Below are 144,179 nucleotides of genomic sequence, written 5' to 3'. Positions count from 1 at the left end.
ATGTTTTACAAGTTGATAAGAGAATCAATTTAAAAAGATGAATCCTTTTTAATTTGTTATTAATCTAGACCATGATGCATTTTAAATTAAGGGTTTCTATCGTGTCACACCCCTAGATAGTTTAACTACTACATAAAATGCATATTGAATTAAAATATTAATAAAAAAAAAAACAAACTTCATGAATTAACCCCTCTTTGTTTTTAACGTAGAGTATAAAATGGTTAAGTTTCTTTTCAATGTATTTTGTAGAACGTCCTTAGGCTAAAGTGGTGGGGGGTGTGCTTGTGTCATTGGTCTATCTCAAGGTAATGTTCAAATTAAATTATTGTTTTTGTTAGTTGTGTTTTGGTAATTAATCTTAAAAAATCACATGTAGTCAATAAATCTTAAGCTTTAAATTGTGATGATGCACTCTTCTATTTATTGGCTTAAATTGAAACTGTGTGCTTGACAAGGGATTTGGAATCGTAGTTCAAAATGTAGGTATGGTCAATGAAATTGCATTCTTATTTCAATTTTAGCTATCAACAACTACAATTAAATTATATTAGTAGTTTACTACATATGAAAGAGAAAGAATGAAAATAGAAAGAATCATTTTGTGTCTAATTTTTTATCTTTTTTTAGAAAAAAAAGAAAGAAAACATGAAAGAGTGGGGATGAATATTGTGAAAAACTTATACAACAATGAAGAAGAAGATAAAAATTATTTCAATAAATTTTGTTATTTTTTATTATATTTAATTTTATATTTTATTATTTATTAATATTAAATATTATACTTTAAAAAAATAAAAATTCATCTAATATAATTTTCATTTATATTATATACTACATATATTAAAAAAAAAAATTGGGAGCCCATGACCCCATAAACCTCAACAAAGATCCGTCCTGGTTCCAACTAATGCTGTTTTGGGTCTCTTCACGTAATAATAATAATGCTATCATAAAAGCTATTCACATATTATTTACGATAAACTATATTCTTAATTTATTTATTTCTTCGTACATATTAGTTTATGGATGATTTAAAAACACACCGACAAGCGATTAAAAATATAGAAAATTTTTAAATAATAATCAATTTTAGTAAATAAAAATATGTTTAAAGATTAATTTAAAAATCAATTTTTTTATTAGAGATTAATTTAAACATTAATTTATTTATTAACTAAAATTTTGATAGTTAATGTTAGTGACCAATTCATAATAAAATTTATTTTAATTATCAATATAAAATCCAATTATAATTTTTTGAAACTATTCTAATTACTAATTATTTTTAGTTTATAAATTAATGATACTAATTATTTTTTATCACTAAAATTATTTATTATTAAAAAAAAATTCTTCAGACAAGGTACTGATACCTAAAAGTCCTACTTATCCAAATGAATTATGTAAATGTCGTGTAAATATTTGGTATGTTTGGATAGAGTATTTTAATGAACCAATTTTTTTTTTAAGAATTTAGATTTTTTTTGTAATGTTTGGATAGAGAAATTAAAAACCATTTAAAATGTAAGTATTTTTTTAAAGTATTTGAATTAGCTAAATTATTAGAAATTCAAATACCTTCAAAATAGCTGGAATTTGAAATTCTTCTCACTCAACTCCACATTCTAGATTCTTTGGTAGAGTTGTCAATTTGGCCAAGTCTATAGACAAGCTCGACAAGCCATACCAGCTGGTTGGGCTCGAAGACCTTGACGGACCAGACTGGCTTGACGAACAAACGATCGGGTGGGCCCGACGACCCAAACAAGTCAAGTGTGCCCAACAACCCACTCGGGCTAGGCAGGCCCAAAGACCCATATGTATCAGGTTGGACAAACGACACAAACAGGTTGAGCGAGTGCGATGACCCAAATAGGTTGGGTAGGCCCGACAACCTAGTGGGGCCAAGTTGGGCCGAGCTAAGTTGACGAAGTTGACGGATACGGTCGACCCCGTATGGACCGTCTGACTCGTCAGGCATGTCTGGATCTTCGAGCCAGTCCAAACTATCTGGGTTTTTTGGTCGGCCCGGTCCATCTCGTTTGTCGAGCCCATTTCCAAATTTATAATAAACTCAAAACATAATTAGGCCTATAATAAATATTGTTAAAATGAAATTTTATCTCACAAAAAATTTGATTGTATTATCTAAACAAGTAAGTAAAATGTAAGGTATTTTAATTTTTTTATCCAAACAAGTTATTTAAAAAATGAAGAGAATTTAATTGCAAACGATTCAAATACAATACATTTCAATTTTTCAACATAGTTAAAATGCTTCGTCCAACCATAAGTTAAGAAAATAAATGATTATCCATTCAAGTGCATTTAAAACTAGGTTGATTATTAGGTCATTAGCTACGTAACTTGTATCTACATTGAAGCAACTGTATTAATTAGTGTTCTATGTTGGCCTAAAAGTCCACACTCTCTTTTCCTGGAAGTTATGAAAGTTTATGTGGGCTAATGAAACCAACGCTAGCTTCAACTTGATCCCGAATAAAAATGTAACTTAATTAATTGGCAAACCCACTCAAATAATATAAATAAAATTATTTATTAATCATAGTATTGATCTGTCATTGCTGGTTTATATTTTTAATAGTAACATCGGAATAGTCCAAGATTATTTATATTTTAAAAAATAGTATTCATAATAACATTGATCTAACAGACGTTTATTTATATTTTAAAAAAAATAAAAATGAAAGGTGCGCCTGCTTAGCAAAAGCTTATTTAATTTTAAAAGAATTGAAGAAAATATCGGTGTAGTATTCGCTTGTTTATTTTAAAATAAAGGGTTAAGTATGTTTTTATTCCCCGAACTTTGACTCAAAATTGAAATTTGTCTCTGTCTGAAACTTCGATACATTTTACTTCCTAAACTTTAGAAATGAATGAATATAGTCATTTTAACCCAATTATGTTAATTTTTTTTTGACGTGTCGAACGCTTTTCATATTAGTATTGGAGTTTTTTACATTATTTGGCACATTCTTTGTTCAATATCTACTGAGAAATATGTTCGACACTTCAAAAAAAGTTAACGTAATTGAGTTAAAAGGACTATATTCATTCATTTTTAAAGTTTAGGGACCAAAATATATTGAAGTTTCGGACAGGGACGAATTCCAATTTTGGATCAAAGTTCAGGAACTAAAAACATACTTAACCCTAAAATAAATAAATAAAATTATAGATAACACAAGAGATGTCAAAATGAGTTTTAACCCCTGAGCCAACCCGGCTCACCACGGGTTCGAGCCGGGTTGGGTTGAGACAAATTCAATTTTTTCAAAAGTGGTTTGAACTCAATCCGGCTCACTTAACCCACGGGTTAAACGGGTTCGAGTCGGGTTGAAGGTGCATTAACCCACTTAACCCACCAACATTTTTTTATAATTTTTTTAATTTTTTTAAATTTTTTTTTAATAATTATTTATTACTCCTATTATATATATTCACAATTAATTTTATATTTTTAAATGCTAGAATGTTGTTCAGTAATATTTGAATATTTTGAATGTTTAATTAATTTGATTGCCAGGTACTTTAATATTTAACTATAATCTTTATAATAAATTACTCAATCAACTATCTTATAAATAATTTTTTCTAAATTAGTATGACAAAAATGTATATTTTTTTATTTAAATATTTGAATACTAAAAAAAAAAATTTATGTGGGTTAGTGAGTCAACTCACTTAACCCACCAATCCGTGGTGGGTTGAGTCAGGTTACAAAATTTCAGGCTCACCATAAAGTGAGCTGGATTGGATTCACTCATTTTCAACCCGGCTCGTGGTGAGCCAATCCGTATGAGCGGGTTGACTCACTTTGACATGTCTAGATAACACCTATAAAACCAATGTTTTCTTCTACTAGTAATATATTTATTAACGATTTACTAACAACATATACGAAAATAGATACTCAATAAAATTTGTAATCCATCCCACTTAAAATTTTGAGACATCTCCATTCTATTGATTTTTCTCTCATTTTACATCTCAACAACTACTCATTTAGCTAACATATTCTACTACATTTATTGATCTACGAAAATGTCACTTATAAAATATATCAACTATCCTTCCAAATTTGCTAAAATATCACTCTAAAAATACTTATTTTTATTTTTATTATTATTATTATTATTATTATTATTATTATCTACTAATAATAAAATAATAAATTTTGAAATTAAGAATAAAGAAAAAATAATATATATATATATATATATATATATAATTAGACAAAAGTTTGAAATATTTATCGCTGTTAATATAAAAATATAGCAGTGTATTAAAAAATAGTAATAATTGAAATTAGATTTACAAATAAAAAAAATGTATTAAAACATTTATAATATTTCAAACCTGGTGTGGGCAAAATTTAGGATAAATATGAACCAATTAACATTGGTTTTATATCATAATTTTAATTTGTTTTGGGTTGATATTTGAGATTTTATTAATCCCAACTAATTAGCTTTTAAAAAACCGTAGCTGAATAGAGATTTGTATTATAATTATAATGCTTCGACTAAATGGCGCCACGGGAAATTGGTCAAAAATAAAAATAAAAATAGCTAGTTTTAACTAAACCACATAAGGTTGCTAATGATACTTCTGATCTCAAGATCAAGTTGGTATATATTATGAATCCATTTTTTTTGGCTGAAGCTTTTGGAACAATTAGTAATGTGATATGATGTGCTAGTTTGATTGTCTTTCAATTTTTTATTCAAATTGCAATAATCCCTTGTGTAATAAATTAAATGACTATGTTATCATTATGTCTTTGCTATGATTTGTTTTGTCATCATGTTATGCTATTCTTGTTATTTTATGCATTCAGGACCTGAGATTGGTTAGGTTCCTAGGTTCTCTATATATATGTCTTGCATCTCAACATTATTTGTTTAAACTTTTATGAAGTTATTGATTTCCTTAATTGTTGCCTATTTCGGCTAATGAACACTTTCAAGCCAGAAAAGCTTCGGAGTTAACACTCTTACATAATTTAAAATGGCCATGAAATTCAGCTAGAATTACAACATGTCAAATTGTTTGACATAAATATGAACAATTCTATTTTCTTTTAAACTTTTTTAATTAAAGTTTAGTAAACATTACATAAGATACTATATGATGTAGATAGAGTTGTCAACTTAATTATAGTCCTAACCCACTCTTGAAACAAATCTCTTTTAGAGGTCCCATTTGGAAGGTCAAAAATAAAGTTCTAGCTCCCAAATCTCCCTCTCAAGTGATTAAGTGATTAGGATCTGGATTAAGTCAAAATTTAGCCTAATTCAATCAAGTTTGTCCCATCCAAAATTTGGTCGAATAAGTTCAAGTCAATCTCAATCAAAATTCGGGTAAGTCATCTTGATCTACAAGACTTTTTGAATTTTTTTACCCTGTTTAGACTTTTTAACGAAAGACCTTTTGGTTATGTAAACTTTTTGGGCCTATCTTAAGTGAGCTAAAGTCAAGTCCTGTGGACCAGGCCTAATTGTTATCTATGTAGATTTATTTCAATCAACTAAGAGAGAAGTCCACGTAAAGATTTAAGACCCTTCAATCACACTTGAGAATATTTTGTTTGTTTCAATGAAAATAATTCCAGTTTGTACATATATCATGAAACCGTGTATGACTTTATTCGAAGACCTAAGCATGCACATCGTAAAGAGTAAGTTCAGATATGACATGCTTTAATATATATATATATATATATATATATATATATATATATATATATAAAGAATAATCGGCGAGTAAAGTTATTCACATATAAACTCTTAGGGTAATTGTTGATATGAATAACTTTATGATAAGTTTTTCCTACCCATGAGTTTTTATTTTTTTTTAAATACAAAATTGTGTCGTTGGTTTTGTTATCACAAGATATATCGTTAAAGAAAAAAAAAACCTCGGCCACACATGTCGGATCTATTATAAAGTCTCAATAACCAATGGCAGAGTTAAGTGTTTGTGAGGGGACATTGGCCCTCTCGATTTTTATTTTTCATATATAAAATAAATATGTAAATAAAAATAATTTTAGTATATTTTATTTGTTTGGTATCCTTAAAAGTGGTTGTACACCTATTTTTGCAACCCAAACAATTTTCTTGAATCTGCCATTGTCAATAACTTTGCTATCATCATTGATGTAATAAAGGATAATAGAAATAGTGGTATACAATACAAGAGAAGTAGATTTTCGAAATTTTTTTCCTCGCTTTTCCTTTGATTTTCTTATACAAATACAATACATTTATTTAGTTGCCTAATGCAACCGATAACACTGATGAAATCAATTTTATGCCAGGAGCAATTTCAGTACCAACTTTCACGTCCTTAACAATCATAAGTAGTGCCACTATGAATGCGTAGTCCACATTGGGATTCACCAACACATTGAACCCACCATTATTCTCCATCTACATTACAGAGAAAAACATGCATGTTAATTATTAAGTAAGAATAAATCTCAACTTACTTAATTATTTAAACTTTACTACTTATGAAAAACAAAATTACTAACACAAATAAAAGTATATACTAATTCAGTAGTCATACCTTGGCTAGAATATTAGGAGATTCACCGGCATAAACTGTGCAAGAGTTTTTACTTCCACAAATGATGACTCTAAAGTCACTTTTCTTTTTGTCTTGGTTGTTTGGGAGGAACACGTTTAATTTAGTAATCCCAGGTGAAATCGATTTATTGATTTTCTTCACAGAAAATAGCAATTGAGATAAATCGGTGCTTTCACCCTTGAAAACTTTGCATCGCTCATGCAACGTCACAGCCTGCATAATGGAAATTAATTAAGAATAAGAAATAATGAAATAAGTAATAAAATTGAGTATGAGTATACATTAGAAAGCAAACCTTTTTGTAGAAAGTGACGATGGGTTTTTGTGTATCATCATATAAGACACGACGGTTATGAAGTGTGAAAAAAGTATCGTCCACATAAAAGAGACGATCACCATTTTCACTGTAAGTCACTCCTTTCTCAGTATTAATCTGTAGAGTGATAGAGTAAGGAGCACAGTAGAAAGGGTTGATCACTGAAACTTTATCTGCCATTGGAGACACGTAAGGTGTTTGATGGAAGTACAGTGTCTTCATTTATGTGTTGTATATGGCAATTTATAGACTAACTATTTGAGTTTACCGATACTAATACCAATTGCAAGTCTATGGTCAAATACACGCGTCAGATACATACACACACGACTAAGTCATGATTTTGGCAGCACTCTTGAATAAAAAGTGGTCACACTTAAGTATGCATGGCCACTTTCGGACCTTAACAGTACAGGAAGGGTCTTGATTCCTCAATTTTTTTTATATTTATATAAAATATAATTTAAAATATTTTCTTAAAATTTTAATGTATTTTTAATATATTTTATATGTTTGGCACTCCGCAACATGCATGTGGTGAGAACAAAATAAAGGATTTAAATTGAAATTCCATCAAAATTAAAGTTAGATTTAATATGTGCATTTTATCAAATCAGCAATAATTACTCAATGAATGTAGCGATATGAAATTAAATTAAATAAAATTATTACAAAAAAAGAACCAAGCACATCAATAAATACATATTAAAAACTTTAAATAATTTAAACAATTTAATTTCTATTCTTTAATTATTTTAAAATATTTACTCGTAGGGACTACAATGAAGTTTTGGTACGTAGTATGTTGAGAAAAACGAGGAGAACACGGAGAAGACTTGACCTTAAGAGGTTATTGGCTTTGTCATCTACTCTTGTTCCAACTATTGCTACTTTCAGTCTCTCCACGATAATAATTCGGAGGTTTTAGATAAGACGTTAATAATTTGTTTGGATAGGATTGGAGGTGAAAAGGGAAAGAAAAAGAAAGTAAATAGTAAAATTATTTGGCTGGTTATATTAAGACGATATAATATAGATAATATTTTTCATTATCTAATTGTTTGTGTGATCTACTATAATGTAGTTTTAAATACAAAGTCTTAAACAGTAATAATAATGTTTGCAATTAATATGTGGCATGCAAGAAAATGACAATAAATAAGGAAAAAGAAACCTCGGTGCATGTTGGTCCAGTAGTGAAAGGTATTAAATGACTGAGTCCCACATGGTATCGAATTTCTGGAATGTTCGTGTTTAACTGTGAAGTCAACCAGAGTCTTCTTCTACTTGCAGCGGTAATTCAGTAAGTATCATAGTTCAGCCGTGAAGTTTGACTAAGTCGTATGGTATGTTTAAGTTAACGCGTGTATCCATGGATACCATACGTTACGTACTGCAATGTTCTTTACCTAGCTTCTGCAAAAACATAATCATAACCTAGAACTCTTCTTCCTCCCTCTCCAATGGAAAATCCATTCCCAGTTATCAACCTTTACTATTGTGCTCCTCACACTATCAATCTTCAAATTAACACTGATAAAGGTGCCACTTACGACGGAAATGGTCGCCGTCGTTTTTATATAAAATCTCCCCCTTTAACCCTTCACGACCGTTGTCTCTTGTGTGATGATGCCGGAAACCCGGTCGTCACTCTATATTGGAAGGTTTGGCTACTCTAACCTATATTATTCTTATACTCATTCATCTCCTTCATCAATTTTGTTTCCATTTTATCTTTAACACTAATTAAATCATGTTTCTCCTGTTAATTAGTTTATCTTTTGCTTTGCTCAACAAAGGGCTTCATAGTTTATCGTTACATTAACCCCTCTATTTGAATAACAATTTAATCTATCGTTTCCCTTGTTGATTAAGCCTGTTTACTCTCTTCCATTGTTGTACTGCGTTTAAGACTATCACAAACATCTATCCCCTTCCTTAAAACTCATATTCTAAAATTTATGTCTTAAAAGTTCCATTTACAGTTTAGCCCGTGGTTCCTCAATCCCCAAGACCTAAGATCATTGTGGTAAAACGTTTTAATGACTAAAATACAGTAACACTCCAAAATAAAACCTCACATGAGTTAATAACTAGCTCCACAACATATATAACTCTTATGACCTCAACTTTAAAAGCAGAAAAGGAAGATATTTAGGAGGAAAAACTTGCGTCAGAGAGCACTCACTCACAAGAGGTAATAAATTGATAATTGAAGACCGGAAGAAAAGTCAATCTTATTCATGGTATAGGAACCCACTTAGGATAATGTACATATACATAAAAAGTAGATCCAAGGTAATAAAACTAGATCGACACAGATTTACAATATGATGACTAAAAATAAGGTAATGTATGGAAATCAATTTGCCTACTTGTATGTTAATTATTTCCGGTTTAAAAAATATGGATCTAAATGGTGTTGCTCTAAGAGGTTTTGTGTAAATATTAGTGTTATGACAAGATGAAAAGAAACAGATTAAGAGAAAAAGAAGACACACAAATTTACGTGGTTCAGTCAATGTGACCTACGTCCACGGGGCAGTTCAAGAGTTTCTTATTTCTGAATAGTGATAGAGAGATACATGATACAGATGCCTTTTAGCCTTATAAAAGAGTAAAAAATAACAGCCCATTTAAACTTCATTACAACTCATAACTATATCATAAATATATGAAGTAAGGAAGATGAAGGGACAACATAACATTCAAGGCATCTTAACAATTCTCCACCTTGACTTGAATTTTCCCAAGTCACCAGTAACCAAGAACAACTCTCCTGCCTCTTCACCCCTAAGGATCTCAAGCTATGCGAACATTCACCAAGTCCAAGCTACGCTTAAACTTGGCAGAAGACAAAGGCTTAGTCAACATATATGCGGGATTGTCTACGGTGGATATCTTCTCTATCGAGAACGATTTGTTTTCAATTACATCGCGTATGAAATTCTACCTGACATCAATATGCTTTGATCTTTCGTGATAAACTGGATTTTTAGCCAAGCACAATGCACTTTGACTATTACAATAAAGTATACGCCTTTGCACATGCAAACCCAAGCTATCAATAAGACCTTGCAACCATATACCTTCTTTGACTCCTTCTGTCAAAGACATGTATTCCGCTTCAGTGGTAGACAAAGCAACAGTAGGCTGAAGTGTTGTTTTCCAACTAATAGCACAACCATAAAGAGTGAAGATATAACACGTCAAAGATCTTCTTTTCACAAGATCTCCACCATAATCAGAATCTGCATAACCAATAAGACCACACTCAATATCATTGGAACCATAAACCAAGCATATATTACTAGTACCTTTTAAATATCGCATAATCCACTTCACAGCTTCCCAGTGAGCTTTCCCAGGATTACCCATAAATCTACTAACCACACTCACGGCATGAGCCAAATCTGGTCTTGTACAAACCATTGCATACATCAAGCTCCCAACAGCACTCGAGTAAGGAACCTTATTCATATAATCCTTCTCTTCATCAGTACTAGGAAGAGTGCTAGCATCAAGTTTAAAATGTGTTGCCAAAGGAGTACTAACAGGCTTAGAATTCTCAATTTGAAAAGACTGCAACAACTTTTCAATGTATTTCTTCTAAGATACATAAAGTATACCTGCATTCCTGTCTCTCCAAATCTCCATTCCTAAAATCTTCTTGGCTGCACCCAAATCCTTCATCTCAAACTCACTGTTTAACATAGCTTTAAGAGCATCAATATCAGTCTTGCTCTTAGCTGCAATTAACATGTCATCCACATATAGTAACAAATATATATAGGAACCATCTTGCAACTTCCTACTATAAACACAATTATCAAACTCATTTCGAACAAAATTATAGGAAACTATAAAAGCATCAAACCTCTTGTACCACTGCCTCGGGCTCTGTTTTAAACCATACAAGGACTTTTTTAGCAAACACACATGGTTCTCTTTTCTAGCCTCAAGGAATCCATCTGGTTGCGACATATAAATTTGCTCCTCTAAATTCCCATGCAAGAATGCAGTTTTCACATTAAGTTGCTCTAACTCCATATCCAAAGCGCTCACCATGGCCAACAAAACTCGAATAGTCTTATGTTTTACCACAGGTGAAAACACTTCATGGTAGTCAATTCCCTCTTTTTGTGACAAACCTTTTGCCACAAGTCTTGCCTTGAATCTAGATGGTTCAACATCAAGAATCCCTTCTTTCTTCTTGAACACCCATTTGCCTCCTACTGCTTTGCACCTTTAGGCAATGGTACTAACTCCCAGGTCTGATTTTTCTTAAGTGATTGCATCTCCTCATTCATGGCAATTAACCATTTTGATGCTTCTTTACTCTGGATTGCATTCTTATAGGATTTAGGCTCATCATAATAGAGATTTTCACCAACTGCCAAGGCATATGAAACAGAGTTAGTATCAACAACACATGTAACATCTGCATACCTTGCAGGTTTTCTGATTTCCCTTTTTGTTCTCCTTGTTGCTATACTTTGAGTTTCTTCTTGGACATTACTAGATTGATCTATCGGATCCAAATTTTCTTTATTTGAATCTTCAACCTCAAGCTCCACCTTTTGATGAACTCCCTTATTCCCTACAATATTTTCAACCTCCTCTTTTTGGCCAAACATAGCAGACTCATTAAAGGTAACTTCTCTGCTAATAATAAACCTTTTATTTCTATTATTTTCAGTACACAATAATCTATATCCTTTGACACCCGTATGATACCCAAGAAATATACATTTCATTGCCCTAGGCTCTAATTTACCATCATTCACATGAGCATAAGCAGGACAACCAAATATACGTAAACTAGAATAATTAGAAGGTTTACCAGACCATACCTCTTGAGGATTCTTTAAATCAATAGCAGTAGATGGAGACCTGTTCACCAAATAGACAGCAGTATTAACTGCTTCAACCTAAAATTCTTTTGAGAGACCAGCATTTAAACGCATTCACCAAGCACGCTGAAGTAGTGTTTGATTCATCCGTTCAGCGACACCATTCTGTTGTGGTGTATGTCGTACTGTAAGGTGCCTGACTATACCTGCTTCTTTGCAGTAATCATCAAACTCTGTATTGCAGAACTCCAGTCCATTATCTGTTCTTAGAGTCTTGACTTGTTTCCTAGTCTGTTTCTCAACCATAGTCTTCCACTCCTTGAACCGTCCAAACACTTCATCCTTGGTCTTCAAAAAATACACCCAAACCTTTCTAGAGTAGTCATCGATAAAGGTCACAAAATACCTGCATCTTCCATGAGACAAGACAGGGGAAGGACCCCATAAATCAGAATGAACATATTGTAATTTTTCAGTTGAAGTGTGCTTACCGTGACAAAATTTCAGCCTGCGTTTTTTACCCATAACACAAGATTCACAAAATTTCAATTTCCCTGTCACCGCTCCACCCAACAATCCTTGTTTACTTAACACAGCAAGACCACGTTCACTCATATGATCCAATCTACGATGCCATAATTCTGTATTATCAACATGTTGCTCTAAGGAATGGGATACTGACACCGTTCCCTGAAAGGAATGGCCAAGCATAACATAAATTCCATGTTGTAGCTTTCCTTTCATGACAACCAGAGCACCTTTGGAAACTGTAATTTGTCCATCTTTTCCTGAAAAATTGTACCCTTGTTTGTCTAAGGTACCAACAGAGATCAGGTTCTTTCGCAAGCCAGGAACATACCAAGCATCAAACGTTCTAACAATGCCATCATACATTTTTATCTGCACAGCGCCACTTCCTTTCACACCAAGCTCCTTATCATCACCCAACTTTACACTGCCATTCCATTCTTTAAATGAACTGAACAACTCCTTGTTAAAAGTCATGTGATAAGAAGCACCGGTATCCATGACCCATGTATCAGCAGAACCAATAATGCTGACCGTCAAAATATCTCTGCCATCTCCTTCATCTGAGCTCTCACCTGAGACAACTGCACTAGAACGAGCAACAGTTGCTCTGGCATTATTATTTCTTTCTTTCTTCAGTTGTGGACAATTCTTCCTTATGTGCCCCACCTCTTTGCACTTGTAACATCTCACTTTCTTTGACTTTGAAAGTGAATTACTGCGCGTATGACCCTTGCTACTATTTCCTCTTTCCATGCTTCTGCCTCTGCTAACTATCAAGCCTGCATCATCCCCATTGGAACTAGAGACTCTTCTCTTCAGTTCTTTAGATTGCAAACTGTCTTTCACGTTGTTGACAATAATACTATCCCTGCCATACAACATAGTATCAATAAAATTTTCATATGATTTCGGCAGAGAACATAACAAAATAATAGCTTGATCCTCATCATCAATTTTAACTCCAATACTCTGTAGATCCAAGATAACTCGATTAAAGTTATCAAGATGATCTCTCACAGATATATTCTCAGACATCTGCAACGTATAGAGACGTTGTTTCTGATACAACCGATTGGTTAGAGATTTTTTCTGGAATTTATCTTCCAACATCGTCCACATCCCCGCAGCTGTTGTCTCTTCACCCACCTCTCTCAGAACTTCATCAGTCAAACTCAAGAGAATCAAACTGTGTGCTTTTTCCAACATCAAGTTCTTCGCATCATCTGTCATAGTCGCTGGTAATTGATCTGCACCCTCTAGTGCTGTAGCGCACCCCTGATGCACTAGAACCGCCTTCATCTTCAATTTCCACAAAGTGAAATCATTCGATCCATTGAATTTATCAATATCGAATTTGTACGAAGACATTGCGTTTCTCCAGAGTAGGTCCCTAGTGTAACACCTAGAGCTCTTGATACCACTTGTTATGACAAGATGAAAAGAAATAGATTAAGAGAAAAAGAAGACACACAAATTTACGTGGTTCAGTCAATGTGACCTACGTCCACGGGGCGGTTCAAGAGTTTCTTATTTTTGAATAATGATAGAGAGATACATGATACAGATGCCTTTTAGCCTTATAAAAGAGTAAAAAATAACAGCCCCTTTAAACCTCATTACAACCCATAACTATATCATAAATATATGAAGTAAGGAAGATGAAGGGACAACATAACATTCAAGGCATCTTAACAATTAGCCAATTGTTAAGCCAAAGAGGTAGAAAATGAATAAGGCCTTGGTTGAGCTTATCCCGAACGATGTGACATTCCAATTCAATATGTTTTGTATGCTCATGAAAGCCAGGATTGTGAGCAATGTAAATAGTAAATCGATTGTCACAAAAGAGAGTGATAGGAGAAGGTTGAACAACATGCAAGTCATTCTAGATAAAAGGCCATTGTATTTCACATACTATTGCTACAAGTGCTCAATACTTGGCTTCACATAGAACCTTCTTATAATAGTTTGTTTTTTAGATCGCCATGAGATTAAGGAAAAACCAATGTATATGCAATACCCAATAATTGATTTTTTCTAGAGTCAATGCAATCGGTACAATAAGAGTCAATATATGCTATGAGTTTCATCGTATTTGATGATGAATAGAAAAGGTCACATCCAGATGAACTTTTGATATAGCGAAGAATTATGTGAGCAAGCTATTTGATGTTGGTTTGTGGGAGCAGTTAAGAATTGACTAAAGTTGATTTACCATAAAAGTTGTGTTTGGCCTTGTAGTGGTAAGATAAATGTGTCTTCCTATCAACCTTCTCTAAGAGATGATATCAGAGAGTAGATTGTCAGTAGTAACTCCTAGCTTGCTTGAGTGATCCATAGGTGTTGCAATTGCCTTACAACAAAGAAGATCAGTGTTTGATAATAGTTTTAGAACATATTTGCATATGTTAATTACTACATCTTTGGAAGATCTTGTGATTTCTAAACCGGAGAAGAACTTGGCTTCTCCAAGATCCTTAATGCGAAATTGGGCATTAAGATATTTGTTAACATTGATGATCTCAACATATATTTTTTTTATATAATTACTTTATGCTTTATGTTGCAAAAAGATGAGAGATTCAAACTCTTTAATTTTCAACTTTTAGACTAAGATTCAATTGGCTATTCGATGAGATATGAGATTATATATATATATATATATATATATATATATATATATATATATATATATATATATATATATATATATATATATATAACTTCTAACTTGAAGTTTTAAAAAAATAGATTTATAAAAAAAAAAATCTTTATATATTATTAATTTTTTTTATTCAATGTAAAAATGAATGACAATAGATTCCGAACAAAAGTCAATACTGTATTATTGAAATATATGAAGTTAGTTTCTTTTTTTATTTCATCGGAAGTTGCCGTTTTCTTATTATTCGTAACCTTAATTTTACGCATGGTTTTATAGTTTTTTCAGTTCCTCTAAGAGCTGATTGCATAATTAGATCGTACTGTGTTGATGCATCAATTCCCTCTCATACCCTATTCATGCATCATCTTCAAACAAATTCGTCTGAGTTACTGAATTATGATCGAATGTTGTTATATAGATCATGACAATACACCGACGATGCCAAGTTTTCAGTGGTGAAAGCAATGATTCCTCCGAATTGCTCTTTTCGGTGAAAAAATCAAAATTGCTTCAGAGTGGAGTGATGAGATTAGATGTCTTCCTCGCAAACAACAAAAAAGAAAGTGAGTGTGACTTTAGAGTAAACGTTGTGAGTGGCAAAAGATCATGCCATGTTTATGCAGGTGAATCTCCCACAGTTGTTGCCTCGGTATGTGCTGTGTTACGTCTTCTGCACACCAATTTAATTGTCTCCATTCCTGTACATAAATGTTTTTTAAGGACAAAAATTAGATTCAATCTATTTTCAAAATTTTGAATTAATTTAGTTATTTAGATAAATGCATAAATTTAATTTTTTGAATAAAATGTCATTGAGTTTATTTTACATTTTAAATATGTCTTTTAATTAATATTGAAATAGAAATATGTCAAACGTATAAACAATTTAAATAACATGTTTAAAACATTAAATAAATTTAACAAAATTTGGTTAAAAAAATTAAATTCATACATTTCTAAAGTTTGATGGTTAAATTTGGTCAAAATTTCAAAAAGAATGGATAGGGAATCAAAAATATATTATATTTAACTTATATATTTATAATAAAGTTGGAGAGTTTCTCAAGATATCAGATATAGAATTTTTTTTATTTTTTATTTTTGTATCGGTGAAGCTTTCAAGCAACATAGAAACAGTGTTTCTGTATCAGGTTAATTAGACAGTAATATATAGTTTGTGTTTCTGTGTTAAATGTAGATGGAGAATAATGGTGGCTTCAATGTCTTCGTGTATCGCAACGTGGACTATGCATTCATAGTGGCACTACTTATGATCGTTAAAGACATCACATTCTCCTACGATGAAGCGCTGAAATTTGCAAAGGGAATGACGCCAGTGGCATTGGGCAATATGATGAACTAAAGGATTTCCCAAATAATTTTACTCCGATTGTGGAAACAATTAAAAGTAAGTAAAGATTGGTTTGATTCAAGTTTGAATGTAGAAAACATTGGGTTTGGTTTTCGACCATTTTCATGTGTATTTCCGAAGTGTATGAAATTATGTTTAACTGCTTTTATGTTTTATAAGTAGGATCGTGAAATTACAAGTTTGAGAATATATAATAGTTTGTACTGGTTTAAGAAATTATTCTTCAGCGATTTTATAGGTGCAGGAAGCAGTACCCTTTTCTTTTATCTGAAACGAGCCTGTCCCGGCCCAATTGTAAGTCCCGGCCCAACCAATAACCATGTTCTTATTTCTCTCATAACTTTTATAGCGAGCATTTAAGTGTGAGCCATGAAGATCTCACTTCACTAATTCATGTGGATTAATTGTACAAATATAACCAATTATGTAACTGTAGGCTTTTATAACATATACTTATTGCATGCAGTGTGCCACATATAATCAATCATACTATTATTTTAATAGATTAAATAGGTTCTTTTACTAGATGGATATACTGATATAGAAAGTAAATCCGATAAAATACAATCTATTTTCGTCAATATTAACTTTTTTTTTTCTATCATGTATAAATTTACTTCCCACCTAACAACACAACAAGTGAGAAACCCTCATTCTTAAATTTTATAACTCTTTATCCACCATAGTTTCCAAAACTAAAGAGAGTTTCAATTTAAAATAAAAGGTAATCTAGATAAATATGATCTTTACTATCATATTTCTTATGGAATCATGAAGATTAATCAAATATTTTACGACGATTAATCAGTACATTCTCTTGTTTACCTTTCTTCTTATATAGACAAGTTCTCCAATGGCAAATGGTGTACTAATCGATAGCATTCATGACCCATTATCACCACTCAAAGTTTCACTATTCAATGTGAACCATTTCTAGCACATATGGACCACACTAATTATGAGTCGAAAAATAACTTTTTTTTTAACCTACTTGCATCTGTTTACAATTTTGGTTAATTTTTGTATTTATAAAGAAAGAAAAAGATTGAAAAGTTGGTAATGGTAATATAGAAAAAGAAAGAAAAGGTTTAAGCGTGAAGTAGTGTAGGTATAATTCATTTCAGACACGATTTTCTGCATTAATTAAGTTACTATTATCAGGTTTCACATCTTTCTCCATTTAAGGTGGAAAATAAGAATATGCACCGATAATGAAGTTACCCTCTTTAGCTTTCACATCTATTTTCAGTTCAGTGACACCGAAATAAGAATATACTCCTGGTGTTTGAAATTCGCAAAGTGTCTTTCTTTGCTTCCTCTTTTGTGATTATTTTTCTTATGACTACGCTTTCTTTCTGACGGTATTGCTGATAGTATTTGAGAAAGTTGATTGTTGAGTTTAACCATTGCATAGGTTTATTTGGTTCAACATAGACACAGTCAGCAATGCTGCTTTTTGATGTTGGAATGTGGTGTCTTCCAAGACCGCGTGCATCACTTTTCTGTCGTCTTACTTTTATTGTGTTCTTTTAGAAAAATTACTTTTTAACAAAATTTGGTTGATAAATTTTTGACAATGAACATGTGACATCACATTAATAAATAAAAGAAATGTTAATTTGAAAAGAAAAGTTTGATATACGTTAGAAAATGTTTAATTAGTCAGATGGTACCTACTTTTGTTCAAATGTGTCAATTTGATACTCGTTTTTAAAAATTGTCAATCTAATCCTAATTTTTGAAAATCTGTCTTAATCAAGTCTCTTTCAAACAAAAATTATTAAAGCCGTTAACTTAATTCATGACTTTTACCACTAAATTTTAATATAAATGTCAATACTTAATTTTGTAAGTCATTTTAAATATCAATAGTGCTAACGATGTTAATAATTTTTTGCTGAAAAGGACCTAATTGAAGCATCTTTTCAAAAGTTGGGATTCAATTGACATCTTTCTAAAAACGGATATCAAACTGACATATCTAAATAAAAGTGAGTATTATCGTACTAATTAAACACGTTTAAAAACAAACTTTATCAAGTTTTATCAATTTTTATCAATTTTTTTTTTCCAAAGTATCGTAGTCCTCTCATTTACATTACATGTGCCTCATGGAGTTACAAAAACACTGTCATTCTTTCATCCTTCCTTTTTCTTTTCCACTCACAAAACTACCAAATCCTTTCTTCTGTTATATTTTTCTTATAAAAAAGTGTTAGATTTTTATTTGAAAAAAGTTAATGACTAAAAAATTTGCGATGAGGTCAACGGAAGAAGTTAGTCTCTCACGCACAATAAACAAAAATTATATTTGTTGGGAGAGGTTAATCATATCTATTAAATACATTTTTAACTCAAATTGGACTTTCCATGAAAAAGAACATTTGGAAAAAATAGTTATATTATGATTTTATTGAATAATTCTGAATATATTATAAAACACATATTTTTCATAATTTGGGTACGAATATTTTTCTATTAAACACTTTTCACAAAGCATAATTAATACTTTTCAAAATATGGGTATAACCAGTATTTTTTTTTTTTTTTAGTTTTACACATAATAATATAACTGAGCCTATATAACATTAAAAAATAGGGTTCAAACTATAGCTTCAAAAAATCTAGTAGTTCAACTTAATCTTTTGTATAATTACTGAATTTTATACAAGACTTCACTTGCAAGTATTTGAAATTCATTGGAAAAGTAGTCACATTAAGGGTACTTGATATATATAACATCTTCATTTAATTATTTCATTTTAACTAAAACAAAATTTCCTAAAGACCATCAAAACCGACATTAATAGTTGAGATTGAGATTTGAATTTTTCGTATAAATACATCGACATAATTATCATAAAAAATGTAAATTCAGCTCATCTCATTTTTTGTATAATAGTAAAATACAGTCACCATATATTCTAACAAGTGAGTGCATACCTTGCAATCACGATTAGGACATCTTTTTTCAATAAAACCATTGTAAAACTTCCACGTGTTATGGACTTGGGCCATATAATAATAATTAATAAATAATGAAATTACTATGAAAACGAAGAATAATATGCATGGGTAGTTGCACGTGGCAGCTTATAGAACAAACGAAAAGGCAAATATATACGTACATATATATATATATATATATATATATATATATATATATATATATAAATAATTACAATATCAAATGTATACTCCACCAATACCACTCATATAGGTTTTTGGTCATTTTACTTTCAGTGATCATGTGTATATATAATAATTACAATTTTCTTGGTGACTTTATGACTTTCTGAGTATCTACTTTCTTTTTTTACAAAAGTATTTTAATGATAAAGTCATCATACTTACTTGATTTTTGAATTTTATGTCGCTTTTTGTGAATTTTTATTTGTGAAGTTATTTAGGGTTTACAAGAAACTGACATAATCCTTGAAAAAAAAGGCAACAACGAAATGTATTGTCTGATATAAATTAGAGGTAACATTCAATTAGAAGTTATATAAATTCAATCTATACATTTGAGTTAAAGTTCAAAGTAAGTGTGCACATTATTATCTTAATTTAATGCAACACGTAAGTTATCAATGAAATTATTAGGAAGGAAGCTATTTTAGTTACCTTCAACTCAAGCTCTATGAAGAATATTAATTAAGGTTAATTTTAATAAGTCTTTATGGGTTCTATTTAGTTAAAGTTTCTTCATTTTTTGCTGCTATGTTAAAGTTATCCACAAAGAAATTATCAGAGTTAATTATGTGAAAAGTGTACAAACAAAATGACTATCCACATTATTTCTAACACTATTTGCTATTTATTATAATTTGACGTATTTCACTTTCTCATTTAATTTCTTTTTTTTTTCCAAGAAAAAAAATTTAGTCAACTTTCTCTGTTATTGAATGGATTTATTGAACTTACAAAAAATCTAGTCCCATTTTTCATTAAAAGAGACTGCCATTGATTTAAAAGTATAATTTATCAAATTTTATGATTTTTAATCAACTTCAGTCGATAATGGAGAGCATGTTATTGTTTGCAGTTCTTAAAACACTGTAAAAAATGACACTCCTATTGGGTATTTTACTAAAAAAAGCTAATATAGATAATGAAAAATATTAACAATTTATGAAACTAATTTCATTATTATTCTTCTTTAAAAGAGAGACAATAGAATGGTAACATTCTAAATATATGTTAGTGTCTTGTTAACAAGTGTATTGGTTGACAAATTTAAAATATACGTCTTTATTATACTTGATCAGCATAAAAGTGGATTAATGGCATTTTGTAATGAACCTTCCTATTTTGAATTTCCTGGATAGCATTTGGCCAAAAAAGTTTACTTATAGTATAAAATACTCTCAGTAAAATGTTTACAAAATCATTAATATTCTTATCACATTAAAATTTAACAATTTGTATCTGATTTTATTCTCTTAAGTACATTTTTAAGAGAAAAAAAGTTAATACAATTTTTAAATAATTGTTCAAGAATTTTATAGTATTTATTTTTCAAGAATATCATTGACTTAAGAATTCAGAGCGGATGTCCTTACATAAAACAAAAATATACAAGGCCTATAATAGTGGATTTAGATTCATCATAACAATTATAACTACAACTCTCAATTTGTCTTATACCTCACTTGGTCTTTCGGCTTTGACTTACACGAGTTAAAGTAAAAAAAGTCAAAAAAGTTCATAGCACTAAATAGCCTTAAAAGTTTCATGGATTAGGATCTAACTCATAGCTAAGGTTAGCCTTAAAAGTTTCATGGATTAGGATCTAACTCATAGCTAAGGTTAGATTGAATGTGGATTGACTGAAGTCTATCATATGTGCAGTCAACTGTATTGGACCCTTCAAGTTTCGTTGGCTTAGATCGATTCTCGGTCTGAACTAACTTGAACCAACATTCAGTTTGGATAACTAGTCTTAACATTCGACTTGTGTTGACTTAGCTTGAAATTTGACTCAGATTGATTCATCTTAACCTTTGGCCTAAGCTTACTCATCTTAAGTTTAGGCTATAGTTGACTTGTCTTAACCTTCGACCTAGACCGACTTGTCTTGATTATGGACTTGAACTGATTCGGCTCAAATATGGGCATGGGTCAACTTCACTTGACAATGGATCAAGTCGACTCAACCTTTAGTCCTAACCAACTTGATTTGACCTTCAGCTTGGGACAACTTGGTCCAAACTTTGGCTCATGCGAACTCAACTTAACCTTCGCCTAGACAGACTCAACTCAACTTTTGACTTGGGTCGACTAGGCTTAACCTTCATGCTAGATCAACCGTCAGTGCAGATGACTTGTCTCGATCTTTGGTCAGGGTCGACTCGTCTTGATCCTCGACCTAGGCAAACTTAGGTCGAATATGGATCTGAGGTCACTCGATTTGATTATGGGTCTAAACTGACTCGACTGGACTATGGGCCCCAACTGACTCAGCTCCACCTCAGACCAACTTGATTTGAACTTCAACTTGAGCCGACTTGGCCCAAACTTTGGCCTAGGTTGACTCAACTTGGCCTTCGATTTAGTTAATGAGGCTTGACTTTTGCCTCGGACTTACATGTCTCGACTTTCATCCCCGACCAATCCATCTTAACCTTTAACCCTGACTTATTTTGACCTTTTTATTGGGTAAGCCCGTCTTAGATTTTGGCCTAGGCCATCCTGTATCTAAGGGTGGGCAAAAAATCCAATTTTTATGATCCAATCCATTTTTTCTATGATTCAATCCATTTAATATCCATTCTATTAAAAATCAAATCCATTTAAAATCCATTTTATTGGATCTGGATATCAATCTAATCTACATTTTATATATTTTATAGATTGGATATCCATTCTCGAAATCTAGATTTTCAAAATGGATAATTCAAAATATCCAATCCAAATTTTTACTTTATATTTTGTTAGATTAGGCTAAAGGTTGAAACAGACTAGCCCAAATTTAGTCGTATTTGATTGAGTTGGCGTGACCCTGTACAAAATTTGGTCGAATTAGGCCAAATTCTATCAAGTCGGTCCCGATCGAGATTTGACCCAGTTGGTCCTGGACAAAATTTGGAAGTATTCAGCCAAATTTGTCAAATTCTTTGGTGTCAGCCCTATAGACACAAATTTGGATCCACATCCATTATTTGGATCCAAAATGGATATGGATTAGATTTTCGATAGGGCTCACACCATAGAATTTGGCAGATTTTTTGTTGAGGCCAACGATGCCAAATTTCAGCATGGGATGAACTTGGATGACTTTCGAACGAATTTCGGTCGGGGACGACGTGACCAAATTTGGACTAAGGTCGACTCAACAAAATTTCAGTCGAGATCGACTTGACTGGATTCGACTGAATTTCGGCCAAGGCTAATTTTTCCTAATACGACCAAATTTTGGCCAGAGCCGACTTGGCTAAATATGGTCACATTTGGGTCAGGTCCTGATCAGTCAAATTTCGGTCAGAGTTGACTCCACTAAATTCGTCGGCCGGGACCGACTTGACTGAATATGACCAATTTTCGATCATAGCTGACTAAGTTGAATATCGTCAAATTTCGTTCGGGACTTAGTCGACCGAATACGGCTAAATTTGGACAAGTGCCAACTTGATCAAATTTTGTTCATGACCAACTCGACTGAATTTGGCCAAATTTAAGTTAGGACAAACTCGCCTAAATATGACCAAATTCAGGCCATGACCAACTCGGTCAAATTTTAGTCGAGGCCAACACTAACGAATTTTGACTAGAGCTGACTCGACTAAATTTGGCCGAATTTCGGTCATGGCCGACTTAGTTGAATACGGCCAAATTTCGATCGTGACCAACTCATTTGAATACGACCAAATTTCATCCTAGGTCGTTGTAGCCAAATACGACCAAATTTGGGCCAAGGCCGACTCGGCCAAATCTCAATCGGGGCCAACTCGATTGAATTCGACCAAATTTTGACTGGAGCCAACTAGGCTGAATACATCCAAATTTTGGTCGCGATTTTCTCGGCCGAATACGGTCAAATTTTGTCTAGGTCGACTCAGGCCAATGCAATCAAATTTGGGTCAAAGTCAACTCAACCGAATACTTCCAAATTTTGTTCAGGACCAGCTGGGCCAAATTTCGATTGAGACCGACTTGACAGAATTCGGCCAAATTTTGTATAGGGTCACACCAACTCAATCAAATACGACTAAATTTGGACTAGTGATAATGTTAATTTTTACCATTATCTAAGCTATATTTCATTAGCAAAATCATCTCTTCCAAAGCTTTTAACTTACTTAATCCTCAATTTTACCTTACTTTTGTAAATAAATACATTGTGGGTTTCATTGATCTAAATATACCACTAATCCCCATTTTTTGTGTCCTTTTTATAGATTGGAAGCTTTGCTCCAAAAGTCCAAATAAATGAGTGACCCAGAATAGCAAGGAGAAGAGCAAAACTATCAACAGGAAGCGCCCGACGACTCAGAGACAGCACCAGGCGCAATAGGCCGCCAACGCCAGGCGCCAGACAAGCGCCAGCCAGGCGCCACTGCTGGTCACCGCCTGGCGGCACCTGGCCACCGCCGAGCGGTAGCGGGAAGGCTTGCCCCCTGTTTGGTGGCTTGCGCCTGGCGGTGAGACCCTTCTGCCAGGCGCCAGTTTTCGCTGATGTGGCAAGTTGGCTCTTTTTCTTCTGTTTTCGCGAGGGGAAACGGATCTTGGACATTTTGGAGCTCGAGTAACGCGATTTGGAGAGCTTGGAGGAGTGTTAGGGCTTGTGGGAACAACTCCATCTTCCTCTTTGTATCTCTTTCTCTTCCATTTTCCATTTTGTAAGCTTGAGCTCTCCATGACAATGGAGAGCTAAACCCATTTTTGTTGGGGTTAGATGTAGCCACTGAACTTTCATGTATTTTCGAATGGTTTGAATATATATATGCTTCTTCCATTGATTTCTAGTATCTTTGTTTATGCATTTAAAGCTTGCTTTGTTTTACCCATTCATTGCATGATATTTGGGTCATTCGGTATTGGAAAATATCTCTTGAAACCTTGAATTGGAACAAGATACCTAATGGAACTTGTATCTAGGAATGGAACTTGACCCATTAGTTGTCTAAAACCCCAATTTGTAAAGCGGGTTTGTTTATTTAGGGATTCAAGGAATTGACTCTAAATAAGGAAACCTAGGCTCATTCAACTAAGGGATTAGAGTTTGAGTAAAATTGTGGGTTGACATTAGTAATTAATGGAGAAGAGTTTTATTGCTTAATATACATGAGAGTGAAGTAGGTGTAGTCTAACTCCAACAATATCAATCCATTGCATTTCTAGTCTTTACCATTTTCTAGAGTCTTCAAATATCCAAGTTCAATTTTAATTATTAATGCAAAATTTAATTTCTTACAAAAACCCAAATTGTGACTTTATTCATTAGTTTAAATTAGTCACTAATTACGCAAATATTTAGTATACACGAGTCTTTTGGGAAACGATATCCCGGTCTTACCGGTTACTACTTGTGCGACTTGGTACACTTGCCAAAGTCTTAACAACTAGTCGGTCTAAACTTTTAGCCTAACCTAACAAAAAATATAAACTAAAAATTTGGATTGGATATTTTGGATTATCCATTTTGAAAATCTAGATTTAGAGAATGGATATCTAATTCATAAAATATATAAAATATATGTCAGATTGATATCCATATCCAATACAATGAATTTTAAATGGATTGAATTTTTAATAAAATAGATATTAAATGGATTAAATCATAGAAAAAATAGATTGAATTATAAAATATGGATTTTTTGTCCACCCTTGATTAGAATTTTGTGACACATCTCTTCGCATATTGAAAGTCAGAACAGAAAATCAATAAAAAAATATTGTCTGCCAACATCTAAACACTTTTCTAAAATCATCTATGTAATGATAGCAAACATCTGCAAAAGCTTCAAAGTATTGTTGTTGCATAAGATTAGCTTTCTTATTTCCGGTAAAATAATGTCATTTCTCTTCTTTCGATCAATAAGAAACTTGAAGAAGGATAAATATCAAAGAAGAACCTTAGCTATACTGCAACCAGTAAACCACAGCACAATTATTTTATGAAAGAATCAAGTATTTCAGTGTAATAATGTGATAAGTGTGACGTGGGACGTGGGACGTGGAACGTGAAAGGTGAGACGTGGGCGTGATACGTGGGACGTGGGACGTGCAACATGAGACGTGGTACGTGGGACTTGGGATGCGCGACATGAGACGTGGTACGTGGGACGTGAGATATGAGACGAGAGACGTAAGACGTGAGATGTCAAACGTGATACGTGAGACGTGGGACGTGGGACGTGACACGTGACACGAGTGACGTGGGACGTAGGACAAGAAACATGAGATGACGTGAGACGTGGGACGTGGGACGTGGGACGTAAGACAACGTGAAACGTGAGAAGTGAGACATGGAACGTGGGACGAGAAACGTGAGACATGTGACGAGAAACGTGGGACATGAGACGTGACACGTGATATGAAAAACGTGAGACGTGAGACGTGGGACGTGGCACGTGGGTCGTGGGACGTGGAACGTGGGACGTGGGACGTGGGACATGACACGTGGGACATGAAATGTGAGACGTGGTACGTGTGACATGAGAAGTGATATGACAGACGTGGGACGTGAGACGTTGAACATGAGACGTGAGACGTGGGACGTGGGACGTGATACGTGAGAGACGTGAAACGTAGGACATGGGATGTGAGAGACGTGGAACGTGGGACTTGGGACGTGAGAGACGTGAGACGTGAGAGACTTGCGACATGCGACGTGAGACGTGCGACGTGAGGCGTGAGACGTGCGACGTGAGACGTGAGACGTGAGACGTGCGACGTGAGACGTGAGACGTGCGACGTGAGACGTGCAACATGCGACTTGAGACGTGAGACGTCTGTAAACACTAAACCTTGACATTTATATTTATAAACTTTAAAGCTTACAATTTAATTGAAAAGTTTAGAAGTTTAATAAAAGAATTTTCAATGTATCCATAAATTTGTACTAACAAATTTAAATATTTAAATTATACTCTTGTAAAAAAAATGTATTAATAAAAAAATATTAAATACATATAAAATTGAAAGAATAAAAATATGAGAGTAAAAGTAATAATTAATGTTTATTTAACACATAAAAATAAAAATTATGAGGATAACAACAATAATTTATATTTATTGAACTCTTAAATGAGTAGAAGGAAGTAGATGATGATCTGAAAAGTTAAACTAAGGATGGACAAAAAATCTAATTTTCATGATCCAATCCATTTTTGCTATAATTCAATCCATTTAATATTCATTTTATTAAAAATCCAATCCATTTTATTAGATTTGGATATCAATCTTATCTACATTTTATATATTTTATGGATTGTATATCCATACTCTAAATCTAGATTTTCAAAATAGATAATCCAAAATATCCAATCCTAATTTTCAGTTTATATTTTTTGTTAGGTTAGGCTAAAGGTTGAGACGGGCTAGCCCAAATTTAGTCATATTTGATTGAGTTGGCGTGACCCTATACAAAATTTGGCTGAATTAGGCCAAATTCTGTCAAGTCGGTCCTGATCGAAATTTGGCCCAACTGGTCCTGGACAAAATTTGGAAGTATTCGGTTGAGTTCACCCCGACCCAAATTTGACTGCATTGGGCTGAGTCGACCTAGACAAAATTTGACCGTATTCGGCTGAGACAACCGCAACCAAAATTTGGCTGTATTTAGCCTAGTTGGCTCCAATCAAAATTCGGTCGAATTTAATCGAGTTGGCCCTGATTGAGATTTGGCCGAGTCGGCCCTGGCCCAAAGTTGGTCGTATTCGGTTGAGACGACCTAGGATGAAATTTGGCCGTATTCAACTGAGTCAGTCACGATCGAAATTTGGACGTATTCAACTGAGTCGGCCACGATCGAAATTCGGCCGAATTCAGTCGAGTCGACTCCGGTCAAAATTCGGTCGTGTTGGCCTCGACTAAAATTTGACCGAGTTGGTCCTGGTCTGAATTTCGTCGTATTCAGTAGATTCGATCGCAACCGAAAATCTAATCCAATTATTTGGATTCAAAATGGATGTGGATTGGATCATTAAAAATCCAATTCATGATCACTCCTACCCGTATCGACCTTTTACTTAAGACAATAGGTATCAACCTTTGGCCTGGGTTAGCTCGTCTCAATCTTGGTTTGGACCGTTTCAGTTCAACTTTCATCCTGACCCATCTTGGATCAAACTTAGGCTTGAATTGACACGATCTGACCTTTAATTCGGGCCACCTTGACTAGAACTTCAATCTGAGAAGACTCGGTTTGACCTTCAACACGAGATGACTTGACTTGATATTTAATCCAAACTAAAAGTATTATGTTTACTTTACCTTTTATCCTAATTTACTTTAGGAAATTTTGGAGACCGAAAATTTTTTGGTCTACTAATATGTGGCCCTAAAACTTTTAAACTTATTCATGAATCAAACGGACGCATTAAATTTTCTTTATGTAATTTTAATTGCTTTAACCGTGCTTTATTGCTGAATAACGTTCAAAAGTACATAATCATTAAAAAGGAAAGAAAAATTATATAAACTAAGTGTCTATGTATTTTTGTTTTGAATAGTTAAATTTATATATCTTTTTTAATAATCGTGTTCTTTTCTTTAGTTTAAATAATTTAAAAGTAACACAGTTTTAGAAAGAAAAACACTTGAGTATTGGTGATAATTATTGATAGCAATCGATTAGGTCGATGAGCTTCCTTCAGCCTCTCCTTTTGGTTTGCTTTCAGTGTGTCATTTTCACTTTACCAGGTGCTTCTATAATGCTGCCATCAAAATAGTAAGTGTGCAATGCATCCAAAAAATTAATAAAATAATGTTCTTTTCAAAAACTTCATTTACAAACTATTTCTTGGTTTATACTCTGACAACACAATCAATGGAAAAATATTTCAACTTTAATTTCAAACCTAAGTCAAATTTTGTATATTTAAATTTTCTTATCAAATATTATCTCCTTTTTTTACCTTCTTCCCCTTTATCATAATCTTAATCGTCTCATCATCCTAAAAATAATATCATATTTTTACTTTTTAGTCATCTTTTATTTTATTTTAATAAAATATGTTAGAGAATAAAAGTTAAACTTTCTAGGAGTACTAAAGGCTACGATCATTGGAATCAATTATTTCTTTTCAAAAAGAAAAGTATTTATTTTCAAAATTTTAGGTACAAATATTTAAATTTGTTCTACATGTGTATTATTATCAAAAACTTACATATTTTCTGATAATTTTCTTTTGAATTTGTTTTTAAAAAATATTTTCAAATTTTATTGTAAATAATGATTTACAAGAATTTTCTATTAATTTTTTTAAAATATTTTACATAAAATATTTTTGTAAAAAAATTTATAAGAAATACTTATAAATTTTATAATTTTATAAAAAATAATTACTCACGAAAAATATCTATTAATTAAATTTCGTAGAAAAAAAATCTTTTTTTACAAAATTTTATAACAAATTTACCAAAAATTCCACAAAATATTAAAACTTTTAAGAATATATACATGTAATATTGAAGAAATAGAGAAAAAGGTTATATCATAATTACGAGTATAATCATATTTGCAAGAAAAATTTGAAGACAAATAATATTTGTAGTAATTTTTTTTGCGTTAATTTGAAGACAAAGGGTTATTTTATTATTTATTAACCACCACCACCACTTATCCATAATTAAATCGGAGGTGTTTTTATATTATAAGTAAGTTTTGTATGAAATGAGATACATCAGCATGATATAGTTTTAGAATCTAGATAATTTTAATTCTTATAAACTAGTTATATTTGTGTTAAAAATTTTCTACAAATACTTCATCTCATCTCTTCTCCAACTAACATATTAGTATACATATTAGTATATTGAAAATGGGTTAAATATGTTTTTCGTCCCTTAACTTTTAGTGAATTTTGAAATTAGATCATTTCGAAACGTTGGACCAATTTAGTCATTTATTTTTCGAAATACATAAATTTAGTCATTTTAATCAAATTTTGTTGGGTTTATTTGATATTTTGTACACATTTTAGGATTGTATTTGAGTTATTTATACTGTTTGATGCATTTTTACTTTAATGTTAAGTTAAATATTATTATGAAACATGTTTGAAATGTCAAATAAATTTAACAAAATTTGATTAAAAGAATTAAATCCACGTTTTTTGAAAGACGAAAGACTAAATTAGTCAAAAATTTCGAAATGCACTAATTCCAAAATTAACTAAGAGTTGATGATCAAAAACATATTTAATCCTTTGAAAATAAAATTATAAGATTATTTTTTTAAATTATCCTCTGTATTAATCTTTTTAATCTAAATTTTTTACCGAAATTATAGTAGTTTTTGTTATTTAAAAAACTAATTAAAGTTCATAATATTCAATAAAATTTTAATATTTTTATGTATATATTATAATTATTATTATTATCTTTTCATATATTAATTATCTCAGTCTATTTAATAAATATGAATTAATTATAGTCTTAGAAATACAATATTCTTATTGTTCAGTGTAATGTGAATTGAATAAACTCAATGTAATGTAAATTTAATAAACTCAATGCAATGTAAATTGAATGAACTGAAATCATGCTTGGTGAGTGTGTTTCAGATTTTGAAATGATTATTAATTACAATAAGTCAAAGAATTTCAGCAGCGGAAAAGGAAAGCCAAATTCAAATTTGCTTATCCTCATCACGTGCCACGTAGCGCGTGGGTGACACATGCAGAGAGTGCACCTATCACACCGCACAAAATACGCACCCCTTTCAGCTACGAAAACGAAATATAGAATGGAAAAGGAAAATTACGCACTTTCCGGGAAAAAATTTTGTAGCGAGAAAATAATGGAAAAGAGAAAATTCCCCGATTCCCCTTTTTTAGCTCGGAGAGAGAAATAAAAAAAAAATTAAAAGCTATTCTATTTGAGAAAACAAGCGACGACTTTTCCGGTTATTATTTTGATTGTTCCATTTCCGAATTTCGTTAGGGTTTTGTAGTTTTGCACTCTTCCAAACAATCGTTGCGGTGCTTTATCGATTAATCTTGCTGGAAAGTTTTCATCTTTTTTAGGCTTCTGAGTTTTGGGTCGTTAAATCCAGAATTGATTGTGGTGTTCCTTGAAGAAGTTTCAGAAAGAGAGAGGGGGAGGAATACGATGTCTTCTTCTTCTTTTTCTTCCTCTTCCTCAGCTACTGTCGCAGTGGATAAGGCGACCAGCGATCTTCTTATGGGCCCTGATTGGACCATGAACATCGAAATTTGTGATTCCATCAATTCTAATCATTGGTAATCTTCAACAACAAGAAAAGGAGGAAGATAGATAGCATATCAATTTTTCGATAATATGTTTTATTTTATTTTGGAGGGTTTGACTTTGATCAACTACCACATGTTTATGCCTTTGAATACGATGTTCCATTTAATTTTTGTTAGTTCTGTTATCGGATGAAATTTTGGTGCTAAAGTTGTTGTTGATTGTAGTTAGTATGTTCTTTGTGATGAAACTGACTAGAGGTTTGTATTATTTGGGAAACAGTGGAAACTGGTTGTTCTTTTTTTCTGATTCTATTTTATTTTCGATTTTTTTTTTAATTCTGGTGATTTTTTAATTTTCTCATGCATTACTGTTGTCAAAATGGAACAAATTTTTTTACCCTAAGTTTCCCTCTCAGAAAAACCTGGGTCCATGGATGACAAACTATGCTTCTTTCTCGTTTTCCTTTCACACCTTTACTAGTAGTCTCTGGGAATTTTCGCACTGGTCAGTTTTTACTGAATATTTGATGAATTTCTCAGGCAGCCAAAAGATGTGGTAAAAGCTGTGAAGAGGAGATTACAACATAGGAGCTCTAGAGTTCAATTATTAGCTCTCACGGTACTTTGTTGGCACTGGCTTTTGGTCTTACTTTTCTGTATTTGGATCAACTTGTTTGGGGCCGAGTCCTCCTGGATTGGTTATTCATTTGTTTGGAGCTTGATTTGTGGTTTCTGGTTGTCTACCCTCAGCTGCTGGAGACAATGGTAAAGAACTGTGGTGATTTTGTTCACTTTCAAATTGCTGAGAGAAACATACTGGAAGAGATGATTAAAATCATAAGGAAAAAGGTAAGGTGATTTTAGTTGGAAATTTAAGATATGTTCCTGATTTAGTTTGTATATTTGATGCTTGAAAGAAATTGTTATTGCATTCTTCATGGAATTTGTGATTATAAATGCAAACGTCAGGATTTAGTCTATTTTGCTATTATGACATCTGATGGTGCAATTGTTTGAAGTGCACTCTGCCTAATTCAATTTATTTCCAAATCAAGTCCGGCGGCTACTGCTGTACATTGTTAATGACCAGTATCTTCTAGTGTCCTTTTGAGATTTCCTTGGTATATGATTCTAGATTAGTTAGGTTACTGGATCATTGGCTCGAAACTATCTGTGTTAAATGTATGTGGGCAGTATTTATCTTTCAAAATAGTTGTAATGTTGAGTTGAACAGTTGTAGAATCCATCTACATGTTGATACGTAAATACAAAGATTTTTTGTTTATTGGTAAATGTCACCTGGCTTTTTACTTATCAAAACAATCATAATATTTACTCATAAGAATATGGATGGGTTCTATTTCTGTTAACTTACTACCATTTTCAGGAATTTGTTTATGTTAGATTTGTCTTGTCTAACATGAAATACATGTAATGATTCTTCAGACAGATATGCAAGTGAGGGATAAAATCTTAATGTTGCTGGACTCGTGGCAAGAAGCATTTGGGGGACCAGGTGGTAAACATCCTCAGTACTATTGGGCATATGAGGAGTTAAAGGTAGCTGTCTACTCGATAATTTTATGATTTTTGTCAATCTCTTCGTTGATATTTTCATGTGAAAGTGGGATACTAGATTTTCAAAATTATATAATTGGCATTTGTGAATGTTCTGTAAATGATATCTGGTTCATCTTAAGGGTGAGATTACAAATTTTAAGAAGATACTTTTACTTCTTATTATAACAAGTGTAAAAATCTGTATTTTGTAGCTAAATGTGTCACCTCAATAAACACATATAGATCCTTTGCCTAAAACTATAAAGTTATCTCGCAATTCTTTAGTGACAAATGGATGAATTTTAACTTTTTAAGGTTCCACATACTTTATTCCATCAACATCTCAGCTTGGAGAATTGTTCCCTGGCAAAGGCCAACCATCATCCCGTTTGTTCCAAATTTACATTTTAAGTACATGATAAAATATTACATTGATATCTGTGAGCCATATCCACATGTGAGCTGTAATTTAATGACCATCAGATTATATCATCATAATATTGTGTTGAATTATATGTATGGCAGCGATCTGGAGTAGTTTTTCCAAAGAGATCACCAGATGCAGCTCCAATATTTACTCCTCCTCCTACGCATCCAAATATAAGAAATATGCAAGCTGGATATGGAATGTCGAGCAATTCATCAAAAACACTGGATGAAACTATGGCTACTGAGATAGAAAGTTTAAGGTTAATGTCGACCTTCTATTTTTTCCTTTTCATCCTTGCTTCCTCTGCTGTCCTTTGTGTGACCGAACTTCTGTGAGTTATCAGATGAGTCTTTAAGCTAACTTTTTCTTGAAATACTCAGTATGTCAAGCTTGGATTCCATGCGACATGTTTTGGATCTTTTGGGTGACATGTTGCAGGCTATGAATCCTGGTGATCGTGAAGTAAGTTAATCGGTTTTTCTTGGCCTTCTGAATCCTCCTTTCTTCAACCGAAACGATTTAATGTTTGATTTTCATGTTTTGTAGGCTGTAAAAGACGAAGTAATTATTGATCTTGTTGATCGGTGTCGCACAAACCAGAAAAAGTTGATGCAGATGCTAACTTCAACTGGGTTAGTTCTACTTGGCTTTTCCATCTGGCACACACCCAAATATACTTGATTGTTACTTCGTGAAGTCTGTCCACGTATATGGGGAATAATCTTTTATCACCTTGGTTTTTTCATAGGGACGAGGAGCTTCTTGGACGAGGCCTCGAACTAAATGATAGTATTCAAGGTTTGCTAGCTAGGCATGACGCAATTGCTTCTGGTACTGTGTTTCCAATTCAAGGAGCAAGTCCCAGCACTGTGCCAACTGAAGCTCAACCTAGTGTAGATCAATCCAATGTAAACAGCTCCACCCCGGGAGTGTCTTCTTCAACGCATAAAGCTAGCTCTTCAGCCATAGTGCTTTCTGAAACCGGGAGCCAGAGTGATGAAGAGGAAGAGGATGAATTTGCACAGCTAGCTCGGAGGTCACTTAGAACTGATAATATATTTAATATTTTGTGGCTCATGGTTATTGAAACCTGTTTTTCTTTTCAGTCTTGCTTGCTTATAACTCATCTAAGAAATAAACTAGTTTAGAATATCTGTTTAGGTCTTTTGTGTATGGACATGAATGGATAAGCATGTACAAATCGTTGCATTAGGCATGTATTTTCATTTAATACTTCCACTCATGTTATTTCATTCTGTCCTACAACTATTTTTTTAGAAGCCCCAATTTTGTTATAGAATTTCTTGCAAAGCCCGTATACTAACATATATTGGAGGTCATGGGTGATGAAATTGTTCTACCATGTCAATAATTTTTTACTCAATGTGAACTCTTTACTATTGCAGGCATTCTAAGGCACAGCCAGTGATTTCAAATGATACCGCAACTGGTTCCAGCCAAAATTCAGCGTCAGTTAACACTACCAACACAACTCCACATGTTCCAAACCCCTCAACTTCAGTTCCATCCAATGCATTAGTTCTTTCCAACCCACCTGCCCCAGTTACTACTGCAAAGGATCAGGACATTATTGACTTACTGAGTATCACTTTGTCAGTGTCACCATCTCCACAGACAAGTTATGCACCGTCTCCACAGACAAGTTATGCACCATCAGCCTCTACCCAAGGCATGCATCAGATACCTGTTCAGTCCACATCAGAAGGGTATTTTGCTTCCCAAACATATCCGGGAAATTTGTCATACAACAGTTACGTTGTCCCCTGGGCTCAACCTCAATCTAAGTCAGAATTTCAAGCCCAGCCTCAACAACAGACGTATCAATCCCGGTCTCCATCCCCAACCCCACCCTCATCTCGTAATACACATTATGAATTCGAACAACAGCATCATCAACCGACCCAGCAGGACCAGTCTCAGCCCCAGTCTGAGCAATTGCAATCTCAACCCATACTACAATCCCCACATGTATTACAACAACCTCAACATAATCAATATAGTCAACAGTATCAACAACATTTGCAACCTCATAATGAGCAGCAACCTCAACAGTATCAGCCGCAGCACCAAACACTGCAATCTCAACCCCAACCTCATCCACACCCACAACCCAATCCCCAACAGCATTCACAGTATCAGCCCCAAACCGTACACGGTCATCAGCCTCAACCTCAGCAACAGTTTCAGAATCAACCTCAGCCACAGCAACAATTCCAGAATCAACCTCAGTCACAGCAGCAATTTCAGAATCAACCTCAGGCGCAGCAACAATTTCAGAATCAACCTCAGTCACAGCAGCAATTTCAGAATCAACCTCAGTCGCAGCAACAATTTCAGAATCAACCTCAGTCACAGCAACAATTTCAGAATCAACATCAGCAACAATTTCAGAATCAGCATCATCAATACCCTGCAAGATATCCTCCCCCACCATGGGCAGCTACACCTGGATATGCCAACTATCAAAATCACTCTCCTGCTACAAATGTGATTTCAACACAAGCCAATACAACAGTATCGTATCCTTTAGCTCCAGGAGTAAGGCCGCAAGTGTTAAACAATAATTCATTCTCTGCCAGAGGTGGTACCGGTGGAACTTCTGCAAGTGCAACTGGGCAGAAGACTTTTGTTCCATCTTACAGGCTATTTGAAGATTTGAATGTTTTCGGAAACACAGATGGAAAGGTCAGTGGTTCATCATCCAGCATGTCAGGGACAATGGGACCTGGTATGATTGGTGGGCGTAAGTGAAGTGTTCTCTTGTGTAAAAAAATGTATTGATATACTGTAAAAAATGGGACCAGCAGTATTGTTTGCAGCTTCTCATTTGCATCTTATGGAAGCTCTCCAGATTGATACAAGTGACTCTTCCTATTCTGAGTAACAACAGATCATAAAGTCATAAGCTGAGGGTTACCTCAGACGACAGACTTTGAACATTCTTTGATGTAATATTTTAGTTTCTTGTAGTGGTTCTCGTACTTATGTTCATTGATTGATCGTTAACCACTATGATGGGTGGGCACTTAAAATGCAGACACGTGTCGAATGTCATTAATTATTGAGAACATATATACCCTTGTAAGATAGCCAGTCAAGTCACATGTAGTTAACACAGATCCATACAAATTGACAAGTCTGATTTGAATTTTTAACAAGTACAAATTACTATTCATCGCATTGGTATATATGAACCTGGATTTTCGATCGGCTTAGTTTCAGATTTTTTGAAGCAGTCAGATATAAACTAACGTGACACTATATTTAGGGTTTTGGGATTCATATCCATTTTCGATCCCTGTATTTCTCAAGATATATTTTTAATTCCATTGCTCTTTTGTGGTAATATTTTTATATAATCTAGATGCTGTTATGCAAAGCTCTTTTCTTTCCCTTTTTTTTCTTTCAGAAATTGCTCTTTTCTTTCTTTTTCTATAATAATATTTTTCAAGTGATGAAAAATTATTAGTGTACTATAAAGTGTCAGTTTGGGTGAAATGTCAGGATTTATAGTGATGTTTAACATAAAAACAAAAAAATAGTTAAATATTTTTTAGTTCTTAAACTTTGACATATTTATGAATTTTGTTTATGTCTGAAATTTTGATTTATTTTGTTTTTCAAATTTTAAAAATAGATGGATATAGTAATTTTAATTCAATTTTATTAAAATTTTTTGAAGTGTCAAACACAATTCATGCTTCAATGTTAGTTGGGAAAGTTGTTACACTGTTTGACATGTTTGATACGTCAAAAAATTTAATGTAATTAGATTAAAAAATTATATTCATTATTTTTAAAGTTTAGAAACCAAAATATACTAAAGTTTGATACAACAATGAATTTTAATTTCATGTTAAAATTTAGAAACTAAAAACATATTTTTTAAAAATAATACTTAAAAATAAAAGTTCACACGAGAACAATGTTCACATACACCATTTTAAATAAAATATTTAATTCAAGTCAATTTGCATTTTATTAAAATCTTTAAATCCTACTCACTTTTAAAAGTCTATATTTAAACTTTTTTTTATACGAAAATGTTTTTTTACTTGTGTTGGGAGTAAATTTCAAATTCCACTCATGAGTAATTTCCATTACTTTCCGGACAATTTTTATTGATTATGTTCATCGTTTGCTTGTACTACGTTAACATTTAAAAGAAAAACATAGAAAGAAATAAATTTTTTGTAAGCCTCAAATATTTTTCTTAATAAATTCAATATACAATAATGAATAATAGGAGCCTAAAATATGACCTACATCTATTGTGAAAAGGACATCTCCAATACACAATAATGGAAGATTGAATTTTGTATTAAAACTTTACAAAAATTTTTGCAAGGCTTTATCTTATGATCGTAACAAAGTATATACTTTGACATGCATAATATAAAGTAATGGCATATCTTAATTAATAATTTTGGGGGCCAAAATATTATTTCTAAACTACACATTATTTTAATGTCTAATATCCATGCAAGGCCATTAGAGATCATTCTTGACATATTGTAAGTAGTGTGGATAGACTTATCTTCCTTCCATAAGTGTACTACATTCTCACCTTGTACGTGAGCAAAGACTACAAAAAATTGTGTCCTTCTTAATCACCAACGTTGACCCTTGTGTTTGCTATTAAAAGAAAAAAAGCTTCGAAAGTTGTGAATTTGGCATTAAGGTTGGGGGAGTCAAGGTTACCCCATCCTTATTAAGATTTGGCCTAGTCAAACAAGCATTTTGAAAGGTTGCATATGATGTCATATGCAACTTCAAATTGATAGACAAACTATCTAAATATCTTTTCGAAATATATCTTTCGCAAAGCTCTCATTCTCAAATTAGTTGCAAATTAATGAAATGCAATATGAAAAGCTTAGGGTTAAGGGAGATTTATATAAGATTTTGTATATTGATTTGTCTTTCTTCCATTTTGTTTTTCAATCTCCCTCTCAGTTCCAACTTCAATAACATCTATATCAACAAATCAACAGATATGAACATTAAAATGTAGACTTCAAGGTGAAGTAGTTAGTTGGAAACTGAAAAACATGTAGATACCATCTAAGTAGTCATTGTCAAATCCAGGAGTAGTAAGAACAAACAAAGGGATGTATTTTGGGTTAGCCTTTGGAACTAATTTATTATCAACTAAAAATACCTTTATTCCGATTTGAAGTTGATCTTGTAACTATGATGTCTAGTTCTATAAGAATCTCCATTACATGCAATATTAAAGCATTGAATATAATAAACTTTGCCTTCTGAAAGGTGAAATTAAAATTTGTAAATTAGCGTCTTCCTAATTGAGGCATGATGAATGGTGTGACCCTGCCCTGCATTCACATTTCCATTTTCAATATCAGAAGTCATAAGTCATATAGGAAGTTCCAACAAATTTATATTGATCATGAATGGGGTGTATCTTACCTCCTTGTCTTGTAGTATCATCTCTAATGAAAAAGAAGACTTTTGCTTATTCATTTTTATATATGTTCTAAATGTTGTGAACAAAAATGTAAATTGAAAACAATACACTAAACAAAGAAATAAACTCAATAAACTAAGTCAAAGAACATAGAGGTAATTTGAAAACAAAAATGTATAAAGGTGTCAAGCATTTAAGGTACGAAAATATATAAGCATGTATAAATAAATAAAGGAATTTTAAATTTCGAATCAAAATTCTTAATTTGAAGCTGCCAAAATTCAAAATTGCTGATCTCAATTCCCTAATTGAGACATCATAAATTGAGACATTGAAACATAATCCCTAATAATCACTAATAATCAAAGATAACATCAAAAAGTGCAAAGCAAAATAAATACAACTTTAACTAAAAGAAACGTTGTACAAAACATTGAACAATGCTTCAAGCATTCAAAAACAAAAATTTCCAAAAAAAAAAACAAACAGAGATTTGTATTCTTAAATAATTACAATTGTAATATTTTTGCAAGGAACATTCAATGCAAGTCAAAAGTAAAGAACAAAAAGACCAAAAATCGAAAATGAAAATAGGTTTCAAAGTCAGAAAATACAAACACATAAAAGAAAAACATCAATGAAAGCAAAAGACAAAACCATTTCAACAATGATGTATATATGTAGAACGGTTCAAAGCATAAAAGCGATAAAAAATAACAAAAAATGCTTATTGTGAACGTAATCCGAGAGAGAATGGTAGAGAGAAAGATGACAAAGTAATCGAAGAGAGAAGATGACATATCATTTTGTGGGAAGATGAACATGTTAAAGATGGAGAGTGATATGAAAAAGGGGTTCTCTTAGATGAAGAATAGAACGTAGTGTGTAAAAATTAATTATGTGACGTGACAGTTAAGGGAAAAAGTCATGTTGGTGGAGATGCCACTTGTCTCTTGTTTAATCATTTCCAAGCTTCAAGAATTATTCCAACTTTCAAGATTGTAAATTTCCATATTTAGCTTAATAAATTTATGTTTCTTTTTCTTTTTAAAGGTTAACTTCCTAAATTATTGTATAATCACATCGATCGCTTATAAAAGTTATTTCATCAACTAATACCGATCACTTCTTATTTGATATTTTCTTAATTAATTGTTTTTTTTTTGAAATATATTTTTGTTATTTATTAAAATTCTATACTATTTTCTTAATTTTGTTTTAAATTTATTCTATTAAATATAAGTTTAATATTAAATTGTTCTTCCAAATGAATTTTACACATTATATTTCAAATACATAAAATTTTATTTTATTATATGATTTAAATCAAGGACAAATTTTCTCCTTTATTTGTTCTCACTAGTTTTTCATATATTCTTCTTCTTGCTTTGAATCCAAGAAAAAGAGAAACCTAAAGAAGAAAGTTTGGGAGAGTGCGAGATCATAAAAGAAAGATTCTAAATATAAGTAGCATTTCAGTGAGATGAAACGATGCATGAGATGGGCGTGTACCTCATGAATGTTGAGATTTCTTAAAATCTCAACAATCGCACAACTATGGTTCTTGTCTACTATATATCTAAGACAATGTTAGTGTAGGTAAATTACTAAAATAGACATTCTATTTAATTGACATGCGTTTAAAATTGAGGCTATTTTTGTCTTTTGATGTTGTTTGGTTTTGCCGTTTGAAGTAATTAGTGATTGACGTTAGTTGTCAGTAGATAACATCTTCTTCCCCAATACAATCTGTTTTGAACCATTTGCTTCGTCAAGGTTAGGTTTTTCTCTTCTTCTGTCTTCTTCGTCCATCCTTCTTTCTTCTTCTTCATACGAAGTTACATTTTTTTAACTTCCTACTTATTGTTCTTCATGCAGAATAGAACATTTGCTTCATCAAGGTTATTTTTTGTTGTTCTTCTTCCTTTTTTTTCTTCTTCTTCGTGGATCCTTCTTCTTTCTTTTTCTTCGTATTCTGTTAATTTTTTTACTTCGTGTTGATTGTTCTTCATGAAAGGTTTGATTTTTTTTTTAGATTGAAGTGCTTTGACATTGAACAAAATAAGGCTCAAGGATAAGGATCTAAGGCCCTTTGCAAAAGCGGATTAAAAAAGATTCAATTTGTAGTTTTTCTTTTCTTTTCTTTTTATGCTTCAAATGTTTTTCTTTCTTTTTTTTGAACTTTTTTATTGATCGTCAGTTGTTGCATTTAACATTTTTCAGTTTTGATTTTTTTAGGTTTGGAGAGATAAGGCTCAAGTATAAGGATTTAATGTCCTTTTCAAGATTTGGGTTTCGTATGGTGAGGCATTTGCACTACTTGAGACTCTTAAACTCTACAACAAATTGTTGGCTCTTGGGATCAAAGTTGTGTTCATCACATAAAGACCATTAGGTCTGAAGAATGTGACTGTTTCCAACTTGAAGAATGTTGGATTCGACAAATCGGAGAAACTAATTGCGAGGTTAGTTTTGTTTGTTCTGATGAATCTTAAACTAAACATGTTTTTTATATGTTGTAGTGTTTGATGAACACTTTTGTTGGTAGAAAGAAAAACTATTTGATGAACATTGTTTGAAGAAGTGGTTTTTGGGTGTAGGGATCCATCCATATATGTCATTGTCATTCATTGACATGTGTGTAAATAGAAGGACCTTTTGGTCTTTATGCTTTTCTTTTTGTTTCCCGCTCCCATGATGAAAAAATCTGGCCGTGAGTGTGCATTTAAGTTTTCCCGCTTCATCCTCTGATGGATGATCAAATCTTTAAATGATTCCACATTTAATGCTTGATTAAAATATTGATTGACATATTGATTGACAGACAATTGCTTTTCTTCTTCTTCTCCCAAAAAACCTATTTTCATTCTTCTTCCGTAAAACGACAAATCTACATGATCAGAAGAAAACCCTTCGGCCTTAAGGTTAGTGCTCTTTCTTAAGGTTTTCTTTTTCTTTTTTTTTACTTCTTTTGCAATGAACATTGTGTCCAATATCAATAGTTGTTGAAGGTCAGTAGCTTGAGTTTTCTTTCTTTTTCTTCGTGGTCGGTCTTCTTCTACTTTGGGTTCATGGTAGTTTTGTGTTTTTGGTCATTCCATAATTTGCCAAATACTGATTTTGTCTTTACCTTCTATCTCCTATATTAGAGCATGGGTGCATCAGATGGTTATTTGGTTAACCACAATCCTCACGATTATGAAGGTTATTATTTTTTTTTCAAAGAACTTATCTTTTTGGTTTCTTCATCTTCAAATATACCTATACATTTTTTCCATTCTTAGTTTTTGGGTTGAGATTATTGTAGGTACGTGGATGTTATGTTTAAACGCTATGGTTGTTGGATTTGTTTTTTGTATTTGTAATATTACCATTGAGGGGAGTTCGTTATATAGTTATGCTTTTGTTCTGCACTTAGGTGCTTGTTTTCGTTGTAAAATATTGGGTTTGTGAATTTTGATTTTTGTTTTCTGGGTCCCAAAGTTTAATTTTTTTTCTTTATTTTTCATGGTTATTTTTAGTTACCCTATGGAAGAAATCATTTTCACTAGACTTTCAGAATAATGTATTCTAGGGTATTTGGATGGGGATGTTGGTTGAACTCGATTTGATTTTAGAGGGATGTGTATGTTGAAAAATTAGTGGTTTTTTTTAGAGAAACAAAATGTGCTTTTTTTCAACTATTTCTTTCTCTAATACTATTTTGTTATTTTTGTATTAAGGAAGCAAAGGTTGTCAAAGATAAACCAACTATTTCTTCTACTTTGAAGAAAAACTTAAACCTTTTGTTTTCAGAAAGTATATTTACTATTTTTCATTTTTAATTTCATTGTTTGATTGATATCATTTGTTGATGTTGTTTGCAGATTGAAATGCTTTAACGTCGAACAAGATTATAGTGTACTAAGGTTAAATCTTGATGAAATAATTGTAGGTGAGGTTGATGTTGTTGATTGTGGCCAACATGATTTTGATCACCACAACAATTACCATTTTTTCCCACACTAAATCTCAATCCATGTAGTTCAATTTTTAAATTTTTTTTGCTATCATGTTACTTTTGTCCTAACAATAACATTATATGATTTATGGTTTGTAAGGCTTCTTTAGTGTTTATAGTCACTGAAGTGTTTGTGTTCATTGGTTGTTGCAAATGCTTTATTACATAACTGATAGTTCTAGGAACTGAATTTACCTTCGATGGATTGAATTTTGATACCTAAACGGTTAAAGGCAGTTGAAGGCATCTCAAAGTGTGGTTTGAGTAACAAAGGTGTAAGAGATAATGCTATCTTCGATGTTTAGACTTGGTTGATTGTATACTTACATGGTTAGCATTGAATTTTAATTCATCATATGCTAAACAAATGTACCATTAAGTTATTATTTTATCTATGTGGTAATTATGTTAAACATAATAAATATTTATGTTCAAAATCTTTCATATCTTTAAAACTTTCATATTATATAAGTTATTGTTAATATTATTATTATTATTATTATTGTTGTTATATCAAATTTTTTATTACAAATAAAAGAAATAAATTCAGTTATTGAAAAAAACTAAAACTAGTATCTTATATAACTACAAATAAATACAATAAATTTAATACAACAAAGTAAAACAAAAGGTCCATTATTATTGTTTATAATGGAATCGCAATAAGATTTCAAAAAACATAAAAAATAACTTATCATATATTGCTTACACGATCATATTGCACAAGATACATACGATTAACTATTACAATAATAAAAAAATATACAATTCATTTTAATATAGTATATAACTATTCGTTTTATTATTATTTATAATAATTGTGCTATTAAATGTATATTACATTTCTCTTATTAATCGACCTTTCTATAATAAGTAATATTATAAGAGGTAAATGACTATTTAATTTAAATAATAATTAAAAATGTTTTTTTAAATCTTTTAATTAATTTATATTTTTATAATAAGTAATATTATACATTTTATAATTATATCTAATAATCGTTTTAATAATTGTATAATACATTTCTTTTATTATTGGAATTTTTTATAATAGTTAATCTTATATAAGGTAAATTATTATTTTTATAACTATTAAATCAATCTTAATATCACAGAAATATAATTTAAGCATTGAAAGTAAAATAACTTTATTATAGTTAATTATAGTCACACTTCATAATAAGTAACGTCAAATTTGAATAGATAGATTTATAATTGATTTGACCATACTTTATCATGAGAATAGCTATTTATAATTAATTTCAATTAATTTCACAATATGAAACGAAAAAAAAAACTACTTCAATGAAATAACCTACCTACAATAAATAAATTAACACAAAAATATTAGATTATCACTGAACCAAAATAATAGACATACTGAACCAAGTTAATAGACATATTGAGTATAATATATATAGTATTAGAAAATTGATTCACCAAATCTAAAAGGGCCTCCACTAAAACAAACTGCAGAGGTATTGAAAAGACACTTAATAAATATTACTTGTCGCCAAAATCAAACCCTTCTTATTGATAGAGAATGTAATTATTTGACCACTGTAAAATAAGTTTACTTCATAAAGCTTATTTAAGTTGTGTGAAATATGAATTATATTAATAATTAATTAGAATAATTAATAGTTAAGTGTTGTCAAACATTAAAAATTAATCATCAAATATACAATACATAATAATTAACAATAATATATCATTTCATGTTAATTATACGAAATATATTTTTCTTAATATAAACTAATTATTTTCAATTAACACAAATCTATATTTAAATATAAAAAATAACTAACAAAAATATATCATTTCATGTTAATTATAGAAAATATATTTTTCCTAATATAAACTGATTATTTTTAATTAACACACACACACACACACACACACACACACACATATATATATATATATATATATATATATATATATATATATACTTAAATATAAAAAATAACTAACAAAAACATACACTACTACAATAAAATCTCATATTTTCTGCCAATTTTGTTTTGAAAATCTTTTCGTAAGAAATACTTACGAATTTTGTTGCCAAAAAAAATACAAGAAATTTCTACCAATTTTCTTGTAAAATATTTTGTATAAAACACTTTTTGCAACAAATTTTATAGGAAATACTTGCAAAATTTTGTAGGAAATTATTATCCACGAAGGAATTACTTGTCAATTAAAATTAAAAAAAAATGGCAGAAAAAGCTTTTTCTTGAATTTTTTTTAACAAATTTGTAAACAATATTCTATATAATACGAGAGTTTTTAGTAATAATATTACAATGTCATATTTAAATATTAGTTACTTAATTACATTGTTGTTACTAATTGTATTAAGTAATTTAACTTATATAAATTTATTATTGTCAATAACCAAATGATTAATTACACAAGTTAAATTATTATTCTCATAACTTAATAATAAATTTCTTAGTTTTATTGAATTTCATATATATTGAATACATTTACAATATATCAGCCATAATAATACAAAAAATAATTTATGTATTTAAAATAACAATATTATAATTATTATTTTTTATTATTATTTGAATAGATAAATATATTTTATTTTAAATTATTACTTTAATTGTTATTTAACAAATTTTGAATCAATGTGTATTGAATATATTTATTACATTTTATTTATAATGTCAGTTTTAATATTACTTTACAACATTATTTGTATAATAAGCATTTTACTGTATGAATAAGCTATCTTTTCAAGATTTGACCAAAATTTGTGGTTCAAGAAAGTATTATATGATAACAAGTAAAAGCAGGATATAGAGTGTTAACATATCTAGAGTGTTATATCCAGAGTGTATGGTAATAAACTATCTTACACTTATTTCAAATTGGGTTGATTGTAAAAATATGGGTTAATTATGTTTTTCGTCCCTCAAGTATTGAGCGTTTTTGGTTTTCGTCCCTCATTCAAAAGATGCGCTATTTAAGTCCCTCACGTTCTGAAACGCATGGAATTCATCCTCATTTTTTAACTCCGTTAGGTTTATTAGAAAGCTGGCAGACGGAGTGCCACGTCAGGATCCTGTTTTTCACTTTCACTCAGGTACAGTAACCACGTGTTTTAAAAGGGGTCTTAAAAGGGGTCTGAGGGTAACGTTTGGAACCCTAAATTAAACCCTAAATTTTGAATTGTGAGATAGGATCGTTGGTGAGGAGCTTGAGGAGTTCACTTTGGTGCGGGGGAAACGTAGGTGATGAAGAGTGGTAGTTCCGAAATTGATTGTAGGCAAAGGAAAAGTGGTTCAAAAATTTCTCAAAGCTCAATGTCATGTTTAGAAATAGCATCGAAAGTGTGTGGGTGTGGGGAACGATTGTTGCTCCTAAAGGCAGGTACTGTGAAGAACAAGGGCAGGTTATTTTGGAGATGTCGAAATTGGGCGGTAAGTGAGAAATTGCATTTGGTTTACTCGACCTTGCTTTGGTGGTTGTTGTAATGGTTTCAATTTTTTTTGCAGTCCAATTCAAATTGTAATTATTTTGAATGGGTTAATGAAGAGGAATGTAAAGATGAAGGTGGAGAATCGGAATTTGAAGCTGGCGCAGGAAAACGATTTGAAGAAGAAGAAGTTTGTTTGGAAAAGGAGAAATTGATACTGGACTTGATTAAGAAAAACGAGAAGTTGAAGAGGAAATTGCAAAAAGAGAAAACATTTGGGAAATTGCTGCAACTTTTGTTTGTACTGTCGTGGGCATTTTCAATTGTATTTGTGGTTATGTTTTTGTTCAAGTTAAATTGTAATTAGTTATTGTATTTCTTGGGAATTAGTTTGTAGTGATGAAAATGGTATTACTAATGATATGAGTATTGGATTCCATTTTGGTATTACTAATGATATGAGTATTGGATTCCATTTTCGTAAGTGGATTTAATAAGTGTATATAATTCGTCATTGACAATTAAATGATTCGTGTTTTTCCACCTGCTTGTCATGGGAAGAAGGTAACTACCATGATATTCAGAAGTTCTCCAATACTTGTCACAAATAGATTTACATGAGTAAGACCTTTAAAACATGAAAGTGAAAAAAAATTAAAGTATTCAAGATATTTAGAGCGTTAGATGAAAGTGGTCCACATTTTTAAATACAGCACTGCAATGTTTAATAAAGCAACAAAAGTGGTCCCTGCTATTGCATTCAATAAAGTATTCCATAATAGACAAAGTGGTCCAGATTTTTAAATACAGCACTGTAAAGTTTAATAAAGCAACAAAAGTGGTGCTCCAAAACAAAATAGTGGTCCACTATCCCTATGCCCAATGTGTCAAAAGTAATTGTCTATTACAGATTTCTTTAATAAAGCAACAAAAAAGTTTGGATCTCCATTCAATTTCACGTAGGCTGTGCAGTATTACTACTTACTTGAGAGCCTAAAACTTGTGCCGCTCTGCTTCTTGTTTGTGTTGGTGCTCTTTCACCTTGGTTGTTGTTGGCTGCAAGCATGGGTCTGCGTCTTCTTCTACTAGTTGAGCTATGGTTAGATGGGCCTGCACCGTTGGTAGTTCCACTTCCAGTTTGAGTAGATCCACTTCCAGTTTGGGTGTTTCCCTGTCATGTGAGTATGTACTGGACATTCAGATTTGTGTTTGTACAATATCATTAATTGAATGAAAGTATAGATGAATATTTACCTTTCTTCTCATGCCCTTTCTACAGCTTCTTATATTATGACCATACTGGTTGCACCTGCTGCACTTTCCCATAATATTTTTCTTTGAAAGCTTGGAATGACTGACATGTTCATCAGCTTCCCTTCTTCGTAGTTTTTTTGGTCTACCAAGGGGGGTTTTGTAAATTGGAGGAAGTAGTTCAGGTTGAGTACTTTTTGGCCAAAGTTGTTGCCCATTGATTGGGGTAATTTCAGGGCCATAGCAAGCTTGGTAGGCATCTCTCTTGTAATATGCGTGGACATAAGCCTCAGGATTTTCTATCTTATAGTTAATTACTGCCACAACATGCCTACAAGGTATACCCACCAGATCCCAAAAGTAACAACTGCAACTACTTTTGCTTAGATCAACCACAAACTTTTCCATTGTGAACCCCTGTGTGACTTCAAACTTAGCATCCCCTGCCCACACAGGAAGCCAATTCCCACTTTTTTCCACTTCCCTATCAAGCCTCTTTTGGGGTCTAGGCATTACATTTCCAGGATATGCATTCAACTTCTCTCTAAGTGTTGCAAACCTACTCATTATGTATGATCTAATCCATTCCATCATGCTAATAATGGGTTTATCTCTAGCTAGTAAAATGGTGCTATTAAATGACTCAGAAAGGTTATTCATCAACACATCACATTTAGGGTAAATGCTGAATGCATGTTTACACCACGATTTGGTAAGAATGGCAATTAACCAGTTATAAGCATCAAGATTTAAATTTTTCAACTCACCCATCTTTTTTTGCCACCCTGCATAAAAAGTAGCCTTTGCTGCCCCCATCATAAGGTCCCTGATGACTACACCACCACCAAATTTCTTCTTAAAGTTGTTATACAGGTGCCTCAGACAAAAACGATGTTCAACACCATTCAATATCTCATCAAACACAGTCATAAGTCCCTGCAAATAAATATAATACGAAATTAGACATAATCAGACAAGTAATTTTAAATTAGTTAAAAATAATACTATGTATCTGCTTTACCTTTTGTTGGTCTGAAATGAATACCCAACGATGACTATCAATGTCACCAATATCCTGTAGTAGCAGTGTCAAAAACCATCTTCATGTCTCCTTGCATTCGTTTTCAACAACAGCAAAAGCTAATGGGAAGTACTGGTCATTGGGATCCCTACCAACGACTACCAATAACTGACCACCATAGGCTGTCTTCAAGTGGCAACCGTCAACACCAATGAAGGGTCTACACCCAGCCACAAACCCCTGCTTACAACCATCTAAGCACATATAGAAACTTCCAAATCTTGGTGGCAAAGTGGGTTGTGGTTGGTTGATCTTAACCTTGAAAGTTCCAGCTTTAACTCTCAACAATTCACCAACATAATCAAATAAACGGCTGTACTGACGCTGTCCATCCCCCACCAAACTGTCCATTGCTATTTGTTTTGCTTTTCCAGCCCTCCAAGTAGTGATACCAACACTGTATGTCTTTTTGATTTCATCAATGATTTGATTCACTGTCATTAAACCAACATTCATGAATTTGTCTATTAAAACTTGAGCAATCCAGTCTGTGTTGGCATTTTTGTTACCAAAAACACGTCCACATTTATGACCACCCACTAGTGTCTTCACCCTAAAGGTTTGCTTACCTCCAACCTTGCTCACCATAATTAAAAACCCACATTTTCTCTTACAAACAGCCCTCACTCTCTTGTGGTCATTCTTGACAAATTTTTCTTCTTTACCATTTAACACACTATGCTCCATTAGTGCATATTTAAAATCTTTCAGAGAACTAAACTCCATTCCCAATTTAAATTTGAAATCTTTCTTCATATCTTCCGGTCTATACTTTGAAAACTTTGGTCCAACATTAAGAATACCATCATCACTGTCCACATCAGAATCTAAGTCATCACTCATGTATTCCTCATTTATCTCATGATCTCCAATTTCTTCATTAGTAACAAAAGACCTTTCACTAACATATCTTTTATTTTTGACTTTGCTAGAATTTCGTTTAAACTCTTTCCACCTTTCCAAAACAGGGCCAATCTTTCTGCGACTTGAATTGTTGTCCATCCCAAATCCATCATCATCATCAACCATCCTTTCTTCTTCACTATCATCTAGTCTATCTCTAGGTGGATCTTGTTCCTCTTCACCATTAACTTCTGCCTCCCCAACCACATGATCTTCACCAATGACAGCCTCTTTATCATTCACCCCGGCCTCCCTAACCAAATCCTCTTCACCATTCACCTCTGCCTCCCTAACCACATCATTTCCACCATTCACCTCGGCCTCCTCTGCCTCCCTAACCACATCATTTTCACCATTCACCTCTGCCTCCCTAACCACAGCCTCTTCATCATTCACCTCTGCCTCCCTAACCACAGCCTCTTGGTCATTCACCTCTGCCTCCTCAACTACGACATCCTCTTCAGCGACAACTTCATCCAATCCACCAATGAAGTGAACTATTTCACCCTGACTAGGAACATGTTGGACATAGATATCAACTTCCTCTTTACTCTCCTCGGCAAAGTTAGCTAACTCTATAGCTTCCTTATCATCACTCAGCAGTTTAAGGTTGTTTAACAAACTTTGTTTTGACCCCTTCCACCAAAGCTTCACTTCACCACCATACTTGAACTCTTTCACTATACCCAATGCTTCAAAGAACGACCAAAAATCCGGATCAATCCCCTTAACAACATGAATCTCACCCCCAACGTACTTCAGTCCCCTATTTCTTTCGAACCTACCCATATGGTGAAAAGCTACATCGAACCCCATTCCCAACCCTACATTTCAAACAAACACACAGAACATTAATCGAATCATGAACGGAATCAAAACACCAAATGAAACCCTAAACAATCGAAGAGGGAAGAACAACGAACCTGCTTTCTTCGTTGATCACAGTGCTGTCTCTCCAATCTCTTCACGAACGCATCTCAATCTCTCCTTCACGAACGCATTCCTCCTTCACGAACGCATCTCAATCTCTCCAATCCCTTGCGATGGTCCTCCTTCACGAACGCATTTCAATCTCACCAAAACCCCTTTCTTTCTAATTTTAACCTAAACCCTAATAAAAATGCAGCTTCTTAATAAACTAAAGCGGCTTAGTCTTAAAAACACAGCTTCTAAATTTACCACGTGTCAATCAAAAATTCAACACTGTTAAAAATGGGATCCTTACGTGGCACTTCGTCTGCCAGCTTTGTAATAAACCTAACGGTGTTTAAAAATGAGGACGAATTCCATGCGTTTCAGAACGTGAGGGACTTAAATAGCGCATCTTTTGAATGAGGGACGAAAACCAAAAACGCTAAATACTTGAGGGACGAAAAACATAATTAACCCTAAAAATATTGGTCCATTCCACTTCTACTTTTATGATTTTTTGCTATTAAAGTAATAATTAATTTATTTTGAAATTGAGAATATTTAAAGGATTAAAACATTTATTTTTGACTAATTTAAATATTTTAAATTTCCTTAACAATGTACAAAAATTATATGTAGAATTATATTTTGTCAATATATTTAATTATATTTAAATTATCTTCCTTAGTTTGCACTATATTTATCATTACTATTATTGATATTATAATTTTATTCAACATTTTGATTTTATTTTAATATTTTTGTTCAATTATTAATGTTATTTTTATTATTACTATTTGTTATTATAAATATAATGAATTGTTCTATTTTATACATGTAATATACATGTGTTTGTATCTTCATGCATATGCATTTCATTTTAATGTAATATACATGTGTTTGTATCGACATGTGTTTCTATTTAAATATGTTAACATCAATTTCATGTTATATTTATTTTCTACGGGACCATATTACATTTTACTTTAGCAACGACCTGTCTATATGCAATTTATTTTAATATAATATACATGTGTTTCTATTTAAAAATATTAACACAATTTCATGTTGTATTATTTTATACTGGACATTATTACATAATATGTCTACATTTTACTATAATAAGGACTAATGGATACATATTATATTTTAATATAATATACATGTGTTTATGTGTTTTTATTTAAAATTTTAACATAAATTTCATCTTTTATATATTTTGTAAGGGACCATATAACATAATATGTCTACATTTTACTTTAATAACGATGTGGATACGCATTTTATTCTAATATAATATACATATGTTTATATCTACATGTATTTCTATTTAAAATTTTAACATCAATTTCACATTGTATATATTTTGTACATCATCATATAACAATATATGCACTATATGCCTATATTTTACTTTAATAACGATATGTGCATAAGCATTTATTCTAATATACACATCTTATTTTAATATAACATACAATCCCTTTTTAAAAATTTTAACATCAATTCTATATTATATTTAATTTATACAATATCATATTACATGATATATTTACATTTTACTTTAAGACTTAAATACCTTTTTGGTCCTCATTTTCGTAGTATTTGTTGCGAATGGTCCTCATTTTGACAGAATGTTTAAAATGGTCATCATTTTTACCGAATGTTTAAAATGGTCCTTATTTTCGCAATTCATGTTTTATTTGCTCCTTTTTCTGTAACGCCGTTTAAATCATTAACGGAGTATTGTACATGTGACACGATTTGTATTAGGATGTGTTACGTGTACTGTACAGGTGGCTAATTAACATTAATTCTTCAATTTAGGGGAAATTTTGCAATTATGGAAATTTCTTCATCTTCGTCTTTCTTGAGCTCAGATTTGCAAAGGAAGCAACTAATACTTGTCATTTCATCATTGGATTGCAGTTGCGCTCTTCATTTCAATTTTCCATATAATCATCAACGAGGTAAGTGGATTTAGGGTTTTATGGATTGTGTTTGCTCGTGGGTTAAGGTTTTCGTAATTCTATTGTGGGGTTTGTTTGTCTTTCGATTGTTGTGATGTTCTGCATGGTTTCTAAATTACCTACTGAGACTGCACCAAATGCCCAAACTGCTGAGAATGCACCAACTACTGAAACTGTTGAGAATGCACCAACGCTGAAACTCAAACAACTCAACCACCAAGGAATGAAGTGGAGAGTCAAGCAGCACCACTACCAACACCAAAAGAACCATTTCAGCAGTTTAGGATGAAATTACAGATTAGGAGGAGGCCATGATAGCAACTACAAACGTCTTAGTTATTTTTTGGAATTTCTGATGTAGAATTCATTATTGATGTACTGCATTTTGACTTTCCTTAAACTTCGTTCAATTTCACTTTTGCCAAAAATTGATGTAGTGCATTTTGATGAGGATGAATTAACGTTATGAATTTAACTTCTTCCAGACTTAAATCAATTTAATTTTTTCCAAGCTTAAATCAATATCACTTACTTCAATGCTCAGATCAAGATGTCATTTTGAACATGTTGGGACTAATATCAACATAATCAAACTAATTCATTTCTTCATTTAACAATAGTATAAAATAGATTGGACTTTAAAAGATTACACACAATAACATTACGAATAATACAATAACAACACAAGTGAACCTTATTACTAATTGCAGCCTCTTCTCAGCAACCTTCAATGACTTCTCCAAATCATTAATATGCCTCATTTGTGTCACATCCTTTTCATCAGCACCACCATTTGAAAAAGTTGCAGCCTACATTATTGGAACCACCACTCTGTAAATCAATAAACCAAGAATTAAAACCAATTTATTATTAACACAAAAATAAAAACAGATTGTACCCAAAATTTTCTACCAATATTTTTTGGAATTCTTGTCATCCTCAAAGTTGTCATCTCTCCGCAGCAACAACTCGGGGTTAATTCATTTCTCATTGAACCACCAACAGTGCATGAAGATTGGGACCGTAACATATCTATATAATGGGATTGCAGGAAGAAGATTGCAGCAACACCAATTGGGAATAGAGGAATAAGATTGCCAAAACTCACCAACTGCCCAAACATTCTTTACCAAAACCCTAGCTCACTTATTTATCCCCAGATATCTAATTACTACTTGTATAGTACATGTAACACACCCTAATACAAACTGTGTCACCTGTACAATACTCCGTTAATGATTTAAACGACGTTACAGAAAAGGACCAAATAAAACACGAATTGCGAAAATGAGGATCATTTTAAACATTCGGTAAAAATGAGGACCATTTTAAACATTCTGTCAAAATAAGGACCATCCACAATAAACACTACGAAAATGAGGACAAAAAAGTATTTAAACCTTACTTTAATAACAACCTACTATTATTACAAATGGTTATAATTAAATAAATTAATAATATATTTAAACAATAAAATTAATTATATAATTAAACCAATAGCAATAATAATTATTTAAATAATTAATTTATACATACTAACAATAAAATCTGTTTTAAATATTAAAAAATATAAAACCAAAAAAAAACACGACCTGTGAGTTCTTAAAGGAAAAACAATTACTTTTATAACTAAATTTTCTTAATGCTTGAGTTTAGTGCATCCACTCTTCGGCAGCAATGGATGCTTTACACACTAATGCTGAGAGCTATCATGACCAACTTCAATGGGTGCAAAAGGAAACCCGGAAGAAAATTTGCTTTTCATCATCACGTGCCACGTGGCGCGTGGGCTACACATGCTTAGGAGAAGAATGCGCCGATCAAACCGCACAAAACTCGCGACGATATTTCCGATTGTTAGTTTGAATGTTCTTCTCAAATGTTCCGTAATTTTGCACTCTTCCAAGCTATCGTTGCGGTGTTTTGTCAATTAGTTTTCCTGGAATGTTGTCCTCTCATTTGGTTTCTGAGTTTTGGGTCGTTTAATTCAGAATTGATTTTGGTTACTTGAAGAAGTTTCAGAAAGAGAGAAGGGGAAAGAAATAGGATGAGTTCTTATTGTGCTTCTTCAGCTACTGTCGCAGTGGAGAAGGCGACCAGCGAGCTTCTTGTGATCCCCGATTGGACCATGAACATCGAAATTTGTGATTTCATCAATTCTAATCGTTGGTAATCTTCAACTACAAGAAAAAGGAGGAAGATAGATAACATATCAATTTAGACATTTTGTTTTATTTTATTTTGGAGGGGTAGACTTTGACCAACTACCACATGTTTATGCATACGATGTTCAATTTGATGCTTGTAGGTTCTGTCATCGGTGGTGTTGTTGTTGGTGATTGTAGTTAGTATTGTTTGATGTGATGAAACTGACAGGAGCATTGTATTATTTGGAAAATAGTGGAAAAAAGCTTGATCTTCTTTTCTGATTATATTAATTTTTTAATTATTTTTTTTAATTCTGTGATTTGTATGCATAATTGTTGTTGTCAAAATTGAACAATTATATTATTTTATGTCTAAGTCTCCTCTCAGAAAAAAACCAGGCTCCATATATGATAATACAAAATATACTTCTTTCTCATTTTCCTCACTCCTTTAATATAGAGTAATCTCTGGGAAATTGACGCCTTTCTTTTAAGTTTTTAGTAAATCTTCGATGAATACCACGTGCTTAATCTCTCAGGCTGCCAAGAGATGTTATAAAAGCTTTAAGGAGGAGATTGCAACATAGGAGCTCTAGAGTTCAATTACTAGCTCTCACGGTACTTTGTTGGCACTGGCTTTTGGTCTTACTTTTCGGTATTTGGCTCAAGTTGTTTGTGGATGTGTGCTGCTGGATAGGTTAACTTTCAAATTCATTTGTTTGGAGCTTGATTTGTGGTTTATGGTTGTCTACCTTCAGCTGCTGGAGACAATGGTAAAGAACTGTGGTGATTTGGTGCACCTTCAAATTGCTGTGGGGAACATACTGGTGGAGATGATCAAAATCATAAAGAAGAAGGTATGGTGGTTTTAGTGGGAAAATTCTTGGATTAGTTTTTGTATTCTTCATGAAAATTTGTGGTTATGAACAAGGTCAGATCGTTATGACTAAACCTCTATCATGTTGTTTAAAGGGAGAATTCCTCTAGAAATGTAGAGAGAAGTTTACATCCGTTACAGGTGCACTGTTTGTAAAATTGATAAGGTGATGCATTTTCTGAAATAATTAATTAAGTCATCTGTTTGATTCAGCTGTCAAATTTTTCTTTCATCATTCTTCCTTTTTTGCGTGCCAATTCTTTTCTGTCAAATGTATAATAATTAATCAAGTCTTCTGTTTGATAAGGTGATACCCCTTGCTTTTACTTATCAAAACATTCTTAATATTTACTAATCAAATATATGGATGGGTTCTATCTTCAATAACTACTATTTCCAGCAAACTAATTTTTTTATTTGATTTGTCTCGTCTAACATGAAATATATGTAATGACTATTTAGGAAAGTATGCAAGTGAGAGATAAAATCCTAATATTGCTGGACTCATGGCAAGAGGCATTCGGGGGACCAGGTGGTAAACATCCTCAGTACTATCGGGCATGTAAGGAGTTAAAGGTAGCTGTCTACTTGATAAAATTTCTTGATCGGTTTTTATCCAACTCTTTGTTGATAATTTCATGTAGAGTGGGATGCTAGATTTTCAAAATAATATACGTGACTTTTGTCAATACTCTTTAAATGATAGACAATGTGGTTCATCTTAAGGGTGAGATTACAAAATTTTAAGAAGACACTTTTACTTCTTATCATGTCAAGTACACAAATTTGTTGTTTGTAACTAAATGTCTTACCTCTCATAGATGCTTTGCTAAAAATTTCTAAAGCGTTGCTATTCTTTAGTGAGAAATGGGTGAATTTGAACTTTTTAAGGTTCAAAAGACTTCATTTTATCATCACCTCAGCGTGGAGAATTGTCCCCTGGCAAAACCCAACCATCATCCTGTTTATTGCAAATTTACATTTTAAGGACATGATAAAAGATTGCATTGATGTCTGTAAGCCATAGCCACATGCGAGTTGTAATTCAATGACCATCACATTATATCATCGTCATATTGTGTTGGATTATATGAATGTCAGCAATCTGGAGTAGTTTTTCCGAAGCGTGTACCGGATGCAGCTGCAATATATTTTCCTCCTTCTAGCCATCCAAGTTCAAGAAATATGGCAGCTGGATATTGGATGGCAGGCAATTCATCAAAAACACTGGATGAAACTATGGCAACAGAGATAGAAAGTTTAAGGTTAATATTGGCTTCTTTTTTTAACCCTTGCTTCCTCTGTCCATCCTTTGTATCACAACTTCTGTGTTGCCAAATCTGTATTTTAGCTAACTTTTGTTGAAATATTCAGTATGTCAAGCTTGGATTCCATGCGATATGTTTTGGATCTTTTGAGTGACATGTTGCAGGCTGTGAATCCTAATGATCGTGCAGTAAGTTATACTGTTTTGCTTGGCCTTCTGAAGTCTCTTGTCTGCTACGTGAAATGATTTAGTGTCTGGTTTTATGCTCTATAAGGCTGTAAAAGACGAAGTAATTGTTGATCTTGTTGATCGCTGTCGCACAAATCAGAAAAAGTTGATGCAGATGCTAACAACAACTGGGTTAGTTCCACTCGGTTTTTTCATCTGGCACATACTCTCTTGTACTTGTTTGTTACTTTGTGAAGTCTGTCCACATATATATGGAACAATCTTTTGTTATCATCTTGGTTTTCTCGTAGGGACGAGGAGCTTCTTGGAAAAGGCTTGGAATTAAATGATAGTATTCAAAGTTTGCTTGCAAGGCATGATGCAATTGCTTCTGGTACTCCCTTCCCAATTCAAGGGGAAAGTTCCAACACTGTGCCAAATGAAGCTCAATGTACTGTAGATCAATCCAATATAAATAGCTCCAGCCCTGGAGAGTCTTCTTCAACACCTAAAGCTACCACTCCAGCTATAGTGATTTCTGAAACTAGGAGCCAGACTGATGATGAGGAAGATGAATTTGCACAGCTACTTCCAAGGTCAGTTAGAACTGATAACATGTTCAATATTTTGTGGCTCATAGTTATTGAAGCATGTTTTTCTTTTCAGCCTTTCTTGCTTATAACTTGTCTAAAAAATAAACTAGTTTAGAATGTGGATTTAGGTCTTTCATGTATGGACATGGTAAGTGAATTATCTACCCTCTGTTTGATAAAGTCAAAATCGGTCCTTTAACTAATTTTTTTTATATGGGTAATGAAACTGTTCTATGTCAATAATTTTTTATTCAATGTGAACTCTTTACTACTATTTCAGGCCTTCTAAGGCACAGCCAACGACTTCAAAAGATGCTACAACTGTTCCAAACCCCTCAACCTCTGTCCCATCCAACGCATTAGTTCTTTCCGACCCACCTACCTCAGTTAGTACTGAAAATGATCAGGACATTATTGATTTACTGAGTATCACTTTGTCCATCTCGCCATCACCAGAGACAACATACTCACCATCAGCCTCTAGCCAAGCCATGCATCAGATACCTGTTCAGTCCAGAACAGAAGGGTTTTCTCATGCTTCCCAAACATATCTGGAAAATTTATCGTACAACAGCTACGTTGTCCCTTGGGCTCAAAATCAATCTAAGTCAGAATTTGAAACCTTGCCTCAACAACAAACATTTCAATCCCAATCTCAAACCCCATCCCCACCCTCATCTCGACCTACATATTATGAAGTCCAACAACAGGAGCAATTGCAACCACAAACCCTGCCACAATCACAACATGTGTTTCAACAACCTCAACATCATCAATATAGCCCTCATCAACAACATTTGCAATCTCCTAGTGAACCGCAACCACTACAGTATCAGCCTCAAACCGTGAACGGCCATCAGCCTCAGCCACAGCAACAATTTCAGAATCAACATCTTCAGTACCCTTCAAGATATCCTCTCCCGCAATGGGCACCTACACCTGGATATGCGAACTATCAAAATCACTCGCCTGCTACAAATGTGATTTCAACACAAGCCAATACAACAGCATCTTATTCTTCTGCTCCAGGGGTAAGGCCCGTGCTACACAATAATTCATTCGGTGGAACTCCTGCGAGTGCAACTGGACAAAAGCTTTTTGTTCCATCTTACAGGTTATTTGAAGATTTGAATGTTCTCGGAAACACAAATGGAAAGGTTAAGATGGGACCTGGTATGGTTGGGGGTCGTAGGTGAAAAAATGGGACTAGCAGTTTTGTTTGCAGCTTATGGAAGTTCTACATTGATACAAGGGACTATTCCTATTTTATGAAATAACAGACCATAAGTATTGTTTGCAGCTTATGGAATTTCTACAAGTGACTATTCCTATTTTATGAATAACAGACCATGAGTACTGTTTGCAGCTTATGGAAGTTCTAGATTGATACAAGTGACTATTCCTATTTTATGAATAACAGACCCTAAATATTGTTTGCAGCTTATGGAAGTTCTAGATTGATACAAGTGAATGTTCCTATTTTATGAATAACAGACGATAAGACGACAGATTTTGAACATTATTTGATATAATATTTTAGTTTTTGGTAATGGTTCTCTTCTTATGTTCATCGATTGATCGCTAACCACTATAAAGGTACCTGATATTCAGAAACGTGTTCAATGTCCTTAATTATTGACAACATACCCTTCCAAAGTAATCCCGTCAAGTGAGCTTCTTCATGCACCTTCACATAAAAAACATTTCCATTGCCCTTCTTAAATTTACAACTTTGAAATCAAGAATAACAAATTACTTTTAAATTATATAAATCCAAAGGTAAAAAAGGTGATTTTAAGGTTATACAATTGAGAAGTAATTTTTTTCTTGAAATGAAATTTTTGGATTATATAATTTGGATTACAATTTTTAGATTGCGTAATTTGATTTTTTTTTTTTTTACTTCTGAAATTTACTTTTTATTTTTAGATTTTACAATTTTAAAAGTCATTTTTTAGAGAAAATAAATAAATTTTAAATTGTTAATAAAAAGTCGACTCTTAAATTGCATAATGGGAAAATCATTTTTAAGATTCTATTTTGGTGGTTAAAATGACTTCTAATTGTATAATTCAAAAGTTAAAAGTAAAATCTGAATTATATAATCAAGAAAACCTTTAAATTGCATAATCTAAAATTATTAACTTCTCATTCACAAGATGGAGTTAGAGGAAGAAACATGACATTCATTATTTGTTTTGATCAGGCCATTTTTTTAATTTTATTGGAAACTTTAGATGTGGAAAATTCCAGAGCGAACTCATGCGCAATCTCATTCGTGACCTCGACGAAAAAATATCAGGAGGTACCAAACTTACTTCCCCATTCATTACCGAAAAAGCACTAGAATCAGCCTATAGAATTGTCGTCATGGTATAAAAGATAAAATTGCGAAAACCCAGTTTAAGGTTGAGAAAAGAAATTGCACACTTGGACAAACTTGAATTTAATTACACGTTGGTTAAAAAACAAGGGTCCCCCAATTCAACGGAAACTACAATCATGAGTGAGATGCCCCGTTTCCAGGACCACATTTGTCAGCAAACTAGCTTATGTAATCTGACAAAAATTTACAAAAGGTGGGAATAGCACGCAAAACAGGAATAGAAAATAATTATGGAGAAAATGATATTTACACACATTTACGACGATTGACATTATTTGCCGAAGCCTCCAATCAATAAGCATGATTTTCTTCCAGTCGAGTGCAACCCTCTAAGCATGGAGGCTAATGAATATCTTGCATACACTATCAGCAGAATATACCCCTACCAATATTTTCAGATGTATTCACAGCGGAGAGGGATTAAAGCATCATGACAGGATGCGTGGCGGCGTTCCTGAGTGATATTTGATGCACTCTTCTGAGCTGGAGACAACCGATGAAATCATGGGAAAAAATGCAGATTCATCTTGCTTGAGTGTTGTCGTCAGCATAGATACAAACGCATGCATCTGCAGCACCAGCAGCAAGTAACACCTGGTATGGATGAAAATTGAGACAACTTACAGAACCAATTTTCTGGGCCATTAGTGTAGGATAATAACGAATGGTGCCTAGTTGATCACCCTCCAGACTAAAAACTTTAATCAGTTGTTTCGCTGAACCACTAGCAATAATTGGAGCATGCCTATGTACAGCTAATGCTGTGAGTGATCCCCTATGAGCTTCGATAGTAAGATAGGTGCTCCTAATATTTCTTATATCAAGAAATTGGATGTCCCCAGCCTGAGAAGCACTGATAATCTGAACAAAACCAACAGTTTGACATAATTGCTTCATCAACTTCAAATCAAATTCACAAATCTAAGAACTACAGCTCAAAAGAAAAAACATATCAAACTATGAAAATGCTCTTTTTACCTTTCCTTGGTCTAATCCAGGTTGAAAGCCAATCCCCACAACTTTTTCTACTCTTTGCGTATGAGGTCTTAATTCACAGACGAGCCTAAGAAACATTTATTGCCATTAGTGATTACAGAGACAGACTTCTAAATTGGACCTTAAAAGGTTTATACTTACGATAAAACTTAAGACACAAGTATTGATTGAGTAAATTAAAGCATAAATTCATTATTAGATGCATGCATAACCATATCAAAACATATAGGTGATAAACAACAATGATGCTGGATTCAATCACATCAACAAAAGTTAACCAAGAACCAAGCTGTTATTTGCACGTGATAAACAACAAATGATGCTTACATTTCAGGTATTCTGACATCATAAAGTCTGACAGATCCATCAACAAAACCAGCTGCAAAATGTCCCCCGTGAACCTGAGATGCAGCCTGAAACACATCTCAAAATGTGTAAAAATCAAGGGATAATTGCTTGTATAACTGCTTTGTTACGTGGTTGAAGATCGAATAAAACAATACTAAAAAGGGGGCGATCATTATTGATGATTAGTGAATATTATTAATTAGGGGAATAAATATCGGCTAGGTTTAATATATATTATTTAATGTCTGACAAAACTTGAGAATAGTGAAAATAACACTAGCCCTTAGCAGATTTAGGGGTGATCACTGCATTATTATTTAAGATAGACAACTATCTATGGCAAAGGCAAATATAATAAGATCAACAAAGGTGCTTCAGTCTTCACGTTCAAAAACAATCAGGTACCTTGAAGTGGCCCCAGAAAATGGGGCACGGGGGCATTTCAATAGTAAGAAGCCAGCAATCATTATTAAAAAAAAAAAAACACGGCTTCTAAAACAGGACTTCATCATTAAAGAAACCTGTTCTAAATGTAGTTGCCAAGCAAAAACTCACGAATTCAGCTCAATTACCTTGGAAAACTTAGTAAATCCTTTAAGGTATAACATCTGCTTAACTGCCTTTCCAAAATAACTATATCAAGCAAAATTACCGACAAAGCATTCTTGCATAGCTGAAGCTTACCAACGCTGAGACACTGCAATCTGATGATGAAGGTATAGTATTAACAAGCTGCTCTTTATCAAGATCCCATAACAAAGTAGATGATATCTCACCCGATGCATACTGTTAAATGTAAAAATGTAACATAGAACACCATAAGAATCATTAGCTTCACAATGTGAGGAAATAATTACACTTTCAATTTTAGCACATGGGGGAAGAGGAATATTTCCAACACTCCCAAGAATGATTAAAAAAATTATCTTACCAGATAACCACATTGTTGTTGCCAATCAACAACTGCATTGAGACTCCTCACACCAGGTTTATGACCATGAATTGAAGAGAATGCGGTGACAAGTTTTTGTTTACCCTTCAGAGTATAATCTTTCCAAATCCGTATGTTTCCATCAGCTGCACCATGAGATTGCCGATAATATAATATTAAAGTGCTGACAACTTGAGAATGAAATGTATAATAATATTAAACAGTCGAGAAAAGTACATGAAGCAGCAAGGAGCAAGCTATCATCAAGCTCATTTACAAGGCAGAGCTTAGAAATCCCTTTGTCGGGAAAATCATGATTATCAAAACTGTTGAGCAGTGTTGCCTCCTCATGGTTCCATATCCTGCAGAGAACTCCGAGATCATTATACTCTGACCAGGTCAAAAGTCCGAATTCCTACTGTGTATAAATTATGCTAGGTGAATGTCATTTAGTTGTCAAGTCCTCATAATTAATAAAATGTCTCAGACTTGAGTGCTACCCACCCTGAATATAAACACGTTTGGAAATTTATAACTTCTACCAATTCACACCACAAATGATTTTTAGAGGCCTGTAAACAATTGTCCTAAAATTCCCTAAACAAAAAAAAAACTATGCCCAGCTTCATAACAATCCCAGTTTAAATTATAGTAAAGTTATGGATTAGCTTCATATACCTGATACGTTCATTCTCATCAGCAGCTATTACTATAGGAGAGAAAGGTTGCAGCAATGCTGTTTGTGTACCCTTGATGTCCCACTTAGCAATTGGATTTGTAAGCCTGCTAACATCTACAACGAAAAAATAGAATATCAGCCATACATCTGTAAGCAACATGCTTAATAAAAATAAAAAGAGAAATACAAACCAGAGTGCTGGCATTTTGCTATGTGCTCCAGTGCAAGCTTTTCCTTCTCCTCTCTTCTGGCCGATACTTCCTCACTATCATCTGCAGCAGTTAATAGTGGTTTGGAAAAGTGTCCACAACTCCAACTATAGATAGTTGACTGTGGAAGAAAGCTTCTATCTGAAGTTCCAGAAGCACCACTAGAACCTAAAAGTGGATCAGCCAATCCAGAGTCCGGAGAATTCATCAGGTGGGGTCTAAACTCCAATGAACAGACTCTACGCATTCCAGTTATATAACTCGGGCGAGGAGGACTGACCGGAGGAGTTCTGAAGGTCAGTGGCAAGTGTCCTGCCAGAGCAACAAGCAATATTAAGCAGAAAGGCTTGCAACAATGCAGCAAGGATTATAACAAATAAATTTGAAGAGATAAACTTCATTAAACTGCTTTGGATGTTATTATCCAACAGGATCAACCATTAACTAAAACTGAAAAATAGATCTACCTCCATTCATATCAAACCATGATGAGGATCGAGCCAGTCCAGCAAGAGTTGTAGAAGCGGTAGATTCAGCAGTTCGAACACCACTAGACTTCAATGGTTTGGCAACCACTTGTTCAATACCAATGATGGACAGTACTCGTCGACCAAGATTTGCAATGCGTGGAGATGGATCTTTGGCTAAAGTACACATAGCAAGTACACATTGTGAATACAATGCATTGTCCAAGGGCTTTGGTCCAGTGTGATTAACCACTCCATTGCTGAAACCATCATTTAGAATTCCTGAATCAGAATGATGAGATGAATCATCAGACAATGGGGACCCATGCATGATTCCCGAACCAGCAAGAGGACTGCTAGAAGAGACCCGTCCATCTCGAACCACTGGAGAATTGTCACTTCCAACCCTGATAGGTCCAATTTGAGGGGAAACAATACTTCCATGAGGTATATGTTGGTTCTGTTTAGGATATCCACCAACTGAACCTTTAATATTAGCTAATGAAGGTAAGGAATTAATCAAAGAATTAGGTTGAGGCTTCCAATATGCAGCAGCAATAGACTTCAGGTGCTTGTTGTGGCCAAAAGCAAATCGTGCTAGAGCTGGCAGTTGAAAAAAAAGAGTCAGCAACATGCCTCAGATCCATCTCACTCTAAAGTATACCAGCCCTCCCAATACTCTATTGACAACATTAAGTTGTCTTAGACTACAAACCGATTACAGCATTGCAATAAAACTAGAAGCTACAATTAGAAACACAAATAAAAAGATGTTTTTACATGCAAGTTTTAAGGCTTTTTGTCTTTCTCTAAGTTCAGAAACAACCAGCCATTAGGAACTTGTTTGCAAATGATTAAAAAATTGCAATGATGATATCTATTAAACATAACAACCTCCTGTTTGAGCTCTACCAATCTAATCACAAGAAAATAAAAGGTACTCCCGAATTCAAAACAAAATATAGCATCAGATGCTTAATCACCTACCTACTGCTACCTCTGCCCTCACCAATGGACTCCCATCTGAAGCAACACATAACATACTCTTAACTATACTAACTTCAGCCCTAAACTTTTCATCATCATCGCATTCTTCATCGCCACCAACACTTCTACATGTATCAAATCCCACATCAAGAAGGGTACCCAATGCAAAAACAGCAGATGCCCTAACCTGTGAAACAATAAATTGCATGACTAAATTTATTTGATTAATTCATCAAAAATTGTAATCATCTGGCAACTGGAAATAGAACCAAGTAGTAGGGCATAAACCTCTGGCTGGGGTGCAGACAGTAGGGGAACAAATATAGTAGTTGCATCTTCCTGTAAACCAATTGTTTGTGCCTCTGAGAAGTCTTCCCACAATTTCCCCAGACACAGGCAAAGCCACTGAAGGAAAAGGGGTTCAGTTTGTGAATCATTAGGACATGAACTCTGAAGGTGCTTTAAGCAGACATGAATCAAACCAGCTTCCATACAAGCTTCTTGGCCCCGTCTATGACCATCCACAATCACAGCCAAAACAAAAGCAGCCATTGCCCGTTGCTCTGGATATGCTTCCATGCTATCAAGAAACTTAATGAAATAGATATGACCACCATCCTTCACTAGATCAACCTGACATGACTACAACACAGAAAATGGAACAAAATCATACCAGACACAGCAGACATTCGACATCAGATTTCAAGACCAAATTTCATTAGAGTTTTATAAAGGTCAGCAAAAAACAGAATATTCACAACTATGTTAATGGAGTTTATTGAGCTGAACTGTATGTTTCTAAGACAACAACGATGCTTAATTCATACTGAGAAAACGGAACCAATACAAAAGAAACAAATATTCAATATCCTCAAATAAAGAATCAAGCTATATACACTTTATTTTTACAATTATAACACTCCCCTTGAAGCTGAAGCTGAAGCATATAAGGATATATGGGAATAAATAGACATTGTTGATAATATATATATATATAGACACACACACACACAAGGTAGTCAAACTCGAGAGTTTACTTAAACTCGTGAGAGTCCAGTAAACTCGAATCGTAAACTTGTAAGAGTTTACTTCATATGATAAAAAAATTTAATTTATATAAATGACATCCTATTTCAAATAAGTCCATAGAATTATATAACTTAAATGTACTTGAAATAAATAATTTCATACAAATACCGTAAAACATTCTCAGTAATTGATGAAGATACATTTGCATTGCTCTCAATTGAGTTAGAACCATTCCCAAACATTTTGTTCTATTCTAATTATATCAATTTTCCACTACAAAATTAAAAAATGTTATAAATAAACATTGTTTTTAAAAATTATAACACGAACATAAAAAAGTATCTAAATGTGCTTGGGAAGGAAATGAGTGTTGTGTAGTGTAGGGGCTCACGTTATAAATTATAACACGAACATAACATAACATTATTTAATTCATATCTTTTAACCTAAAACCTAAAACTTGCACGAGAAAAGGGGAATGTGTGCGAAGTGCAGAGGGGAACGACGGCCAACAACGAAACGCGAGGCAACGACCCAATTGACAGCATGCGAAGCGACGCCGACCATGATCGATGATGACAACAATGTTGTCCATGGCGAGCTCGAGAGCTTGCGCCTGAAACAGTGAGGTGTTGTGTGACGGACTGCGAATTGCATGAGTAAGTTTGTGATGCGCGAGAAGTTCAGACGAAGAAGGGGATTAAACACAGAAGCCCTAATCTGGTGAATTCATACGACTGCACTTTGGTTAAAAATTTGTCATCGAACTCGCGCACATGTTCCTAAACTCGAAATTTTAGATGAGTTTACCGATTCTACAACGAGTTCACCGATTCCACACACACACACACAATATATATATATATATATATATATATATATATATATATATATATAAAATTTATAATTCTATAATTATAACACTCTCCCTTGAGTTGGAGCTTAAAAGTCGCATGTGCATAGCTTAATGCAATTTAGATTGATCTTTGGTACTCTTAAAGACTTGGTGAATATGCTAGCCTATTGTTCACTAAAGTTGAAAAACTTAGTGGTGATATTTTCACACTCGAGTTATTCCCTTTTGAAATAACAATTTACTTCAATCTAGTTGGTCCTCCCATGAAAGAGAGGATTAGAAGCATTTGTGAAATGGTGCCTAGTTGACACATATAAGGTTCATTTGGGAATCTTCTCCAAATTCAACCAGAGTTTTTTTAGCTACATGAGCTCATAAATGACTAATGTCATTATCTTGTATTATGCTTCTACACTTCATCTTGCCACGACATTTTGTATCCTACTTTTCCATGATATTAAATTGCCTCCAACAAGAACACAATACCCTGAAGTAGAGTGCCTATCACACGATGACCCAACCAAGTTAGCATCATAATACCCAACTTGAGTATTTCCCTTGTCTTCACAAATAAGGCCTTTGTCAAGAACAATCTTAATATACTTCAAGATTCATATGACTACTTCCCAACGATCTTAACTAGGAGAGTTAAAAAATTAATTTACTACACTCATTACAAAGACAATGTCAGGACAAGTTACAACAAAATAATTTGGCTTACCAACTAACTTGTATCTCCCAAGATCAAAATACGGTTCTCCTTAATTAGGTGCAAGTTTGACACTCATATCCATTGATATGTCCATAAACTTAGCATTAACATCCATGTTTCTTCCAAAATGTCCCTTTTTGTGATGTGATCAAACCATCCTTGGACTATGCAACCTCTAGACAAAGGCAAGATCCTTTGTATGAAATTTTTAAAATGTCGTTTTAGTTGGACAATACCCTCCTTATCACTACCCATGATAACAAAGTTGTCCATGAGAGATATATACATCCTTAGCAAGAATGACAATAAAACACATAATGATCAACATCACTTTGTCATTCCAAAATTTTGGATGATAATTAAAAACTGCCTAAACCATGCATGGGATGATTGCTTGAGGCCATATCACTCCCCTTGAGCAACAAATCCAAAAGGTTGCGGATGCAGACTCGCTATCAAGATCACCATGTAGAAATGTATTCTTGATGTCAAGCCGAAACAAAGTCCAATGGTGACTATTTGTAGTGAAAAAAATATGTCTCATAAATGTCATTTTGGCAACAAGAGAAGTGCTGATATAATCTTGCCCATAGATTTTTGTGTATTCTTTGGCAAGCAATAAATCTTTGTAGCAATCAATTTTGCCATTAGATTATACTTCAAGAGTGTATAACCAATAACACCGGACAATTGATTTGTCATCTAGAAGAGAAACAAACTCGCAAGTACCAGTCCTTTGGGCACTCTAGACAAGATAAAGCTTCATCTTGAGGCTTAGGACAACGACGAACAAGTATAATGTATAGCGGAAAGTCAATGATAACTACTGTTAGTATAGTGGGGAGAATAATACCATTGGATGAGGACACAGCTTAATGCAGAATAATACCATTAGATGCCAAGAACTATTGGAATTGGTCAGATACATATTCATGGACATTGTCACAATTCAAACCAAACAAATGTTCTAAACCTGGCACTGTATTCTGTAGTTTTGTCAACTCAAGATGGTCTAATTGTGCATGAATCATCATTGGAGAGACCGTGAATGCACATACAAATGGTGATGTAGAGAGATAGTAAAAATCATGTGACTCATATCTAATGCCAATCATCTTGCCCGATATTTGGTCATACAAGGTAACATTCATTCTAATGAAAGTGAACATGACGTCATGGGATTGGATCAATCAAGGGAAAGTAAACTAAAAGGGCATTTAGGAACATAAAGAACAAAGTTGGCAAGGGATGAGAGGGGTTGGATATTACCCTTGCTGCAAGCTTGTGTTTGTGAACCATTGCTAGTAGTTATAAAAGGAAAATTGACCGTAGTTGTAAAGGATAAGGAAAAAAAACGATTATCAGATATGTGATAAGATGCACCGATGTCAATGAACCACATACAAGAGATTGATGGGGACAAGCAGATTAATTACCAATGTGCCACCAAAATATTGTTACCAGTAGATTGAGGTGTCTCACACCATTCAATTAAGTCTTCATATGTTGTAAAAGTCATACAAGATAGACTAATTGGTAGTGTAGGAGCAACAGGTGACTCAACATTAGATGCAAGGGAAATATTGGAAGAACGATGCGGTTCCCCATGTAGCTTCCAACAACTAACAGTATTACGTCCATTGTGAAATGTGTCTGTTTATTTTATAAGACATGGGGAAACACAGATGAAGTAGAAGTCACAGTAGGGTCTATCCTGATCCCAAAATCAAATCATGTGTGGCAAAATACTCTTTTGGCAAACCTTACAAGCCTAAGGTCATAAAACATTGTGGTTCCTAAATTCCTTCTTTAAATATACAGATGAGGGGAAGGAGCGCGCTAAAATCATGTAAGGCAGCATGAAGTTGCATAACACAAACATAGGACTCTCGGTACACTTTGTATGGCAGAGTGTCGTTGCTATAAAGGGAAGCACAGTCCTGCAATCCAAATAGATGTACAGACATCATGGGGACAAAAAAAATAGGTTTGAGCGAAGTGTGACCTATAGATGTAATAACGCTACATAGTTGAGCATGGATATATCCATTGTTGTGCAACCTACTTAATCATTAGCCAATTTTGGAAGCCTAAGTTGAATAGTTAAACTCATCTATCTTTTCAATACTAACAATATGGTTAGGAAAAGATATGAGAATCTGTTCTAAATGTTGATAATATACTTTTTTTCCTTTAAATCTGGAACAAAAATAATCTAAGGTGAGGGAGAAGTAGACTGGACCAGCAAACAACTCTAATTGATCTGCCACTACTACAGGTAGGAGCACATAAAGAAGGTGACCTGGGCACAGGTTAGTCGACTGTCTGGCACCACTGCACATGCTGCCATGTACCAACAGGAGTTTTGGTCAGAACAAGAGATAATATGCTTGTGTGAGCATGTCATGGGTGGTCTGCATCGGCTTTAGGATGGTTGGATAGAATGGCACAGCACAATCCCAACCTTATGTTTGCTGAAGCTAATGATAGTCATCGAAAAACTCAATAGAGGCAGCAGCACTAGAATAGTGCATCACCTAAAAAAACGGTTTCCCCAAGAAAGTATCATCCTAAGGCACAGTGCAATCCCAACCTTATGCTTGCTGAAGCTAATGATGGTCATCAAAAACTCACCAGAAGCAGCACTACAATAGTGCATGCAAACCTAAGAAAAAGGTTTCCCCAAGAAATTATCATCCTAAGGCAGTGGGTCAAGCCAACATAGTTTTGAAAAAGACTCTAGATACCATGTTAAACTATAGGAAAGAAACATTGATCTGAAATGGTATGTTTTATAGACAACATGGATGTTTTATTTATACTGAAAAAAAAAAATCAATACAATAAATGAAGGTGATATCCTCTAAAAGTAAAGACATGATAGGAAATATATAGTAATGTTCCCTAATAATACATATATAATCTAAATATTCTTCATTATATAGGATCTGCTCCTTATAACAAGTATGGGATGATTGAGGAATAGCATCATGGCCATACATATGTTTGGTTTGAAAAAAAAGGAGTATGAAAGACGTGTATTTAAATTTGAAAATTTTATTGCAGAAGATAAAAATAGGGTTCGGAGGGCACAAAGAAAGTTCATGAGAAAGAACTTCAAGAAACCAAAATCTTCCAAAGTTTTCCCTCAATTAAAAATTTTAAAACTTCCTCCTCCCTTAATTTGTCCTCTCATCTAGTCAAAACAAAGGCTTAATGCTTTTTTTCCTATTTTCCTTATCTTCTCCCTCAATCTTTCTACTTTTCTTGGCTTGTCCAGCCCCATCCAAAGCTAATGTATATACTGCAATAACTAGAATAAAAGCCTCCAGTGACTAAGACAAAATTTCAACATGATTTAAGCATGCTTGGTTCAGATTAATTTTGGATAAAAAAATCATATCCTTTTCAAATGTTCTCATATTCAACTTTTCTTGCCATATCCAGCACAATGCAAAGCAAGTGAATATACTGCAATAACTACCATAGTAAAAAGTAACCTTCACTGGCCAAGACAAAATTTCAACATGATTTAACACATGTTTGGTCGAAATTAATACTGGAAAAAGAATCACATACTTTTCAATGTAAACGATATAATAAACAACTACTTCTCTAAAATAACTAAAAAACCAACATGTAATTGACATTTACTTAAAGAATTTATTTTCCACCGAATCTACCTTGTCAAGTGCAAGAATTTTCGTCCAAATAAATACAAGGATCTGTCGTAGTTCTGGTGTTGTTGTTTGTAATAGCTTTAGAACATAAGGAAATATTCCAACAGATAATGCCTACACATAAAAAACTGGGTAGTAAGTTCTCGTAAACCTTTATAGATAAATAAATAAATATATAAATAGGTATTCAACAATAGTTGATGAATCTAGAGAAAAACTACCAGATCAACCGCCCATGGCCCCATATCAAGGAACCTTCCAAGCAGCACTAAGGCCCGAAAGCGATGGCATTGACTAAGTAAAACCTGATACAGGAACAATGCATGGAAAAGGTATAAACAACTGGCAAAATATTTTCCCAGAAGTATAAAGTACACTTATTGTGAAAAAAAAAGGAAAAAATAATTCGAGTCAATAGAGCACAAAGAAAGATTGAAAGGTCATTTTGCAAATGATCCAAGGGTACAATTTCTGAACCTATATAGAATCAAGAAATAGGAAGATGATTGCCAAGTCAAACAAATTGCAAAATAATTCCTTAAATAAATGAATAGTAAATAATTAAGACAAGAATTGACCATAACACACTTTCAGAAAAAACATTTTAGGACAATTACAGTAATGTATGTTGAATGAACAAAACAACAGTAATGTCCATTGCCATTACAGCTAGATGTGGCTAGACCTGTTGTTAAGAGAGTAGATGCTCACAACAAATACATCATTTAGACAAATGTCCATCACAAGGATGATAATAACAAACACTTACCCATCAAAAAGTTAATAAGGAACAGGAACACAGTTGATTTCATAAAAACATGTAACCTACCTACAAGAGTATTATGAAGCAACACAATGGCTCAAAAGGAAACAAAGTCAAAAAAAAAAGATCGCACCTGAAGAACTATAGGCAACTGCTCTGGTGGTTTCTTATGTTCAGAACCATGGTCAAGCCATACCTCAAATGCTGTCAACTGCTCAGTGAAAAATGTACTAGGCTGATAGAGAAAATAACATACTTCATCAGGTAAGCTTAAAACTCAATACATAATCCTTCGTATGGCAACTATTCCTTGCCAAATCAGAATACCTTAACTATTTTTTTATTATTTAATATTCAATATCAGAACGAACTCTACATCAAAGTTATTACAAAAAATAAATCCAGAATTCCAGATACCTGAAATTCAGCATTAGGATCCTCAACTAAAGATGGAAGTTGAGAGAGGCACAGCTCAGCAGCCATGTCCCATGCATCCCTGAAGTGTGGAGAAAAAACATAAACTGTAGAAAAATTTCGCAACACAAAAATATCATAACAATAATCACCAACAATACCACATATGATGCTGGTGGGTTGGAGGTAACATCGGGTGAGAAACAGGAGAACAATTTGCAGATCGCATGATTCGCTCAGCAAGTAGAAAATTCCGAAACAGACTAGCAACAAGCAAATCCTGTCTAAACAGTCTTTGAAAAAGATCTGCAGGAAAAAATAATTATCAATATAAGATAAAAAGATACCAACTAAAATTGCTTGCTAAATAACTGGAATTCAAAAAGAAACTTTTGCAATTTAGTAAGTCAGTGAAAATGACAGGGAGGGTTGAGACCCACCATGGGGAAGAACGTTCCAGGCAATTGTATCAGTTACTGCTGTAAAGATCCAATTCAATTCACCTAGAAGTGTCTTTCGGTCATTAGGACGGCCAGGGATCTTGTCTATAAGTGAATAATCAAGTGATTCACGAAGTAATGATCGTGTACAAAACCTAGAGAAATTTACATCACAAAAAAGTTATCAATAACCAGTTTGCTGAGATACACAATTATCACTTACCAACCCTAGAAAGTTCAGGAGCTATAGAAAATGAGGACAGTTAAGTTAGTATTGCAAATGTAGATGTTGGGCATATAATCAATTTCATAGTGAAAAAAACATCTGTATCATGGCTTTTTTCTTCTATAACTACTGCAGTTAACAAAAAGCCCAGCTGCAAAAGTTACAATAAAGATAATAAATCAGTTAAGCGCAGCAATACTCCTAAGGGGAACTGTATCATAAAAACTGACATTTATGATTCTGGATTATGATGAATACAATCCGCCATCATGAAATGATATTAGATAAAAGTAGTTAAGTAAAGGTCACATATGGGAAAGTATGATCAGATTGAAGATTGGGAGGGTAATGTAAAACAATTCATGTCACAAAAGTGTTCATTATTTAGAAGTCCATGCACAATGCTTTCAAAATTCATGCATAATGCTATTATGTTTAAAAGAATAATAATAATAAGGTATGCTAAACCTGCGTGAATGTTTCATATTAAACATTCTAAACAAGATAAACTAAGTAGGAATTAATGAGAAGTTTCACCATCGCAATGCCATCTTTATAGGCGTTGTAAGGCATGATGTAAACACATCAGCAGGGAATTCTGCACTCTGAGGCAAAGTTTCGTGTGCTTCACATGCTGCAAGCAGAATACAATCCCTTTGGGACACAGTGGAGTTGGAAGCACTCCATTCATGAAGCTTATCAATGACAAGTCCAGTAACAAATTTGGCAGTCCAAAAAAGACAAAATCAGTAGCAATACATTTGGAATTTTTTATAAGTATTTAATAACATGGTTTTGTGTGGATACCTCAATGAAGGAATTCACAATCATCCCAGCTGCAGAGCAATCAAAAACATAAATTGATGGGGTCTTCAGCCAAGAATCAAGTTCATTGATGGGTAATGGGATATACTGCGTATAACTCTGCATAATATATGATGAAAATGAGAATAGGAATGTCTTGTAGCTATTCTCATGATATTGTGACTTAGGGCATTATACTCAATTGGAACCCATGATATCTAGCAGCAAAAGTTAAACTAATCAGGCATTTGCGATAGGATACAATTCCAGTTTAGTTTTAACCTTTTATCAGCTATTATCTATCAGTTATTGTCGATGTAAGGTCAGGAGTACAAAATTTTGCCTTTTCTAAGATAATGATTATTGTGACCTCTTCTCATGTAACAAAATAAATAGCACTTACGTTTATTTACTGTTTTTTTATGATTATTTAATATATCCCTTATTGCACTTGCTAAACAAAATCTGAGCAAAAGCATGAAAGTAAAATAAGTAAAATACAATATACTCATCATGCCTACAATAAATAGTGAAAGGCTTTCTTACCCACTTGCTTCTCATACTTTTCCCACCCTATTTTGCTTCTATTCATGGTTTGTCCTACTTTCACAGTCACTCATTTTCCATTCTCCCATTTTTATCTTTATACTAATTTTCTCGACTGATAACGGCACATTTTTAAAGAGGTGAGAACCTATACACACACAAGGTAGTCAAACTCCAAAGTTTACCTAAACTTGTGCAAGCTTCACAAAGTAACAAGATTTTACTTCAAGCAATAAAATACTTATAAATAGCATAATAATTCAATATTATATGATGTTATAAATAACACTTTTATATTTTTTACTGTAATATTATCATTAGTTGATCATAATATATACTTTTTTAAAGTTTTTTATACTTTTTCAATATTATTATCCCTTTATCCTTACTCAAGTTGATCATATAAGATACTATGCTTTGCATAAAAACAGTTGTTGGACGTAAACTGAGGTCCAATTGTCCAAAATATAGCAAGAGAGGAGTAAAAAATCAAGCCCCAATGACTCAATCACTAATTTGTAGTTTGCACCAGCCCTATATATGAAACTGGACAAGAGAAAGGAAATGGGACAGAAGTGAGATCGCAAAGTGTCAAGGAGAATCAGAAACACAAAACGGAGCAGAGCTGAGAAAGACACCAAGAGAGATTTGTTTGTACAATAGAACACAACACCAACACCTAAAACAGACAGAAACTTGTGAGAGAACCAATGAACCATAAAATTGTTCCCTAGAAACAAACAAATCTGCCGTCATTATTGGCTCTTTTCTAATGTTCAACTATCTTGCTGAATCAACTCTAAACTCATGATTTTACACTAGTTTGAGCAAGTATGCTCGTGTTTACATGAGTTAACTAGATTTGAGGGTGTAGGAACATAAATTCAGACAAATTAACAAGTTGACTGGCAATTTTGGTAACCAAGCACGCCCACTTTTTTTCAACTAGGCCTATATTGCTAGTATGAAGAGAACAATATCTGATTTATAAAGTAACTACCTCGCATCAAGAACTAAGAAAATACAAACATTGACCTTATTGAAGACCCAGATTTCACCATTAGCGGTTGGTTTTGGGACACCATGCCCATTGTAATGGAATAAAACTCTTTCTGACTTTGCATATCTACGACAAGTAGTACAAAGTTTCTTCACCTCATCCACTGTCGGGTCAAGTTGACATTTATAGCGGGCCTGTAAAGATCTCAAAAAAGTTAACTACAAAACAATTTCAAAGATAACATGAGCATAAGGTACCCAGTTAAACATTTCCCACCTTTGGTTGCCATCTTTCATACTGACTGCTTAAGGTTTTTCCAATTGACTCCAATGCCTTTTGCGGTGCCATAGAAAATGGATCTGCAGTATTGAACAAGGTAAGCACCAAAAACTGTTAGCAGCTTAATCATGGTCGCAAGCCTCCAAAGTTTTGATACGTCACAAAGATTCTACTCAACCCATTCAGCTACATTTTTTATCAACAAGTTGCAAATAACTCTAAATAACTAGGCTGGGGATCAAAAAGTTAATGGGTGGATAAAAAGTTGAAGACAAGTATGAATTAAAGAGTTCATCCATAAAATATAAATGCAAAATAGCACACATAAAAAATATGAACTTGTAAAAATAAATAGTTAATAACAAAAACAAGTCATATAATATTATTAAGAAGCCCAATGCTATTTCCAAACATGAATTGAGCAAAAATAATGCAAAATATATCAAATCCAGGAAACAACTTGAGTGTACAAACTACAGAAAACAATTAAATAAAATGAGATGAAAGGTAACAAGAGACCTATCCAGCACTCCATTCTAGCACAGGGAGATATCTTTATTACATCTGGTGGGTCCACACTAATGTTCAAACATAATACTAGAGCTACACATCCTGTCTTCATCTGCACCAAAAAATTAGAGTTAAACTGGAGCATAAATCCTACAATAGATATAACATATAAACATCTTCAAGAAGTATTTAAAACATCTTAGAGGAATAAACAGACACTTCGATGAAAATATATTTTTGATTATGAAGAAAAATGTTAAATATCAATATAATTTATACCAGAAATCCATTGCAAAGGAAGACTATTATTCAAGAAATCCTACTAAATGGGAGAAAATTTATCTTCAAAATTGAGCATCACCCTACCCTCTCCCAAAAATGCATCGAACCAACAGTATAAAACTTATCAGAAAAGTAAACCACGTTAATGCATTTCACATTTCGTTATGTCTTATTTAAAATGCAGGAAGAAATTATATTTTATTGAGTAGAGAACAACCCCTTCGTTGAATCTTCACTCCAAAGTTACATCCACAACTGTAATAAGACAGATTGAAAACTTGCAAATGCCGAACAGCCAGAATATCTGAAACTACCATGCTATCAGTACCTTTAGAAAATTAGTTGTCAATCAACTACTCATGTTGAAGAAGCTTCTACTTTTATTTTAACAAAACGCAATTGCACTAGTTGCAAAAAAAGAACAAGGGAAAATTGCAAGTGCCGAACAGCCAAAATATCCGAAACTGCCATGCTATCAATACCTTTAGAAAATTAGTTGTCAATCAACTACTCATGTTGAAGAAGCTTCGACTTCTTTTTTTAACAAAACGCAATTGCACTAGTTGCAAAAAAAGAACAAGGGTATAATTAAAGATAATTGGCAAACTGCTAACACAAAATTTACAGTAGAAAGAATCAGACTACGCAAAAGGTGACCTGCTTATTTCACATTTTTAACAAGGGATGAAGTTTAAATCAATGCTCCTTACAAAAAATCATATACTTAATTTTTCATATGTGTACACTTGGACTAAAATCCACCTCTGTCAAGGGTCAAGCAATTTCAACCAATATAGAAAGCTAGAAACCTGCATTTGATGTAAACAAGCCACTTCCTAATGCAAGCTACCAGGATTTACACAAGTCCCCTAAAAAGAGACATGTAAACAATTTTCCCCACCGCCCATTACGAAAGCACTAATTTAGTCAAGCAAATTCCAGGATAATTCATCCACTTTTACAGCCAAATCTTTAGCAAAATAAGAATTCATGAAACACCAAGCACACAATTAATAGAAGAAATTTCCCCAATGCAAGTATCAATCAGGTCCACTACTATAACGTTATCATTATTTTGAATTGATCAAATTCAAGATCCGCTGAACTACACAGTGCACTCTGGATAGTAAAGAAAGAATCCGCATTAAAACCCACAAACATCACAGAACTCATTCGATTTTCTCATTAATCATTGGTTCAGTTTCACTCAGCATTTCACTTTTGCACTTCAGAGGATCCAGACCCGTCTTAACAAAACTTAATGTTTAACAGGTCAAACATTTTACGTCCTTGACAAGTCCCAAACAACATTATCACATACACAAACATAGTAAAACAAAGGCATCCATTCACAGTCACCAATGCTGCCACTGCATTGACCTAAACGCCTTTTTTCTCTACATTTCCAAATTTCTGTCACGCAGAACGACACACTACTAACAATTTTCCAATATATAGGTAACGAAAATCGCAAATCACCGATTCATCACAGTAAAATGCATATAATACCAACAAGGTAAACAAACAACAACTGAATCAAACTTTCCAGAGCGATTGAACTGACCCTATCCTTGGGTCGCCACTTGGAGACTAGGCCGCTGTCGGAGGGGCCAGCGGGGACGGCGCCCTCGAAGGCTTCGTGGCGGAGCTCGCAGAGGACCACAGTCTGCGGCAGGTAGGCCATGCTGGTGGCGCCATTCCCGGTGTAGTTGCCGCTGCTGCTAGCGATGGCGGCTTCAGAGTCGCCGCGGTTCGCGAAATCGGCATCGTCAGTGTTGTTACTGGCGGTGACGACGGCGACGGAGGAGGAAGAAGAGGAGGCGGTGGAATCGTCGTGGTGGTTCTGGTTGGGAACGACGAGAACAGTGGATTGTGAAAAGCGAGAGGCCATCAAATCTCCCAATGCCATCCAAATCAGAAACCCTCCTCAGTGATCGTACATGGAATAGGGGAGGGTTTTGACGCGGAGGGAACCCTAGCTTTTGGCAGGATGAAGAATATGAAGATGATGATGGTGACGTTGAAGACGATGATAGTGATGGTTATGGTGGCGGTTGTGTTGATGATGATGGTAGACAAGGTGATGATGGTGATGATGAAGAAGAAGGGGGCGCATAGAACAGTGGCGGCAGGCACTGTCTCTCCTCGAAGGGAAACGGAAACGAGTGATACAAATTGCGATTTTGTGAAACCAAACCGAGAGAAAAAAATTTTGGGGGAATTTAATAAACTTTTCTTTTTTGGAACGGGAAAAAAAAATAAATTGAAAATTTGCCTCAGACAGCCTATTCTTCTCTTTATTTTCAAAAACAACTGTTCTTAATTAATTATTAACTACATTGTCATATTTTATTACATAAGCCTAACGTCACTAATGATGATAATAAAAAATTAATTGGATAGTGGGAGCATTACAATTAGAATCACGGAAAAATATGGTGTGATTTATCAGCATTTTACAAATTAGCGTAACACTGCTAATATAACAAATATAATATATATATATATATATATATATATATATATATATATATATATATATATATATATATATTCAGTTCCGTCATTTCATATTTAAAATATTTTTAATTATTTTTATTTTATTAAGGTTATACTTTAAATCGGTGATATATTTTGAATTTGGTGATGATACATGTATAATACAAATAGAGTGGGAGAAAGCCGTTTGGATTTGGCGATGTATGCTATTATACAAGAATGGAACAATTTTATTATACTGTAAAAATAGGATAAAACCTCTTATTATACAATGATATGTTTCTGCTCATTTCATTTAATTACTCATTTCTTTTTAGAAAAGAATATATAAGAAGTATCAATTTTCTCACTATAACATGTAACGAATAATAAAAATATCAATAAATAAAGCAAATTCACGTCAATAACACTCTTACCTCTTGCTTAATTATAACACTTGTTAATCAAAATTACTCTTATGCAATAAAGAAAATATAAATAATAAACATAAACTTAAAACTATATCACTATTTACACAATTGGAGTCTCATCCCCTCTCCCACATCAATTTTTTTTTTTTACATGAAACAATTATATCACACTGTTTTTGCATACCATGTCTTAACATCCAAATTGATATATGCACCACCCTTTTTATTTTCCATTCACTCTCCTAACTTATTTGCATATACATAGAATCCAGATTCTCTACTGATTTTTTTAGTATTGTTTTCTATTGAACATTAAAAATGCACTGTATTGATCTTTTAAATATCTTTTTAATATATTTTAAAACGTCAATATTAGTGATAATCAGTGTATTATGAAAATATAGTAAAGAAACAACACAAAAAAAATCAGAATCCAAATTCATATACATAGTTATGTCCTAATGCAAAGCATTGGACTAATGCACTATTACTATTGTATGTATAAAGGCCATTTGTCCTTACCAATCAGGTTATCAGTTAGCATGTTAAATCACATTCTATCTACAAAAACATTTTTTCCACCATTTTGCATATGTTTCTTTCTTTCCATATACATCATGTAATTGCAAACCAGATAATACCTTATAGCTCTTCACTAAACATGTTTTCTTGACAATGCTGCCAAATGTTATATTATCTTCCTAACTTAAAATTATTTAATACAAAAGTGTGGTTAGAGTAGATTGTACCTCGAATGATAATTTTCATATATATGTTATAATTCTTATCTGACACACATTTTGTTAATGGTCATGTAAGGTTTATTCATAGAGATAGATAATCCTACCAGTTGTCAAGATGATTTCTAAATAATGTTTGCTCTTCATCAAAATTATGAAGAGGGATTTGCTCAACTTGAATCTAACAAATTGTATTATGGTGAGAAACAATCTTAGTTATGAGCTCTCAAAACCATTTATAATATCGAGAAGGACATATAATGAAGAAAAGAAGAATATATTAAACTATGAAATGCAATATGTTTACGCTAGATTGCAAATGATCGAAGTAAATGTATAAAGGGATATTAAGAGCCTAACTAGAGATGTTAACGGGACGGATAAGGTATAAGTATTAGTTTCCTCGTACTCTACATGCTGGATAAATACATGTTCCATACTCGTTTTCATATTCGTGCGGATATCCGTTATGTGGATACCTACATATTTTTTTAATATCTACAAATATCCATAAGTACCCGCAGATATTTACAAAAAAAAAAATATTTAACAACATATTTTAATCATAAATTAAATAATACAATACATAAATTCATAAATTTCAAATAATTTATTTAAATAGTGTTAAATAGGGAGGTCAACGAGGTAGGTAAGGTATGTGTAATAGTTTCCTCACATCTTACCCGCTAGATAAATATTCGCCATGTACCTGTCTTTATATCGATGCGGATATCTGTTATGCGATACGCGCATATTTTTTTTAATATCCATGTGTATCGCAAGTATTTAAAAAATTAAAATTAAAATAATTTACAATATATTTTAACCATAAATTCAAATAGAATACAATACATAACATTTATACATTTAAAACAAAGTTCAAATAATCTATTTAAATATTATTGAATGATAATTTACAAAGAAAAAATATTGTATTTTAAAACCCATTTATACATATTTAATCATTTTTTAAATTTAAATTAAAGTATAGCGGGTACAAATATCTATGGGTACGGATACTATGATACACATACTCATCCCATTAACATCCAGTATAAAAAACAGCATCAAGAACAAAATATATATATATTTCTTAGTGTAATTGAGTTAATAGATTATAAGGGCATTCCTATTAATAATGTTGCGATTAATAACACTACTTTTTCACTAGTCTTAGAAAAAATAGACTCCATATATTACGAATTATCATTACAACAGTAAAGTGGATAACAATAAAAAAAAAAAAAAAAGTTATATCGGCTAGGTTTGGTTAAACCTTCATGTTTAAGAAGCATGATGTTATTGATAAATACCCAAGTAGTTATTGTATAAAAATTATCATATTTTTCTCATAGAAGTTATAATTTGGAGTTACCGGAATGATTTAACCATCCAAGTGATAGAGAATTTAAATGAAACTTATCATGTTCAGATTGTACATTCTTTATCTCGGTAAGTGTCACATAGAGTTATCGCCTCTTTTGACAAATATATCAATTGAAAATGTTCTTTTTCTCTTTTTTTTTTTTTCTTTGGAGACAAGTAGTAGGTTGAATGAAAAGAAAATTATTAAGAAATATGAATTTTCTGGTTGCTTTATAATGATACTTTGAGTCAACTAAGGCGAATTTGGTTCTTATGGAATTCCAAGGTGGAGTTTTTTGGAATTTTATACATCATGTTCACATGAAAGTTAATTAAAATATTTTCGATAATTGAATTTTAATCGTGGTTTACAGTAGTTCATAAAGCCAATGTCATAAATGTAGGATGCGTCATAGGAATTAGCATGTCAAATTGGGGTTCGCTCAGATTTTGGGGTTGCTCCCTGTTTGGAGTCTCGCCCAGGCGAGAGTGACTCGCCTAAGCGAGATTACTCTCTAGCTCAAGCGAGATCCTTTAGCCTGAGCGAGTTTCACTGTAGTGTTGGATTGTTTTCTCTGTTTTTGATGAAATGAAGTTATGCTAAGTGGACTGATATTAATAATTGCCTATTATGTATGTGAGCTTTATGATTAATAGTCTATTTGATGATAATTGTGGAAATCTAGTTAATTGAGAATGTGTGGAGTTGGGATTTCAAGGGAAATTCTAAGGAAGATGGTTTTAGTGAATGTAAGGACATGAGGACTCATATTGGTGGTATCCTTACGCTCCTAATAACCATTAAGACTTATATAGAGTATAATGGATTATGCCGGGAGGAGTAGCAGGAGGTCCTAGTCTATGGACCCGATCCGTCATAGACACGAAGGGGACTTACCGTAGGAATGGTTGGGTGAATACCCCTTGTGCATAAAACTCTGTAGAGTTTGGGAATCGTCACAAGTGCAAGCCATCGAGAGCTCCAATGTCACTTACACAATCCGGATGTCGAGTCTAGAATGATGATGGTGTGTCGGGGCTGAGGTGATTTGAATAATCTGATGATGGCGTGCTAGACATTGATTGATGCTTAACTAGTAAATTGCATGATTTCTTGTTATTTAAAGTTAACTTACCCTTCTTGCATTTGTTTGTTCTGTGTGTCTTTCTATTTTTGCAATGATCGCTCTTGATGAATGGTGTGAACAGTTAATAGTGCAGGTGAGGATACACCCCTCCTGGACAGGAGTTGAGTGAGTTTTTGGACGTTTCCAGCAGGAGTGGTTATCTGTTGTTCCTCTTAGATGCTTAGGGTGTTTTGTAACCCTTTTGTTTAGTATAGACTGTATGTATAGACAGTATATGCATAATTATTTTGAGGATGACTGTATCGTTACCTTATACTGGCCTATTGCTATCATCTGCTTCTGAATTATTAAAATTTAATGTTTTGTTTAATAGTATAAAAACTATGAAAACGGGATGTTACAAATAACTTTAACATCTATCCAAATTTTCCATCATTATAAAAATGTTTTCTCCCATCATTCTTAATTAACACTTGTTTTCCTAGTGCATAAACACATTAAGGAAAGTATCTATTAAAGTATAAATTGTTTTGGAGTTGAGAATTGTTTTTTTTTTTTTGGCAATTCTTTCATTTGTTTTTGTGTTTTATGTTATTGCATGTTTTTCATTGAATTTCTAAATTTGTGTGAATTTAATATTTCTATCATTTTTGGTGTTGAGTTTTCATGACTTGGAATTCAATCATTCTTGCATATTTTGTGTAATGAGTAGCCTTTGGTTAAAAAAATATTCTTTATTATATTTCACCATTTTACCTAGGCATGGCCAAAATTATTATGAAGATTTTTTTTTTTTATATATTAATGACATGCAGTTTCAAGTAATAAAAATAAGAGGCATGTCAAAATTTTGCAATGCTAAAAAATATCAAACCTCAGAAAGGCTTTTGAGTCAATAATTATATAGAATTTTTAAAATCATTGATGCAAGTCGATGTTTATTTTTTCCTTTCTAAAGAGTGCATATACATAATTCATGCTAACTTAAGATTTCTTACCAGAATTTTGAGATCTTGTTGATGTTAACCACACTACACATGAAAACTTATTTTCATTGATATATGGAAGTGAATTATTATTCACATTTTGTTATATTTGAACTTTATGTGAGAAAGTTCATCCCTTAAAAATTGAACTTATTTTAATATTGACTAGTGTATATTTTTCAAATATGAATAAACATTTCATTTATCATCATTTACACAAACTTCACAATCTACAAAACTCTTAAATTAATATACCTACATACATTCTTCACTACACACGAAACATTAATGGTATTTTCTATAATTTATCATTTCATCAAACTAAAGTGATGCCTAAGTAAAACTAGGATTTAGAATTAAGAAGACATTGCCTCAATATTTTCTTCTGCAGGTGGTGGTGGTAGTGTGTTAGATGACGCAGAACCTTCAGATTTTGTAGCTGCTAAAGTACTATATTTCTTAAGCACCCTATCTTTGTTTTTATTCCACCATTCTTCTGCTTGACGTTCACGGAACCTTCGTTTACTACATAAAAAATATGTATAAATATCTTCAAAAATTAAGAACATGAAGATAGAATAATTGTAAAAAAAGCTGTATCATGTCACATCACAGAATTCTCATAATCAACTAAAAACTTATGTAAACATGATCATATCTAAGAATGAAAACTATCTAAGAATGCAAATCTAATACCTTGTTCATCATTCATGCAATGTATTTATTAATCATTATCATATATAAATGCAATTATTGTCTTAGTTTACTCACAAGAACACAAAGAAACTAAATATACATATACATGTTTTCATATAAAGATAAAACTATTGCTATATTTATGAAGTTACTGGTTGTATAAGAATTCAAACATAACCACAATGCATGTTCACAAAGAAATTGAAACTTGCTGCATAAAAAATAAATAACGACAGTACCTGAATCTAACTCGTTTGAAAGCCTTGACACCATTAGGCTTTACTGTTAATGTTACATATACACCAGGTTCAAATTGTTCAATGACTTGTGTTTCTCCTTCTCTCATTGATCTTGAAGGTTCTCTTAGAGAGTTTTGTAAAGACATTGATGCTTCATTATTTGATAAATATGAGTTGTTACTGTCTTGAAGAACATTTCCTTCATCTCGTGATGATGATTCAACTCCTTCAGTTTCATTATTTTCGTATTGCAATTTAGAAGAACTATCATATGAGTCAAGTTTATTAGGATAATTTTGTTGTTGAGAAGTGTTACTTAGCATTTCAGATTCTGAAGTAACTCTCAGAAAATCTTCAGCTCCAGTAAGTATGGTTTTCCAATTTTCATTATCTAAAGCTTCTGGTGGCAACTTCTCCATCATTTCCTTCATCTGGTTAAAATGAAAAACAGATAAACTAAGTCTATATGATTCTAAATTCATGTTGATTTGTTTATTTATCACGAGGCAACATTCGGAGCCATGAAAATAAACTTGAATAAATCCTCAAGTTCAAATACAACCTTGGAATATACAGAACAAAACATACCTGATCTAAGGTAGACTTAAAAAACTCTTTGGTAGTTTTATGTTTAGAAGATTCCTTTAAAGACAAGGAAGTAGCTTCCCTAACATTTTTCTGAAGCTTTTCCATTTCCATGCCTCTTTTTTGCTTCAGACTTCGTAACTGAGTGAAAAAGAAATCCATAAAAACATGTTAATGATGTGATGTATGCATTGTTTGAGTAATATTGAAAGACAGTGTAGTAAATTTACCTGGTTTTGCAGCACTGAAACTTCTTGATTTAGAAGTTCATTTGACTTCCTCAAACTTTCAATGAGACTTCTAGAAAATCCTGTTCGAGAACGTGGTGAGCTTGGCCTTCTTGTATGAGGAGATGATGGTCTTGCAGGTGAAATTGGTGGTGGATTAGAAGATATAGCAGACCTCATAACGTTTTGAGAGGGACTCATTGAATTTGAAAATGTAATCTCATTCAATTGTAGTAGTGGTTGAATCTGTGAAGATGGACACATGGAAGGATAATCATATTTGTTTCCCAGCTTATTAGCCAATATTTGATGATATTTTACTGGTTCTGTGATTGGAGGCAGAATAAGTCTTGAAGACTTAATCTCTCCAGTGCCAAATCTTTCCCTGGAATCCATGGAACTGCGAGGTGCAGAAGTAGTAGCAGTAATTTTTCTATTGAGATTTGCACTAGCACATGCCTCAACAGCTTTGAGTTTATTATAACAAGAGTCACACACACGATGTGGTTTTCCTGGTGTTGGAGCCAATGCTGCTTTTAGAACTTTTCTTGAACTGCAACCATGACAATGCACTAATCCACAATTATAACAATTGTGTCTCTTTCTAGTGAAACCAAATGGTTGTCTACAACCAGTGCAAATAGATTGATCAACTCCAGAGACCCATTTGTGAATGCATATGCAAGATGTAAAGTTTGAGCCACAAGAAATATTCTTCACATGTCTATCTTTCAAGGATTCCACTAATGTTGGAGACTTTCTATCTTCTATGTCTCCATGTCCCAATCTTCCATTAGCACCTTTCCCCCATGTATATAGTTCACTTCTTGATGTTAAAGCTGCAACATGATGTGACCCACATGATATTTCCTCAACAAATTCACCCACTAATTTATCTTGTACCAGGATAGGTACTTTTCCATCAGCTAAAGGATTTCCCAATTGGCCATTTTCAGTGTTTCCCATGGTGAACACATGACCAGATGTAGTGAGGGCAACAGTCATAGTGTGCCCACAAGCTATTTGATGAAAGTTGTATTCGATAAGTGTAGAGACACAGGTTGGTTGAAGGTATGTTTCCTTATTTCCATGTCCCAAACGATATTTGTCACCATCTCCCCAAGTGAAAAGCTTTCTGGATAAAACATTCGAACCAGACTGAAAAGTAACCTCTACAATGGCTGCAGTATGCCATACTCCACATGAAACCTTAATAGTTTTCAATCCACTCAACAATTGCACCTCTTTTGGATACGATACACTCTGTCTATTTCCATGACCCAACACACCAAATGTTCCATCACCAAAGGTAAAGAGTTTTCCATTAGAAGTTGCTAATGCTGAATGCCATGTGCCACATGATATAGATATAACTTGAAGCCCTTCAAGAGGACCACTAACCTTCTTCGGTATCCAATGGCTAACATCAGTTCCATGTCCGAGAAGTCCAACATTATATGTACCATCACCCCATGAGAAAAGATCATCAGAAGTAGACACACCGCATGTATGATTCTCTCCACAAGCAACAAAATCCATGTTGGTAACTGCCAGAAACTCAACAAGATGAGGACGAACAAAATCTCTGTCAGTTCCATGACCAAGTCTCCCCCCAGATTCTTCTCCCCACGTAAAAACCTCTCCTTGTCTTGTTACTAAAGCAATGTGTCGCATTCCTGATGCAATCTGTTGAACATCAAGAACAACACTTGACTCCAATGGTTTGGGAATCAAAACATCTGTTGTAGAAGGGGGTTGAGGACCGAAAGCATCATGCGAAGCCCCATCTGCCCAAACCTCTCCCCACACATAAACATCACCGAGTGATTCTATGTCATCTGGTCCTGATCCGGAACTTGAAACACTGGGTGTACTTGACACACTGATACGAAAACCATCTCCAATACTTGTTCTTGGTTGCATATTAGCACGCTCTAACCCCACATCTGTTCTTACCAAATTCAATGAACATTTATGAGTATCAAAATCAAAAGGGACATTGTTACCAGCAAAGCTTATAGCATATTGTAGTGTTGCAGCAAAAGGATGACCATTTCGGATTACATTAACACCATCCTGTTCAAACTTCACAACTACCTAATTAACACCCTCGCCAACTATGAAAAATTATTATTACATGAAACAAGTAGAGAAGTTTGATCTGAATCAGGTCCAGAAAACACACACATTTCACTTATCCTTTATCCTTTCCATGGATTAGGAATGAAAACAAGAGAGGAAAGAAAGAAAGAAAGAAAGAATCAATGAATAATGAACAGAAATGAATAACTCTCCCTTATTTCTTTCTATTTTTTACTTTATCTTAAACAAAATTCAAATTTTCACTTTCCTTTTTCCTTTTTCACTCTTTTATTTTCACTTCTTAGTCCAAAAAAGTTTCAATTCATTCATGTTACTATATATAAAATAAAATTAATAAACTCTTAAAAGAACAATTATTTAGTTCATGCTTATTTATTTAAAATTCAATCATTAATGTGTCATGTATTGATACTTAATTTTTTATAATTTATCAAACATGTTATCCTAAAAAGATGTTTTGTCTTGCCTTGTTTGTTGCATAAACTATTTTAAGCCTAATACATCCACTTATGTATTTTTTAACTTACTAGATAAATCTTTACTTCGTTCAAGTTTTAATGTTTTTTTTTTTAATTTACAGTATAAATATGGTTTAAATAAAATTTTGGTCATTGTATTTTTCTCTATCTACAAATTTTGGTACATCAAATTTTAAAATATAGACAATATTGGTTCCCGTGTTTCAAACAACCTGTAATTTTGGTTCAACTCACTTTTTTTTTTTTTATATTTCCTATTATTTCTTATATTTTGATTAACTGAATCATTTTATAATGATATATTAAGAAAACATATTAGTTGTAGGACTCAATTGAAGTAAAATATAGCATATACTCACTCAAGGATTAAATAAAAACTATTACAATAAAAATTTCACACTTTCTAAAACAAGCAAATGTCTATATTTAAAATATGAAGACTAAATTTATGAATTAATCAAATAAGTGAAAAACAATGTGTTTTTAGACTATATTGTAAAAATAATTTAATGCGAAAGTCGTTTGAATAAAATATACTCATACTTTTATAAAGTATAATGAATATATTCATTCTAAATTTAATAAACTGATATTTTTTAATAATTTTAATTCAAATCTAATTAGATTTTAATAATTTTAATTATAAACTTATCATATATACTATCATTAAATTATTTTCAAAGTATATTTTTTCTCAAATAATTGTTAACAAGCATCATTGTTATCAAGTAATATAAGTTGTAATATTTAACAATCACAAATTATTAGTGAATGAAATAAACATGATTAATAAAATGGTATATTCTTGTAAAGTTATCACACATTTCATACTTTTCTTAGAGATTAATGAAGTCGATCATAGTCTACATTTGAATGCATATGAAAATAAATAAATGGAAAATAAAATAAAATCAACATTTAAATTCACATAATTACTACCTTGCTTAAAACTTGAGAATTAAAAAAAATTAGTCTCTAGTTGAAAATACATAAATAATAGTTATTGAAAAAGAAGAAAACATAAAGTATACAATATAAAGTGAACTACATTAACATTGCTTCTTGAAATGCATTTATACATAATTTTTTAAAATTTGTAAGAACTTTTAATTTGTGTTAAAAACATTTCATTATCATTTTTAATGCACCTTTAATTAGAGAAATCACTGATTTTGTAAAAAATAAAAGTTAAATAATGTAAATGTAGTAAAAAATATACTTATAATTTATTCTATAATATCACATAAATAATAGGTAATTAAGGAAAAAAAATCATGATTGAACATTTTCATGTTAAAACTCACATAAAAAAATTCACTTCCAACGCTTCTATTTAACTTTTCTGAAGAAATTAATGTCTTAAGGCCTCTAAACCATGTCTCTGTCTCATCTTTGTCCTTGCATATCTATAAATAAATAAAAATAATATAATCATTTTATTAAAATTTGACATAAAATTGAAAAATTAGAATGCAGTGTTAGTTTTTTTCTGACCAAATCAAGTGTTCGTGCCCCATTATTATAAACAAGTGAAAATGAAATATAATTCTTTTCTGGTTGCAAATATCTTCTAAAAACAGCCTACAAAGAAGTTATCACATAATTAAACGAGCGATGTTTAAAAGATTGTTAACACGAACACAAATGTCACAACATTCATAGTACCATGATAATCTATGAAATTGAAGATTATTATTACTTACAGTTCTTTGTCCAGAGATAATTTGAGAAACTGAAGATAATTTCAAATTCCTTTCCTTCTTATGAGAAATCCAAATCAACGTTTTCTCATCCTGTTAATTTCACTAGATATGAAATTATTTAGAGATATCAAAATCATCATACACAGCTTCACTTTACAAATAAGAATAATCATATTTATAATACTATATCTAAATTTAATTTAATGCAAAAATCTCACCAAAGAAAGTTTGAATGAACAAACTTTTGGCTTCGTCTTTCGACTGTACTTTATCAATTGAGTTCCTTTCTTCAAAGTAACGAGTATCTTTGTAAAATTAAAAAAAAAAATGTAAATCCTCATTAGTGATGGATGATGGATTGAAGAAAAATAATCCTTAATAAAATGTTACATCAATTAATTATGTGGCTTATTGAAACATAAACACAAAAGTTTTTCCATTAAAAAAAAAAAAGAACAAATCTTAAAGAAATTTAGGTGAAACTAACTTGGTCAACATCACGTTCAAGACTCCAATAACTAGCAGGTTCTGCCATTCCATCTGAGAGAACTTGTGAGGAAATGGCCAAAGGCAAAGCTCGAGCGATAACAATGGCGTCAAAATCTCCATAGATAGGTAAACTTTGTGCTTTGATCTTTCATCAAAATTGTAATATTGTGGGTGAAAATTTGAAATGAAAAGAAAACAAAAAAAAGATGTATTTTGAAGGTTGAAATCTGAAATAACTTCCACTAGCCTTGTATGTGAATGTATTGGATCCAAAGATGTGGATGATCATGAACAAAGTTTCTTACCATTACAAAAAAGAAAAATGGAATGAAAATTGTGAAATTAGCATCAAATGTCTTAAGTTGTGGAAAATTAGATTTAAGCAAAGAAATGATAATAAATAAAAAAATGTACATGAATGATAGAGAAAAACGATAAAGAGAGAGAAGAGGCGAAATGAGTGGGAAGTAAATGGTCAAATTTTGAGGAAACGTGAAAGTTGAGAAAGTGGGATACTTGCATTGTGTCCATGCCCACTAACAAACTAAACATATTTTGCCACTTGGCTTCTTAAATACCCACACACATATATATGCATGTAAAGTCATCCAAATTATTAATCTGTTTGTGTTGTAATTAAAATTATCATTTAATTTTTATTTGCATAATTTTACAAAGATATAACATTTCATTATTTTCTAATTGTAAAATTATTATGACATTTGGGTTTTCCCCATTATTTTCAATTCATTGGTTATGTTTTTATTCCGGGATTAAATTGTGTTATTTTTAAAGTTAGAATACTCTCTTTTGTTTATATCAAGATACATGCAATATTATCATATCTTTTAAGAATCTTGATCAATAATAATTTAAATACATCTTTCTCTCTTAATCCTTTAAAGACAAAACTTTACCAAAATTTCAAATTCCACAATGGATAATATCTTTGAACTTGAGGTCAGAACATCAACACCATTTGTGGGATGAAAAAGAGGTTCAAAACACAATCTTTCGTTCTCCGAGGGATATGAAACCCTCATTTCCTTAGTCATCAATTGAGGTAAATGGAAAAATGGTTTCAAAGTTCAATCTCATTCTCCTTAGACCTTGATTGAGGGACTTGTCCCGGTATTTTGGTACATTCAATAGTCTTACATTGTTTAGGAGTTGAGACCAATAATAATTTAAACACATATTTCTCCCTTAATATAAAATTATGACAAAACTTTGAGCTTCATAATGAACAATACCTTATATGTGGTAATAAACCCTAGTGATGTTATGTTAACAAATTTGAGGTTAAAACATTAATGTCGCATATGGGGATGAAAATGATGTTTAAAAAACAAAACCTCATTCTTCAAAGGAATTGAAAACTTTATTCCATTAGCCCTCAACTGAGGAGAATGGAAAAGTGGTTCCAAACCTGAACCCTTATTCCCCGTAGACCTTGACTGGTTGAATGTTTCGATATGCCTTATAGTCCCACATTACTTAGAAGTTGAGGTAAATGATAACTTAAATACATATCTCCTTTAATTGTTTGAACTCCAAAACATATAATTCATTGGATGTGGTAATTGACCATAATAATGTCATCTTAATGCAGGTTGGAACACTGACCTCATCTACAAAAACGAGTTTCCAAACACAAACCTCAGTTCTCCAAGGGAATATAAACCCTTGGTCCCATAACCCTCGGTTGAGGAGAATGAAAAATTTGTTCTAAAGATGAATCATCATTCTATTTAGACCTTGATTGGGGGACTTGTCATAGTATGTCCAATAGTCCCAAATCGAGTAGGAGTAAAAGCAAATGACAATTTAAATACATTATCCCCCCCTTAATCCTCTGAGATGTCTTTTAAGGATAAAATCAATAAAATTTTGAGTTTTACAACGAACAATATCTCAGATGTGATAATTGACGATTGATCTTACTCCTATGATTTTCCTTTTTTGGTTTCCTCCAAATGTGACTTTCTCTCCATATATCGTATTCAAGGACTAAAACACACAATTCTTGTCCATCATATGTCGTGAGCTACTATCCAAACATTGTGGCAACTGTTTTAATGTAATGATGAAAAAGATTTACAATAAGAATTATTTTTCTTGAAGTACCCATAATTTTTTGGATCATTTTTATTAGTTGTCTTGGTTTTGGATGTATTATTTTTGGGTTATTGCCTATATTGTTGTGTCTTGTTACCAATTTTCTAACACATATTCCATTTCTTAACAAACTTATCCTAAGCTTTTTTGTTGTACCATAACAATTTATCTAGTTTTTGTTTCGGGTGTAGGGACCAAGCACCTACTTTCAACACTCAAATTACCCTCAAGTCCCTTTTCCAGACGTTCTCCTCCGCTAGCTTGTTTGATCCTTTCTCCTGTTCAAAGTCTTTTTCTCCTTCTGTTCGGTTGATCGGGCGATCGGGATACCTGTCTAAAAGGCTTTAATGCTTAAGTCAGTTCAACGATCGACCTCTATTTATAGTTTTCGGTATGGGCCTGTGATTAGAGTTTTTTAATCATGGCCCAATTGTTTTTTAAACTTGATTACTGACTTGTATTATCTTAATTCACCATGGACTTACTGATCCAGGTTTTGGTGTGGCCACCCGACCGATGAGTCGTGCGTCCTGTATTATCTTAATTCATCTTGGACTTACTGATCCAGGTTTTAGTGTGGCCACCCGACTAATGGTCCGACGGTGGGCCATACAGTACAATTTTCTAAAGCCTTTGACATTTTTCAATGTTTTTAATGTATGTTCAACATCATTGTTAAGTCATTCAATTTCTAAAAGTTGTTCGTTTAGGAACTTCATCTCTTTCGGTGTAATATTTAACTTACTAATATTATTTATAAGTCTATTGTTTTATTTATAGAGAACATTTTTTAATTGCTTATATTCATATATTCTTTTCAAAGTTCAGTATGATTCATTCAAAGCTCAAATTTTGTTTGAAATATTTTTTTAAAACTTTTCTATAAAGATGCATAAGCTTTAGAATGGATGAATGGAACAATAGTTCATAATAAACTCATCGAACCGAGTTAAAGTCAGATAACTTTACACCTCTCTCTTGGTCTAAATTAGACTCAATAAAAACACCCTGTGTAAGGGTTCACTTTTTTACTTTGATAAATTTTGGACAATTGAAGAAAAGTTAATTATAAACTTTAAATTGTTTCTTTTACAAAATGACCATATATATTAAGATTTCTTAAAGGCATTAGCTTTACAATAGATCATACATATTTTAAGTGATACCTAATTTAAAAGAGAGAATTAATATAGTTTTTAATATATCATTAGTTGTATATATAATTATAGTCTCTATTTAACTAAAAATGCACAAATAATGTAAGCTTACATGAAAACTCATATTTAGCATAAAATATTGGGTTAGTATTATTGTACATAAGGTCTTAAATAATTTTCTTCAAGAAGTGTGGTAGAAGAAGAGAAAATGAAATAATTTTCTTAAAGTTAAAAATTAACTTATGTATTTGTTAATTTGTATAAATTATCTCATATTAACTAATGAAAAATACTGCAAGAATGTAAGTGATGAAGAACTTCTTAGAACTTGAAAGATCTATTAACTCTTTGAAAATAACTCATTCAACCATATAGGACCAAAGTCAAGAATACTCATGAAAATAACTCATTCAACCATATAGGAACAAAAAGAGAAAATTACAGAACTCTAAAGAAAAGAAAGCTAGTAGAACACATCAACTTGTAAGATGTCTTGGATAAGTGCATTGTTAATTCACTAAATGAAGAAACTCTTCAAAACAAAAATCTAAGGTAATATAATTAAATTCTCAACACACTAAATATTACCAAAAAGAGTTAGTTTCGTATATTTCAAGTTTTTTTTTTTCTTTTCAAAAGAGTGAACACAATGTGTCATGGAATTAAAGAAAATAAGAAAAGTGAAGAATAAGGAGAAGATATAACTTCTTTAATCAATGATAATGGTTATGACAACTTAAGAGGTTACAACCTTCTCAGTCAAAGGTGATGATGGGAAGTTAAGTGTATTAATTAATTTTAACTTCTAGTTTAGTTAAAGTTAGTTAATTGCTTAACTACCTTGGTTTATGTTAATTCATGGATATTGACCAAATCATATAACTAATAATTTGAAAATAAATATTGTTTCATTCAAATTTTGCAAATGGTGATAATTCTTAATTCAAAACAGTAAAACCACTAAATTAAATTTATATAACTCAATATATCATGATTAGATTTCATGAACTCAACTAATGTAATGACTCTAAGCGCATATATATATAACCCAAACATTCACACCACAAATTCACTAGTTATAATCTCTCAGAGACAAGTTATAAATTTCAATGTGAAAATATTAATCCCTTAGTTATTTTTACATAAGATTTGCATTAATAATAGGTGTTTAGAATAACTAAGAGATAATAATCATGTCTAGAATCAAACCTCTAAGTTATTCAACTTAACTAAGTTCTAAATCATTTTTCAATGTTTAAGATATATACCACAAATAGCACAAATGATTAGTCGTTCACATAAACACAAGGAAAAATTACAAGAGTCATGAAAGAGATTTATATTGCAAAGGATAAAGCTTCATCAAATTGATATACATTATATCCAATCTCAATGAATAGGGGAAGTTGACAAAAGAGAGTGGTGAGACTGAAGATGGAAGGGTTATATAGTTATCCCCACCTCTTCCTTTCCCCAGTCTTTGGTTTAGTTTACCTCTTCCAAGAACTCTCTCTTTTAGTCTAAAACTTGACTTTTAAACAATTATCAAAAGGTAGTTTCTCGCTAGGTGGAGATTACTTTTTGTCAGAACAAACTTTCTTCACTCGCTAAGTGAATGGTCTTCTCATTGGGCAAATATGTTGACTTTTCGTTAAGCGAGCAGGAGATGCTTCTTGTTGGACAAGGGAATTTCTAGTTGAGTGAGAGGTTCTGGAAAGCCTTCCTCAAATCTTCTTCAAACTTCAACTTCTCGAGGAAATAATCCAACAAAAAGGTATTTACTTCTACCTTTAAAAGAAAATATTTAAATCCTGATTCTTTTCATAAAAAGAACAAAAATTCAAGACACAAAGATAATTAAAAAAGTCAAACAAACTTGAAAATATAAGTTGGATTTACTATGTCAGGTCTATGAACACATGTCCTAGTAATTCACTTACTATGACAAATCTATGAATACCTATTATAGTAAGTTGGACTTATAATGATATGTCTATCAATGTCTCTCATAGTATGTTAAACTTTATGTCAGATCTTTGAATACTTGACATAGTAAGTTGAACATACTATTTCATGTCACTTTAACTGAAATAGAAAGTGTAAACTTTCTATATTATCCACATCTATGATGTCAAAAGAATTGTCATAAAATCTTATCTCTAGTAGTATATCATCAGTTAATACATGCTATCAACTTTTGAAAGTAATAATAATGAGAGAAGAAATTAAACTTTTTCAATTCCCTTTTAATGACAACATTTTCTAAACAATTTTATTAAAAGTCTTGTAATGTAAATGTTCACCTTTCTCTTTTTATATTTTCTCCTCTATTATCTTTTATTCGTCCTTTTTTTTTTCGCTTCCTTCTTGTTTTTTTAGGCTTTCTTTAGATTGAGAGGAGGGTGGAAAAGAAAATAAAGGGAAAAAAATAGTAAGAAGTGAGATTATTTGCATAGGGGAAAAGTGAATAGAAATGAGTGAAAAATTTGTAGTTGATTTGATTGACATAATTGAATAAATTTAATTGTGTATTAACATATTATAAAATAATTTAATATAAAAATATATTTTTGAAAAATTAATTAAAATTAAAATAAATTTAAAACAACAATAAAAATATTATACTTTTATAATATATAAAAATGTTATATTTTAAAAATAATAATATATTAGAATAAATTATTGTGATTATTATTAAAATTTAAATTAATCAATTTAATTTATTTATTAATGTAATGCTAATTTTAATTAACTACTTATCAACTATAGTTATTAACAAAAGTTAATCATATTAAAAAAAACGTAATTCGTTTACTAAAATGCATAACTGTGTATGTATCAACATAATATAATAGAGTTAGTTTTAATTTTTTTATATATAACTTTTTACAGTTTTTTTTTTTTCATTATCACTAGTTTGATCATAGGAATATGACTTAAGTGTCTTTCTTTAAACTAAATTCATGTCTCTCACTTTGAGGGATTTACTGGTTTCCTTTCTCTTATTTCTCCTTTCATCATGCAAATCCCTTGTGTCTTTCAAGCATCAGAACCTATGGCTGCCATTTTCCATTATTTGCACAATGTAAAGTTCTTATACAATTTTGAACCAAATTTCTATTTTGCAGAAATTAAAATTAATGTTGCAAATAAAAATTTATATTTTATTATTCAAACCAATGCCTTGATTAAGAATTTTGTTCAACTGTTTATCCTCTTCAAGGATCTTTTAGCTTTATTCATCCTTTGAGTGGTATCAGATCATTTTTGGACATCCTCATTTATTCGGGACATCATTACCATGTTTCTAATTTTACCTAATTAGTCGAAATGGTTGACTAAGTTAAGATTTTGATTTTGAAAGTTTTACAAAAGTTGTTTGGAAGTTACCCATTTTCAGGGTATGAAAGAAAGCTCTTTTACTAGTACTTCTTTGTATAATATCAACAATCTTCCTAAAATTGGTGTGCTTAATAGTTTAATGAAATGGAAGGAACGTGTAAAAAAGGAAATGGTACCATTTATTTTGACCTTAAAACATTTTATATCATCTACACCGGTTTACCATATCAAGATCAAAAGATAAATAGTTGAAAGTAAAAGGAACAGAAAAAGACATCTATAACGTTCCAAGAATAATAGCCAAAAGTAAGAACTGAAAACATAGACGAAAGACAAACGTGAAAATTATCTCATACTCTACGGTTGAATTATGTCATGTAAACCAAGAAATACCCACTACTATTTTCGCATCTTCATAATAGTTGCTAAATCTAATTAAATTCCAAATTCATACTCGTGTTGGAATTTTCATTCTAAATTGTTTGAAAAGAGTATTATAAAATTTTAAGAAATTTTTTTTATTTACCTATGCCTTCTTTTATTTAATCACTCAATGAAATTTATTTATTGTTAAAAAAATTTTCTTTTTTCAAAATATAAACATTGACAAGCTCACTCAACATCCTAAAAGTCACCCAGTTATTATTTAGAATTTTTAATGTTCTTACAATAACATTTTAAACAGTGATAAGAAGCGTCTCATCTCATCTCATCTTACTGTGTTGAAACGAGTATCTTGAAAAATTATATTATGAATTTCATTTTTTGTTTCTTAATTTTTATTCTCTAATATAATTTAGTGCAGGTAATTAATTCTTTTAATATAATAATATATTAATTAATAGTTCCCACTAAATTAATTAATAACTCATCCTAAATCACGTCATAAAATAAATAAAATAAAGGATAAGTCATAATATCATTGGATTCAAATTTAATTGAAAGCATAAAAGAAAAAGAAAAATAAGCAGTTGATGTAACTATGTATTTAAGACTTTGACTGACTTATTTAAACCGACTTTTTGAAATTATTGGTAAGTATTTAGATATTATGGGTCATCCACTTCCTGGGATAACAGTGTGAGATACTATGGGACTAAGCACTCATGAAAAATTTATAGATTTTATACAGTCCAGATAGATGGTCTACTACTTTTGTTTTTGGTTCCAGAGAAACAGTTATTATGACGTTCAATCTCACCACAACTATTGGATACTTCTACATTTCCACGTATAAAAAACGTGAATTTTTTGTGGTGCTATCAGGGAACCAAACGTTTTCTGATGCAGATTGCTTTAACTTAAGGATATAAAATAGAGATTTATTTACACTTGGATCATATTTTAAGCTTCACATTCTGGAAAATGTGTAGTCCATCGCATCCACCACGAAATCTGTAACAATAAATCAAAGCAAAAACACAAACACAGAGGCTATAAGTAATAGAGACTAGTAGTACGATTAATTGATGTTAACGAAAGAGAGGGTTTGAGGCTAAGAGCAACCTGCATCTTCTTTGGTGAAACATAAGGGAGGTGTAATTCTGAATACATTTCCATAGTAGCCACCCTTTCCAATTAGCACTCCTAGTTCTGTGGTAACAACAGGAGTTTATAGATTAGGTAACTCAACCGAAAAATGTGGCTGGAACGAGAAGGCACAATAGAGGGGTTGAAATTTTACCTTTCATTTGGTCCATCGCGTGCAGTGTTTCTTTTGGTGCTGGTGTTTTAAGTTGGCGATCAGTGACAAGTTCCACTCCAAGCAACATGCCTTGTCCTCTCACATCACCAATTACTGCAGAAGAAAAGCATTAGTTTGTTTAGAAACAAAAACCAGATAAATAGTAATAAAGTGTGTTTAAAAGAGCATATTTTTGACATTTCTCATGAAAAAAATTGGTAGAAGGGGAAACGAAAAGTTCCTGGTTATTTTGTGACAGAGTAAGGTCCTCCACTATTCATCGTTTAACTCAACCAAAAATGAATCTATGATTGATCACTAATCTAGAATGGAAAGGATTGAGGAGTGACGAAAGATTACATTCATATTTGTCCTTGAGTGTATTGAGCCTCTCTTTCAAATAGGAACCCACTTCAAATGCATTTTCTTGAAGCTTCTCTTTCTCTATCACTTTTAAAACAGCCAATCCTGCAGCTGTGCAAACAGGATTCCCACCGAAAGTGTTGAAGTAACTTCGGCGAGTCAAGGCCTTCGCAATCTCAGGAGTAGTCACGACAGCACCAAGAGGAAGGCCGTTTCCGATGCTCTGCCCAAAAAAGCAAAATTCAGAAACAAGCCAACAGTGAAGAACAAGAAGCACATGTAAAACAGACAATTAAGTATTTCTATGTTAATAGAATCATAATATTTTGGTAGTTGTAACTTGCATCTATAAGGACTAATGTAAGAATCGTGTTATTTTTTGTTACGAACCCAGGAATTCTACATCTGGGAGTGTAAATAGCGTGTTTGGTTTCAGATTTGGAATCTCCTGTTCACGTTTTGAATGGGAAAAAATAAAAATTATTTTAAATGATTTCAGCTTGGATATATATACACACTAAGACTAATGCTTAAAATTAATTAGATTCATTTTAGAGACAGAGATCTCCCCATTCACTCGAGTCAGGAAATTAAATCACTGATCACAGAGACAACATTAAGATTATTTATCAGCTGTATTGCATCATGTTGGTTCTTGTGAAATTGTTTTATAACAACTTAACAAGTAAACAAAGCTTGCAAATTTTCCAATACGAACAGGCAAGTCAAGATCTTTGTACATGGTAAAGGAGACAAGAGTTAAATTACCTTTGCTATTGTTACTATGTCAGGTACAACACCATGGGCCTCAAACCCCCAGAAATGGCTACCAGTGCGAGCAACACCGCACTGAACTTCGTCGGCAATACAAACACCTCCAGCTCTTCTAACAATGTCGTAGGCAGCAGGTAAGTAACCAGGAGCCATTTCAACGATGCCCCCAACTCCCTATCGTTAACAACAGCAGCATCAACAAATGTCTTCGTTTATCCAATTAGTTGATAAAAGTCAATCAAAGAGATTGATTCAATAAGAAATGAGACTCAACAACTTTGTGGTTTTCAATTTTAGTTAACAACAGAAAAGTATATTCGAAATTATAGAAAATAATGTTTAACACTGTTAATTAGTACATCTACATGAATTGCAGGAATGTAATGCATTTTGTGTCTTTATGATAAGTATTGAATGTAATGCAGGAAGGTCGCACTATACCAACACAAATGAAGCAGATGATTTATGTAAGCTAATTCTTTTAAATTTTATATTAATTTGTTTGTTTTTAATTTTTAATAAATTTGAAATAAATAAATGGAATGTTTTAGAAAGAACAAATTAAGGGAAAAAACCTAATCTAGAATACTTGCCCTGAAGAAAACGATATCATGCAATATCAATATTGTTAAATCAAATTGTTTCATACCAAGATCCGTCTGTGCTTTAACTACATACCTGAATAGCTTCAGATATGAAGGCTGCAACGTTTCCGGAAGTTCCGAAATTGATGATTTCTTGAACATCTCGTACATACTTCTCTCCATCAGAACCAAAAATACCTCTATAAGGGTCTGGGTTTACTGCATGATGAACACCACTCTGTTGGCAGACAAAAATATCAGAAAAACAAAAAGGTTAGGCAAACTTCATTTTCCATTTTAAACTTTTAAAAACGTCTGCTCAGAAGTTAGGTGGCCTTTTGTTAGACTGGTTAGATGTAACGTGACATTTTTATTTTATACTTTGTATCAATTGGAAATAGACTACATAAATTTCAAAAAAAAAAATCAATCAATTGTCAATATAAAATATTGATACTATAAATCACTAATATGTGTAACTTTTGAAGCAGCAACTTCACTTGTCATATTGTGAATGGATGAAAGTTTTCTACTTTTAAAACAACTATTTCATTAAAAAGATGCAACAAAAAATAACAGAACAGAGTATCATATCAATTCATTATGTGTATCAAATGTAATCCTAAGTTTGAAGTGACACGGAACAAATTAAGTAAACTAAAAAAACTACACAGCATAGATTAAAAGGAGAACACTCCAGCCTGGAGGGTATTGCATTTGCATGTGAACTCACATGGCAATTTGCAACAAAGAAGATACTATTTTCCTATATCAAGAAATAAATTATTTCTTGGAAGGGATATATATATATATATATATATATATATATATATATATATATATATATATATATATATATATATATATATATATATATATATACTTTTCATTGAGAACGAACAATACACCACGTAATTGTAATATAATTTGCGTGAAGGGGTCCATGCTTTCATTATCACTAGAAATCATCGTCACGGCACTTTAGTATTAATCCGTAACTAGTTTCCACAAGAAAGTGTTCCAAATACTATCAATAATGAACGGTTCGCTTTCAGGAAGAGCAAAGTCCGTTGCCGTTGCTATCACAAACGTATGCATATAGTTTAGTGAAAGTACAGTTGTGAGAGTAGAGTTTTGGAAAATATAAGAAATAGATAACAGTTTTGTTTTTATAGTAAGAGGGCCACGTAGTTTATGCTAATTTATAATTTTAGTTCTTTTGTTTTAAAATATTATACATTCAAAAGAAAAATAAACAAGTTATCTTTTCCTTTCTTCTTTCATTTAGAAATACGTGCATTCGAAGACCTAGGTCAACTTCGTTCCAAGTGTACCTATGACCTGGAAGGTATTTGATAACAGAAGATTGATTGATAAAAGGGTATGTGTAAAACTTAATAAGAGAGGAATACAAACCTGAATAACATTATATTTCCAGATGCTTTGAGCTGTGGCCCCCATTGTTCCACCACCATTTCCGTGGTAAGAATTCCTTAGAGATATGATGTCATGGGAGCCAGTGTACAATCTTGCTATCAGAATCGCTAATTCGTTGGCTTCCGTTCCAGAATTTGTAAAAAACGCCACCTGCTCATAAAATAGCCAAGTTAATTTTTCTCATCCCAAGAAAATAAAAACACCTAAAAAAATGTTTGAATACAATATTAGGAGTTTCACAAGTGATTATTTAATTAATTATAATACGTTATATTTCTATATAAAACATGCATAAGAATTATGAAAATTTAAATTTGTTATTCTCTATTTTCTATTATATTCTTATTTGTATATGTTCACTCCTTTCTTCGTATCTTTATAACAATTATTTTTATTATATAGTTAAATTAAGTTATTAAACTATTGTAGTCTATGTATTGCTTTTAACACTAACATAAGAAAATCATGATAATTAATTTTAATTATACAAATCTTATCCTAATTTAGGTATTATTTTTTAAGTTAAACAATGAAATACTAAAATAAAGAGGGAAATTGATGAAAGAACTTAGTTGTCATACGAGGATCACATACTCACACGTCTATATCTATCTATCTATCTATATATATATATATATATATATATATATATATATATATATATATATATATTAAAAGTCCAATTGATATAGTACATAGACAGAATATGAGTGATAAAAGAAAGAGTTTGAGTGATGCAATAATTGTATATTTTATTTTTGGCCTAAACCAGAAAAAAATATAATAATAGTTTTCTCCATTAAAGTAACAGATAACCGAGAGTTTTTGTTTTGTCTGGCTTGACAAGACACATATATAGAAAATATGTTTGAGCCACGAAATTTGAAGTCATTATCATATAAATCACCCAACCCACTTCCACAACCTAGTCCCATGATATTAGCATAGAAATTGACAAATAAAACACTTAATTAACGTTACTTGGCGTATTATATGTTTGCTCCATCACATGATCAAAATATGGCTATTTATTTTAATAGAGTTTACTACCGTATTATCTGCTTTTATCTTACTTTTATTTTTTTCTTAGCAAATTATGGCAACAAATTTTATTGCTACTGTAGCATACTTCTTAATCTAGTCTATTGTTAAAAAATTTCATACTAGAGATATTTTCATAAAATGTTAATACATGATTAATTGTGCAAATATTGTCACGAGTAGTAATTACTCAATAATTGGTTGTCATGACACCTGTGTTAATATTTGAATTACCTTACTTTATATTTTTTATGACTTACTCGGAACTTTTAAATGATACTATATCTTAACTAATTATCACAAAAATTTATTGTAAATTATGTCCATATTATTGACGTAAAATATATTGTAATTTATTAAAAAGATATTAACAAGTCATTGGTCGACGGATAAAACTGAACATTTTTCGTAACAAAGCAATGAAAAATGCACTTTCAGTATTTTAAAAAATGAAAAATTAGAAAATCATGGTTTGATTAAGATTAGCGTGTGATATTCACCTTAAGATTACCGGGAAGCTTAGAAACCAAAGCCTGAGCGAAATCTGCTATGGCGTGGTTCAGGTAGAGAACCGTGGAGTGCTGCAAGCGCTTCGTTTGTTCCACGACGGCTGCGACCACATCGGGGTGGCAATGCCCGCAACACACCGTAGCGATCCCTCCGAACGCGTCCACGTACCTTCTTCCCTTATCATCGAACAGATACTGCCTCTTCCCCTCCACCACGTTAAGCTGCAACCTCCAACACACGGTCACACCCCAATTATCAAGTTAGTTAGTTAGATAGGTTAGTTACACTTGCGTAACGGAAAATTAATAACAGGATTGGACACAGTTTACGAGATGATCCGGTGCAGCGCGTCCTCACCGGAGTTTTGTACGAGTGGAGGATCGAAGGGCTGAGAAACTCCCTGCGTTTCGCAAGGATCTCGTCGCCGGTGGGACCAGAGTAGGCCAAGGGAGAGTAGTCGAACGCCGGAAGTTCCTTTGGCGGTGCGATCGCGTCTTTCGTTCTTTCAGCCGCGGGCAGGGAGACTTCCCGGCGGGGGAAGAATCGGCTAGCCGGCGACGTTCGACGAAAGACGAGCCTTGCAGCAAGGGATCCCGTCATATTTTTCGTCGGCGAGATTTTCCGGCGACGCTCACGACGGGGCCTTTACAAAGTGTTGTTTGGGAGAGAAAGAAATTGAGTTGAGAGAGAAGAGGCGAATTTGAAGGGACGAGGGAGCAACGGCAGAGGGTTATATAGGAAACGCAGAAGGGTTGATGACATGGAAGATTGTGATTGGCTGAGAGTTATTGCTGCGGAATTATCTGCGATAAAATCAGGATGTTTATGTTTATTGATAAATTGTGTGATTAAATAAACTAATTATGTTTATGCTATTTAGTTTAACTATTTATTTAACCCCACTTTCTTGGTTGTTGTTTTATCCTCGCAAAAGAGGTTCCAAATTTGGTATTGCGAAAGATCCCATGAATGTAGACTTTGTGATCTTTACACAACTATTTCTTCTCAGGTTCCCTTTGTTTCAAGGAAAAATGAAAGTGAAAAATAATTGACACAGATAGATGACTAGAAAAAAAAAGTATTCCTTTTTATAAAAATGTTAATTTTTATTGGATATATATTTTATTTTCACTTAAATATGAGCATAGAAAAACTAAAAACGTAAAAAAAAGTTTATGTTTTTCAAGATTACTCTCTCGTATTTTTGTCAATAATGAATGTATGGATAAAGTTATTATTTTTTATAATGAAAATTTGTCTTCATTTTTAAGTTATTTTCTCCTTAAAGGAACAAACGTATATTTCGTTGTATTTTAATTCTTTTCCTTATTTCTTTCCCTACATTTTCTTTCATTTTCTTTCTTCTATATTGTTTTTATTTTTCTTTCTTGTAATGAAAGATTAAATATATTTGCAAAAGTGAGACGGAGTGCCTCGAGTATAAATTACTGCCTAATGGTCTTGATTGTTTTTGGAAGATGTGGACAAAGGGGTTGGCTTATAAGGAATAAGAGTAGTTATGGGTTTGGTCTAAATGGTTACAATGAGACTAATAACTAATATTTTATTGTTTAAATAAAAAAAATATATAGATATAAAAAATTAATTATTCTAATTTTATTTTATAAAATTTATTACTTCTCAAAAAATGATTGTATTATTTTTATATTTATGAACTAATTATCCATTTTTTTCAAGAATTGAGTCAAATTTAGTGAAGTTAGCATAGAGAAGAATAATATTAATCATCGTATTTTTATTTAAAATACTTTTTTATCTTGTTTTTTATATTGTTTTATGTGAGTGGTTTGCTTGTCTATAGATTTGAGGTTGCATTGTGATTTGATGGAGAAAGATATATGTCTACCAATGCAAGGCTATAATAATGCCTTTAGTTCGGTAATCAAAGTTTTCTATGAGTAAGTGTAACCTTCTTATGTAAACTAATAATGAAGTTTGAGTAGCTAAATTTTCAAGTAAGATAAACTATTATTATTAACTTTCCTAAATGAATTAGAGTTACTAGTTTAAGTTGATGTATGAATGTTTAATTTATCCTTTTACTTCATATATATCGAAGTAAAATATTAAGTTTGGGAGAAATTTTGAGATGTACTTTAAATTTATTTGTATATCTTTATTAAATTGTAATAACATTGATTTTTACCTTTTATTTGTTTAAGTTTTGTTAATAAAATCAACTACTCCAAAAATTTTATCTTATTTTAGTTATTTTGTACTTATTTTACCTCTATTTTCCATTTAAGTGAGTGAAATAAGTGAATAGGAAGCAATTCTAGTGGAAGAAAACAAGTTGGACTTCAAGGAAGCATGACTGAAAAATAAATGATGAATTTGTTCACAAACACATAGAGCAAACAAAGTTATAAGGCTTCCTAACATTGGACGACACAAAAAGGGCGCTAGGCTCTACATATCCTGTTGGGCGGAGGAGCTTCTCGCTGGGTGAGAGATGAAGAAGATGGTAATGCCGGGCAGTGGTTGGCAATGCCAGATGGTGGCTTGGCAGAAGGTTGCGTCTAACAATGTCGATGTTAATAAGATATATTTTGGTATTTATTCGGACTTTTGCGATTTATCTCCACCTTGTGCGATTGGAAGAGGCCCTTGGAGGCTGCTAAGGGTCTCAACCTGCTTCCTTGGTGTTTTCCCCCTTTGGGATTTGAAAAGGGAGAGGATCTGTAAAATGGAGGTGTAGATGCAAAAGGGATGCACAATTGGAGAAACTACTAGGTACCTTGGGGAAGGACCTTCACCTTCTCTTTGGTTCTAATTTCTTACTTAGTTTTTTGTTTTGTATAACCTAAGTTCACCACTATGGAGAGCTTACCTATTTATTGAGATTAAATGTATAAATTGAAATCTTGTCCATCTTGTGTTGTTAATATATAAGCTTTTCCATTTCAATGTTGGTGTTTTGTTTTTATGCTTAACGCTTGTTGTGGCTTGATCACCCATGACTTGATAATTAGTTCTTGAGGCGTTGAGAAATATCTTTTGTAACCTAGAACTGAAATAAAGTATCTAATGGAGATTGCATATAGGGATAAAGCATAATTCATTAGTAATCTTAAGACTCTTGATCTTAAGGCACTTTTGTTTGTTGAGGATTCAATAAATTGGAACTTAATAAGGAACCATAGGTTCAAGTTGCTAAGGGATATTATCATTTGAGTACATTTGTGAGTAGATTTTAACATGAAATTGAAATTGAGATGACTGAATATGCATGAGAGTGAAATTGGTGAAGTCTCATATTGACAATGCAAATAATCTATGTTAATTTCATTTGCACACATATTTGATAAAAGTTGCATAAAGAGTTTTCATATTTTTGTGAGGATGTTGTCTAAATTAGTTATTGAATACAATAATTGTCATGTATTGCACAAGTCTTTTGAGAAAACGATAATTTACTTATTACTTGTTACGTTGCAACTTATGTACTTATTGTCCAAAACTAAACGTTAACAACTTGGTTGAATAATTATGCATATGTTATGAAAATTATTGTTCGAGTGTGATTTGTTTACATTTGAAAATTTATTTTGTATAAGATTGTATAGTTGGTTTTGGTGTGGTTAACTTTGATTATGTTTATAACCTTAGAAACAATTATTTAGGTAGTTGATGATAGCTAAATTAAGTAAGAGTAAAAACAAATGAGCAGTTGTCTTGAAGATAATTAAAGATGAACAATTTAACTTGAGGAAATTATGAACGGTTAAGGCCAAATGATAAATTTTGAATTTCGTTTTGCTCATAGAGAGAATCAATATTATTATTATTTTTGTTATTGATCGTAAGTATTTTATACCATAATATTTTTATTTTTTTTAAAAAGAATAATAACAAGTTTAATTTCAAATTATATGATTTTTTTTATTCTTTTTTTAAAGTAATTAAAATTAAACCCAAATTTTTGTAATTATTTTCATTTTTTTATAATTTTAATTTTTAACTTCTAATTTATTTATTTTTCCTTTCAGTTTTAGAAAGGCAAGAAAAAAAAAACAACAGAAAACCCTTCTACAATATACAAATCCATTTGAAAAAATAATGTTCCAATGAGACTATTTAACATTTTTTTTTCTCTAAAAGGTATTACTCTGTAAAACAAAATTCATGAAAAAACGATACAAATTCAGCATAATGGGATGCTTATATAATTAAAATAATATAAGTAAATTCATGTATTTTAGTTAAAGAAAACCAAAATAATGAACATTATATATATACTGGAAAGATTTAAATTTGATGTACTTTTAAGATAATAAATTAATTATAATTATTTTTCATATATTATTTATTTTTATAAATTTAAAAATTCTCATCTCTACACTTATAATTATTTGGTAGATCAATTTTATTTTATGCAAGTCGTATTTATTATTTAGAGTAAATAATTTGCTTTAAATAGAGACATAAATAATAGGAGATGACATTTGTTCTTGAATTAAATGTTCGGAATGTTGTTGTCGTATTTAATAAGTCTTTGTTGTAGGACTGCACCAAACTTGGACTATATATTTTTAAAAGATTCTTTTATTAAAGTATCTTGAAGGGTGTATATTCTAGTATCTAAATTCCGCAAGTTTTTGGCTTTTAGGGGAATATTGCTTCGGAATCTCCACCGTTTTAATTCGTGTTTTTGGCTTCTTCTTTTTTCTAATTGTTTCTCATATTAATTATTCTTACTACACCTTAACTATTTAGTTAGTTAACAATAAACACTATGAATTAATTGTTTCCTTCTCTTCTATGAATTTTAAAAATTGAAACACTTAACTTTAAAAGTTAATATTTCGTTATCACAACATTATTATTATTATTATTATTATTATTTTCATTTTTTTGTTATTCTTTTTAATTTTAAGTCTTAAAAAACATGTCATATCTTGTTATTAATAGTCGGTGTAAAAGACAATGAGAGAAAAAAATACTGAAAAAAAATAAAGATGATGAAGTGTATTATAATTTCTCCTAACTTAGTAAAAAACATAAAAGACTAACTAATCGTATACTCTAATATTGTGAATATTTTATTTGACATTCTTAATAAAACAGTAAGAAAATTGTTAAAATATATAACGAAGAATATAACACTCTTGCGAAAACGAATTGTCTAATTTTTTAAAAGACCCTTTGCATGTTCTGTTGAAAGTGCTTAAACATTTGTAAATTCAAACGTCCTTTTGAGAGGTTGAAATTTTGAACACATCAATTTGGCCGTAGAAAATGTTTCATGAGTCTATTCACGTTGGCATTAATGCATCGTTAACGTTAAATTAATTCACTAAATATATTTAAAATTAATTGACTTTCTTCAGTCCTTTTCTGATTTTCTTCAGTTCTTATTTTTCTGTTTAGATTCAAACACAGGGGTTGGATTTTAAATTTTTCTCTAACGATATTCGTATTTTTTTCTTTGTTCCGCTGATTAGTATTAGTTCTTGAATTGAGAAAGTGCAAAGTACATTGCCTCAGCCCATTTTTTTTTTCCTTCAATTTTCTTTTTCTTTTTTGTTTCCCGTAAATCATATAACTATCTTTTTAAACAGATCTTACAAAGGAGTGGCATGTTATCAAGCATTCACACCAAATCATATTTCATTCAGTATAAGTTTGAATGGTTTCAGCTCAGTATTTGGGAAATTTTTATTGTATTTTAGGTGAAAGAGATGTCAAAATGGGTTCCATCTCATTAGTCAATTTGATTCATTATGAGTTCGAATTCTGTTGGTTAGAGAAAAATTTTATTTTTTTTAAATGTATTAAACTGAGTTCGACTCATTTAACTCACGGGTTAAATAGATTCGAGTCGGGTTGGAAATGGGTTGACCCACTTAATCCACCAACATTTTTTTTACAACTTTTTAATATTTTTTTGTTATAATTACTTACTACTTCTAATTATATATTCACAATTTCATATTTTTAAATGTTAGAATGTTGTTCAATAATATTTTAATAGTTTGAAGGTTTAATTAATTTGTTTCTCAAGTTATACATACTTTAATTTTTAACTATTATATTTATAATAATATTTTGAGAATTAGGTAAATACTTTGATTTTACTATTAACAAATAAGTTAAGTCAATTTACTCTAATTATAATGCAATAAATATATAAAATAAATTGCATAAAAGAAAAGTATTCGTAAGTGAGTCAATCTATTAACCTACCAATCCGTAGTGGATTAGGCGGGATTGCAAAATTTCTAAGTCATCAAAAAAGTGAGTCGAGTTAAGCTGACTTGTGTTTAGCTCAACCCGTGGTGAGTAAACCTATGTGAACTATATTAGCTAACTTTAACATCCCTTAGAAGAGTTATGTAATATATCACAGATAAATCCTTAAAGATAATGAGTATACACATTTCAGAAAGTTTATCTTATTCGCATTTTCATCAAATTTTAGAACATATGGCACACAACTTCAAAATAAGGAAAGTATTTCAAATTGAAAACTTATTTATTGATTGGTGTATGATTTATTTGGTCACCGATATGCTGAAATTAAATGAAATTGATTGATGTTTACATGGATTTTTGAATAGCACCATTGTTAAGAAGGTTCAAAATGATTGTTGTTATGTGTTGAGTAGATTGTGTTTTCATGAGTCTAAAATTGTGTCTTAAACTTGCTAAAATAGTTATCTTGGTCAATGTTGGTTGTGTTAGTTTTGGATTATCTGTACACTTTTTTATTTTTATTTTTTTCTGTATATCTCATTTAATTGTTGAAAGTTATATTGTATTTGAAATTTTCAGTATTTTAGGTGTTGGTTTGAGCCAAAACTAAATGTTTTTCTTTTAATAAAGTCTTACGTTGGTCGATTGTCTGATTCAAATTTTAAGTTTTTTTTCTTTGTTGTTTCACTTATTTATGTTAGCATCTGACAATTATGTCACAATTTAGCGCCCAACAAAAGTTTATGTCACCTTCCTTTATATCAAAGTGTTATTTGACGAAAAAATCCGAAAAAATCCTATATGAAAAGATATTATACTTTTAAGAATAAAAATTCTAAGAAATTAAGAAAGACTAAAATCAAAGCTCAGGTAGGAAAAAAAATTTAACTCTTAATCCAAATTGTGATCGATTAGGATTCGGTCTATCCATAATCTAAATAGGATTTACTCAACCATTTTGAATCCTATTATGAACTTAACAACCATCAGCTTAATCTAAATTTAACTGAAAAATTATATTTTCCAGAGAATGAAGCCACTGGTAATGTTTTCGTATTCTAAATTTTCTGAACATGTCTTGGCTTCATTTTATGGAGACTAGGTGCGTGTAATTGACGTTTTATAAAGTTGTAACGTTTGTAAACGTCATGATCAAGGAGAAGTTTACGTAATGGAACACTGTTTGAGGTCACTGCTGAAACCTGCTCTTGAGAGTGTGTCAATTTTTTGAGGAACCACTCACTGTTCGTCACAATGGAGAGGGAGAGGGAGAGGTGCGAACAAGAATTATATGGGTGAGTTTGGGATGTCAACTTAAGGAGGGAGGGTTAGGTAATGTTTTAGTCAACCAATATGGTAACCTTCTAAGTGTGGTGTTTTTAATTTTTTTTATTTGGATAAAGTATTTTAATTATTATCAAATATAAAACGTTATTTAAATATTAAATAATTGTCAAAAATATTAATATTGATTATATTTTGTAATCAGTTTAGTTTTATAGCATTTTTTGGTCAAAATTCATTAAAATATCAAGTTGATGTTTATGAGCATAACTGTTTACGATATTTATATTGATGGTTGATAGTCTTTTGTCAATATTGTTTTCATAAATATCAACCGAAAATTTTCCTCATGACATTGGTGAAAAGAAAATCCTGATTAATGTTGACAACAAGTTTTTCTGTTAACATTAAAAAAAATTATTGACAAGAAATAAATAATTCATATACACAAGAAAATATAGACAAACAAGAAATCACTGCATACATTAATAGAGAAACAGTTAAATTCATATGCACAAGAAAATAGTCCCTTTCTGGTAGAAAAACTCTAAATAATATTTTAACATCAATTAAAAACAGGTCAGTTCAGCCCGCATGCTCCATCAGTCCATCAAAAGTGGGTTGAGTCAGTCAAATATAAATAGACCAATAATGATAATCTGTCACGCACAAAAAGAGCTAAAGGGCTTGACTTGACTAATCCGTCACTTTTTGTTTTTTATTTTTTTAAATGTGTTTTCAATTTTTTATCTTTTTTTCTTTTAAAGTTTGTTTATACATACATATAAACTAATGCTAAAAGCATATTTAATCATATAAAATATTTTTTAATTTTTTAATTGAGTAGTAAATGCTTCTACCACATCTAATAGTCTCACATTGTTCAGAAATCGAGATCTAAAGCAATTTAAATATTCATTCCTTCTTCCATCTTATAAGATGTCTTTTAAGGACAAAATCATGACAAAAGACACCCTTCAAAGTGTAATTCAATGATTTAAATTGCAATACTATTATATATTTACCTCTTTAAAAAATATGATATAAAAAATTAATCTTTTTAATTATTTTTTATTTTAATTTTTAATTAAAAAAAAAGGTTAACAGGTCGGGACAAGCTGACTTGTATTTTGGCTTGTCAAATTAACTGACTGGATAGGCCAGACCAGAACAAACAGACGGGTTCAAATCTTTAACCTGACCTGTTCCTTTTAACATGGATTGACAGACTGACTCATCGAATCCAATCCAACCTGTTTTGCCACCCCTAACATTAATAAAAAGAAGTCATCCAAATTATGTATCACTTTTAGTCAAACAACATATTTTACTCTATTAATTTTTTTTAACTAGCTACAATATTAATCTACAACTACTAAAAAAACACATTTTCTATCAATTTTCTTTTGAATTTTTTTTCTTAAGAAACATTTGAAAAATTTGTTATCAATGATGGTTTGTAAGAATTTGCTACCATTTTTTTTCAATATATTTTGCACAAAACATTTTTCACAAAACAATTTATAAGAAATACTTATGAATTTCATAATTTTGTCAAAAATAATTATCTACAAATAAATTATTTGTCAATTAAAAGTCTCAGAAAAAATAGAATTTTTTTTTTGCAAAATTTTAGAATAAATTTGTAAGAAAAATATCGTAAAAATGAAAAATTAGAGTAATGTCCATTGATAACCGATGATTATTTGATCCTAATTACTTAGATTATAATTTGTTATATTATTCAACTTATTTACTCCATATTACATATTTATTGTAGTTTAATTGTGATAAAATATTTTTATATTTATACAATATTAATATATTTCAACATATTTATTTATATTTATATCTTGATATTCCTAATTAGCCATAACATTTATTTAACATGAGTTGGAATTGTACCCATATATAGTAAAAACGTTAAGGACTTCAATAAAAGGTGATAGAGAATGTTAAAAGAGAGATAAGATTTAGTGCCAAGTGTTATATTTAGATAGAAAAGTTAAAGATGGATGGGAATTACAAATTATACCGAGGGAGATAAGAGTATTTAAATTGACAGTATTTTCGAGACATTGATGGTAGGAGTATTTAAACTGCGGTTGACCTCGACTCCTAAGCATTGTTCGACTTATTGGGTGTACCGGAACAAGCCCCCCAATTAAGGGCAAGAGGAGTTGAATGGGAGTTGTCAGACTTCACGGTGGATGCTAATGTTTCGATTCCGACCCAAGTTCATCTGGCTGCCATCGTTAGAAACGATCACCGCGTTTCCAAGGTATTGTTCGCTTTAGAGCAGCGTGGAGCTCTGTCACAATTTTGTCCTTAAAAAAGTACCTCTGAGGTGCCTTTTAAGGACGAAACCGTGACAGAGCTCCATACTGCTCTAAAATGAATAATACCTTAGAAATGTGGTGATCGTTCCTAAAAATAGTTGCTAGACAAACTTGAGTCAGAATCAAAACACTACTCATCTTGTCAATAGAAAGAGGCAAAATTACATATAATACTTTGAATTGCTATAGTTTTATCTGCCTAACTTTTTTTTTTCAATGAATAAATTATCACCATTGATGCCAACATGATGGACACAAAGTAGTTAGGGTCTTGTATGATTTTTTTTTTCGTGGGTGTGTCTTCCACATCCCACTTTTATTGCTCAATTAGTAAACAATCTTGTCCAAAATAACCTTTTTATGCATATAAACTATGAATAAGTGTAATAAGATCAACTAGTTAAAAAGTATTTTTCTTATGCACATAATGTTTATGATTTTGAGTTTATAGGTAAACTTCTATGAACATGTTGGTGCATAGTATTGATTCACTTAGGTTTCCATATTAAGAGTTACACTAATATTATTTTTAAAATATTTTTGAACATAAAAACAATACATTTTTCATGTCAGTATTTAATTGGATAACAGCAGAAAAGATATAATTTTATATTTATAAAAAATTATGACATAAATGAAATTGTTCTGTTCCGGTGGGAATTGGCTATGCAAATGCAATGAATATTTGGAGTAGCTTGCTGACTAATCTTAACAAATGAATCTGCACATATATAACACGGAACCTTTTTTTTTTTGTCATTTCACAGAATCAAACAACAAATAAATGCTATAATATGACAATAAAGAAAGAGCATAATGCACCTGGTTACAAATTTGGATTCTATAAAAGGATCAAAATGTATCTAGCCATGTTTCTGAACCATATAGCCAAAACACATTTCCCTATTCATCTCACTTTTCAAATGCCCCTACAATAATGATCATAATATATAGTATATGTATATGCTTTTTTCCCATTATAAACTATTGATTAATTAAGTACCATAAAACAAAACAACAGAATTATTTGTGGCCACGGTTTCATGATCATAATATTGATTATTTTTATTTATTATGATAGTGTTATGTCTAAACATCATAATTAATAGTTACAGATAAAAGCAAGAAAACGTGAAATTATAGGTTTAAAAAAAAACGGGTTGCATCATGGTGTGGCTTTTATTCTTTGTATGTTTGTCGTGTAGGATTTCCATACAATTAAAACTCCAATCATGATGTGAATGTTTCTCTGTCTTGTTATTATTTTGCTTCTGAAACCCGCTAGGAAGACAACATTAATATTATTTCAGAGACCAAGACAACTCAGCTCTGTGATGTGCTAAGTTATCTGGAACATTATTCGTGGAAGGTTCCTGATTAAAACAAAATTAAATTTTAAAATAAAAAGGCTTTTACAACCCAATATAAGCATCCACATGCAAGTACAAAATATTAAGTATTCAGAAAAAATATATATATTCTTTTATACAGAGTTTCTTTCAGCAAATTTTTGAAGTTTCTTTTACCATATTATATCAAATTTTAGTCTTATTGGTGATATTATTATTGACTTGATGAGCATAGAGCCTTAACACGAATTGATAAATATTTACTCATGAGTCTGTTGTCTAGTTAAAATTAATAAGGTAGTTCGGTTTCCTTTTGCCTTAAATTAATGCCTTATTTAACTTGCTCACGTTTACTTCTGTGAGTGGGTGTGATGTATTCTTTTAGTGGGTGACGTATGACATAGTATCATACAATTATCATAATTCTTAATTTTTACTAGAACAATACCAATTTTTTTATGGATGGGAGAAATTTTGAATGTTGATAGGATGAATCAATAAAAGTGAATTATGATTCTGATTTTAGATGAATGAGAGAATGTGTGAGAGAAGCCTGTAAAATAGTTTTACTATTCGTTAAAAGTCTTATATTGATTAGAGATAAGATCAATTTATAATATATGACTTAGTGTGATTCTCATATTATAAGTCTATTTTATAGGATTGAGTTAGACTTAAAATTCATTTCTAACATTATTTAAAATTCAAAATCGCTTAAAATTTGAAAAATTATTCATTAGTTTTCATTTTGAAGTTCTAAGTTTGATTAATGATTAGAGTAATCAATTAGTCTAAAGCGTAGTTGCTTATTTTGTTAATAGACTTGTTTGGTTGGTTACCTCAAAATACTATGTATATATTTGCCTTCCTTTTTTTTTATGTTTGTAAACGATATCTCTTTATATAATGAGGTTTTCTCTTTACCTAATTGGAATAATTTTCTCTAGACTTGTTCTTTCAAATAGGGTGTGCGTACAAAAACACTTTTTGTGACTGAAATTCGTTAAATCTCAAAACAACAATAAATATATAGACAATATCTACCTATACTTATTCTACTTTATAGCCTTTTTAATAGATTGTAATTAGACTGATAATTTGGACATATATCCTTAGAATAATCGTTTTATATTTGTTTAAATTGCAAAATATCAATTTTCACACCAAATTAATAAACTAAAAAAATATCAATCTATCAACCATTATCACGCACATACAAACAAGCTGCAACTTCATTAAATCACAATGTTACTATTACTATTGATACTCGTAATTATGTGTTTATTTTATGTTGAGATTGTCAAAATAAATCTGGTCCAACATGGTTTATGATTCATGTCAGACTAAGTTTAGAAAACAGTGATTTGGATAAATGATTTTTTTTTAATTTATTCCATATACTTTTGTAAAGGTATGTTTACTGTAAGTTTGTATCATTCTGTTTGAGCATATATAATGACTTTATAGTTATACAGATAACTCTATAGTTTAATCTATTTATTTGTGAATCTTTACTTATTTCGATTACATATTATAGATGTGGGAATCTTATAATAAAATTATATTTCAAACAATATTTAGACCCAAATATATGATGTTATTGTATAAATAATAATATATTATGAATTTTTGTATGGCCAAATTGTAATTTATTTTAATTTTCAATTGGATAAAGAATTAACTCATTCACCTAGACCTAACATAGAATCATATTAGATTAAAAACTATGACTTGCATTAACATATAGTTCAACTAGACTTTGAAAGTTTTTTAACTTGTAAGACCACTTGCCTAACAACCCTAATTCCGTATACTTAGGAATTATAATTTACCCACTTGTAAACCACAGGAAAAAAGAGATCAAATTTTCCTATAATTACACTAAATGGGCAGGATTTATCTACCTAGAATAAGTATATATCATTAATAGTGAATATTAAGTATAGAGTTCTCAATTTGGTCCACTTTATAAGATTTTTTGACTCATGTAAATTATGATAAAAAAAAGTTCACATAAACAAAAAAGCCTTCATCGAAAAAGTTTACATGATCAAAATATTCATAAAAATCATCTCAATCATAGTTAGACCATAAGCTTTTTTCTTGAACATGAAGAAAATATCAATTTTTTAAAATAAAATATTAGACTTTCGGTTTAGGCCGACTTGTTTTGACTTTCAGTTTGCATAGGTCTGTCTCAACCTTCAGCCGAATTGGTTAAAGACGACCTTCAACCCAGTTCAGCCCATCTCGGCTTTCAACCCAAACCGAACAATCTCAAACTTCAACCCGGGTTAGCCCTAGTCGACGTTCGACTTTTGCTTGGTCGACCGGTCCCAACCTTCCCATAGGGTCACACTAGTCTCAACCTTCAGCACAAACTAGTCGTCTTGACCTTCGACCTAAGTTGATCTTTCTCTATTTTCAATCTGGTTCAGCTTGTCTCGATTTTTGACCTGTCTGGGCCTTTAGCCTGAATCAACCCATATTAACCCTTAATCCGAGAGAGTCCTTTTGAAACTTTTGTCCAAAACCGTCCATTTCAACCTTCGACCTGTTGTTTTCGAGAATTAATTAGATTCTTATAATGAAACAAGTTCATCTTAGTGTTCATCCTAATTCACTTGAAAAAAAAACTTTAATGGCTTAGACTTTTCAGTGGCCCCTCAATTAAAACCTAAAGAAAATACTTATTTAAAGGTGGAATAGAGGTGACCATGCTCCATGGATTAAGTTCAGTTCTAGTGATGTTGGATGGATACCAATATATACATGAAATGAAAGTTTCATTCTTATAAATAACAAAATGAATCAAGAAAAAGAAATCTACTAAACATACCTCATCAAGTTCGGTCATCTTAAAAATCAATACACACTTCGCTCTTTTAACATAATAACCAGAAAGAAAAAATCTTAATAATATTTTCCATATTATCTTACGAGGCTTTAAACAAATTAAAAATGTATCTTCTAAGTAAACGAAAACAAGCAATATATAGCTTCCAAAAGTCTTTTATTTTATTTCTGGGTGTAGTTTTGAATCTCCAATATTTAAAACTGTGCTTAAAATTGGATATTTCTATCAATATCCACACAACTTTTAAGTCTATAAAAATAAATAAATTGAGATTTTACAACAAAGGGAATTGTTGTGTTTATTTAGAATTATTTAATTGGTAGTTTTAAATAAGACCACAACAGTAGCTCCATGTGTTTAGTTTTACATTTACGTATTTTTAATCTAATAAGGGAATTTATCAAAATGATAACACGACGTTGGGAGAAACGCATGATAGAGTCGATATATTAGAACATGTCAATGATATTGTCGTGATAGAGAAAATATTTAACTATATCATTTGTCACTATTTTTAGTTAACATTGTGATTAATTATTCTTTAATGCAAGTTTTTTAACAATAATTAATTTTTTGTTCAACGAACGATATCTTTTGTTTGTCTTCATCGTTTAAAAAAGATACATTTGTAACACATTTTTAATTTGAGAAAAGAAAACTCCATTTTATTAATTAGAAATCAAACGTTGGAGGAGACACTCCACCAACATGACATATATCGCAATTCTTGTTTTTCAAAGAAAACCATTTGGTACAATTCTTGCATGTGCAGATAGGTTAGGTTTTCCACTATTAAAAATAAGAAATTGACCTCTTTGGCTTATATTATCTAAATCATTTTGCATAGTTTATATTATCTTAATAATTTAGTATACTTCACATTTATATATATTTTTTCTCATAAGAAACAAATGTTTTTATTTTCAATTAAAACTCTACCCAAATTTAGTCTCTTCGAGGCAATTAAAAGGAAAATTTAATGGTTTTTAATCATAGTTTAATTATAATTTTTAATATTTTATATAGTATACTTACAATATTTTAAGTTGATGGTTAATTATGTTAGTTTTCACATATTTGTTATGAAATGATTGCAACTTGTAATATTTGACACTACTAAAAATTCTCATATTACATGAGATTCTTTTTGCAAATTTGTTAAAACAATTTGTAAGAAAAGATTTTTTCCTGCTATTTTTTATGAGAATTTTAATTGGTAGGTAATTCTTTCATGGATAATTATTTCCTACAAAATTTGTTGCGAAAAGTTTTTTATACAAAATATTTTGCAAAAAAATTGGTAGCAATTTCCTGCAAATTTTTTTTATAACAAAATGTATAAGTATTTATGTAACGTCCCAATTTAGTTGAATAATCAAATAAATAGAACACCACATGTTTATAATATAGAATAAGGCACCGACATAAAACATATTTAGAATTAACCTTTCTTAGTTATCTCACATTATACTGGAATGGAAACCTAAAGACACAACACAATGTCCTGAATAGAATCTAAACACAAATTAGATTAAATTGGAAATTGCTACAAGATAGCAATACACAAGAAGAAAGGCTCAACAATGAGCAATAAAGGATCTAGGAAACCTAACTAATCACAACCTCCCCGCCAACATCACGATCACCAAGAGTCTCCACATCTGCTCCCACCAAAGATTTGGTGATCATCGCAAAAGGAAAAAGCCAAAGAAGAGAACAAACACAAAGAGAAAGGGTAAGCTAGAGTAAAATATTTAACATGTTATTGAGCAAGCAGATTATAAAACAAGTTATAGACAAGCAAAGCAATAAACACCCAAAACATGTGAAAGCAAACAATTAAAGGACTCTCTAACTCAATATCCAGATCATATTCTTGATATAGAATTCTAAAGGAAGTATGCACCTGTGCTGGTTTCTAAACTCTGCGGAGTTTAGATGCAAGGGGTTATCACCCAAGCACACACAAGGTTAATATCCTAATGTCTTGGGCCCAATATGTCCCAAGACTAGGACCTCCTGCTACTCTCACCACATAAATTATTATTCTACTCTATGTGAGCGTGAATAATTTTTTAGAGTTCAGGATACCTTTCTTTATCTAGACATCTTCTATATCAAGGTAAACACTAACCACCATCACCAAGAGTTTCCCTTGAAACTCTTTTACTAACAAAATTCACATGTCATATCAAGCATTCAATTCTCATGCCAAACCACCACTAATCAAATAAGTCATGTTTTCCATTTCATACTCAACATAACAAGATTTCATTTAATCTTATACTTTATAAATGCATACCATGACATACATATATCACAAAATAGTATTCATCCCAAATAAATGAGTGCCAACATTTAAGTACCTACAATTCCATACAATCAATCACAACACACAACCATAATTCTTACACCGAAATTCCTTAGTAAATTTATTATCACAAACCAAAATCATTGCAGTAATGCGTGACACATTTCTCAAGCTACAGACATCTAACCGACAATCCAACCGGTCAAACCACAAAATAGCATGTTATGGACCAAATGTCCAAATTTGAGCTCAATCCAACGGTAAATGAGTTAGGAAAGTCAATTTTACTAAAACTGCGCATATCAGAAAAATGACACAGTCGCCCAGCGACCAATCACTCGCCCAGTGACCACCCGACGCTTCCAGATTACGAGAAATAACGTCAAATATCATAGTTTCATGAATATCTAAACCCCTAATTTGAAAATACACCCGATCTTGACTTATATTCCACAAAACACTAATCAAACTCAGCAAAACAAAATAGGAACAAACAAAACAACTTAAAAAAAAGTGAAACCCTAGCTTCCCTTACATGAGAAAAAGAGGGCTAAAGGAAACGAGAGCCCTAACAGCAGCTCACACAACACCATGATAGATTAAGAAGTTGTAACGTATCCGGGGTACACAAAAAAAAAAACTATTAGAGCAACCCCAAGTTGGACCAACACACTAAGCAAAAAGGAATGGGACAAATACAAAGCTCAAGTGTTTTACTTACTTGGAGAGGAGTTTAGACTAGCTCCGAGGAACGCTCTAGTTGTGCTCTAGCAGAGCTGCTGCTCAAGAGTTGGTTGAGGGAGGGGGACTGTTTTCTATAAAATGAGACAGAATGAAGAGTGAGGGACTGTGAGGGGGTCTTGGGGGTCCAAAGTGGGCTGGTCTTGGGCCCTCGAAAAGGTCAGGCCCAACCCCTCTTTAGGACAGAGTGTAAAATAGAAAAAAAAGGGATCTTACAATTTCCTACAAAAAAATTTTCAAAACAAAATTGATAAGAAATGAGTTTTCTTAGTTGTATGAACTTTTTCTTTTCATGATTTCTTATCAGCTTGTATAATTAGTTAATTATTTAAAAGATATAAAAATATATCAAAGTTAAACTTTTATAAAAATTGATTTATATGTTTTATGGTTTAATTTTTTTATATCATTTTAACATTATTTTAAACTTATAGATGGTTTATACTAAAAATCATTTTAATTTTTATCGTACAACCATTCTACACGAGCTATGAATATAGTGATGTGAGGTTATAAATTGAGCTATGAATATATATTCCTTTGGGTTATAATTGAGTCTTGACGGTCTGTGATATTTACAATAAGTTTAATAATATGTAAATTAAAAATGTAATCTGATATATTGGATAAGAAAAGTCATGGGTTATTATATATTGAGGAAAAACACGAAACATTATTAAAGGGACTTCATAATTCAATTTCCATGGTTATATACAACAACATAAAAAACAGCTGCATATGAATGATAACTATGCTAAATAAAGAAAGAGTGAGTAGTATAGATGATAGAGAATTATTAAAAGGCTAGCAAGAACACAGAATCTTATCTTTCCAACACCAATCAAATCCCTTGCTGACGAGGCTTCAATTTCTTAGCTTATCTTAGGTTATTAAATTAGATTCCTGATGGTAAATGAATGTAACCAAAACGTTACGTTATGACGCAGCAGCTACAGATTCTTCACTTTGAAGTTAGTTCAGAATCGATTCACCAAGCAGCATTCATATATATAATATAATGTACGTGGTTACACGTAATTGTGAGAAAAGAAAGTGTGATTTGGGACGTATCACTCCTTGGATATTCTTTATTAGGGTTTAGAAATTGAAACTCCCAATTGTTTCTTTTTATTATTGAGTGGAAAAATAACAAATGTGTGTGTGAGAGAGAGAATAAATGACTTCAGCCACAGAATGCAACAGCTTAAGTGCGAGTTTTGTGGCTAAGCGACGTTGCATTCGGACAAGATAGATGTGGCCACTCAATGCATATATGATTGCTAATTTTATATGCGAGGGAATTGTTTGTATGTATAATCTTATTTGGAATTTAATAATAAGCATCTTTTTCAACAAACAAAATTTCATGTTTGATTCAGCCTGATGATGTGAAAAACTGCTTCCTAGTATGAATGAAACGCGAGAACGAGTTTCGTTATTACTTACCTTATATACCTGTTTTTAATATATCAATTAGAAAAAAATTATAATTAGATATATCTCAAAAATAAAATTTCATGACAATTAAAATATTATTAATTTTATAAACGTTAATGAAACAAATTTCATAACATCAAAGATCATCTTTTAAAAATATTAAAGAAAATATTTTAAATGTCTCTTTATTTACTTTCTCTAAATTATAATGAATATTTTTTATATATTTATAAAAATTATAATACACCAAGGAAATCATACAAATAACAAAGATTAAACTAATAATAATTGAAATTTAACATGGGTATTTCATCTTTAGAACTAGTACTTTAACATATGTTGATGATGATAAAAAAAAATTATGGTAATATTAGGGATGACAAAACGGACTAGTCCGACCCGATATATCATTGGCTCGTCAAAAATAAGTCAGCTCAGGCTGATCTGTCAGACAAAAACGGATCACTAGCGATAACTCGTCCTGCACAGGATAGATTGACGACCCAGACTGGGCTGGCCCGTAAGTTCTTTTTAATTTTTAATTTTTTTAGTTTGTTTTCAATTTTTTAAATTGATTATATATACATATAAATGAATATTAAAAACATATTCAATCATATAAAATATTTTCTAAACTTTTAATTTATTAGTTAAAGATTTTAATTAAATAAATTAAAATAATTATTAATTCTATTTATATATTAAATTACTCTATTATAACTAATAATTAAAACTTGATTTGTAAGTATTAATAACTTAAATTACAATATTGTTATATATTTATACCTTTATAAAATAAAATATACAAAATTTATTTTTTTAAATTATTTATATTTTAATTTTTAATTTTAAAAAAGGGCCAACCAGCCGAACTGATCCGCATTTTGGCCCATCAAATTTACGAGCTAGATTGACCGAGTAAAGAGCGGGCTAACAAGTTGAAATTTTCAACCCCAAAACCTCCCATTTTGGATAGGTTGACGGGCAAACCTGTCGGGTCCGGTTGGACCCTAAATAATATTATAGTAAATAAAATGCCTTATACAATTGCGATAATAAATTTACACTTATGTTAACATGTTAAAAAAATAAAATTAGTTATATAAGAACTCATCAAAAGAATATTTTACATGAGAAAAAAAAAGTGAAAAAATTAAGAATTATCAAATATGTGTTTTATAAACAATTTGATCACCATTGAAAAAAATAATATTATATATATATATATATATATATATATATATAATGGTATAATAAAATGGAAAGTACGTTTGAGATCTAATACTACAAGAAATTTTTTTAATAATGACCAATTTTAGATACCAATTTATAAACTAAAAATTAATTGTAACTAAAATAGTTTCAAAAAATTAGAATTGCACTCCAAATTGGTAACTAATAGTTTCTATTATGAATTGATTTCTAAATTTGTCACTAACATTAACTACCAAGGTCTTAGCTACAAAAAAAATTGGTTTCCCGAGCTTGAAAATTGGTCTCTAAACATATTTTTTGTCACTATTTAAGAGTTTTCTTGTATTGTAAGAGAACTTTTCAGATACCAAACTAGTGGAGTGTTAAGAGGTAATGAAAATTATTTTATATAAAAGAAAAAATCTTCAAATGAAACAACAATTAAGAATGAAAGAGAATAAAAAAAAAGTTTTTTTATCTTGCCTAGTAAATAAATGATTTATTCGATTAAACACTTGAAATTGAGTCAAACATTCTAATGTGAAAATGAGGGTAAATACAAATATTAAAAATGAATACAAATATTCAAATGTAAAGATAACCGCACAAGGTTATAAAAAGAGGAGAAGTACCTTAAAGATGTGAATAAATTTTGTGATAAGGAACAAGCTAAATTATTAGAAGAGAGGAAGAAAAAATATGTAGTGAAAGAAAAATAAGGTTATAAAACTAAAATCTAAGAAAAGTATATATATATATATATATATATATATATATATATATATATATATATATAGGTTATCTAAATTGTGGGTACTTTAGTACTTTAAAAGGGGACGTGATAAGGACGAGATAAGTATTAGGGCGTGTATGATGATGGGGAATGAATGAATATCCATATACCCATACGTGTCCTCATACTCAATTAAAAAAAATCGGGTATTACTTATACTCATATTAGTACCTAAATTAATAGAAGTCTTCTCCTTTAAAATAGGGACGAGTTCATATAATACCTATATGAACGAGCTTATTATATTAAAAAATATCACATATTAATGGAATGGAGTAAAATCTAATTCATTAAATTTTTTTAGTATAATTTGATATGTTTGATTTTGAGAACATAGTTATGCATTAATATTTCTACATTAAATATAGATGGTTATGAAGCTAAACACACTACAAAAATATTTAATTTTACTAGTAATTTATTAATGGACACTGATATTTTGACATCACATTTTTCTTACTATCATTTGACACTATCCTTTAATACTATTCACTTTCTTTTGCTTCTAAAAATACAAAAGTCTTTGTTAAAATTATTTTAACTTTACAGAAGTTGTAAAATGATCGTCAAATGATGTCAAATAACCTTCTTCATTTTAAAAAACCTCATTTCATATCTTTTATTCATTTTCTGTCTCTGCGATGTTAGGGACAAAGTTAAAATGACATATCTTTGTGGTGTTGTGAATGCTGAACTCTTTTCTTGTGCTTCCATTTCAATTTGATTCAGAATTTTCCAAGCTCTCATTCTCTTTGTGTGTGGTATGTGGGGTTTCATAAAAAGCAAGTTTCATAGTTTTAGGGGTTATTGAGAACCCTAATTAATTTGTTAACGATTCTGGTTCTTCCAGGAAAGTGATAAATCACAAAGAACATACTTCGCAGAGGTTAAAATCCTTGGAAACATCACATATAACACTACATATAACACCCTTACAATTATAATTTTTGTAGTGACACAAGTTATTAATTCATTGAATGTTGAATCTATTATTACTATTCAAAATTCAAATTCAATCCTTAGTTTATATAATTTTTATTTACACTTTACTTATCTCACCATCCACTTAAATTAGTTTAGTTTGTAACTTCATGTTCTAATTAATTTTAATTTATTAAAAAGATTATTTTTTTCATATTTTTCTTTTTTAAAAGTTGTTATGAACTCATCTAATCATAAAAATTTACTTGCGTGTTATGTAACGTCCCATTAAATTAACAAACATAATTAACGAAAACGTCGCACGAGATAGCATAATAGTGTAGTCCTGGAGTTTAAACCCAACTCCTTACAACATAAGGCACACTGCGGTGCCACAAGAAAACCAGTTATAAAGTCAAAAGGAATATAAAGAGATCATAAGTCAAACGAGTACATGGGCCGTAGCCCTAAGAAAAGCCCAATAAAATAAAACATCGGGTCCAGTCCAGGTGGACTATGCAGCGGAATCTTCTCCCCTCTGTTGGCCACGAGTACCTCTCGCCTCTGCTCCCATCAATAAGTTGATGATCATCGCAAGAGTAGAAGAATAACATACAAGGCATTTAAACAATAAAGGGTTATAAGTGTTATAATGAATCAATTTCCTCACCACAAAGTTAGCCCTTAATGAATTTCAGGCCTCCTGCTACTCTCACCACAGGATTCAGTCCGCTCTAAGTAAGACTAACTGACCCCTTAGAGCGTCAGGATACAATCCTTACCTTGAATCCTTACCAAGTTATACAGATGGGGCACCACCATGGACATCCACTATCAGGGGCCATGGAATTACGTTCCGACCACTGAAGCACGACCCCAAAGATCTCACCTAGAGATCCCAAGGAATTACGCACTGACACGGACCAATCATGCTCAATAAATCAAGAGGAATTAACATGCATACACATTTACATATCACACCAGCTTTTTATTGTTTCTCCTCTTTCATTTTCCCGGTAAATCATACCCGTCCATCATTCTCAAACCATAGTTGTGAATTCCATCTCATGCCAATACCATGATACTTTAACACCAACAATCTCATTTGTTTCACATGCCGAGATCATACAATCATATCAATCCAATTTGTAATCACAGCTTATATCATGCACATCATTTCGTAGGTCTCATGCATTATATAAGGTACATCATAAACCAAACATTTCATTGAAATCGCATGCCAAGATTTATCCAAGTTCATCATTCACAATCCATGAATCACATCACTCATGCAAATTCATTCATCTCATACTTTATAAATGCATACCAAGACATACATATATCACAAAATAGTATTCATCCCAAATAAATGTGCGCCAACATTTAAGTACCTGCAATTCCATACAATCAAGCACAACCCATAACCATAATTCTTACACCAAAATTCCTAAGAAAATTTATTATCACAAAACCAAAATCATTGCAGTAATGCGTGACACATTTCTCAAGCTACAGACATCTAATCGACGATCCAACTGGTCAAATCATAACATAGCATGTTATGAACCAAATGTCAAAATTTGAGCTCAATCCAACGGTTAATGAGTCGGAAAATTCAATTTTACTAAAACTGCGTATATCAGAAAAACACACAGTCGCCCAGCGACCAAAGGCACTCGCCCAGTTTCATGAACATTTGAACCCCTAACTTATAAATATACCAAAAACTAACGTTTTCTCCAATCTCTTCTCATATTTCACAAAATATTATTCGTATAAAATAGAAATAACGTGAAACCCTAGCTTCCCTTACCTGGAAAGGGTTTAGCAGAGGATTCTGACACCACGGTAGTGAGTACAACAACTCCAAGAACAATTTAGGGAGCTGGAAAACAGTGGAACCATTCAAAATGAGTTACCAAGGTGAACCCTAGTTAGACTCAAGACTACAAAGCTGAAAACAAAGAAGACACGGGGAAAATTACTTACGTGAGCAGAAACAATGGAGTTGAGTGAGCTCGAAGAGGGAAATGTCCAAACCCTAGCAGAGCTTCTGTTAGAAGGGAAAGAGGGTAAGAGCTAGGGATGACAAAAATACCCGTGCCCGCAGATATCGGCGGATAAAATCCGTGACGGATAGTTATTACCCGCGGGTAGCGGGTAGCGGGTAGCGGTATTTTAATACCCGGTTATAAACGGGTCGGGTACGGGTATCATACTATCCGTACCCGCGGGTACCCGTTACCCGCAAAAAATTAAAATTAAAATTAAATTTATATTTTATTAAGTTAAATTTAATTAAAATTAGAAGTAACAGTATATTTTATTATGTCAAATTTAATTATAATTATAATTATAATTATAATTATAATTTAATTTAATTTATATTTTATTTTTATAATTTTATATTAAAAAATTTATAAAATACATATTTTTTTAAATATTTGTGGGTATCGGGTATTCACGGGTACCCGCGGGTATTTTTTAAGCAGATACCCGACGAGTAAACGGGCGGGTAACGGGCGGATTTTTTTAGCGGGTCGGGTACGAGTATCATACTATCCGTGCCCGACCCAACCCATTGCCATCCCTAGTAAGAGCATTGTCTTTGCAAAGTGTGGCAGAATGAGAGGGGTTAGGCTGCCTTAGGGGCTTTGGACACCCTATGAGTCAGCCATAGGTCCAACTAATTTGGGACAACCCTTTTTAAATTAGGGCAGAAATAAAAAGAGGGTTTTACACGTTAAGCTTGCATATGACACATCTCTATCTAAAACCATTATGGATCAATGTATAGACATTCCATAATGAAATTATAATTGAACATATAAAATACAGAACATAAACCACAAAAACAAAGTGTTTACTGTATGTAATTTGACATATGGCTTCCATTACAGGATAATTTATAAGGACAATTTCCATAGTTTATTTATAAAAATCTTATTTTAATTTGAATCTGGCATAAAAAGATTAATGGAAATGACTTCAAGTTACAAATACTCTTGGTCTCTTAGTAAGTTTCTTGGTCAGAATAAATTGTTTCATATATATATATATATATATATATATATATATATATATATATATATATATATATATTATTACAAATGAGAGAGATGGTTAACAAAATCTCTTAATGGGAATTATGAATTCTAATTCTCTTTCGTGATCTTTCTTTAGTAAGAAAATAACTAAAAATGTCTTTTTAGAGTTGATTTCTATAAATAACTTTTTGGTTACGATACAATAAATTAATAATGTGTGTCGATTTTTTTTTTTGTTTGATTAATTTGATAATTAGAAAGGTCTAGAAATCAATTCTCAAATGTACAATTCAAAAGTTGTTTCAGATTCAAAAATTGGAAAGTGACTTCTAGATCTAAAACCCTATTTTAGGATGTGCAAACCTTTCATAATAAGGGTGGAATAGAATTTTTATTATTTATTAAGTGAATGTGGAAAACATGAGGGGTAAAAAGAAATCCCCTACTTTTAATGGGCCTTAGGAGGCTCTTCGGCTCAATAAAGAATTGGTGCGATTCTAATCAAATTTTAGTTGGGTTGGGCTAAAATTTTGGCATGTCTAACGATTTTTTTATTGATTTTATTGGGTTGGTCTGAAATACTTTTATATTGGGTCAGATGGGCTTTTGTGTGCTCAAAGCTATTGCTGGGCTAATTGGCAATGAAAGTTGAACTATAGGGCCACATATGACGGGCTCCAGAAAATATTAAGCCATAGCCATGGGTTGAATATAAAAAATTAGGTTATTACTACCTCGGCCGCCAATTACTAACTCCACCCAACCTAATATAAAAAGATTAAACTATCTTTCGCTACACTGCTGTTGCTGTCGGATCCCTGTTACTGCAGAGGAAGAAGAAAAGAGAAAGTGATAATAAACTCGTTCCAAAATGCTTTTGAAGTATTTTATATAAGTATTGAAATATAAAAACATGTTAAAAATTTGAAAATTGAAAGATAAAGTTTTCAACGTTAAGATATATAGCATTCATAATTACTATATAATGATTATTGTTTTTTTTTTCTCATTTAACGGTAAGTGTATTGTATAACGTTAAATTTAATATATTGAAGTTTATTTTATATTATAAATATCACTTTTAATAAAAAAAAAAAAACAAAACCACAAGTACTGGTGCTTACCTAAACAACCGGTGCTTAGTGGGAACTACACACAGCAGGAATATAAATTTACAAAATTTATTTTCCTAAAAAGTGTTTTCCACAATCCTCTATTCTTATTATTTATACAGGTGAAAATGAGGTAATTACTGCTTCAATATTTTAAAAGAAAATAATAATAGTAATTATGTAAAATATATAAAAAACAACTAATTACCTAAAGAGATAATCATTGTAAGTTGTTAAGTATGTCCATTCCTTTTTTTAGTTGATGAATACTTATTTTTATTAGAATTAAATATGTTTTTATCCTTTAATTTTTAATTTTTAGTAAAATTTAGAATTTTTTTTCAGATTAATTAATTCTTTGTCAATATAAATGTATGAATTTAATTTTTTTAATTATATTTTTATTAAGTTTATTTAATGTTTTAAATATATCATAATTATATATGAATTGTAAAGTTTTGAAAAAGAAATAATTTCAAATTTTACTAAAAATTAAGAGAAAAAAACATATTTAATTTTTTTTATTATGTATAATTTTAAATAATTAAAAGTAAAACAAAATTTACAGCATGCAAATGAATATCTTTTATAAATCATAATGTCTTCATTTATTGTTATAGATTACCTGAAACATACATGTTTTACTTTTAATAAAGTTTAATACATGATATCTCTTCCGTCTCTTACATTTAAACTAAGGTTAGTAAGAAATTGTATCTATTAAATATTTTTAATAAATATAATTAATTTTGATTTATTGAAAAAAAAATACCATAAATGTTGGAAACAATTTTCAAAGCAACCTTGTACAAAGCTCTTTCATAGAACAAACATAAAAGAGGATAACAGAGGATTTTGGAAGTTGGAAGCCAACATGTCATCCAACCGTAAGAGCAGTGTCAGCAGAAGCAGAAGTGGTACACGTGGCTCAAAGGGGTTTCATCCACGTGTCAAGTGCTGAGGACAGAACCAAATTCATAAGACCAATCAAAACCTCACATGACACTTTCCACGCGCACTTCGGAAACATGTAACAGTGCCACTCAATTGAACCAACAGAAATAAACGGGTCGGGTCCCACATCAATATCCTTCTCACGCATGCTCAAAGTCAATTCAACATAACATAACCCACTCACTTTATTTTCTAAACAAAAACTCAACCCCATATCAATGCTAACAAATTTTATTTCTATGCCATAATTATTCACCTAAACTTTTTAACCCTTTTTTAAAAACTTTTATCATCCAACAATATTAAAGTATAAGAAAATAAGGACATTATTCATTAGTGTCCAATAGTAAACTCCTTTGAAAAAAAAATCAATTAAATGTGGTATTCGCAATTTATTATGATTTTAATTAATTCATTAATTTCTTTTTAATTTTAGTAAATGCTAGCTAAGATCAGTCAATTTTATAACTATATTTACCATTTCTATGATACATAGCATCACTCTATGTTATCATACTTGTAGAAAACTTTACCGGTTACATTAAAACTGGTATAGAAAGAAGCTTTTTTTAAAGACATGACAACAATAATTAGGTGGCAAGCTAAAGAAAGTTAGGCAGAGGTAATAAATTAATATTAACTCCATAATTATTAAATATTAGTCCGTTTTGCATAATTCGGCATCAGATTCATCAATGCTCATTGTTTTATATGTTAGAAAGTAACGATTTTTATCATGGTTAAAACCTAAACGTATTTTTATTCTCAAAGTAATGATTTTTCCCTTGTTCAAATATGAATTTATAAATTGTAATCAAAAGAAAAACGTTGAGGAATACCGTTATTTACTCAGAAGTGAAGAAAACTCTCACATGGGAAAGTCAGTGTTCAGCCATCAAAGTGGTGCGTTGCTTTATGGTTTTCTAAGTTCATAAAGCTGAAGAACAGTTTTTGTGGAAGAGAATAGAAAATCAAAAATTCCCCAATTTTTGTGATGAGCAACCCCACCACATGGTGGATTCATTAGTAGTAATTGTTTAAGGCAAGGAGCAATATGAAAGGTGAAATCCTTTTTGGAAGTGGGGGGTATGAGGTGGGTCTTGCAGAGTTTCAGTAATCATGTTTACCTTTTCCTTCACTCCCTCTCATCAATTCTGGCCTCAACACACCACCACACTCCAAACCCAACTCCCAAAACAATCAAAAACTATTCCCAAAAGTGAAAAAGGAAAACTTGATGCTGTTTTCTTCACTCATGAAGCTTTTCCCTTTCCTTCTCCTCCTCCTCCCTGTTTTCTTCTTCAATTATGCCTTTTCTGAGTCCGGTGTTGGTGTTGGCTACCAGCTCATGGTGGCAGTTCCGGCGGAGTATGAAATGGACTTCAAAGGGAGGGCTTTTCTGGTGGAGACCAATCAGACAGCACCAAATTTCAGAGTGGCATTGAGCATTGAGGCCATCAATGGGAAATACTCATGCTCATTGGAAGTTTTCCTTGGGAATGTGAAAGTTTGGGATTCTGGCCATTACTCCAGGTTTTACATCACTGAGAAATGCTTGCTAGAGCTCACCATGGATGGAGATTTAAGGTTGAAAGGTCCAAAAGACAGAGTGGGATGGAAGACTGGGACTTCTGGACAAGGGGTCAAGGTATAACTGTTACACTTTACATACCAAGGCAATGCTGCCAGTTCAATCTTAGTTTTTTTTTTATCAATGAAGCTTGGATACACCTCGTGAATGGTTAGTTCCTAGGATACACTTATCAAATTGTTAGATGTTAGATTTGAAAGATATTTTTTTTCTCACTTATAAGCTTTTGACATGAATTAACACAATGTTAATAATTACAAATAGGATAATTTCTTAAAAAACATGTAAACTTGTTATATAAACTTTTATTATAACTATATAAAAGAAGAAACAAATTCTATATGATATTATTTTCCGCTTTTTGGATATGAAATATATAGATTAGATTCATTTCTTAATTAGTGGATAATGTGTTTAAATTATTAAATTTGAATAATATGTTTAAAGATGATTTTGAATATGTAAATAGATAATGATATGATACATTGATCGTGTCCTACATTTTGGAGACCATACACGTGTTACTATGTGTTTGTGTCATGTCCTGTGCTACATTGTTCTTTCTCTATGTAAGAAGGCATAGATTTAGCGACTGGAACATGCTATTTAGATAGATTATCAATTCAAATAATTCTCACAACCCAAATAAATTAATCAATGAGTGGCATAAGTGTACTGTAATCCACAAATCAGAGCTAATTGCTGGTATCATCAAGTCTAAGGACATTTACTGTGACAGTCAATAAATTCATCATAGACAATGTCATGTGATGGAATGAAATTGTAAATGTCCTTTACACTGTTAGTGCATGCATCATTAAGCTGAATTACATGAAGTCTAACGCATGATTTGTTGCACTGAATAAATTCTTGGCAGAGATTGCAGATACTGAGATCAGGCAATCTAGTGCTTGTAGATGCAGTGAACAACATAAAGTGGCAAAGTTTCAATTTTCCAACGGATGTTATGCTCTGGGGTCAGCAACTTGATATAGCAACTCGATTAACATCTCCCCAAAGCAACTCAAGTTTGTTCTACTACTCTTTTGAAATTGAGGAGAAGAAGGTTGCTATGTATTTGAACTATGGTAAGTTGAGGTATTCTTACTGGGGTTTTCAGCCATCCATGAATAGAAGTATTACATATGTTAAGCTGAGTTCAAAAGGGTTGGTGTTGTTTGATGTCAAGTACAAGAAAATAGCACAGATTCAATCAAAAGGGGTTCAACCACTAAGATTTCTAGCACTGAACAATGACACAGGAAACTTTGGCCTCTATTACTATTCACCTGAGAAAGGTAAGTTTGAGGCATCTTTTCAAGCACTTAACAGCACATGTGATCTTCCAATTTCTTGCAGACCTTATGGGGTATGTACATTCTCCAACTCCTGTTATTGTATTCAGCTTTTGACAAATGAAAACAAGGGTGGTGCTGATTGCAGTGGCCAAATTTCAGGAGGGTTTTGCAATGACAAGGAGGCAGAAATGCTAGAACTTGATAACATAAGTAGTGTGCTTAAAAATGTAACTAAAATGGTGAATGTTAGCAAAAAAGAATGTGCAGATTTGTGTTTACAGGACTGTAAATGTGCTGCTGCTTTATATTTTGGAAAAGCAAGCACAAGCACAGATACAGAAGAATGTTATCTTTACAAACTAGTGCTGGGTCTGAAACAGGTAGATAAAGGCACTGGTTTTAGTTACATGGTTAAGGTCCCAAAGGGAACTGGTAGAAATCATGAGAGGCATAACGTGAAAAGATGGGTGCTGGTTGTGGCTGGAGGGGTTGATGTATTCATTATTCTACTTCTTGTTGGAGGGTTTGGTTACTGGTTGGTTAGAAGGAGAAGTCATAGCTTGCATTCTCAGACCAGTACTAGGTAGCTTTTGAGCAAAGCATGGCCCAGGTTTTATTTCTCAGTTCATTTGTGAAAAAAACAAAAACAAAACACAAGTAGAGAAACATCATTCATTGAAACATGTAAACACAATTTTGGTTGATTTCAGGAGAATGACATGACAGATTATCCAAGTAAATTGGACTTTTTTTTATGAGGAGGACAAAATGTTGCATATTTGTGAACTTTTGGAACCTCAATTTCTGTAGTCCAAAACTAGTGTTTAATATCTCTGACTATGTGAGCATACCTGTATGGTGCATTGAAAGCATTGCAAACTCTATCTACTAATATCACTGCAATGCTTACTCTATGGTTCTGTACATTCAACTGAGAAAGGGCTATTAGATTAGAAATGTCTAGAAAGGAAACACCATAGCTAAAACGGGACAATAATGGTTAATGCTCTGTTTTTCTATATACCGAACGAATTTGGATTCTCTAGTGATTTTTTATGTATTGTTTTTTATTGTACTTTCATAATATATTATCACTAATTTTAATATTTTAAAATATATTAAAGAAATATTTAAAATACCAGTATAATGTATTTTTAATTTCTGAAAAAAAAATCAGTAAAAAATTTGGATTCGTACCAGACCGAATGCATATGACACCCAACAATTAACTTTTCTTATGAGAAAACCAACTCTGATATTGAGATATTGTAATTGCATTCTTATAAGTTATATTTATAGAATTTTGAATAAAATTGAAAAAATGGGAAATCTTTCCTCTGTATGTTAAGACGTGGTACTTTATGTTTACTTTGTAGTCCAAAGACCGATATATTCAGTGATGTTACTTTATGGTAAAGTTGAAAATTTATGATCATATCCTCAAAATACAATGCCAATCCACCACTTAATCTTTTTATAATTGCGTGATTTATTTTAGAATGCCCATACTTTCTTCCTTCACCTGTGTAGGAAAAGTGCACATTGTTTATGATAAAAAATATTTTAAATTGCATAATTTAGAAATTTATTTTGGAATATATAATTTAAAACTTAAAATATATTTTGTATTATATAACCTGTACCTGTATTATAGATTGTATAATTCAAAATATATTTTTTAATTTAAAAATGTATTCTAAATTATGTGATTCGAAAACATAGTTCTAATTGTACAATCCAAAACTTGTTTTTGGATTCTTTTTTTTGATCCAAAACATGTATTTGGATTATGGAAATTTGGAAACATATTTGACATTATACAATTTAAAATATTATTCTAATTATATAATTTAAAATATCTGAAATATATTTTTAAATTCAATAATTCAAAATAAATAATTTTAGAATATAATATATTTCTAGATTATATAATTTAGAATAAATTCATAGATTGAACGATCTGTCAGATCCAAAATTATATTTTTGATTTTATAATTCATAACACGTTTCCAAATTTCGTAATCCAAAATTCTGGACTATAAACAGTTTAGATTTTTCAAACATTCAATAGGGGTGCATAAAGAAACCAATGGGTGGAGAAAGAAATAATCTTATAATTGCTCTGCAATAATCCGGATAGTGGGCCACCTAGCCAATGCTGGATCAATTAGGGTTAATGCCAAAGATTATATTCAGAGGAATAAGCGTTAAGTATTACAATATATATATATATATATATATATATATATATATATATATATATATATATATATATATATATATATTATGGGAGTATTATGTGTGTGAATTAGTAATCGAAATATTTACAGTTTTTGCAACCACAATGATAGTTGTAATCGAATATTAATTTGTAATGCTCATAAGAAAGAGATTGCATTGGTATTATCTCTTTTCCGAGGTTATAAAGCACAAAAACAGCATCATAAATAAAATTATATCGTAGGGGAAAATATTTGCTGAATACAAGTTATGGCCTCATAGTAAGATAGTGTCCCAAGGTAGCCTTAAAATGGTAAAGCATCATAAATTTGATGAGATAATGAAGAGATGATTAAAAGCAACAGAGCCACATTAACAGCTATTCAAAGTTTACATACATTAGGTGAATCAATAGCCAAAAAAGGCTCTCAATGTGAACTCTTCTTTGGTAAACTATATTACTATACTAACAAGTTAAGAAAATCTTAAGAACCAAGTAATCAACCAAAGAAAAAAGTAATGAGTATGTATTTACGTTTCCCATCTAACACAAAAACTACTTCACCAACCTTTTGCTACATATGAATAACATCTTATTTATGCCTCAACTAAATTATTAGCTTCACCCATACTGATGATACAATCGTAAGATCTCTGGTTGGTGGTTCAAAGAAAAGTTAATGGTGCAGTTGCCACCTAGAAGAACCAGTCTATTCTCCTATTCATGTTAAATATGTATTTTGTTAGATCATGTTACATAATACCAGTAAAAATAAATTTGAAGGTTAACTCAACCTTACAAAACTAGCTTATAAAATAAGGTTTATTACATATGTATATTACAAATTAATTGGTTTTATCTTTAGTCGACGTGAGAATTCTAACATATTCCTTTACGTTGAGACATATATTTCATGTATAAAACTGAAAATTAATGGATAATCTACTATTACTAGTCCGACGAATAAAATAATAAATTTCACTAAAATTATTGTAAAATTATTGTAACCACGAATGTGATACTATATTAAAAGTAGACATTAATTTAAACTCGAGCTTACAAAGCTACATTTATATACTGCGACTTCCGACAAATACAGATGAAAGATTTAATTTTGAAGTCTATGTTAGTGAAAAAATGTTAATTAAAAAAAGTCAAAACATAAGGTGGTACTGTGTACTCTCATAGTAATCCCTGTCTACAGTGATGGGAGTTATAGAAAGCAGACTCAATTATGACATTCATATTACAGAAATAGTAATATATGGCAATTATCATCATGGTTCTTCTCAGACAGTGCCTTAAACAGAAGGAGGAGAAAATAGAGAGAGAAAAATAAATAAAATTTGAAGCAGTGACAGTGGAGTTATCAGAAGCTAGTTGCAGAAGATAAAGATTTGAACAGGGGTGTAGTAGAAGACAGTGTTTGACAAGTCACGTTGTGATCTATTCATGGCATGTTATGAATGTTTGATGGTCCCACCCTACAGTTACAACACTGCCAGCTACAGTTGTGTGGACCATAATTTTTGCTGTCAATTACGCCAATTTAATTAAAATGCATTTTAGTGATACTAATATGTGTTAGTTCCAGGGAAAATGAGATCAAAAATCACTTTTTTAACATGTAACAAACCAAAATCACTTTATCATGCATAGTTGTGCTCGTGGTTGTTTGATGGGTGGTGTTGTATTGCAGAAAGCTATAAGTGGAAAAAGAAAGATGATACTAAATTAAGAAGTCACGGTTGCAATATTTCTGTAAACCTCAACAACTACAAGTAAGCTCATGAAATATTTTTAGAATTTTTAGAACTATGTTTTTGTAGTATATGAGCTATAATCAATTATATTAACCATAATATGTTTTATATAATTAATTATATGAAATGTGTAATCGATTATGATATATATGTTTAAACATATAATTGGTTATGTTTTAAAATTTCAAATTTATTTATCTTCTTGTTATCTATGTAAATAAATTTGTTCTGGTTTACCTAATAAGTCTTATATTAGTTAGGAGTCGAGGTTAAGTAAAATTTAAATATTTTTATCTTTCTCTACTTCTCAAGGCGTCTTTTAATAACAAAACCGTAAGAGAATTTAAACATTTCAAAATAAATAATATCTCGAAAACATGATGACCATTTTTAATGATGACCGTCAGGCGAATTTGGATCGGAATCAGAACAAATCCTTTCTTTTTTTTTATCCTTTGACAATCATCTAGATGTGAATGTTTGTGAAGAACAAATTCGCAAATTAGTGTGAGGTTACATTAGCAAACCTTTTAAATTCATCAAACAAATAATGTATGATGCAAACTAAACAGTAAAACTGAAGATCCTGATGAAACTTGTTTGTTTGATTGCATCCAAATTAAATAGACATGTGATTCCAACTGAATGTCAATGCCAAATCTAAAACATGTTCCAGAGTAAACGCTACTGTAGCAATTACTCATTCTTCATTTCACATGCTGCTATCCACGTCACTTAACAATAAATTCCAACAAAACATTTTCTCTTCTTCTATTTTACTTCACACATACAAAAAAAAAAAAACGTTCTTTTTGGCATATCATTTTAAAATTAAAATTATGAAAATTGTATTTTTTATAAATTTTATATAAATTATTAAATAATATTAGTTAAATATCATTTTTATAAATTTTATTTTTTAATTTAAGTTTCTGAATTTTATTATCATTTTAATAAATGATATTTAACATTCATTTTAAAATTGAAATTATTTGGAAACAAATAAATTCAAATTTACAATTTGAATAAAAAATTTAAATTATAACTTAAATTTTAAATTTTTATCATCAAATAATTGTATCACTATTAAACAATTTAAAATGTTATAAATTTTAAATCATTAACCATAAACAATACTATTTGGATAAATAATACGCTACCTATAGAAATTTTTTATTAAAAACGGTGCTACTTTATAAAAAAATTCTCTTCTCTACTTATATAAAATTTGATGTGAGATATCTGATATCAAGGTTTGTTAATTATATAGTTTAAGATTCACAACATGAGAAAATCCCTTCCTGAATAAACTATAGATGGTCAAAGAATAGTTGATCTCCAACTTTCATGGGGAAATGCACTTCGATAGGACGACTTCATTATTTTTCAAAGCCATTATAATCTGCTTACTCATCATTCTTGTTTCTATCAGGAAAAAAAAACACACACACACACAAAAAGCTTTTGAAGCTATAAGAGGTTGCCAATTTTTAAGGAGGTTGCACTACTGATTGAACATCATTGTCGTTCTTGAACCAATGCCTTGAAGGGTTGCTTTCTCTTATCTTTTTAATTTACCTTTCTTTGATTCCAAAAATAAAAGATGGTTTAAAGTTTCAAGGTGCTTTTACCACTCATTATTATGGGTGTCCTGTGCAATCCAAATGATAAAAAAAAAGTTGATGTCTTTGTACAAATGATCCTATTGTCTTTCCTTTGATGCACTTTGGTTGTTTCTATGTGTAGGTATTGCTGGCTGGATTGAACATGTGAGAAAAAGAGACAAAATAGGTTTTGTACGATGTGATCATGGAATTTTCGACAACCCAAATAAGTGTATAGAATAAGTTGTTGTGTTACGTAACTACAACCTAGCCCGTGAACCTCAACGTCACTTACAACTCTCACATCACATTTTCATAAAGCGGTGGTATTTCCTATTTTGGTATCTAGCTAATTAACTCGCTTCTCGATGTCAACCACCATTCGCAGATCCTAAGTTAAACACAAATTCTTATGATCTTTGAAACATTATATATGAAATAAAACTTCATCAAATCAAACCATCAAACTATATATATTGAAGCACTTCGGTCCATGTTTCTCTGTTATAGTCAATTATGCGATTTAGATATATCAGCTTCATCCACCTCAACACAGATTTGATTCACCTAAAACACACTATAGCATTGTCTTTCTCAGACAAAACATTCATCTAAAATAAGTGAACATATATTATTAATCATTCAAGTTATCAAAGTTCAGAGGTCACTAGTGTAGGGCTGACTTTTACTAAGAAAAAAAAAGTTAGATGCTAACTAAATAGCAGCTGAAATTGCAGTTTTCTACTTTTCTTTAAATGAACAAATGGTTTTCTTTTTACATATATGAGACAAATTTGTCCAAATATTATGGAAATGACCAAGTAAAAAATATTAATGGTTTTGAAGTAAGTCATGTGAACTCATGACGATTTCTAAAGCAAAATTGCGAGCACTTCACATAACTTCTTTATGAATTTTTGAGAGATTGAAGTTATCAAAAGTTATGATGATTTCAGTACAAAATATTAATACCGAAGTCGTCACGACTTCAATTTTTCAGAATTTCATGATGAAAAAATTGTTTGAAATTCTTACAGCTTTGTTTTTGAAATTGTCGTAAGTCCACACCATGACCAATAATATTTTATTGACTTGTTCATTTTTGTAATATTTGGACAAATTTTTAACGTAAATGTAAGAAAACTGAACAAATGCATATATAGAGTCAAAATATGAATGGGCAGACATTAATGAATTAGTATTTTGTTTTAAAAAATTGTATAGCTAGTGTTTTGTATTAGTATTTTGTTTTGTTTTCATTTCTCCTGAATTTGCTGAGAAGTGTTTGCAAGTTATATATAAACAATGAAAATACATTGATCCAAGAAAACATGGTGTAAGAGTTATTCCATTAGAATTCTTGGGTAATGGTGTTGGTCTTACATGCACAAGAGAACCAAAACCATCATAGTGTTGTGAATAGTCAAAGTGTAAGTCAAAAGTTTCACATTAGATAGAATAGACAAAATTAAACACTATATAAGAATAAAGATTCAAATAACACTATCATATATATAACCACAATCTCTCAATAACTATAACTCTCAATAGGAAACATAACCCAACACATAACAGGGAAACCATTGTGTGTGTGAATGGAAAAAGACATTTGTATAATAAAAAGAAAGGTGAACATAAAATATGATGTAACTATATTTTTTCAAATATTATTGCTATATATGTATGGACACATATATATGTAGTTGTGTGACATATAACTGTAGAGTAGACCCTGTGACTTCCAATTAGCACTTAAGACTTTGTTTTAATATAAGCTAGGTGTTTGGAAAGTCTCTTTCATCGGCATGCACACACATGTACAATGATATTGTCTCTTCAGGCTTCTCAATCTCTCTCAGCTGCCTCTTCAACTCTATTATACTTCTGTCACAGTTGTCATAGCAAAAACAAAATGCAGATTCACTTTATAATTTCTTTTTTGTACTCTAATTCCTTGCGAGTAGATTTTACACTTAAAGAAAAGGCTGCAATGATCGTATATACAATAATTTTTTTCCTGTTGTAAAAATGAATAAATAGAAAGGGAGGAAAGGGTAGTCACGAAATAAAGTTCCAATTGTAAACTATTTAATTATTTACGTTAACTACTGATGCATTTGGAAAGGAGAGGAAACTTTTTTGGGTTAGCATAGTTAAAGACATGGATCAAAAAGAAAATTCCAAAAGCAATCTTCCCGTACCTCGGATATGGTGTATATATCCAAGATCTGGGATTCTATTTTTATTAAATAGAAATTTAGTAGAACAATGATGAACTAATCAACCTAAACACAAGGAAAATGTAAAATCAATACAATTCTAAAACATTTAAGAATTTTTTTATCAGCAAAGTATAAAGATATATTTATATGAGAATATTTGGAGTGTTTCAACCTATATATAAAATTATATATAAAATTATGTACATGGTTTCTTAAACAGATTATCCTATAAAATAATACCTTACGTTTCCAATCTGAATACTCTTTTCCTATATATATTTTGATCTTGACAATAATATTTATAATTCTTCATAACAGATTACAAACTATCTTCCTACATAATGTGCTACTTCATTGTCTATTGTCAAGTGCTATGTCCATTTAGTATTTATGTTTGATAAGGTTTCATCAATACCATCTAACCGAACATGGTCTCGAAAATTTGAATTTTTTGCACAAAATTTTTACACTTCAAACCTCTTTCTTGTGATGTTCTACTCTCGTTATATATTTGATTTGTTTTAGTTCTCAACGATTTTTACGACTCTTGTTAAGAAATTATTAATCCAGAATATATGAGTGTAAACGTTCTCAAGTATAAATATAATAGGTACAAGTATGTTATCATAAATTTCTGGCAATATGAACAAATAATCGATGTACATAAAAAGTAATACATTGGGTTGATTGGATCTAAATGGGAATATAACAAGTTGTGAACAGTTTTACATATTTGTTTAGACTATTTTTTTGTTATTCTAGTAATAATGTAATGGGTGGCCTAAATGAGAAACAACATACAAAGTATGTTGATTTATATTCATGGTAATTAAGGAATACTAAAAGAAATTGTTATTGATAACAAGATAAAATCGTTGGAAAAAAATATTCCAGATTCTAGACTCGTTGAGAAAATTCTGGAAACGGTGCCAGAGAAATATTAAACATCTATTGTTTCGTTAGAAAATACAAAAAGATTTGTCTACAATTACTTTGACAAAAGTAATACATGCCTTGCAAGCACAAAAGTATTGAAGATTAATGAGAGAAGATCATGTAGTTTAGGCTGTTTTACTTCATACTGAAGAGAATACTCTTGTAGTCAAGAACAACAAAAGGAGCAACTATAATAACACATAGGTTTGTACATCTTATTGCTATTGAAAGAAAAATAATCATCAATCCAACAAGTGTTGGTGGAAGCCAAATGTAAAATGCCACAAATACAATCAATTGGGATATGTAAAAAGGGTATGTAAATCCCAAGATCCTCAAGAAAATGTCAAGATTGTAAAGCATAAAAGGATACTAACACAAAAATTTCCTTTAATGTCACCTTATTTACATCTAAAGTAAAAACAATAGTCATAAAAAATGAATGATTACATTTTTATAAATAAGTAAAACAGTTTTACGTTGAATTAGTTATAAGAGTCGACATAAACTACATAATTTGCGTTGAACATTAAACAACTCCACGTAAATTATCTCGTTTACGTTGGCCCTTAAGTGGTCCGACGTAAATTTGTTCTTATATTCATATCCATAGGTTCTCTCATCATTTTCAATGCAAAAAAGACGCTAAAACACTCTTTCAACGTAGGGTTTTATCTCTGGTGACAAAATAGTGGTGGTTTGGTGGTTCTTTTTGACAAATCTTCTTCTTTAGTGATGGGCATATGATGGGAAATACTTTGTCCTATTGGTTTCATCGTTAAGGTTTGTTTACTAAAGTTTGCAATTTTATTTGTGACAGTGACTTTTTGGGGAACTCAATCATGACTTTGCATGAATGTCTCTTTTTTTTGTATACAATGTTTATCAAAATTGAACCTTGGTTCTCACTATGGTTCATTTTTTTAACTATTAAAAAAATACTACAGTGAAATTAGTATTTTTGGACGTGTTTCAATTTTCTGTGTTACATATAAATAAATGACTTTTTTATAAAATTGAAGAAGAGTTAGTGATCAGAGAAGTTAAATTTATGACAAAAGTTATACCAGTCAGAAGAAGATTAGGTTATACATTTTCAAGAGTACTTAAGTGAAGGATGAACTTCTATTTCGGTGGTGAGAGTCTAAGTTGAAAGAAGATGAACACATGAAGCACAAGTCTTTCCACCTTTCTATCCTTATCTCCCTCTTTAAAAAACAAATTATAATGTTATTTTATTATATTATTATATTATTCTTTTATTATATTTTCTCTTTCTCTTTTATTGGGCATTATTACACAACATGCAAGTGACTTCATTACTTATAAGAAAAAAAATTCTAAATATTAGAATTGATCAAATTTCAGCATTACTAGAGTTATTTAATTTGAGTCTAATATGATGCAAAATATTATTTTTAATTTTTTAATAAACAAAGTCAACATTAAAAAGTCAGTTTAATACTGAATACTAATAAAGTTGGTTAAACTAATTCTAACGTGATACAAAAAGTTAATTTAAAAAAAAGTTAAGAAAATGTAAATTTTTTATTTTAATAAATAAATATTTATGTTACAATCAACTATTAAAATAAATAAGACTAGTATTAACTAATAAATATTAAAAATAATTGGATGGAACAATCTATTCTTTGACAATAGAAATCAGAATGCACATTTTGTAAATCTGAATTCGATTTTGCACATGTACGAAAAACCTTAGGAAGACTTCCTTGTTCACTATAGGAACTCTTTGGTAAAGAAGATTTTAAAGACAAATTGGGTATAATTGTAATTCTTTGTAAACAATTAGATATTTCTATATATGGATCAGAGTTTGGATTCTATATTAATTTTTTCTTTGTTGTACCTTCAAAATACATTGATGGTCATTAATTTTAAAATTTTAAAATATATTAAAACTAGATTTAAAATATTAAAATAATGTGTTTTTAATCCTTAAGAGAATACAATACAAGAAAATTCAACAAAGAAATCAGAATCTGGATTGAGAGATTTATATGTTTAATAAAATAAATTAAAATAAATAAAATTAATATCAACTTAATTGATATTAATTTTAATAAATATGCCAATAGTATTGGAGGTGAATGAGTGGATTTTCCATGCAACTCCAACGATTAATTATCATTAGTACATTGGTGTCAATTATATTTTAGATGTTTTTTGGAATTACGAAACGGAAATGTAAATAATTATTACTCTACAATGCAAAGACAAAATTTTCTTTCATAAACAATGTATGTGTCTTTGTGCACAGAAGTCATAGTTGAGTTTATTGGTAATCCCAAAATCTGATCATAGGTAATAACATACTCTTATGCCAAACTATACACAAAGTTATATAGAGTTTACCGTAGTTCTCTAAGTTTCTTCTTTATTTTTTTTTTATCAGTAAAAAATAAAATTAAATTAAAGAGAACACTTGAGGGGTGCTCTAATCCTTTAACAAAACATTTTGCACACATTGATGCACTAGGTTGGCATCATAGCTCCACCAAACAAAAAATTGTTCCAAAACCAAACCCACGTGAAATAACTTTGGAGATTCAGCAGCATGGAGTAATATCAATGTGTATGTCTCCTAAACTTGTAGATGTACATGTTTCTCTACCTTAAATTTGTTCGTGGTGGCAGATATTATGGAATAGGCGAAGAGAAACAACCCAGTTGGCCGAACCGCACGCCATCAGTTTATATACATCAATATATAAGGCCTCTGTACGTATAAGTGTTGTTGATAGACAAAGGCAATGACCCTAGTGTGCACCTCCATCCAAGCAGTTAACCCAAATATGAAGACTAAATCCTTCCTGATGTAGTGATGCGGCATCCGTCTTATGGTGTATGATAATTGATTGCAAAAGTGCTAGATATGACATGTTGAATCTTGCATCTTGGTTACTTTTGCCTTTGCACATGTACACCTCATCTTTACGGTTCCCCTTCAAGTTTGCTTACCTATCACACTGAACACACAATTATCGAATCACAAAAATTTTAAACATGTATGTGGGGATAGGTACCAATCGCTATATGAAAACATCATTGCTGGAACCTTATGTTTCATTCATACCCAAGCCGCTACTTGTGCTTGGTCAAAAATTTCTCTTGGGTCTACTTTCCTATGATTAAAAATTACCCCGTTTCTATGTTTCCAAATTTCCCCAATTATAGCTAGCCACATCCCTTTCCATACTAAATTTTGTCTACTATTAAGATCATATAGGTGAAAGTGTTGAAAGTTAGCCTTAGCTTTGACGTGATGCACGGTACTCACCCCCAACCATCTATCACACATATTCCACACCATTTGGGACACCTTACATGAGAAGAACAAATATTCTGCATTCTCTTCGTGTGCGTGACACAATTCACAAAGGCTATGTTGTAATTGGACTCCTCTCACTAATAGATTGGTCTTAGTTGGTAATTTATCCAAGAGTACCCTCCAACCTAACATTTGAGCCTTTGGAATTACCCTTGTGTTCCGTAGCATTTTGAATTCTTTTATCACTTCTTCTTCAACAGTTTCCTACAGCGTTTTTGTAAGCAGCCTTTACCGAGAATTCCCCATCTCAACTCCTTTCCATTTCCATGTATCAGGGTGGCCCTTGCAGAATCGTTGGCTGCTAATAATAGAGAGGAGTTGTTCCTCCACAATTGTCTCCCAATCGAATCTAGATCTCCTCCAGGTTAGGTCCCACAACCAAATATTATCCTCCCAATGATCGACCTCCCCAATAACTCTATCTTTACACTCTGATATCAAGTATAGTCTGGGAAACCTAGCTTTAAGTGTTTCTTCCCCTACCCATTTATCTTCCCAAAACTTCACTATTTTCCCTTCTCCTACCACCCACTGAACGCTATTATCAAACCAGAGTCCTCGCGTTGTGCTTCCGCATACCTTGTGGATGTCTTTCCACCACCTTGACGCAAACCTTAACGTGATGGGGTCATTGAGGTTTTTCCATGATCCATATTTAGATTCTAAGACCTGTTTCCATAAGCCATTGTCCTCCGTGCCTAAC

General features: G+C 31.7%; 10 protein-coding genes across 14 annotated transcripts; 4 read left to right on the top strand and 6 right to left on the bottom strand.

Annotated features, from left to right (window-relative positions):
- Positions 1-6,153: 6,153 nt before the first annotated feature.
- On the bottom strand, positions 6,154-7,164 carry LOC114186283 (protein LURP-one-related 15-like). The gene is made up of 3 exons (XM_028074340.2): positions 6,914-7,164; positions 6,598-6,831; positions 6,154-6,458 (listed from the first exon to the last, which is right to left on the bottom strand). Exons 1-3 carry the CDS (start codon positions 7,154-7,156, stop codon positions 6,297-6,299), a joined length of 639 nt encoding a protein of 212 aa, XP_027930141.1. The 5' UTR covers positions 7,157-7,164; the 3' UTR covers positions 6,154-6,296.
- Positions 7,165-8,320: 1,156 nt separating this feature from the next.
- On the top strand, positions 8,321-16,571 carry LOC114184629 (protein LURP-one-related 15-like). The gene is made up of 3 exons (XM_028071947.2): positions 8,321-8,598; positions 15,402-15,632; positions 16,182-16,571. The coding sequence occupies exons 1-3, from the start codon at positions 8,398-8,400 to the stop codon at positions 16,344-16,346; spliced, it is 597 nt and encodes a 198-aa protein (XP_027927748.2). The 5' UTR covers positions 8,321-8,397; the 3' UTR covers positions 16,347-16,571.
- Positions 16,572-30,278: 13,707 nt separating this feature from the next.
- On the top strand, positions 30,279-35,873 carry LOC114184265 (TOM1-like protein 7). The gene is made up of 9 exons (XM_028071555.2): positions 30,279-30,763; positions 31,274-31,352; positions 31,484-31,582; positions 32,180-32,293; positions 32,819-32,982; positions 33,104-33,185; positions 33,270-33,355; positions 33,472-33,759; positions 34,130-35,873. The coding sequence occupies exons 1-9, from the start codon at positions 30,633-30,635 to the stop codon at positions 35,493-35,495; spliced, it is 2,409 nt and encodes an 802-aa protein (XP_027927356.1). The 5' UTR covers positions 30,279-30,632; the 3' UTR covers positions 35,496-35,873.
- A 10,280-nt stretch (positions 35,874-46,153) lies between these two features.
- Positions 46,154-47,783, bottom strand: LOC146886034 (uncharacterized). Its single transcript, XM_085672967.1, has 3 exons — positions 46,857-47,783; positions 46,644-46,773; positions 46,154-46,230 (listed from the first exon to the last, which is right to left on the bottom strand). Exons 1-3 carry the CDS (start codon positions 47,781-47,783, stop codon positions 46,154-46,156), a joined length of 1,134 nt encoding a protein of 377 aa, XP_085529093.1.
- A 172-nt stretch (positions 47,784-47,955) lies between these two features.
- LOC146886033 (uncharacterized) lies at positions 47,956-49,653 on the bottom strand. The gene has a single exon (XM_085672966.1). The coding sequence runs from the start codon at positions 49,651-49,653 to the stop codon at positions 47,956-47,958; it is 1,698 nt and encodes a 565-aa protein (XP_085529092.1).
- A 3,706-nt stretch (positions 49,654-53,359) lies between these two features.
- On the top strand, positions 53,360-58,210 carry LOC114185534 (TOM1-like protein 6). Of its 2 annotated transcripts, XM_028073315.2 has the most exons (9): positions 53,360-53,888; positions 54,406-54,484; positions 54,625-54,723; positions 55,206-55,319; positions 55,845-56,008; positions 56,118-56,199; positions 56,285-56,370; positions 56,490-56,774; positions 57,052-58,210. In XM_028073315.2, the coding sequence occupies exons 1-9, from the start codon at positions 53,767-53,769 to the stop codon at positions 57,965-57,967; spliced, it is 1,947 nt and encodes a 648-aa protein (XP_027929116.1). In that variant the 5' UTR covers positions 53,360-53,766; the 3' UTR covers positions 57,968-58,210. The 2 variants fall into 2 exon arrangements, with proteins under 2 accessions (XP_027929116.1, XP_027929117.1); XM_028073316.2 differs by lacking the exons at positions 53,360-53,888; positions 54,406-54,484 and adding an exon at positions 54,839-54,909 and having other exon boundaries at positions 54,638-54,723.
- Positions 58,211-59,201: 991 nt separating this feature from the next.
- LOC114183537 (regulatory-associated protein of TOR 1-like) lies at positions 59,202-77,518 on the bottom strand. Its single transcript, XM_028070590.2, has 23 exons — positions 76,880-77,518; positions 75,043-75,145; positions 74,521-74,603; positions 74,280-74,438; positions 72,702-72,818; positions 72,432-72,589; positions 71,669-71,823; positions 71,390-71,534; positions 71,232-71,310; positions 70,948-71,049; positions 70,273-70,356; positions 70,055-70,165; positions 64,063-64,416; positions 63,775-63,961; positions 62,788-63,390; positions 62,303-62,632; positions 62,111-62,225; positions 61,670-61,794; positions 61,433-61,578; positions 61,186-61,287; positions 60,481-60,566; positions 60,136-60,220; positions 59,202-60,018 (listed from the first exon to the last, which is right to left on the bottom strand). Exons 1-23 carry the CDS (start codon positions 77,222-77,224, stop codon positions 59,680-59,682), a joined length of 4,113 nt encoding a protein of 1,370 aa, XP_027926391.1. The 5' UTR covers positions 77,225-77,518; the 3' UTR covers positions 59,202-59,679.
- Positions 77,519-82,574: 5,056 nt separating this feature from the next.
- Positions 82,575-89,316, bottom strand: LOC114183539 (PH, RCC1 and FYVE domains-containing protein 1-like). Of its 3 annotated transcripts, XM_085672926.1 has the most exons (9): positions 88,923-89,316; positions 88,654-88,740; positions 88,436-88,525; positions 88,227-88,313; positions 88,037-88,138; positions 84,154-86,226; positions 83,927-84,064; positions 83,339-83,769; positions 82,575-82,928 (listed from the first exon to the last, which is right to left on the bottom strand). In XM_085672926.1, exons 1-9 carry the CDS (start codon positions 88,968-88,970, stop codon positions 82,760-82,762), a joined length of 3,225 nt encoding a protein of 1,074 aa, XP_085529052.1. In that variant the 5' UTR covers positions 88,971-89,316; the 3' UTR covers positions 82,575-82,759. The 3 variants fall into 3 exon arrangements, with proteins under 3 accessions (XP_085529052.1, XP_085529050.1, XP_085529051.1); XM_085672924.1 differs by lacking the exons at positions 88,037-88,138; positions 88,227-88,313 and having other exon boundaries at positions 84,154-86,096; positions 88,436-88,537; positions 88,923-88,975; XM_085672925.1 differs by lacking the exons at positions 88,037-88,138; positions 88,227-88,313; positions 88,923-89,316 and having other exon boundaries at positions 84,154-86,096; positions 88,654-88,695.
- A 7,329-nt stretch (positions 89,317-96,645) lies between these two features.
- LOC114186135 (alanine--glyoxylate aminotransferase 2 homolog 3, mitochondrial-like) lies at positions 96,646-102,646 on the bottom strand. The gene is made up of 9 exons (XM_028074164.2): positions 102,292-102,646; positions 101,925-102,155; positions 100,363-100,533; positions 99,041-99,184; positions 98,357-98,536; positions 97,586-97,811; positions 97,226-97,339; positions 97,048-97,134; positions 96,646-96,936 (listed from the first exon to the last, which is right to left on the bottom strand). The coding sequence occupies exons 1-9, from the start codon at positions 102,532-102,534 to the stop codon at positions 96,893-96,895; spliced, it is 1,440 nt and encodes a 479-aa protein (XP_027929965.1). The 5' UTR covers positions 102,535-102,646; the 3' UTR covers positions 96,646-96,892.
- Positions 102,647-129,312: 26,666 nt separating this feature from the next.
- On the top strand, positions 129,313-132,250 carry LOC114184049 (D-mannose binding lectin protein with Apple-like carbohydrate-binding domain-containing protein). Of its 2 annotated transcripts, none has more exons than XM_028071284.2 (2): positions 129,313-130,137; positions 130,967-132,250. In XM_028071284.2, exons 1-2 carry the CDS (start codon positions 129,727-129,729, stop codon positions 131,963-131,965), a joined length of 1,410 nt encoding a protein of 469 aa, XP_027927085.1. In that variant the 5' UTR covers positions 129,313-129,726; the 3' UTR covers positions 131,966-132,250. The 2 variants fall into 2 exon arrangements, with proteins under 2 accessions (XP_027927085.1, XP_027927084.1); XM_028071283.2 differs by having other exon boundaries at positions 129,322-130,137; positions 130,958-132,250.
- Positions 132,251-144,179: the final 11,929 nt, after the last annotated feature.

Source organism: Vigna unguiculata, chromosome 5 (genome assembly GCF_037176805.1).
Source record: "Vigna unguiculata cultivar grain cowpea cultivar isolate G323 ecotype 2 chromosome 5, ASM3717680v1, whole genome shotgun sequence".
Classification (NCBI taxonomy): Eukaryota; Viridiplantae; Streptophyta; class Magnoliopsida; order Fabales; family Fabaceae; genus Vigna; species Vigna unguiculata.
Note: the sequence above shows the minus strand (reverse complement) of the source record. Positions and strands in the feature narration are given on the sequence as shown.

Bases quoted from the DNA above. Each gene is read 5' to 3' on its own strand.
- LOC114183539 (XM_085672926.1), bottom strand. From the start codon at position 88,970: ATGGCAGAACCTGCTAGTTATTGGAGTCTTGAACGTGATGTTGACCAA. The intron at 88,741-88,922 runs GTTAGTTTCACC...AATTTTACAAAG, and splicing joins TTGAACGTGATGTTGACCAA to ATACTCGTTACTTTGAAGAA. The intron at 84,065-84,153 runs GTAAATTTACTA...TTTTTCACTCAG, and splicing joins TTTCAGTGCTGCAAAACCAG to TTACGAAGTCTGAAGCAAAA.
- LOC114183537 (XM_028070590.2), bottom strand. From the start codon at position 77,224: ATGGCATTGGGAGATTTGATGGCCTCTCGCTTTTCACAATCCACTGTT. The intron at 62,226-62,302 runs GTTTGTATTTCT...TTTTCGTTGTAG, and splicing joins AGCAAAATGCCAGCACTCTG to ATGTTAGCAGGCTTACAAAT. The intron at 60,221-60,480 runs GTAAGCATCATT...AATGTTTCTTAG, and splicing joins GATGTCAGAATACCTGAAAT to GCTCGTCTGTGAATTAAGAC.
- LOC114184265 (XM_028071555.2), top strand. From the start codon at position 30,633: ATGTCTTCTTCTTCTTTTTCTTCCTCTTCCTCAGCTACTGTCGCAGTG. The intron at 31,353-31,483 runs GTACTTTGTTGG...GTCTACCCTCAG, and splicing joins TTCAATTATTAGCTCTCACG to CTGCTGGAGACAATGGTAAA. The intron at 33,186-33,269 runs GTAAGTTAATCG...CATGTTTTGTAG, and splicing joins TGAATCCTGGTGATCGTGAA to GCTGTAAAAGACGAAGTAAT.
- LOC114186283 (XM_028074340.2), bottom strand. From the start codon at position 7,156: ATGAAGACACTGTACTTCCATCAAACACCTTACGTGTCTCCAATGGCA. The intron at 6,832-6,913 runs GTTTGCTTTCTA...TCCATTATGCAG, and splicing joins TCGTCACTTTCTACAAAAAG to GCTGTGACGTTGCATGAGCG. The intron at 6,459-6,597 runs GTATGACTACTG...TCTGTAATGTAG, and splicing joins CTCCTAATATTCTAGCCAAG to ATGGAGAATAATGGTGGGTT.
- LOC146886033 (XM_085672966.1), bottom strand. From the start codon at position 49,653: ATGGGGTTCGATGTAGCTTTTCACCATATGGGTAGGTTCGAAAGAAAT.
- LOC114184629 (XM_028071947.2), top strand. From the start codon at position 8,398: ATGGAAAATCCATTCCCAGTTATCAACCTTTACTATTGTGCTCCTCAC. The intron at 8,599-15,401 runs GTTTGGCTACTC...GTTGTTATATAG, and splicing joins TCGTCACTCTATATTGGAAG to ATCATGACAATACACCGACG. The intron at 15,633-16,181 runs GTATGTGCTGTG...TGTTAAATGTAG, and splicing joins CTCCCACAGTTGTTGCCTCG to ATGGAGAATAATGGTGGCTT.
- LOC146886034 (XM_085672967.1), bottom strand. From the start codon at position 47,783: ATGACTGTGTTTGATGAGATATTGAATGGTGTTGAACATCGTTTTTGT. The intron at 46,774-46,856 runs GTAAATATTCAT...CTCACATGACAG, and splicing joins GAAAGGGCATGAGAAGAAAG to GGAAACACCCAAACTGGAAG. The intron at 46,231-46,643 runs GTGAAAGAGCAC...CATGTTTTAAAG, and splicing joins TGCAGCCAACAACAACCAAG to GTCTTACTCATGTAAATCTA.
- LOC114185534 (XM_028073315.2), top strand. From the start codon at position 53,767: ATGAGTTCTTATTGTGCTTCTTCAGCTACTGTCGCAGTGGAGAAGGCG. The intron at 54,485-54,624 runs GTACTTTGTTGG...GTCTACCTTCAG, and splicing joins TTCAATTACTAGCTCTCACG to CTGCTGGAGACAATGGTAAA. The intron at 56,009-56,117 runs GTTAATATTGGC...TGAAATATTCAG, and splicing joins ACAGAGATAGAAAGTTTAAG to TATGTCAAGCTTGGATTCCA.
- LOC114184049 (XM_028071283.2), top strand. From the start codon at position 129,727: ATGCTGTTTTCTTCACTCATGAAGCTTTTCCCTTTCCTTCTCCTCCTC. The intron at 130,138-130,957 runs GTATAACTGTTA...AATTCTTGGCAG, and splicing joins CTTCTGGACAAGGGGTCAAG to AGATTGCAGATACTGAGATC.
- LOC114186135 (XM_028074164.2), bottom strand. From the start codon at position 102,534: ATGACGGGATCCCTTGCTGCAAGGCTCGTCTTTCGTCGAACGTCGCCG. The intron at 97,812-98,356 runs GTAATTTAACTC...TTTTTTGGGCAG, and splicing joins ACATAGTAACAATAGCAAAG to AGCATCGGAAACGGCCTTCC. The intron at 97,340-97,585 runs GTAATCTTTCGT...TTTCTTCTGCAG, and splicing joins ACTCAAGGACAAATATGAAT to TAATTGGTGATGTGAGAGGA.